We start from the raw sequence: 136,297 nt of genomic DNA, 5'->3' as shown, positions 1-136,297 counted from the left end.
GCAACCATTATTTCTCTTCATTATCGTAGTACTCTAGATAGAATGCTAGATTCTGTTTTATTGAAAGAAGAAAATGATCAGCCACTGAGATTACCAAGTCCAGATGTGTATCGTTTTGTGGTAAAAGACTCTGAGGAAAACATTGTTTTTGAAGACAACTTGCAAAGTAGAAGTGGAATCCCCATTATTAAAGGAGGAACTGTGGTGAAATTAATTGAAAGGTTAACATATCATATGTATGCAGGTATGTGAAACTCATTGTGAGTACTTACCTAGGGCCTAATTCCCAAAAGCTTTTAAATGGTGTTCAAAGATAATGTATAAACCCATTTATCCATCATCCAACTTTAATAATTGTCAACTCATGTTTCATCTGTTTCATTACAGATTTAAATACCTACTCCCAGAATTATTTATAAGATCTCAGGAAAAAAAAATGAATTGCCTCCAGAATATTAAAATACTGCAGAATCAAAAGGGATAAATAGCTAATTAAATATTGTTAACTTGATTAGTTATTAAATAAGTGCTCATAAAATTTGCATATTAATGCAAATTTTAAAAATTTGAAAACAATCCTTATTTATCAAGAAAATACCACAGTTGGCAGGAAGAACCAAACTAAAAAGGAAGGGAAATATGGTATTTTGAATTAATTAAACTGAAAAATTGAACATGAAATATGTTTATGCTCTACTTTTTCAGATCCCAATTTTGTTCATACTTTTCTTACTACATATCGTTCGTTTTGTAAACCAGGAATTGCTAAGCTTACTGATTGAACGGTGAGAAAAATGTATATTTTACTTGCATTAATATTTTATGAAAAAAATTAACTGTTCTGTACCTTGCAAAGTGCCTAGTAGCTGGTACCTACTCAGGTAGGTTTTGACATAATTTATTTGGCATTACATTAGATGTATTACCATACTTTTTAAGTAGTGTTTGCTGTTTGTAACATAGTTCTTTTCGGCTATTAGCAATATTCCAAGAGGTAATCTTAAATACCCAATTTAATACAGTTTTTGAAAATATTTTTTAGTTGTAGTTGGACACAATACTATTTTTAAAATATTTTATGTATTTATTTTTACGTGGTGTTGAGGATGGAACCTAGCACCTCACATGTGCTAGGCGAGCGCTCTACTGCTGAGCCACAATCCCAGCCCCTTAAAGACCCAATTTAGAGAGGAAAAAAACAACATTATAGTAAAATTTGTTCTGTTATTTAAGGAAATTTTCCACTTTTTGATTTTAAAACAAATTTGTTATGGAAAATTTCAAACATGTGCAAGAGTAGACAGAAAATATAATGAACCCATTTATCCATTATCTAACTTCAATAATTATCAACACATGTTTTATCTGCTTCCCTACAGATTTAAATATTCTACCCCCAGGATTATTTTGAAGTAGATCTCAGAAAACATATTTCGTCTGTAAATACTTCTATGTGTATCTCTGAAAGTTAAAAATTTTTATTTTAAATAAATCATGTATTATTATTAAGCCTAAAAACAATTCCTTTATTAATATTTAAACATTTTTTGAATTGAAAAAATTTTTTTTAACTGAATGTTTTTACTTAGTGATACTTTAAATGCTTTGTAGTTTAAAAAGAAGAACCTGGCTGGATGTCATGGAATGGGTCTATAATTCTGGTACTTGGGATACTGAGGCAGAAGGATCATTTCAGACTGCCTGTGCAACATAATGAGATCCAATTTCGAAAAACAAAATGTACTAAAATACATATATACATACACAAATATGTATATGCATATGATTATACACACATGTATATGAATATGTACATATATAATCTGAACTACAAAATGATTTTTGTTTTACGTTTATAAACTTAACTAAAATTTTGTCTTGACCCCTATTTCCATTTTGTTCTATGAAATTAAACTTACAAGACTTAGTATAATATGTTCTGAAAATCTATTGTTCTATTTCTGTGTCCAAAATAAGGAAAGTATATTTGCTAGACTTACATTATAGCTATATTTCCTAACTTACATTATAGCTATATTTCCTCTGGTTAGGCAAGGTTTTTGGTTTTTTAATTTTGATTTTTTACCTTACCCACTTAGGTTATGTTCTTAATTTAAAAGTTCATCTTGGGCTTCCTTTTTGAATTTCATACTCACGTATTTAAGGAAATTGATTAGTCCGCTTTCATTTTATGATATAAATATTAAGGATAGATGGTTAGATAAGTCCTTTCTTTCACATTATGGTACTGGGGATTGAATACAGGGACTCGCAGAAGCTAGCTAGAGCTCTACCACTGAGCTACATGCTCAGTCTCTTTTATTTTATTTGAGACAGTCTCACTGAATTGTTGAGTTTGACTTTGAACTTGCAGTCCTCCTGCCTCAACTCCCTAGTAGTTGAGATTACAGGCATACACTAAATCTCCCAGCTCTTTATGATCTTTAGAGAAGTTATATTCCTGTGGATTCTTTTCTTGGATCTTTTCTTGGATCTTTTCCATGAACCCTTTTTTGGTTGATTAATGCTAATCATAAAAAACTTTTTATAAAGATTTGATATAAAATCTTAGGATCATATAGCTGAAGGCAATTTTTGTACTTGTGTAGTATGGAGTATTGCAGGGAAGGCTTAACAGTAATTGCACTTTCTACAAAGTGATAGGAAAGGGGATTCTTTGGTCAATTTTTTTGTTGTTGTATTTAAAATATCTTTCATTTATTTATGAACAAATTCCTGTCCTTTTGGTTTTCTTCTTAGATTTGAAATTCCAGAGCCAGAACTTACTGAAGCAGACAAATTGGCAATAGAGAAAGGTGAGCAGCCAATCAGTGCAGACCTTAAAAGATTCCGAAAGGAATATGTCCAACCAGTACAACTTAGGTTTGACCTGAATATTACATTTCTTTTGTGCCATTTTCAGTATATAGTTAACACAAAATTCTTAGCTCTTAATTAAATATAAATATTATTGTTAATTTTATGACAGTTAAATTTCCAAATTTCTTTCACTGTGAAGCTATTTTAAATAAATATCCTGAAGAAATTTATATAAGTATACCATGTTATTTACATCAGCTCTCTCTCTGACATGTGATATATTTACAGATCAAAATAAATGTGTGTTATTATAAGTAAAACTTACATATATAAGCTTGCTTACTGTCAGCTTTCCACTTTATTTCACTTATGTCCCTTTGTAATGGTACTTGGTCCTTGTTTGTTTTTTTATAATTTTTAATATTTATGGAAGTTCTACTGCTTTTTCTACTCTTTATCTTATGTAAAGTTACCTAAGGAATCATTGCAGTAATTTCTATAATAGATTTAATTATAGAGTTGCCAGTTAGGTACTTTCTGTGCTAGATATTACCCTAAGTGCTTTATCTTTTTTTAATCTCATCCTCAAAACACAATTTTTTTTATGGTGCAACACAATGATTATTCTAACTTTGTATATGAAGAAATGGAAAGCTTAGTATGATTAAGTAATTTGAACTTGGGTCATGTAAAGGGAGTGACAGGATGGGACCATATATGACCTCTTGAGCCATTGTGTTTTTGTTTCACTAAGCATTAAAATTTGGAAGCTCCTTTAACCTTCTTATAATCCAAATGAAAACTAAAGTATTATCTACCCCTTATCATTGGATATTGAGTTATCATATTAACTATATATGATCTAAATATTTTTTCTAAATATTGTTTCCTTGATTACTGTTAACTAATAAATTATAGCTTTGAGCTGGATTTATTATTTTCCAGGATAATTACCATAAATAAATTCAATTTTAGAGGAATATTGGTGTTCCTAGCTATATGTCTTTTAGCCAAAACTTTTAACATGTCATTCTTTGTATAAGAAAATGAGATTTTTTACCCATTACATTAGCAAGAAAGAAGAATAATTTTTCTCAAGTAACTGTAATGCATTTGCACTAATCTACTCAAATGAGGCATACATTTATGAGGTCCCTATTATAGGGCAGACAGGAAATAAGATCTTAGATCTCAGTCATGTGAATTCTTTAAATGTTTATATCTAAGCATGTTCTCAGTTGTATACTTGTCGACTTATGGTGAATACAAAAATAATAGACTGTCATGATATGGTTCCATAATATTATGATTTTATTGGGGTAAAAATATACATGAAATAGTTATACATTATACTACTTTGAATAGTTCAATGGCTCACAAAAATATACTCCTATAAAACTTCAGGAATAGCTAAGATTAGACTCCAGTAGTTAGGGAAGACATCTTAGAAGAGGTAAAATCTGAGATTGTCCCGAAGGGATGTGTAGAATTTAGATATGCAGAAAGGTGATTGAAGGTATGGAGGGTACCTAGAAGTAGTATGAACAAAGGTTAAAAGACAGGATTGAGAATGGTGTGCAGAGGAAATAGGTAAGGAAATTGAACTTAGAGGAATGAAGACATTGTATTGTAAGTTGTAATAGAGGAGATTAACTATATTGGGGTAGAGTTGAAGATGGCTTTGAAATTCAAGCCAGTTTGTTAAACTTTTTCTGTGAGCATTGAAGGAATTTTAGTAAAATGTAAGCTAAAATATTTTATTTAGCAATTTATTCTGACATTTTAAAAAAGAGAAAAATTGAGAGAATTTCATAGTGAACAATGATAAACAAACCAGATCAACTGTTAACATTTTATTTTACTTACTTTTATCACATATATTTATTTTTCATTTTTCCCTCAGTTCATTAATCACCTAATCTTTTGAATGTGTTTCAAAATACACTATTTCTTAAATGCTTCAACTTATATATCAATAACATTTCAGTATTTATTATTCATTTGTTCTAAAATGTTCATAACATGAAATACACACATTTTAAGTGTACTTTGGTTAAATTTTAATGTCTTTGTAATTCAAACTCCTTTCAAGATACAGAATGATAGACCACAACCCAGAAAGTTCCCTTGTGCTCCTTCTAGTCAATTTTTGTTGCTACTGCCCAAAGGCAGTATTCTGATTTATCCTGCTATTGACTCTTTTACTTGTCTTAGAATTTTGTATAAATTGATTTTTACACTTTTTTGTTTTTGTTTTGAGGAAAAGGAGAGAGAAGTTTTATTGCTTTGCTAGCAAAAAAGAAACACAGGGGACTCCAGTCCCAGAGGCTTTGATTCTGCTGATCAGGGGGAACAAGAGTTTTTAAAGAAGCATTCAAAGGCTACATTCCTTGTTCTCTGTTCAGGAGTTGTAATTCACTTGTTAATTTAGAAGATAATAATTTCTGAGATCTTTTGGTGCCATCCCCAAGTCTGAATTACTTCATTCCTGTTGTGGGTGTGACTCTGACTAGTATGGGAAAGAAAGGTATGGATTCTATAACTTTCATGCCTGACTCAACATGCTTTTGAGGTTCATCCATGTTGCTTGAATCAATGTTTTTTAAAATTTTATTACTAAGATAGTTATTTCCTTATAAGAATACACCACAGTTCATGTATTTTTTCCCATTGAAGAATACCTGGGCATTTTTTCCAGTGTTTGATTATGAGTAAATTTGCTATGAACTTTATCTTAGAAGTCTTATTGTGAATGTGGGTGTGTGTGTGTGTGTGTATTTCTTTTTTTCCCACTTGGGTAAATAACTCAGAGTAGAATAGCTAGGACATAATGTAGATGTGTGTTTTCTTTTAAAAAGAAACTGTCAAAACTTCTTCTGAACATTCTCACCAGCAATATATGAGTATTCCATTGCTGCATATCTTCACCATTGTTTAGTGATGTTATTCTTCATACCTTAGCCATACTGTTGGGTGTATAGTGGTATCTCACTGTGGTTTTAATTTGTTCTTCCCTATTAACTAATGATGTTGAGAACATTTTACTGTCTCTTATTGGCTAGTCATTCTTCATCTTTGAAGAATAGGTTTGACTCATGTCTATCATTTGTTGAGTTATCTTTTTATTACTAAGTTGTATAAGTATATCGAGTAGGACTGGATATAGTCCTTTGTCAGAAAAAGGTTTTGTAAATATTTTCTCCCAGATTGTGGTTTGCCTGTTAGTTTTCTTAATGATACTTTGATGAGATGAAGTTTTTAAGTTTGATGAAGTCTGATTAGACTTTTTTCTTTTATCTGATCGTAATTTTAAAATTACATCAATACTATAGAAACTAGAAAGAAAATATAAGCAGAACTGTTTGAACTGATATAAGTGGAAATTAGAAGCTAACAATTTATGATCTTTGATATATTTTCTAAGCTCCTGAACTTACCAGACCATAATGACTTAATGTTGTTTTAATATAAATAGCATGATGAAGACTGGTAATTAAATGTACTTGCATAGTCTGAGAGAAATATAGTTGTCTGTGGTAGGGAAATAAAAATCTAACCTGCAAATGGCCATTTGTTGAAGTAATGAAGAAAAGTAATATTATTAGGATGTCTCTGGTAGAGAGCATTTTATATTTGTATAGATAATTAAATACTTGCAAGATCAGGAGTAATCATTTTAGTGATATGCAAAACAAAATCACTCTCTTGACAAAAATATTTTTGTTTTTTAAAATGAAATAAGGTTATAGGCATATTTGTAGGTTACAGGGAAATTTGATGATAGCATTTGAATTTATTTATTTATTTATTTATTTATTTATTTATTTGGGGGGCGGTACTGGGAATTGAACAGAGGGGTGCTTTACCAATGAGCTACATACCCAGCCCTATTTATTTATTTATTTATTTATTTATTTATTTATTTATTATTTTGAGACAGGGTCTCACTCAGTTGCTTAGGGCCTTGCTAAATTGCTTAGTCTAGCCTTGAAGTTCAGTCTTCTTCCTGTAGTCTCCCAAGTCACTAGGATTATAGACATGTGCAACGACACTAGGCTAGCACTTGAATTTAGAACCAAATACAATAAATCTTAGTTAATTTTCCATTTTATATGAAAAATACATTAAAAATTTACAGCTTAAAATACTTTTTCAATTTAAAAACTTAAAATAGCTTTTCTATTATAGAGCATGTATTTTCTATATATGAATAAATAAAAGACACTTTTCCTTAACATTAATTGGTGATTAAGCACAGAAACCATAATCTTTATACAAATACATATTTTAAAGTATAACTTTTATGTTTATTTTTATTTTTTTGCAGTACTGGGGATTGAACCCAGGGGCACTTTGCCACTGAGCTACATCCTCAGCCCTTTATTTTTTATTTTGAGATAGGGTCTCACTAAGTTGCCCAGTCTGGCTTTGAACTTGCAATCCTCCTGCCTCGGTCTCCCAAGTAGCTGGGATTACAGGTGTTAGCCACCACTCCTGGCTAAAGTATAATTTAAAAATAATGTACAGTTTGGAGATTGATTTTCTTCTTCTTATTGAAGCACTTAAGGTATTCATTAAAAATGGAGACTCTAAGTATTATATTGATTGTTGCATATAAAACTATCGCCATGGCATTAGAAAAATGAAAGAAGTATAATGAAGAAGTATAGAAGTAAAAACTGTATAATTGAAGATTTCACTAAAATGTGATTCTTTTATTTTACCAGGATTTAAATGTATTTCACCATTGGGTTGAACACCATTTTTATGACTTTGAAAGAGATGTGGAATTGCTTAAAAGACTGGAATCCTTCATTTCAAGTGTAAGAGGTATATTATTTAAAGTTTTGATTGGCTCTTATGTTGCATTTGAGCTTATTTTCAAAATTGTATGACTAAGAATGTAAATTGCTTTCCATTTTTAAGAAGCTGAAATAACATTTGGAATGATCTTTATAGACTCCAGTAAGCTCACATATATTTAGAACCATATAAAGTCTTAGAACCTTGTCTTCTCATATTTTTATTTGTCTGCGATGCTGAGGATAAAATCAAGGCCCTTGCACGTGCTAGGCAAGTGCTATACCATTGAGTTATACTCTTAACCCCCTTTTAAGTTTTTTTTTAAATTTATTTTTTATGTGCAAATGAACACAACACAACGCCTTTATTTCTATGTGGTGCTGAGGATCGAACCTGGGTCCCGCCCGTGCTAGGAGAGCGCTCTACCACTGAGCCACAATCCTAGCCCCCCCTTTTAAGTTTTTAAGGAGAATATTGCTTTTAAAAATGTCAAAAGTCCTTTTTAATAAATTAAAGCTATTTAATTTTATGTCCCCTCAAGTTTGCCATTTGTTTCCATTAAATAAATAATATATATATAATTTTATGCTTTTTGTTGTTGTTGTTTTGGTACTGGGGATTAAACTCAGGGGCAGGGCACTTGACTACTGAGCCTAATTCCCAGCCCTTTGTTTATATTTTATTTAGAAACAGGGTCTTGCTGAGTTGCTTAGGGTCTGGCTAAGTTGCTGAGGCTTGACTTTGAACTCATGATCCTCCTGCCTCAGCCTCCCCAGCCACTGGGATTATAGGTGTGCATCACCACACCCAGCAATTTTATGCTTTTTTATTCTCCTTAATCTGGTACTTTAATTTTAGATGATTATCAGCTTTTTAAAATAATATTTCCTCTCTTAGAAACATATTCCAGAGGAATACATTTTTTAAAAATATTGGTTTTTTAGTTTTAGGTGGACATATATCTTTATTTTACATTTATGTGGTGCTAAGATCAAATCCAGGACCTGCGATGCTGAGGATCAAACCAAGGCCCTTGCACGTGCTACCTCTGAGCCACAACCCCAGCCCCCAGAGGAATACATTTTTGTGTCTAAAAGATAGGAATTTCCAACTTGAAGTTTCAAACATAGCCTATGTGATAAAATTCCAGGCTATAATATGTGTCATCAAACATATGTTATATTAAGAACATTTGTGTTTTATCTAACAGTATAAGATATTGGTTAAGAATCCTATTAAAGTATTCTTGGCAAGTATTCATGTAAAAACATTGATCTTGCTGGGCACAGTGGCACAAGCCTATAATTCCAGCACCTTGGGAGGTTGAGGCAGGAGGATCAAAAATCAGCCTCAGTAACTTGGCAAGTCTCCAAGTAACTTAAGAAGACCCTGTCTCAAAATAAAATATAAAAAGAGAAGAGCCGGGGATGAAGTTCAGTGGTTAAGTGCTCCTGGGTTCAGTCCCCAATACTAAAACAAACAAAAACATCAATCTCTATGTCTCTGGTTTTCAGAAAATAGGGGGGATAGAGAAACATGGCAGATGATACCACAGGGGTACAGTTGGCAAGACAGACTTGAGAATCACCACAATACAAGCAATTCCATTTCTTCAACAAATAAATTGCAAGCAAAAATGAGACATAAAGGGAGAACCTGTAGTCCTAAGGAAACTTAGGACATATGGACTAAATATAATTAAGTAAATGTTATTTATGTCCTTTTAAAACAAATTAACTATAAGAAAAATATTTAAGAGATAGAAATTTGAATATTAACCAAGTATTTGAAGATTTTAAAATCTCACTTTTTGACAAAGAAATTTAGCAGCTCAATTCAAAATAGCTAAGCTATGGAACCGACCTAGGTGCCCTTCAAAAGATGAATGGATAAAGAAAATGTGGTGTATATACACAATGGAGTATTACTCAGCCATAAAGAAGAATGAAAGTATGGCATTTGCCAGTAAATGGATGGAACTGGAGATCATTATGCTAAGTGAAATAAGCCAAAAAATCAAAGGCCAAATGTTCTCTCTTATATGTGGATGCCAACACACAATAACAGGGATGGAGAATCAAAGTTCATTTGATTAGATAAAGGGGAATGAAGGAGAGGGAGTGGAGATGGGAATAGGAAACAAAGTTGAATGAATCAGACATAACTTTCTTATGTTCATATATGAATGAATACATGATCAGTGTAACTCCACCTCATGTACAACCACAAGAATGGGAAGTTATATTCCATCTAGTATGTCAAAATATATTCTGTTATGTATAACTAAAAACAAATTTTAAAAAAGAAAAAAATGATTCATTTTTTATATGTCATAATGACCTAATGATTATTCTAAAAAGACTTAAATATAGACAAAATGATATGATTTTTGAATTTGTTTAAAGAATAACTAGAGCTGGGTATAATGGTGTATGCCTATAATACCAGCAACTCAGGAGACTGAGACAGGAGAATCACAAGTTCAAGACTAGCCTTAACAATTTAGTGAGATCCTCAACAACTTAGCAAGACCTTGTCTGAAAATGAAAAACAAAAAAGGACTGGAGATGTAGTGCAGTGAGAAAACATCCATGGGTTCAGTTCTTAGTACCAAAAAAACAAACAACAGAGTGAAGAAATGGCATGATTTGGGTTAGATGAAGCAAAAATTTGCCATGAGTTGATAATTGTTGAGGTTGAGTGAACGTTAAAAATTATATGAAGATCTACAGTTATGTCTGTCAAGTAAAAGACATTCTAATTATGTGTTTTTTCTAGGGAAAGCTATGAAGAAATGGGTAGAGTCAATTGCTAAGATCATCAAGAGGAAGAAGCAAGCTCAGGCAAATGGAATAAGCCATAATATTACCTTTGAAAGTCCACCTCCACCAATTGAATGGCATATCAGTAAACCAGGGCAGTTTGAAACATTTGATCTTATGACACTTCACCCAATAGAAATTGCTCGTCAGCTAACACTTTTGGAATCTTATCTCTACAGGTAGGTAATTGTTATTTCTTGGTCTATTTTCAAAAACCTTGAGCATACCTCTTACCTATTTTTTAAACATTTTGCTACATATCATGACAGCTTAAAAATATCTCATCTATTTTCCTGGGTTTGGAGGGAAGCTCATAGCAGTTTTAATCACAGTATGTCCTGTACGTAAGTCTTCTAACATGTTGCTATATAGACCTAGATTAAGGATGAGCAATCCTTCACAAGAGGAATGGTAGGAAGACTAATGCAGTACAATAGTAACAACTATTCAACAGTAAGCCCCTTCCATAATTCCTCAAGGGCAGTGGGGAAGGAGGTTGTGAAAAGCTCTGAAAGCTGGTGAGGTCTAGATTCTTAAACTGCCCCACATAGCTCCTGTCACATCTTATAAAAGTCAAGGCAGTTGACCAGGAAAGCTCAGCATCAGAGGTGGGGGCAAATCCCACTGCTATTGGCATAAGGTTCACAAAATTACATCTATGTTTTTTTAAAGAACACAAATGGAAACCTTTGAAAACTTGATATTTCATATTAATTTCCCACCAGAGAAAAACAAAAAGCACACATATACCAGTTCTCTGTCTATTTTAAAGAAAGCTGATCTTCTGTGTTACCTTAGAATCAGGATGGTCTGATTCAAACAGCTTCCATTTTTATGGAATTAATTCTACATACTGTTTAACATGAATAAACAGGAAAACCACAAGATAAAAACATTTGTCCATCTGTACCTTTTTCAGTGTGAGATACTGTATTTATTAAAAATTGCCTTTTTATTCAATATAACATGATTTTTACAGAAGTTAAGGCTGAGAAACTTGAAATATAGTAGTTCAACAGAAACTTATAACTTTTGGAAAATATTTTGTTTGACCTCAAATGGAACATTACTCATATGAATGAATACATAACAAGATGATAGTACTTTTCAAGTTTTATAAAAAGCTTTTTATTTTAATCAATTTGTCATTCTGTCTCTGATTACATTCTTTTAATCTGAGGAGGTTAAAAGCAAATAGTTTTTAATCTTCTGCAATCATGGGTAGAAGGAGCTTCTCTCCTTCTACCCATGATTGCAGATATTATTTTTGCTTAATTAATGTGCTTTAAAAATATGTTAAAGCATATGAGCATTTTGCAAAAATAATTTAATAATTACTGTAAATTAATAATTGGCATCAGTTAAATCTTCTCAAGATACATTTCTTATTTGATAGAATTTTTGTAGTGAACTGATTTTATAATCCCTGTTGTTAATTTAATTGGGCTAACTTTAAAGTGAAATCAATGAAGAATATTTTATTACTTTTATTTTTATGTGCATTCATTATTTGCTTCTGGAAGAATTTAGAAATTCCAATTACATAAGTGCCTAGCACTTCAGTCTGTAATTTGTCATGGATAAGAAAAAAGCAGGACTTTTAGATATGTACACAAGTTACATAAAAGAAACCTGGCCCAGTTCCTGAAGTACAGGAGAACCAAGGTGCTGCCATTGGATGCCACACGGGAACCTGTAGAGAGAAATAGCATAATCAAAGTATGCTCAGATGGGAGCAGGGACCATCATGGTAAAGTTCATGGTAGGGGGTTATATCAGGAGCTCATTTATCACACACGAAAGTAAATGAAATAAAGTCCCAGTTGAAGCAAGATTATAGAACTAAACCCAACTTGGGGGTGACTGTCTGGGAAAATCTTTGTTCAACTGTATTTTGCCCCACTGTTGCTGGCCTTTGAAGATGGAGAGGACCATAAGTAGGGATTGGAGAATGGCTGCAAGGAGCCAATAGTGACTGCTGCCCAAATACCCAGAAGGACACGGGAACCTTAGTCTGCAACTGCAAGGAACTGTATTCTGCCAGTCCCAAGAATGGGCCTGGAAGAGGACCTGATGTTCCTGAGGAAAACAGGCCAGTGGGACCTCAGTTGTTCCTGCTGTAACTCCTTGAGCTGGGAACCCAGTTGAGTCCTGCTAGACGTCTGGTGCACAGAAACTGGGAGGTAAGGAGTGGGTCCTTTTTTAGTTTCTAAGTTTGTGATAATAGGTATGGAAGCAACAGAACACTGAAATAAATTCTGATACCAGCCATGCTACCATAACAAAACATCAAATATGTGCAAAGTGTTTTGGAATCTGCTGGTAAACTAAGCCTGCTGGAATTTTGAGGAGAATAATAATAATTTTAAAAGCCTTGATTGCTTTAAAGACTGCTATAACTATTGACCCTAAAAGGACTGCAAGGGAGTGCTCAGAAGAAAGAAAGCCTCATGTTATTGAAACAGCAGGAAGGGAGACCCTTGTTCCACCGTGGCCGGAAGCTTAGGAAAATGGTTCCCTGCAGTCCTTTAGGAGGTAGGACCTGTCATTGGTGAGTTTACAAGTTGGGTTTACTAAGCAAAGTGTTGAAGTGAAAACTGTTTTCTTCTTTATATTTATAGTAAAATTTCAGGGTGGGGAGAGAGAGGGAGAAACTGAGGAAAGAGCTGTCAATGTGGGAAATCCTCATCCTGTACAGATGGCAAAAGGTGCTAAAAATAAGAGATAGCTGCTCTGGAGGTTAGCACAAAGAGCTGAAGGGGTGCAGCAGTACAGGCCTTTACTGCAATCTCAGGAAGATGGAAAGGTCCCAGCACTCAACACCAGGGGTTCAAGTTATGCCTGTAGGTCTTCTCAGTCCTTTCAGAGAGCCACCAGGGAGCTTCTTGGAATGATCCTTCAGCCACCACAGAAGAAGCTGAAAATGGAAAAGGAATGACCTCAGCAAGATGTGAGCACATGTTCTGTCTCATGAAGCATCCACAGGGGCCCACAAGGAACTGGGCTGTCTCATCAGCAGGACAGCGGCCCATGGGAATGGACAGGGACAGACCTCAGGACAGGGAGAGATGCTCAGAACTATCAAGATCTCTGGCAGGAGGGGGCTGGGCAAGCCACGCGGCTACTAACACAAGCTCCCTTCCATGCAGAAGCAAGAAGACACAGTGAAGCTCCCAGAGGGCAGAGATAATCCAGGTGGGATCTTCCCGGGCCTGGGGACTTAACGTAGAGGAATTCCCCCATTGGATTCAATTTTCCCCACGTTTAAAGAAGAATGCCAGTAACTGTCAGTTTTCAAACCCCATGTAACAAATTAGCACAAAGGTAGTGACTTAAAACAGCACAAATTTTTTGGAACCTATTGAGAGCCACAGCCAAAGTCAGAATGATGCCTGGCATATTGCCAGAGGGAATGGTTGAAAGGTGCTGCCAGCGAACCATTGAGATGATGATTTGAGTTAAGCTGTATATAATAGTTGTGGTGCTGGATTGATTGAGTTGTATATGGACTCTGTTAGGGGGGGGGGGAATAGGGCGGCTCCGGGAATCTGCCTCAGGCACCCAACACTTTGTAGTCACGTTGCAAGGCCCTGCTTTTGGAATTCTTTTCAGAGTTTATTGGAAATTTTTGAATGGTGACATGTCTTGTTCTCTAAAGATTAATTAATTTTCAGCAGTAACTAAATTTCCAAAAAGCAAAGTATGGTATATAAATTTGGGCTCAAAATTAGACAAAGGTTATGAAAGGACTAGAAATCAAGTAGACATAATTTCCCATATGGCTTTTAACTGACTGTAAAGAAAACTCAAGAAGAACATTTAGAATAGTTGAAATCAGTTGTAACTTCCCATATTAACTTTGCTTTTATAATTAGTTTGACATTATCTTAAAATCTAAGTATTTTCATATCATATCATTTTAGCAGATAACACTAACTTGAATCAGTTACTCTTAGTTTATTTACCTACATTCATTGTATTCATATAACAATAATAATAATAATAATAATAATAATAATAATAATAATAATAAATGTGTTAGGCACCATTCTGCTGCAAAGGTGTTTCTATCAAAATTTTTGTGAAATTACAAAAGGAAAGTAAGCTTTTACCTTGTAGGTTGAGTTCTGTTGCCTACTATAATAAGTAATTGCCTTTTATAATAAGGTGATTCTGTGCAGAGTTCTGTATTTGCTGTAATTCTAAATTTTTATTTACATTGTCAGAGAAGCTGACAGGTAAGAGGTAAGTTTCATGAGTTACACTTAGACCTAAGACCTTGAACTTTACTGAAATTGTTTAGTAGCAATGAATCACAGCCCTTCATCACCTGAGTCCTTTTCATATAACCAGGACATGACTACAGCAGCAGCTGACTGTGTAGATTTCCATATAGGCTACAACCAAGAGCAATTATTAATCTCCTTACTACAAACAGCAACTCTAGAGTTAAAATGTTGACTTTCAAGAGAATGTACGTAAGGCCAGAGACCTACCAGGTGACCCTATGATAGTGTACCACTCCAAACCAAAAATTTCACAGTAGGAAAACTGTGGCAGATACCTAGAGTAGAGTTGGAAGACATCAAATCCAGCATGGTTTTTTCTTCTATTGATAAACTTACAGATTTCTTCTGTAAGAAAAATTCTGAAGAAAGGAATTACCTTATTTTCATAGTCAATGTATAACTGATTATGTTTTTTTGCCTCTTCTGTTAGTTTTGGAATGCCCTTCAACCCTGACTTCTATTTATCCTTCTCTTTACAATGAATGCTATCAGAGCAGTCAGTTACATTTATGTTCATGGTGCATGGCACAGAGAAGGTCATGAAGAAATCTTTTTGTTGGAACAAAGAAAAGAAATAAATTATCTTACTGGATTTTGCAAGCTTAAAATTAGTTTTGGAGTCAAACTTTCTGTATTAAGATTTTATTTATTGTTATAATGTTGGTGAATAAAAAAAAGCATTTCCTCCCACTGAACATTAATTCCCTTAACTGTAATACTGGGGTATAATTTGACCAATCTAAAAACACTGTTGTAAAGATTAAATGAGATAATACAAATAAAGTTGATAATATAATAAGTAGGTATTATATAGTGTTCTGACTGTAAATAGCTTTATACCATTTAACTTTTATTATTTCAAAGGAATGTTATCAATCTATTAAAGAATCTAATGGAATCCCCTCATCATCCCCTCATCATTCCATAGCTTTAGCAAGCTCTTCAAACTATCTAAGCACAATTCACAATAGCTAAATTGTGGAGCCAACCCAGATGACCTTCAGTAGTTGAATGTGTAGGGAAATTTTGGTATATATGCACAATGGAATATGACTCAGCAATAAAAGGGAATAAAATCATGGCAAATAAATGGAGTTGGAAAATATAATGTTAAGTGAAGTAAGCCAATCCCTAAAAACCAAAGGCCAAGTATTTTCTTTGATATAGGATACTGAATCATAATGGTGATGGGTGGGGAGCATGGGAGGAATGGAGGAACTTTAGATAGGGCAAAGGGGAAGAAGAGGATGGAAGCGGGTATGGGGGTAGGAAAGACTGTGGAATGAGTTAGACATCATTACCCTAAGTTCATTTGTGAAGATACGAATGGTGTGAAAATAATTTGTGTACAATCAGAGACTTGAAAAATTGTGCTCTATATGTGTAATATAAAATGAATTGCATTCTGCCATCATATATAACAAATTAGAAAAAAATAAATTAAAAGAAAAACTACCTGTGTGCTCCATATCAAAAGTCACTCACTGACACTAGTCACATTTTCCCCCACTTACATATCATGATCCATTAGTGAAATGAAGTCTACTTATTTCATAGAGACTGATTTTATTTGTGGGGGGGAATGACTTGCCAAGGATTGAATTCAGAGGCACTTGAACACTGAGCCACATCCTCAGCCCATTTTTTTATTTTATTTAGAGACAGGGTCTCGCTGAGTTGCTTAGCACCTTGCTGTTGCTGAGGCTGTGTTTGAACTCAAGATTCTCCTGTCTCAGCCTCTGGAGCTGCTGGGATTACAGGTCTGTGCCAAGGTGCCCAGCCCCATTATGTTTTTAATTAATATGAACAAATGGAATGGAGTGGAGTAGAGTGCAGTGGAGTGGAATAATAGAATAGAAGAATAGAGTCTATGTTTTGCATTTAGTGGGATAAATAAAGGTAAACATTTTGTGAAACTTCCTTAAAATGCATGTGCATAGTATGCTTATGCGCCTATATATGTATGTTAGGTTCAAATATATCTTGCTTGATCAAGATGGCTCACACAGAGCATCCTGCAGATTTCTATGCCTTATCATTTTCATCACCCTTGCTGTTCTTAGTTTCACCTTTTTTGCTTTATTTCCCAACATCTAAGCACAACAGCTACATTTACAATACAACTGATTACAGAGATCACACTTATTTAAAAAACAGATTAAATCAACCAAGTGATCACATTATCAAGTGATCACAATAATTGTATGCTAGCTTCACTGATAACACAAAAGGTCATGTTCAGAAGGCAAGATGCATCAAATTTTGAGTGTTCCACATAGATGACCTGTATTCGAAAGTTTCTTAGGATATGACCCGGGAACATGTTATACACAAAGCAGGAAAATGAAGGTGCACTCTTCTAGATGATGTCAGAAATTTTTCTAAGTCAAACTTTATATCAGAGCATGATGCCTTACAGTAAAATTAAAATAAATAAATATTCCAGATTTTTGTAATTAAGATGCTTTAAGCCAATTTATCCACTTTCTTAACTTGAAACTAGAATCAGAACATGAATCAAATATGTCAAGTGGTTTTCTTACAACACAGAATTCCACAACTATATATAAAATGTTTTTGTTCGAATGATATATAGTAAAGACTGTTCAAACACACACACACACACAAAAAAAAAAAAAACTAAAATGCCTGCAGATGATGGAGACTCCTTTGAAATTCTCCATTCCAACGACCATTAATCTAATTTTCTTCTTCTTCTTCTTGAATTCATATCTCTTCAAAAAGGATAGTTTCTCATTGAGTCTCTGAAATGCAGTGTAGCTGTTCTCCCTCATTGTTAATTTCTTGCTTATTAAACTTTTCCAAGAATTAATCTAATTAACATTGAGTTTACTTTTTAAGACTTGTATTGTTTCACAAGAAAAAGACATAAAATTATTTGAGGAAAAAATGCAGGCATTTCTTGTTTTTTACCTGGTGCATTTTTACTTTGTTTGCCACAATAGTGATTTAATTTACACTGAACAAACACAACTCTCTCCAATACAGTTTCATTTAATGCAGCTAAATTTGTATTTGGCAACAATGTACTATATTTAAGATAGACACATTAGTTAAAAAAGCACATAAACAAAGAATTTCTTTTTGATATTCTATGAACTCAACATTAGAGATTTTAGGAAGATTTGCCAGAGGAATTCCAGAAGTTATAAGTCATTATTTATTTAATTGCTCTTCCAGGGAATGTTTGGAACTTTTCGTGAATCTATATCTCATGTAGATGTTTGCCTTAAATGTTGATTGAATGAAGAATTAAATAGTCAATGTGTTAGAAATTAAAAACATAACTAAACTTTTAACTTTAGCAATTCCTGGTCTGTTGACTAAAGATATGTGGATGTTCTTTGATGCACAACATCTTTAATAAGCTTTAGAATATATATGTTTTTGAAGATTGTAACTTCATATATATTATGTGAAGAGTTGAAATAAAGCAACTAACTATTCAAGCCAGATTAAGAGTACCAGGAAACATATTATTGGTGTAATAAATGGTGCTTTGTGCATGCAAATTTAGGAAATAGAATTTACAGGCATAAAATAGAATTTGTCACAATGGCAACAGAAGCCAAACAACCAGGATATAGTCACATGATGTGGTTCCTTAAAGAGCACTAGCTCAGCAGTCAGGAAGTCTTCATTTTATTTTTCTTATTGTCATGACTATTCTTAGTTTGTTATCTTTCGTAAACTGAATGTCTAATTATAAATGTGTGAAACAAATATAAAAGCAACATTTTTGTTTTGGAAATAAGATACTAAAGTGGTTGCTTTAGTCACAAAGTTCATATACAGGCAATTATGACTACCCATTTAATGCCTGTAATAATTATTTTTTTCCAATAGCATGATTTTTTTGTTCCCTCAAATGGTGACATTCTTGAGTAATTTTATAAGTACAAAAATTATTTAAAAAAGTAAATGTTCTCCAGGAATGCCATTCATTCTCTCATAAAAACTGGACAGAATTCTAACTGCAAGTTAAAAGAAAGAAGGATGGACAGACTCAGTCGTTTTCATTATAATCCTTTATATCCAGTCCCAGAATATAATTTGGAGTCCAAAATAAACAGTGAGGGCAGGGACCACATTTATCTTTCACTGATCAAGTTACCAACCCCCAATAAGATTTCAGTTAATAGAGTTTGAGTAAGTGAAAGTACAAAACTAAATCCAAGAAAATGAAACATGATAAAAACCATTTGTGCCTTTAACATTGAAGAGCAAAGGCTTCCTACCAAGCATTTTTTCTTGAAATTTCCTATTACAAAATAGTATAAATTTCTTCAGAAATCTAAGCAATTTTTTATTAATGTGTTGTCCATGAATTTAGAAAAGCTTGTGATATTCAGAATTAGGATGATTTTCTACACCAATAAGAAAAGGAGGAATTGATACAGTAAGTTATAATGTCTTGATCCAAAAATATTGGATGACACCAGGCAAGTAACGTCCTAACATGCAAAAGAGTGCAGGTCCTGAGCAAACCCACACTCAATCAGAACAGTTATTTTTCATGTACTCAGAAGATGTCTTATCACTCATGGCCTATCTTCTGTTTAGCTGTGGTTTTTAATTAATAGAGGGACAAATGAAAGGCTATGGGGTGGGATGGCCAAGTTTTGCAGAACACTCTGGAGATGATGCACCTGCCTGTACTATTTAGCCCAGGGATGCCCAAATTTGGGTTGACACATTTTGAAGTCTGTGATAAATGTTTGCAAAATTAAACAATATTGACAGTGAAATGAGCTTTTTATTAAAGTATTTTTCAACTTTAAAATCTCATTTTAAACAGAAGTTTTTAAATAGAATATTATTGAATAGTAAATTTTGCTGTTTCCAAGCTCAAATAATTTTAAACTTTAGATAATTGGTAACAGAAACACATTCTGAGATTTCATTAAAAAGAAGAAAATAGAAAACATTGCAAGTGCAAGAAGAAAACATTAGATTAAAGGAACAAATTTCAGTGTTTCTATTTACAACTTCCATTCATTGATGAAGACAGAGAGTCTAGGAGTACTATGAACAGCGTTCCTTCCTCTTTTATTCATCCTTTGAAAGAATCCAGCTACCTTTGATACTTCTGTGAAAAATGGCATTCAAATATACCAAAAGAAAAAGAAAAGAAAAAAATGAAAGGATGCCTTTTGTATTAAAGAATGAAAATGGCCTTGGTTCTCAAAGGCTCTTTCTTTTTCATTAATTTATTCGGACCTGACCAAGTTATGATGGAATGTCTTACAATTTATTGTATAAGTTGTGCACAAATGCAAGAAAAAAAAAGCAAAACAACACTTACTCCAAAATAAACTCACTCTACTTAGGCAAATTGTTATTACCAAGTTATGTTGAATTTTAAAAAATAACTGATGTGCCTGAATTCATTTTTAAAAGAGCTAAACATATGTTAAACTTTTCTACAAGTATGATTTAATTATTAAGAGATCTACTTCAAAGTTCAAATATACATGAAAACTAATATATTTACTTTCATAGAAGTCTTTTTAAGAGAGGGAGCTTGATACTTCTTCAAAATAGTTAAGCCAGGTTTCCTATGAAAGTGGTGAATTGAAGTTTTTACCCCAAGATTATTTACTGTAGGATTATTATGTAATTAAATTAATTTATCATGTAAAAGTATTAAGTATAAATTCACATAATTTCTCTTGGTAAGTAAATAAGCAAATAAAAATACATAAAACATACCCCAAATCACCAGTGTATTGGGGGACTATAGCAGAATCATGATACCTTTGAGCTAATGTCATTACCATATTCTCTCAGGCTTTAAAATAACAATTTTCCTTACACATTTACCATACATTCACACACATATACACACACAATAGGTGCATACACTCACATAAATACACACACATGCATAGACTTTAACCCTTTTGCTTTACATTTAGACATTTATAGCTAAAACAAACCACTATGTTCCCCATTTGACTAAATAAAACTTTAAAAACTCTCCTTTGGGGAATTGTTAATTTTTTATATCATTGAAAAATTTATTTACTGCCTCCAATCAATTCTGTAGGAGAATCAAATGAGTATAGAGTAGTCTTGAAGATTTAAAAGACTGCAAACAAGTTTGTAAGAAACACTATATCCTGAATAGGAAAGATAAATATATGTAATAATGAAAATGATACACTTAGGCAAGGGAATTTGGAAAAAGTTGTAACAACAGAGAAAATAGACATTTAAACTCTGAACTGGACCCTAGTATTTAGATTTTTCTTTTCAAAGTTACTCATATGTTAAATAAGGATAGTAGTAACTACCTTCTTGGTCTTTGTGGAGATGATCAGGCATGTTAAATGACTAGCTCTGGAACAAGTATATTTATTAGAATTAGCAAATAAATGTTCATTATTATTAATGGTACTTGATGACATTAATAGTTATAATCATACTTGGTTGTGATCTTCTTCCCCAGCATTCCCCTCACACTGAAGCTTACTTTACACTTCTCTCATGATCCTTTTCATCTGTCTGATTATTAATATTCTGCTACTAGTTGTTGAACTGTGTGAGGTCAGGTATTATGATGAGCTGATGTGTGCATCCTACAAAGCAAGGTCTCTCCAACTACACTTTGGTTACCATGATTTTATTGTTTTATTTTTATTAATTTATTTTAACTGATACATAAAAACATGAAAATGATGTCTAAGATCAAGTGATTTAGTGTACTGCATCGCTTAGAACCAATGAAGTAAAGTAAGTAATTGGCAGAAAAAGTTTTTAAAAAATAGTGAAATGGCAAAGCAAGGCAGCTACCATTAACAACAACAACAACAGAAAGTAATGACCTTATTATAGACATTGTATGCCATCTCCACTCTAATTTTCACAACTCTGGATTCATTTGCCAGATTTGTAATAATGTTTTCTTCTACCACATAAATTTTATCTTTAATTCAAGTGTTAAATAAGAACACTGTTGAATACTGTTTAGATCTTTATTACAGGTTTTACACTTAAGTTACAGTGTTTCATATGCCCATGTGCAGTATCGATTAATACAGTTGCTTTCCTGCCCCTTCTTTTCTAATCTGAGATATAGTAATTCATTTACATATAAAAGTCTGAAGGTAAGCATCCATTAATTCATACTATGTATGTGGTAGAAAAGATTATTTTACATGTGGAAAACTCAATAGAAATAACAGAGAATTCAAACTATCATTGTTATAATGCCTTTTAGAAATAGATCTCAGTTTTTTGAATTGTGAGATCTGATTTAAAAATTCATGAGAATAACTTTCCTGTGAGAAGGCTCAGGGAATTATGAGTATGACAGATAAAATCAAAATAAAAATAAGAAACTCAAAAAATCTGGAATTCATTCATTATGTTGGTTTTATAGTTTATTATCACTGATTCAGATAAATCTTGGACATTTTTCTTCAGTTCACAAACTGAAAAGAGGAAGTGTTAAACTACCTGTGTAAAATTGTTTTGGAACCACGTAATTGTAATTAGATAGGTCAGGATATATGAAAATACAATCATATGCAGTAAATTTAGAGTGGGACCTGCTGGAACTGCAAGGGGCGGTACTCCTCACTTCAGACAGACAGAAGCCTCCGCCAGGGCCCAGGCACAGCCGGACTCCCTGGACTCCAATCCTCGAACAGCCGCCCACTTCAGAAACCTGCCGGATACTTCCCTGAAGGGCTGTCCCTCTTCCACAGCCACCACTGCAGGAGGCCGCCCCTCAGGGAGGAGGAGGTGCAGGCCAGAGGCCGTGTCCCTCTCGGAGGCCGTACCTCTCCTCTCTCTTCTTCTCTCCGTCAGTGCATTTGGCTACCCAGAGAGGCTTTTCTCTCTCCTGTTCCTTCCCGCTTCCTTAGGGAAGGAAAGCATCTTGCTCCCTGGCCCTCTCCCTTTGGCTAACTTGTGAGCTGGTATACTATCAGGAGATAAGGTCGGCTCAGAGGGATGAGTCAGACTCTGAGCTGGTCTGGAACTTGAGCTTTTCTGACTTGGTGTCAGAGAGACACTGAACATGGTTTGAGATTGGTAAACTCACCTGTCTGAGGTCAGCACGGCTGCTCAGGCAGTAGCGCTGTATCCGTGAGTCCTGAAAGCTTTACTTTCCCAGGGTAATTTGCATTCCACAGGTAAGGGAGTCCAACCAGCAGAGCGAACCAGGTTAGGGAAGAACATGGTCCATTCATTTGGAAAATAACTCAGAGCAACCACTTCATGCTGAGCACCATAGGACTCCTAAGTGTGACTCAGACAGACCCTAGTTCTCAAGGACCATGTCTAAGCTGTGAGCAGCCAGCGTTAGAGAAACCAAGGAGAGAGTAAGGGAACCCAGTTTCTTCCCATCACCCTTGCCCACCTGCAGCTGACCCTGACCCCAGTGTCTAGCTGGTGCAGAGGGCCTTTGGGGCCTTGCTAAGTCCGTCCTGCAGATCGCCTGGCATTCAGCTCATGCCCACAGTCCCAAGAGAGCTGGCCAGTACAAGTTCTCCAAGGAACAGGGAAGGCTACGGTGTCCCCACTCCCTAATGCAAATGCCACCTGCTGCCCATAGAACTCAAGCCTCAGGGGCTCAGAGCAGATGCAGAGTGTCGGGCATGCTGGAGTCCGCTGAGCAGCTGCTGGTGGAGGACCTGTACAACCGTGTCAGGGAGAAGATGGATGACACCAGCCTCTACAACACCCACTGTGTGCTGGACCTGCAGCGGGCCCTGGTCCAGGACCACCAGGAGGCCCCTCGGAACGACGTGGATGAGGTCTGGCCCCATGTCTTCATAGCTGAGAAGTGAGTGTGACCATGGTGGTGGTGGTGACCTTTGTCTCCCCTCTGTTAGTGCCTGGGAGAGGTGACATTCCTTCAGCTTCTGCCCACAGCCCTCGCAGCTCCAGCCCCCAAGGCTGGCTGACCATTTGCCCTGCCCTGGCCTGGCCTGGGGAGAGACTCCCCAAACCCTCAAACAGATGCCCAGGCTCCCTGATCTAGCCTTGCCTCGTGGATGCCTCCTCTGGGCCTCCTTTCCTGACACAGACTCCTGACATCATGTCCACCATCCCTGGACATCCATAACAGCCATTGGACAGAACGGCAGGAGCTGTCCACAGTGCTTGTCTGCACGCGTGCTCACCAACACACGAAAGTGTGTGCCACACAGTGGGCGGGAAACCGGGTTACAAAAGAATACTGAATGCTCACAGATAGGTAGAGGGGTGTGTGTGTGTGTGTGTGTGTGTGTGTGTGTGTGTGTGTTCGCACGTGCGCTTTTCCATCAACAAGTTAGCAGTAGGAGTCTCTGGGAAGTGGTTTTACAAGTGGCTTTAGTTTCCTGTCTAGGTTTGTTATGAATTTTACAAGTTCCCAAGACATTTATTGTCTTTGTGATCTGAAAAAATGTTATTTTTTAATAGTTTATGAATGGTTTCCAGAACAAAAACAAAGACAACTTCCACATTCCACATATTATCCCTCCAAGCCTTACCAGTACATAATTGGTACCAGCAGGTTAATATAAGAAACTAATTTTGGCTGATCCACTGCCTGCTGAATGGATGTACTCCCAATGTAATTACCCAGGTGTCCACAAGCACAGAGGGACCCGGGCCCAGGTGGGCAGTAGGAGATAGCTGGGGACATGAGGTCTTCAGACAGGTCTCCTTCCTGTTGTGACGGGTGCCTGGGGACTGTTCCCTTGGGCAGGGACCAAATCCTGTGTTTTCACCACCAGAAGCACTTGGCCTGTGGCCCCAAGCATCCCCAGCCACCCCAGCTCACTGTCCTGTTCCTTCCTAGGCAGGCCTGTGCTCAGGGCTCTCAAATTGAGCCCTTCAAACTCAGTTGCAGCAAAAAGAGCTCAGAAACACCGGTTCTTGTTCCATCTTTTTCTTCTTTCATGGTCTTGGGCAGTTATTCATTTTTAGAATCTTTGAATGGAGTTAAAATTGTTGCCTTTGAGTTTACTGTAAGGGGAAAACGAGATGATGCATATGAGGGGATTTGGGCAATACAGTGTGTGTCATCCGTGCACAACACACCTAATGTCTTGTCTGCCAGCTTTGTGCTTGGGTGAGTGTGCATTCCCAAGGTATGGGATTTGCAACTAGAGAACCCTGGACCACCCTAAAGAGTCCTTGCACCCCAATCTCATTCCCCCCACCCTGCCCATCTAGCTCCGTCTCTTCTCTCTCTCATGCAGCAGCCAAGTCAGGCCCCTTTAAACACAGGTGTCCACAGTGCGCCCCAGTGCCTAATGCCAATGTCTCGGCTTGGCACAAGATCATGAGCCACCACACAGCTTTGTAGGTTCAAACAGCAATTCTTTATTCCCGATCTCACACCAGCCTCCACACACGCTCAGGGGAAATTCTCTTTTTCTCCCCCACAATGCACGTCCTAAATACTTTTTCTCCACGAGAACTCAGCGGGAACTCAGGCAGCAGGCACGCCCTACTCCCAGCAGCAATAATCTTTAACTAAAACTTCCCTAAAACTCCTTTTTTCTTAAACCAGGAACACCCTAAGGAGCGGGATACTTCCTCAAACCTGATCAGCTCTAAACCCGGATCCGCCTTGGTCCTTGAGCAAGGTCACCTTACATGCAATGTCAACAGCGAAATCCATTTAACATAGGGTACGCTGGCAAGGAAATTTTGAAGCGTCATTCCTACTTGACAATATCCCTCAGCACCCCAGACCTCCTGGGGAGAGGAGGAGGCACCCTGCTAGGTCTTCAGGCCCAGAGGCAGGCTCCCATCATGGTGGTCAACCTGCCCGGCTCTCCCTGCAGGTGTGCGGCTGTGAACAAGGGACGACTGAAGAGGCTGGGCATCATCCACATCCTGAATGCTGCCCACGGCACCGGTGTCTAAACTGGCCCTGAATTCTACACTGGGCTGGAGATCCATTACCTGGGCGTGGAGGTGGACGACTTCCCCGAGGTGGACATCACCCAGCACTTCTGGAAGGCTGCGGAGTTCCTCGATGAGGCCCTGCTGACCTACAGAGGTGAGGGGCTCTGCTGCTCGGGCTGTGGACTCTCCCTGGGTAGAAACAAAGGGGGTGTCACGGTTATCTGAGGGGATCTGACAACACGGTTGTTCTCTAGGAAATGGAGAAAGAACAGGATGATCACTGACCCCACAAGCAATCCCGGGGGCCTCTCGTGTGTGGGTGATTGGTGGCACCCAGGCAACAGATGGACACACTTAAGCTGGCCAAGGAGAGATGACAGGGAGGGCGGGAGGTGTGGGGTGGTGACAAGCACAAGGCAGGGACTGTCCTGTGATGGCTCCCAGGGCTGACTGGCTCCTTGGAGAGGCCATCTGGGAGGTCCTTCTGAGTCCCTGGTCCCCAGGGGAAGTGATCTGAGAGTAGCCACAGTAGAGCCTGGAGGACAGGCTGGAGCCAGGACAGTCGCCACAGAACGGCAGCCAGAGGACAGGGTCTCAGTCCAGGATTCGTTCGGCTTTTTCCACCTGGACTGGGCTGTTTCCCTGTCCCGGGGAGCTCCAGTTTTCTTCAACACAGAACAAAGATCAAAACATCTGATTCTAAAGTTGTCATGAGGGGCTGGGCTGGGCCTCAGAGGGAGAGCACTCGCCTAGCATGTTCGAGGCCCTAAAATAAAGACGCTGTGTCCAGATAAAAAATAAGTACTAAAAAAAAAATTTAAAAAAATAAAGTTACCATGAGGGATAAAAATCTTTAATGCATATCAGGGTTTATTTAGCACAACACCCAGCTCTTGGTGAATGCCTGAACGTCATGCCATTATTGTAATAAACCATGTGGCATTCCTGGGAAGGGCATTTCCTATCATCACCAACATCAGAGATAGGTCACATCTAATGGGACATGCACACACGTCACGTGTGTGTCATAAATACACACACGCACACACACGTAATGCTTAAAATTCTCCTACTTTAAAAAACATGAGCCTTTGGACAGATTGGGGTTGCTGGCATCTGTCCAGGGTCTGTGGGAGGGGACCTGTTCCTTCCACTAGACCTGAGAGCAAGGCCAACCTCCCTGTGGAGAGGGAGCCAAGAGTGTAAGACACAGGGTGGGTGGCAGGTCCCCACAGCATCCAGAGCAAAAGAGGCTTCAACTCATTTTGGGGGCCACCGAGGCACCACGAGAGCCTGTGAGGAGGCGGAGGGAGGATGTTGCATTGGGTGCAGGAGCTGCGGCTCCAGGAGGAAGCTCCTTGCTGTGTCTATGAGGGGCCAGCCCACATTGAACACCCACGTTGGTGTCAGCAGGCGTGCACCCAGTCTGCTGGTGAGGTGACCTCTCCTGCCAGGTTTCTGTTCTTACGACTAAAAGGCTCAGGTGTCACTCCAGTTGCACTGGGCTGACTGGGCTGTGCAAGAGACAAGAGACCCAAATACCTTTTTCTTTGGGGTCGCGGTGACAGCTCCTCTGAACTTAAGGGTCCACAGGAAGAGAGAGAGCGAGAGCATGCGCTGACCCCTTTTATTGAGGAGAAGCTACTCAAATGAGGCAAGGGGTCAGGCTTCAGGGGGCTGAAATGATGTCCACTATTCATGATGTCCACTATCATCAGGTTGACTGACACCTGGGTAGGCCACACACCAAGGGCACAGTAAGAGAAGGGGACACACACAAGGCACTTCCATGGAATATTCTATCCTAAACAGGGCAAGGGGTTATATTACAAAGGAACAGGTGAGCGTAGCTCCACCCATAGGGCTGTAGGAAGTCACACCCGTTCATGACACATTTCTGTGACTGAGCGCCTCAGCACTCAGCAGGGAGTGTGACTCAGTCACGTGCAAAGTTGGCCTCCCACAGTCTCCTGTCCCTCAAGCCTTGCTCTTGAGCGGGAGCAGAGGGCCATACCCTGACTCTGGCTGCTGCCTGTAGGGTAGGTCTCACATGCATACGCCCCTACCCTAGAGCCTTCTTCCTGTGGCTTCCTCTGCTCTTAGATGCTTGGACATTAGCTGCTAACAAGGAGGAGGGTGGAAAGGGACACCCCCGACCCCTCAGGACAGTGCTGTTATCCACATCTAACTGTCCTGGAAGCTGAGACCCACTGGCAGTCTGGTGACTTTGCCAGATGTAACAATCAAGATGCCCTTGGTTGCTGGTAACAGAAAACCACCCCAAAGCCTTCACAGCAGCAGAGGCCTTCAATAGGAGGCCACAGGAGGATCCAGAGACCACAGGAGTGTGGCACCGAGTGGCTAGGAGCAAGGACAGGCAGGGCACTTTTGGTCCCACCCTTCCTCGCTTCCCTGGGTGGCAAACAAAGGCTTGGCATTAGCCGATCACCTGACTCTGCCCATCGCCATGGGCTTCTACCCACCAGCAGTCCCTCAGGCCACCCTGGCTCCTCGGACGGACCCCAGGGTACAGTAGGCCCAGAGACACACGGAACCTGCAGCCTCGTCTGAGTGGGATCTGATGCCCATATAGGAGGACTGGGTGGTCACGTGCAGGAATGCATTGGCAAGTCCTTGGTCCTGCCAGATGGCCCAGGGAGGGACCGTGGAGCCCTGGGCTGGAGTAGGAGGGGCAGTGGCCTGAACCCCTGAACTCTGCTGTCCTGTGTCCCTCAGTGGGTACCAGATATTGGCAACAGACCCTGCAGCATCGCTGAGCCTCAGGGCCCATCTCATCTCTGACCCCTTGTGTGACAAAGGCATGGCCTTGGCTGGCAGGGAGACAGAATAAGGAGACTCGCCTCCCATCTCATCTAATCAGGGCTCTCAGCCGACGCTAAAGGTCCCCCAAGACTGTGGGCAGACAGACGGTGACGGCCAGGAAGTAGGTCTCCAGGAGTCTGGTCTGCACTATAAGCCAGCACTAGAGCGGTGGTGTAGACCCCAAGGCCATCCCGTTCAGGGCAGAGGGGAAGCACAAGGGAGGGGCAGATGACTGACGTGCTGAATGGCAGGGTCACGACTGGACTAGCCCCGCAGACTTACTAGCAGGTCACAGCTGCCGCAGTACTGGAAGGAATCTGTGAGATGCCATGAGATAAGGAAGACAGACTTGGAATTTTTTTTGTTTTATAGATTTCAGTTGATATAGAAGACGACTTGAGCATATTGTGTGACATGCCCACCCACACAGACCACAGACCCCGGCACGTGGTGCTGTGGTTCAGGTTGGTCTGAGTGTTGCCCAGCACTTCCAATATTGGAATTTAATCATCCCATTGTGAGGTGTTAAGAAGGTGGGAACTTAATCAGAGTATGGTGTTCAGAGACCTTTGTGAAGGATGAGGTTTGGATGTAGGCATTAGGGTGGAGCCTCATGATTGAATCCTGGAAACGTTTGAAGAAGGGGGTAAGATGAAGGCAGACATATATGCATGCTCCCTGCCTCTTATTCTGTAAGGCTCTGCACTGCCTTGGGACTCTGCCAGCAGGAAGGCAATCACCAGATGAGGCTCCTGGATGTCGCACTTACAGAACCATAAGCCCAAATAAACTATTTTTCTTTGTAAAGTAGCCTGCCTCAGGTATTTCATTATAGTAATGGACAGCTGACTAGTACAGAATGCATGAACGAAGGCTATGTTCTTAGAGTGAGAGTGGTGAGGGTTCCACCTACAGTATGCCATTCAGTCAAACATGACATGTTTGGCTCCATCCTAGACTCAAACTCCTCAGTGACCAACTGATAAGTTTAACTCTTAACCTGGAGGAGAGTGTCTAGAATAGCATGGAAATATGAAAAAGAAAGTTTGAATATTGATTGAAAGACATAATAGCCAGGAAAAAAAATCCTTAGTGAAGAATATGATAGTGATCCTCTCGAGGAATTTTGCACATAGGTCGTGATCATATGGATGTATTCATTCTTGAATGCAGAATGTCAGAATAGGAGCGCTGACTGCTGTTGCATTGTTATGCTTTGCCCTAGATAGGAAAGAACTGCCAAGACTCGAGTGATCCCACATGAAGGGGGCCATGTCCACCTGATTCTGTGAGCCAGTGAGCTCCAAATCGCAGGAAGTATCCTGCAGAGGCTGGTGGTGGCCAGCTAGCATGAGGACACTGTACACGGCAATCCCAAGCTCTGACTGACTGGAGGTGCTCTTCAACCCTGGGATCTGCTGTGATTCGGGGACTCAGGCGATGATAAACACCAGCTCCAAGCACTGGGTCCAGCACCCCGAACAGCACTTCAGAGAAGCAGGACCGGGCAGCTGCCATGGTGGCATCACGTCTCTGTGTGTTCTATTTGCAGGGAAAGTCCTGGTCAGCAGCGAAATGGGCATCAGCCAGTAGGCAGTGCTGGTGGCGCCTACCTGATGATCTTCCACAACATGGCCATCCTGGAGGCTGTGATGACCGTGAGCAGGAAGCGGGCCATCTATCCCAACGACGGCTTCCTGAAGCAGCTGCGGGAGCTCAACGAGCAGCTGATGGAGGAGAGAGAGGAGGACTGCAGCCCAGAGTGAGCCAGCGAGAGCCAGGAGGCCCGGGGCACCCTTGGGGCGCGAGCGCAGCTGACTGTGGAGGAGGAGGACGAGGCCACCAGCCACCTCAGCGGCTGCTCCCTGGGGAAGGCCAGCCAGGCCTCCGAGCCCCTCATCCTCATTGACCAGGAGGAGGAGGAGAAGCTGTACGAGGAGTGGAAGAAGGGCCAGGGCCTCTCAGCGGGCAGCGAGGCCGGGGGTGGACAGTGTCCAGGGCCGGCCTCTTCGCGCCAGGCCAGCCAGGAGCAGGAGCAGGAGCTCGAGGACCAGGGCGTGGAGAGGATCATCCAGGAGTGGCAGAGCCGGAAAGAGAGGTACCACACCCAGGGCCACCAGTGGTGGGCCCTGGAGGAGGAGGACAAGGAGGTCGAGGAGGAGGAGGGCAAGTCCGCGCGGAGGCTCAGGAGGACGCGGAGCCAGAGCAGCGTCTCCGAGAGCGAGAGCATGCTCAGCCGGGAGGCGTGCTCCTGCGGCAGCTGGAGCTCGGTGGCCCCAGCCCAGGCACCTGGCGCCGCTCGGACTTGATGTCCACCGAGTGCACGTGGGACCTGTGGAACGAGAGGCTGCAGGACATCGAGAGGGAGGCCGTGCGGGAGTTCCGCTCCAGGAGCAGGAGGGAGGAGGAGGACGGGCGCTCAGAGGCCGGGAGCGCGGTGCCCGAGAATGACCAGCAGAGCGTGTGCTCCGAGGCCAGCTCCTTTTACAACTTCTGCAGCAGGAACAAGGACAAGCTTACTGCCCTGGAGAGGTGGAAGATCAAGAGAATCCAGTTTGGATTTCACAAGAAAGACCTAGGGGCAGGAGAGGACAGTGGTGAGGCGCAGGGCCCGGAGGATACCCCCGGGTAGAGGAACCCCCCCGGATGTCAACCTGATGGCCTACCAGACCTGGAAGCTGAAGCACCAGAAGAAGGTGGGCAGCGAGAACAAGGAGGAGGTGATGGAGCTGGGCAAGGCGGAGGATGCCGTCCTGGCCAAAAAAAGACAGCGGAGGCTGGAGCTGCTGGAGAGGAGTCGGTGGACGCTGGAGGAGAGCCAGTCCATGGCCAGCTGGGAGGTGGATGGCTCCGTGGCTAGCAGGAGCATCCCCTGTCCGCCTTCTGCTCTGCAGCCTGCTCTGTCAGTGCTAATGGGGACACAGGTCAGTACTGAGTGCCCAGAGCCACCACTCCCACCTGTCCCAGGCCACCAGCAGCATTGGGGGATGCTCAGCCACCAACCCCAGCACTCCCCTGCCCAGCCTGCCAGTGAGGCCTGGAGACACCATTTCCATTGCCAGCATCCATACTGGATTGCCAGCGTGGTCAGTGAGACCCTGGCTCAGAAGCAGGGTGAAATGCTGCTGCTGTCTCGCTCACTGACGGTGGCAAGCATGAGGGTAGGGCCAGACACCAGCTGCCTGGGGGATGGCCAAGTCTCCATGCTCAGTGGACAGAGCAGCTCCCTTCTGGGTGACTGCCTGCTGTGTCAGAGCCAGGCAAGGCCCAGCTCCAACTCCCAGTCCGTGCTGTCCTCCAGCACTTCACTGATCTCCAGGGCCAAAGGGGCTGGGAGCAGGGTGAGGGAGACCAGCAAGCCCATCTACAGCCTCTTTGCTGACAATGTGGACCTAAAGGAGCTCTGCCACAAGGAGAGGGAGATGCAGATGGAGCTGAGGGAGAAGATGTCCAAGTACAAAATGGAGAAGCTGGCCTCCGACAACAAACGCAGCTCCCTGTTCAAGAAGAAGAAGGTCAAGGAAGAGGATGATGGTGCCAGTGATAGGGATGGGGACACAGACAGTGCCATCAGGAGCTTCCAACTCTCTTCCCGCAGTAACTCCCAAAAGCCTGAAACAGACACCTCCTCCTCCCTGGTGGTCTCTGACCACTGTAGGAGAGGCAGCAGAGGAGATGGACAGCAGCATCAATAAGTGGCTCAGTGGCCTCAGGACCGAGGAAGACTCTCCTCCCCAGAGTGACTGGTCTGGCAGCTCCAGGGATAGGTACATCAGATCTTCCCTGCACCGGGAAACCGAGTCCAAATCCTGCAGTTACAAGTTCTCCAAATCCCGGTCAGAGGAGCAGGACGCCTCCTCCTACCACGACGCGGACGGCAGCTCTGTGAGGAGTACTTCCTGTTTCTCCTCGTCCTCCACCAGGGAGGGCAGAGAGACCCACAAGTTCTCCAGGTCCACATTCAGTGAGACCTCCAGCTCCAGAGAGGAGATCCCGGAGCCTTACACCTTCTGCCGGACCCCTGAGCCCTCCGAAGGGGAAGAGTCCCCAGAGCCATGGCTCCGGGACTGGGCTAGGCCCAGGGACTGGGAGGACATGGAAGAGTCATCCAAGTCGGACTTCTCTGAGTTTGGAGCCAAGAGGAAATTCACCCAGAGCTTCATGAGGTCTGAAGAGGAAGGCGAGAAAGAGAGGACAGAAACAGAGAGGAGGGAAGGTTTGCCTCTGGGCAGAGGAGCCAGTATCGGAGAAGCACAGACAGAGAGGAAGAGGAGGAGATGGACGATGAAGCCATCATCGCTGCTTGGAGACACTGGCAAGAGGAGACCAGGACTAAGCTGCAGAGGAGGAGGGAGGACTGAACAGGGCCTGGGCCACCTGCCACTCAGCGGAGCACAGGGCTCAGGCACACCCTGCCACCACCCCTCAGGGGCCGAGGATGCAGAGAGGATCTCTCCAACAGGCAGAGTGGCAGTGCCCAAGTGGAACGACACCGGGGTGCAGGGTGGGAGGAGAGGAGCCATGCTGGGCCAGCTCGGGCCGTTTTCTGTCATCCAGGGCCCTCTGTGCTTTGGTGCTTATGTGTTCGATAGTGTGTGTCCTGGACTGGAGAGGAGAGCGTGAAAGGAATTGCAGTTTGTTGGAGACTCCAGTGTACATCCAGAAGGCCATAAGGCAGGACTTGCTTCTGTTCAAGTGGTTTCATAACAAGTCCCAGGAAATCTGTCAGCAATGCCCAGCTCTGTTTAATATCTTGGATCTCCATTAAATTGGTTTGTTGTGAAATCTTCCTTCTGCACTCTGGTCACTTTAGCTCTTTAGATGTTAGGGGAAACTCACTTCAGAAGTCATGGTGGGTTTTTATGGGCCAGCCTCACCTTGCTTCACAAAATCTGTGCCTCCAGGCAATGCCACCACCGTCTCATTGTTATATAATAAAGGAAGATGTGGTGCAGGATGGAGGGCAGCTGAGAGGCCATTTCAGGACCCACCCCCACCTCGCCCGGGAGCAACAGAAGGAACTAAAGAAAGAGTGAGGTTAGTGTGTGAGCGGCAAGGTCTGGGGTACAGAGAGGGTCCCTTGGAATGACAGGAACACAAAACCAGCCGGAGGGAGACCAGAAAAGCCCAACAGTACCAGGTGGAGGTGAGTTTTTATAAAACCTCGCGGCCATCCTTGCTTTCATTTCTTGAAGGCTGATTGGATAATGAGAGTGTACTTGGTCCTTCCTTACCCTGTGGGTGGGCTGAGCTGGCGAGAAGTCTTTACCCTTGTCACCAAGACATTTCTGCCTCCAAGACACAGGTTGGCTTGCTGGAGCAAGCAGAGGACTTTGAACACCTTACAACCTCCACTGGTGGGCTGCTCTCCAGAGCTGCTGTGGGGCCGCAGACCCTGGCCAGATTTGAACAGGCCTGTGCCATGCAGGGGTCTGAGATGTCTTGAGTAACCATGAATCCCAGCCCAGGGACGCAGCTAGCCATGACTTGATTATCGAGAGGGCAAGAGTAAGGAGGAATACACCAGTGGGTAAACAGTAACTGGTGATCCTGGGATCCCTTTCTCTAACCTGAGCTGCCCGGGACATGGAGATGAGGCAGCCTTTATGCATGGATTGGCTCAGCATCACATGCCTCATGGCTTCAAAGATGAAAATGCTAAGGCGAAGGGTGCCAGCACGATGCCTGATCCCTGAATGACACACAGCTGCTGTCGGAGCGGCTGAGTTCATTTTCTGCCTCCCCCTCCCTGTCCCTGCAGCTCAGTTGCTGCGGCCCCATCTCCCCTCATGATGGACAGGAGCTTGGCAGGGCGGGCCAGGGGGCTCAGTCTTTATCCCATTCCCCCCATTCCCCCCTTTCCTTCTCCCTGTTCACCGTGGCTTCAGTGGGCTCCCCTGGGCCTGTGTACTCCCACTGTGTACAAAGGTGCCCTTCTGGAACCATCTGCACCAAGAGGCTGCTCCCACGGGCCCTGGGCCTCCAGGAGCTCCGGGCTTCCTCTCCTTCGTGCTGTGGGGAGGCTTCTGACCCAGGCATGAGCAGCTGGGCACCCACAGAAGGAGCATCTTCTGAAGGGAGGACTGAGGATCTCACTGGATGGGCCCTGTGCCGTCTCCACGGAGCCAGTTAACCCAGGTGTCTGCCCAGGCCTCATTTTTAACATCACTCACACAACACACAGATGGGTCCCCGTCATGTCAAGGTAGAGCAGAATTCTCACAACTCACTCCTGGTCCATTCCAACTTCCTTCTCTGAATGTGGACCAAGCAGTTGAGGTGTGTGGAGCTGAAGAGTTGCCAGCCTTCCTCCATCCGGGATGTGCACTGCCCACTTGGGTAGAGATTTCAGGCTATAAGGGCACCTGTAGACCATCTTGGCTTACTAGCAGAAGAAGCCAGAGAGGTCCTTTGCTGGCCTTGCTGGGGACCCTGCCGCCCAGGGTATCTGTCTGAGAATTCAAGACTCTGGATTCGGCTTATTCCTGGAGTCGAGTTTATTTTTGGAAACCACAACAATAACAATTGTATCTGATTTATGATGAACTTGAGGAAATATCTGGGATTGAACTGTTAGACTCCCAAGTGTGACTTCTGTATCATACCTAACCGAGGGTGACAGTGGCAGTCCCGCGTGCTGTCTGCCTGTTGGTAAAAGCCCCACAGGAAGAAGCGGGCACATCCACAGTGGTGACTGAGGAGAGCTCCAGGTTGGACGTTTGCAGAGCACCAGAGGAAAGGGGTCAGAGGGAGAGAGTGGCCCCACCCTCGTGCTGAGGGACAAAGTGAGGAAGTTGTTTCCAGAGCCCCACAAGAGCCATGACCAATGGAGAGGGGCCCCTGACCACCTGGAGGTCAGGGAAATAAATGTCCCAACCCCTGTCCCCCCATTGTGGTCTCATGTAGTAGCACCCACCATCAAACCTGACTGAAGGCAGTAAGTGGAGGAGTCTGAGGGACAAAATGTGGGTCTGGAGAGGCCGCGCCACTGAACTGAGAGGAAAGAACATCACGCAGCCCTTTCCAAGGACGTGTCTTGGATGAGGGAGACGCTCTGCACTGAACACAAAACCCACCCGCCCTAAGATCAGCACTTGGCACCGAGTTTCAGCTACATGGAATCAACTTTTGGAGACGCTGAGTTTGTTTTACAAGAAAACAAATAAGGAGAACAAATCTGAAGTTTGGCCTCTACCCTCTCCTAAGGTACTAGAGCTCACTAGGAGAAAACTCCCCACTTCCTGGCTGTGAAAGGGTTTGGGAGACCCGAAGGCATCTTGTGCACCCAGGGCTGGGCTCCACCTCTTGGCCAGGAGGGGCAGCTCCCTCAGGAACCCCAGAGACACAGAGGGCTGGGGACGGAGTCACAGAACTCCAGCCTCTCCTACCCTGGCGACTGCCTGCCTCCCACCCGCAAATCCCTGCGTCAGTCAGCCTGTGACAGTGTTGATAACAGGGTGGGGAGAACCTGCTTTTAGTGTTTGAAATGTCACCAGAATAGAGAGTGAGGGTTTCTCTGGGCTCCCTGAGGCGGACCCCTGGAGAGTCATTAACCAATGACAACTGAAGAACAAATTCGTGCTACCATCTGTCTTAAAGCATGTGTAGAGCTGCCTTGTGAGAAGCACCCTGAGTGCCACACCTGTCCCTTAGGGTTGTCTGCTCTGCTGCTACCAAGAGAACACCATATGAAGCCATGGAGAGTGGACAGTCTCAAGTTCGGGAAAGGCTCAAGTCCCTCACAAGAAGTAGCTAGGTGCCGTGGTGGTGGTGCAGGCCTGTGTCCCAGCTACTTTGGAGCCACAGCAGGAGGATGGCAAGTTCCAAGCCAGTCCCAGCAACCTAGTGAGACCCTGTCTCAAAATACAAATTCAAAAGGGCTGGAGGTAGTTCAGCCCTAGAGCGGCTCCCAGAACCAGCAACAGCAACAACAAAAGAGTTGTCAAGCGAATCAGAAGAGCCCGGCCAGGTCTCCCACCTCCTCACTCCCACCTGCACCTGGGCCAGCCGGATGGCTCCTCCACGCATCCACTCCCTTTATTCTGCCACCACCCCCCAAAACCAGGCCTCTTCCCCACCCCTGGCGTTTGCAGTGGACTTATAAACTAGTTCCACCTCACCACCCCTTCCTTATCTCAGGACCCAATTAATCTCCCCACAGCTCACAATTCTGTTTCTGTTTACTACTGTTTGTATGGACTCTGAGGGCTCCCGACCCGGGAGTCTTAAGTTCCTGTGCATGGCCGTCATCCGTCCCCCTCTGGCTGCATGTGGGCCACATCTGGAGCACTTTCAGCTGTCCCTCTGTGTGGCACTGCCCTGTTTACCTGCTTGGGTGCTGCCCTACAAGTCCTTCTAGCAGCAGCCCACACTTAAATCCTCCCAGCCACTGGGCCACACAGTCTCCTCCTCCTCCAACGTCACACAGCACTCTGTGCCTGACTCTGGGCTCACCCCAGTCTGCTTTTCTTCATAGGCATCTGGTACTTCAACTTTCCTAACTTTCACCATGTCTGTGGTGCTACAATTAAGTAAGATTATTTTAATGTGCCGAGGCCGTCCATAGCATGCAGGAGAATTTAGTGGTTCCACGTTGCTCCATATAATTCTATAACAATGATCAGTTATAATTATTATTATAGACATGGTGTGGTAAGTAGTTAAGAATACAGCTTTGTGATCTAATTGAAAAACTGCCAACACTTATACAAAGTGTTTACCGAGTTCCAGGCACTACACTGAGAGCTTTAGCATGGATTATCCACTTTGTGTCTACTGTTATCAACTTGATCTCTCCCCAATCCTACCCTTGGTTATTATTAATTTTTGAAGCACATGATGTACAAACACCGTGCCAGCCACTGGAAATTCAGCAGAAATCAAGGCAGATCAAAAATGGCCTCAGCGAGCTGGCTGTCCTGTTACAGGAAACAGTGGACAAACAGGCCTTTCGAGATCTAGAACACTGTTCATGTCTGTCGGCCTTTGCATCGTGTCTGCCCCCACTAGCAGGGAAGCTCCCAGGGAAAGGGTTATTCTGGGCTGCATTTCCCACAACTTGATACCAAGTCTTCTCTGGATGAAGACAGAAAATGCTCTGAAGGAAGTGACGGGGACAGGCATGGGGTGGCGTGGCTTTAGGCAGGTGACATGAAACCTGGACCGGTCAGGCCAGGGCTCAGGGGAAAGATTGCTCCCCTTGGGCAACCCCTGGGGACCATGGGGCTCTGGAAGGAGGGATGATGAACTACCTGGGCCACAGGGCTACTCCACGCCCAGCCTGAGGGAGTCCCCTGGAGTCTGACTTCAGGCCACGCACCTCAAAGGGCAGGCAGCCTCTGAGGGTGCTTGGGAGGGTGCCTGTGCATCTAACCGAAAACATGGGTAAGGGTCCGCTGGCTGATTCAGCAAGGATCCTGGGGCCCGAAGGAGGCAGCTTGTCTCTGCTGAGGCTCAGAGTGCCTGTCCATCCGTCCTTCCTTCCTTCTCTCTCTGACTTGCTCGCTCTCTTTCTTCCCTATGGGTGAGCAAGACGGTTAAGTGTAATGTGAAGAGAATGTCACAGGATTCACAGTTGGAGGGGACTCCAGGAGGGACTCAAGTCCAGGGTGGAGTGGTTCAGCCACCTGCTCGGGAGAATAGCTGCTTCTGCTCACTGCGCTGGCCATGGAGCCAGCACTCCTGGAAGCCTCACTGTCCGGGCCCGGGGATGCTGCGAGCTCTCCAGCACAGCCTGTCTTGACCCATGTCCTGCTCTCCAAGGCAGAGCAGAGACAGGGAGGAGGAGGAGACAGGGGAAGGAGTGTGGCTCCAGAGGCCATTGGTAACAACTGTCCTGCCCTGCTCTGGGTCTTTCACCCAGAGCACTGCCAAGGGCCTCTGGAGGAACCAAGCCTTCCTCACAGGAACCCAGAGGGACTAAAAGCCCATTCACAGGCAGAAGGGCAGATAGCAGGCAGGACTCTCTGCCTTTTGTGGGACATTGAGACCAGGTAGATCATTTCAAAGACAATGCCAGTAATGTCCTGTACCCAACCCCAGGGGCCCCAGAGAAGGGGCACAGCAAGAGAGACTGTCCTGGCACTTCCTTCGGGGATGCCATCTGAAAAGCCCAGTGACGACCACGTGGTCAGATTCACTCAGCTCCACTGCCCAGCATGGCAAGGCTGTGACACGGGTTACTATCCCACCTTACAGATGGAAGGCTCCGATGAGAGGGGTGCTGTGCGCTGTGTCCCCCAGATTTGTATACTGAGAGCAAATCCCCAGTGCAGTAGTCAGTAGCACCCAGAGGCAGGTCCTCCACAGGAGAGCAGGCCCTGAGGACCTGTCCTTGTGGATGGGATCATTACCCGTGGAATGGTGCTTGCTCCCCATCCAGCCTCGCCCTGCTGCATCCTCCGTGAAAGGGAGAGTCCTCCCCAGACGCAGAATCTGCTGGCTCCTGGGTCACAGCCCCGGGAGCTGTGAGCAGCACAGGCTATTGTTTATAAATTACCCAGTCTACATGGTTTTGTTACAGCAGCACGAAGGGACTGGCAAGGGCTGAAGTCATGTCCCCAGGATCACACAGGAGGGGGACGGCAAGAATCTGAGCCTAGACGTATCTGACTTTAAAACCACTTTTCTACCACACCATTTTGCCCAGGGAGAGGTTAACACTGTGATTGTAGAGAAATCTGGATGTGGAGGCAGGGCTGGGGCCGGTTGGCCACTCAGGAGACTCGGTCCCCGAACAAAGCACGACTGGCCTTCCTCCCAGCAGCATGCAGCCAACTCACTAATAAACAGCGCAGCACGGGAAGATGACAAGCCCGCAGCCCCAGGGACTGCTCCAAACAGGAGCTGTACTTAGAGACGGGATGTTCAAAGAGGTTAAGATTTCCATCTGCACATCTGCACTCTCTTCCCCGCTCCCGGGAGAGAAGCTCTCATCGCGGGGAGTCACCATATTTGCGCGTCTTTCAGACAGCTCTCTCTCTTTTAAAGCTGCCAGCACAGGTGCAAGGTAGCTCTCCATCCATTACAAAGGCTGCCGTGGGCAGCAGGGAGTAGGAGGGGCTTCAGCAGGGCTGACACAGGACACAGATGTTCTCTGTGTGTGTGTGTGTGTGTGCGTGTGTGTATAGACAAAGAGAATTTCTATACATAGCTATTTAAGAGGATGAATAAACCTGAGTATTTTGCAAACTATGTATAAACATAATTTTCAAATGTAATCTCTTTTCAGATTAAAATTGCATATTTTCTAAGCTTTTATATTGAAATTTTAAAAAGATTATGGAGATAATTAAATATTATTACTTGTGTGTCTGAGAAGCATATCTTGCTCAATAATAGTTTTTTTTGTGAGTTGCTGTCCTAGCTGTTTGTTGAAGATACAGTAATTGAAGAGTGTCCACTAGCCTAAGCACCAGGGGCCAGGACAATACTGTTACTTCCCTTTACTCCTCTTTTACCTTTCAAAGAACATTAACTAAACACAAAATCACCAAATCCCCATTTTACTAAACTTTTTGTAAGTCATACAGAAAATACATTCAGAAAAACATGTCAATTTTTTTCCAAAATATGTCATTTTGTAAGCATTGTAAATGTTGCACACAGTTCTTTGCTTTTATCATCTAGACTTATTCCTCAACACACTTCAGAAATATTTTTTTGGAAGGACCTAAAAGTCTCAGTGGCATTGTTCAGCTGCCTGCCCTGATGATTTCTTTTATGATTCTCATGAATCTCCCCTTTTAATTTCCACCTTAGCTATTCATATTCTTATTCTGAATATTGTTTAGACAGTTTGAAATAACTTAAATGATTTTTCCTTCAGTTTTTCCCCTTTCCTTTAAATTATGTATGCATTGCATACCTGTATCACAACACTCAAGGGTTTTTTTGTTTGTTTTTTAGAAAGAGTCTCACTGTGTTGCCCACACTGGCCTTAAACTCTTAGGCTCCTGCCTTAGCCTTCCCAGTAGGTGGTACACATAACTATGCCCAGCTCACAACAGTGTTCTTAAGGGCATGTCAGTTAAAAAAAAAAAAAGAACAATAAAAACACACTTCTATGTAACTTATTGTTAAAGAAATCCTAGATTCCTCAGCAAGGAGTTTGTGAAAGGTCTATTTCAGAATGACTATGCCCTACTTCACTTTACTTTTCACAGCCATCCCTCTGCTTTCAGTTGGGGATTTTAAGTAATTGAACCATGACAATTTTCCAAACTCTTTGATTTGGAAATCCTCCCTAGTATTTGGGACTGGATTCCTAATATAGATCTTGTTCTTTTCCTTTAGGACATAAAAGGAACTTATTTTGCTGAAGCTTACAGATTGAATGTCTCTCTTTTTAATATAGTGATTTGGAATATGTTTTATCACACATAATAGAACATGAGCATATTAAAAGCAAGGACTGTGCCCTATCACATCTGCTTTATAGCTTATTTTATAAAACAGATTGACTGTAAAATTTGCACCATTCATCACAAATACTAATTTTGTTAATATTGCCTACATTTTTATACAAGTCAGAATTGAGCTTAAATCAGAATTAAATTAGACCATTGTGCTATCTTTCAGATATCTTTTAGTAAATTTCAGGCTTTATGAGAAGATGGTTGGAAGGGAAGATGTCAAAACTCCCTTTTCATTGCCCTCCCCCTTTTTAATTTTCTGTTTTCTTTTTTTAAAGTTAGTATTTTGTGGCTAGAGTTGTAGCTCAGTGGTAGAGTGCTTGCTTGCCCAGCATGTGTGAGGCACTGGGTTCAATCCTCAGCACCACATAAAAACAAATTAATAAAATAAAGGTATTATGTCCATCTACAGCTAAAAAAAGCTATTTTTAAAAATAAATAGTCAATATTTTAATATACAGATAACAAAGATAGTACATATAAATGGGGTAACATGTTTTGATACATGTATATATTGTGTTATATTTAAATCCAGTTAACATTTTCTACTCACGTATCATTTCTTATGTTTAAAAACTTACAATTTTTTTCTTTTTTCTTTTGAAATGTAGGATGCATTTATTTATCCCCCCACCCACCCCTACTGGCTCCAACCCCTGGTAACTACCATTATACTTTTAACTTCTATGAAATCAGCTTTTTTGTATTCCACATGAATAAGATTTTGTAGGTCTTGTCTCTGTGCCTGGCTTGCTTCATTAATATAATGATCTTGTTCCATCGTGTTGTTGCAAAGGATAGGATTTTTTTATTTTTATGACTGAATAGTATTCCATTGTGTATATATAACACTTTTTTTATCCACTTATCAGTTGATGGACTCTTAGGTTTCCATTTCTTGGCTAATTAGAATAGTGCTGCTATGAATATGGGAGTGCAGGTGTCTCTGCAGCTTACTGATTTCCTTTCCTTTGGCCATATATCCTGGAGTGGAATTGTTGGATCATATCATAGTTCAATTTTTAATCTTTTGAGGAACCTCTACACTGCTTTCCATAATGGCTATCTTTGTTGCCCTTTAAATCATATCTAGACCTATCACCAAACGAAACTTGATTTAGAATTGGTTGTGGCATATTAGTTTAGAAGAGAATATATACTCATCTCTCTCCCACTTCTCAGCCCTTTGTCTTCTGATTCTCTTCTCTAAAATCTGCAAGGTGCTAGAAAAGGAATAATAATTTATTTAAAGAAGTATAGATTTCTTTTGTAAATTTTTTAAATTGTTGATGGACACTATATCTTTGTTTTATTTTTTTTTATGTGGTACTGAGGATCGAGCCCAGTGCCTCACACATGTGAGGCAAGTGTTCAACCACTGAGCTAAAATCCCAGTCCCTATAGATCTCTTATAAATAAAAATTCTTGATTTTAGTAACCGACAGTTAAAATTATCTTGGGATTTATAGCATTTTTTTCCCTACAGAAAACCATAGGCAAAATTGCAACATGCTTGGAATTGCGAAGCGCAGTTTTACAGGTAAATTGATTTTTTAAAATGAATTATTCTAAATTGTTCTGATAAGATATTAGACATTCATGCCCAAAGAAATATTATCTCAGAAGGGTTTTATAACAATTGGAATTGATCAGTTGAACTCACACTTAAATGATTTAGTTCATACTTTGTACACGGTAGAAATAAAAGATATGATTCTAATTTTTTCTGTTTCTATTAGCTTGAATATTCCAAAAATCAGTTTGGAACTTTTCATTTTCTACCTTTAAAACAAGAAATATATTTATTTTAAATATTTTATTCTTGCCATTTAAAAGACATAGGGTGCATTGAAATCTTTATAATGAAAAGATATAATATGCATATTTTAAATTTAGTCCACACAGTCCCAGGAAGAATTTAAACTGGAGGACCTGAAGAAGCTAGAACCAAGTAAGTTTTGTTTTTTAGTGATATTCCTTTAGGAAGAGAGTTTTATCTGTTGTGAATATTAAGATTGTTTAGCACAGAAAGTGATTGGATTTATTTCTCTTATTTTTGGTGCTTTTAAAATTCCTACAATATTTGTATTTTTAATTACCATTTGGATTTAATCTTTATTATAGAATATATATGTTGTACTTCATCTAAATATCCAAATTAACCTTTAATTTGTCTTAATGGCTTTAATAAGATTATAATTATTTTGATAAACATTTTCAGTAGAGTCCAGTAGAGAAGATAAGGTTACAGTCATTAATGCCCATTCACATTACATGTTATTGAAAACTACAGTCTGAATGTTGGGAATGCATTACAAAGTGTTTTTTTGTTGTCTCCATTTTTTTCCCTTCTTCAAAAATTTAAAAAGTAAACAATTCCTTTAGTTATCTTGTTGGTTAGGATATTCCCAAATAAAGCCTTTCTGCTGTTTCAAGTGATTGCTCTCTTAGAACTGTCTGCAGTATGGGCAAAGGCACAGTGTGAATAACTGAATGAATGTAAGTTAATGTAGCCTTTTTAGAAAAACATTTTTAGTTGTAGACAGATACAATACCTTTATTTTATTTATTTGTTTTTATGTGGTGTTGAGGATTGAACCCAGTGCCTCACACATGCAAGGCAAATTCTCTAACAACTGAACTATAACCCAGGTCCTGTACTCTTTTTTTATTGAGATAAGATTGCACATCTCAGTGCATTTATGTGACTAGGGAATAGTAGATTTTATTTATACAACTAAGTAAGATTTTTAAGTAGGGAATCATAAAATCAAAGCATTTTCAAACAGAAAAGAGTCTCAGACTTGTGATCACATTCTCTATTGAGGAAAGAAATGAAATGATTTGTTTGTCCTGTTTCACTTCAATCTCTCAGTAACTGAGCAGGGCCTAAATCTCAGAACATTTGTCAGTGTATCTCAGTTCACACTAGTGCAATCCTTTTAATGTAAACATTCTTTGAGTAAGAGGTAAAAAATTAATTTAAGAACTAAAGAGAGCCTTGCACAGTGGTGCATGCCTGTAATCACAGCCGCTCTGGAGGCTGAGGCAGAAGGATATCAAATTCAAAGCCAACCCTAGCAAAGCAAGGCACTAAGCAACTTAGTGAGACCCTGACTCTAAATAAAATACCAAATAGGGCTGGGGATGTGGCTCAGTTGTCAAGTGCCCCTGAGTTTAATCCCAGTACCCCTTGCCAAAAAAGAACTAAATAGAATGTTCCTATAAATTCCACAAACTGCCAATATCTAATTCATTATAGCAATTCTAACAAAGACATATATTATTGAGATAGCTGAAATGTGATTGTATTGCAGATCCAGGATAGAAAAAGGATTCTCAGAGTATACTGAAGGGGATCTGATTTTCTGTTGTTTGGGTTGGAAAAGAGAAGTTAAAAACAACAACATACAACAACAAAGGAATGCATAGCAGATTTGTTGTGATTCTGGTGGCTTTTCCACAGTTTTAGATGATCATATTTCATTTCTTCAGGACACCATCCTTCTGAATATGGCAAGAATTCTGATGAACTCTGTAATTTTAATAGTTTTGGTTTCTTTATGTAATCCAGATCATAAAGTTTTGTTTTCTTTGTGGTTCTGAGGATCAAACCCATGACCTCACACATGCTAGGCAAGCGTTTTACCACTGAGCTACATCTCCAGCCCTAGATCATAAGAGTTGGAGATGTTATAAGAGACACAACTTATATTCAGAAATAGTTCTTATGCCTATATCCAATGTATATAAGGATACTAATCAATGTGATATTTCTCACAAATTTTAGGGGTTTTTTGTACCTAAAACTTTATTTTTCAAAAGCATTAATAAATACTTTGTATAAGATTGAGATATAATTTATATAAAGCACAATTCACCAATTTAACATATCATTCAATTTTTTTAGTAAATTGGAAGAATTATGCAGACATCAACACAATCAATTTTAGGACATTTTCATCACCACAAGAAGAAACTCTATTCCCATGAGCAGTCATTCACTTCTTGCCATCCCCCTAAAATCCCTTCCAATTCCCAGCCCTAGGAAACCATTAGTTTGATTTCTGTCTATAAATTGTCCTATTGTAGACATTTTATTTAAATGGACTCATATGATATATGATCTTTTATGACTGACTACATATAAGATTATTTTGAGAAAAACACATTGATGGCTTTAAATAAAAGATTGCAACAGTTGTTTATACGGTGGTTCTACTGAAAATTATGTTTGTGTGTGAGTGTGTGTGTTTGTGTGTGTGTGTGTGTGTGTGTGTGTGAGAGAGAGAGAGAGAGAGAGAGAGAGAGAGAGAGAGATGATGATGATGCTGGGGATTGAACCAAGGGCTTTGGGCATGTTAGACAAGTTCTTTACCATAAACTATGTCACCAGCCCTCAGTTTTTTATGATAAAATTATTAGGATTTTGGCTTCTTACTCAGTCACTATTTCCTATTAGTTGTTTGTTTCCAAACAAAATTTAAGAATCTTATAGATACACAGAGTGGCCGTAAAGACTGTGGATGTTTATTTCATATATTTATTATCTCTTCTCTTCCTCTGAGCATGCTCAAGTACTTCTATTGCCTCACAAGATCTTTCATTAATTGCCCCCTTTTTTTTTTTTTTAGAATAGCATCTATATGCTAAGCACTCGAATCCTCTCAGTAAAATTCTGCTAAGGACAACACTGACACTATCTTGTAAATCCCAGCAATGAGTTTTAGGGTCACCTGGATTGGTTCTTTCACTATGCTGTTAGTAATACCTGTAGTGGTGCTGTACTACATCATTCCTAAGTACAGCTCTCCAGTTCAAATTCCTGAGAAATTATTGACCCATGTATTAGTTGAAGATCAGGTTAAAATCTATTACTTTTTTGGCTTTTATAAAAAGATTTGGAATAGAAATAGAAAGAGTATTTTGGAGATTCACTTTATTATACTTTATATAATGTTTTTCATTTGTACTTTTCCCTTCTTGATAGTTATCTTTTTAGATGATTTTAATTTGCTGTTGCTTCTCAAAGAAACATAAGTGAGTAATCTGTATTTCAGTAGGGTAGACTCTGTAATTTGGAATTTATCCAAGCAGGGCACTTGTTGTGAGTTAATTATTGAGTTGGAATTAAATATTTTCTACAAATTGGTATTTAGTAATATTTCAATTAAGTATACTTATTCAAGCTTTCTTTTTAAAACGTTAAGCCTCTTCTAAGGAAAATAATGAATTCTAACTTTTAATATGTTAAACTTAACTGGTTTCCTTTCTTTTAAAAAAAGTTTTTTTTTTTTAATTTAATGCGTGTGTGTGGTGCTGGGGATCGAACCCAGGGCATTTCCCATATAAGGCAAATGCTCTACCAGTGAGCTACATCACTAGCTCTTGGCTGGTTTATTAGGCTGATGTATTCTTTACTTGAACATTTTGAAATCTTTTAAATTCTGTCTGAAAATACTAAAACTATGATTGTGAAAGTCTAAGCCATTTTTTCTTATGTTAATTGCAGTAATGTACTGCTGCTTACTCAAGCATATCTCCCCACCACCACCCTGCAAAATTCCCTTCTGTTAAGCCACCCTTCAAGGCTTCACAGAAATCCCACCTCTCCCTGAAAGCTTTCTCTGCTGTCTCTATAGAGGCATAATTAAACTCTGCCTCCTCTCCTGTATAGAATCATTTTAACTATCCATTGTCAGATTCTCACATGTGTTATTTTCACTTGTATTTGTTTTAGTCCTCAAAGAGATTATGAATGGACTCTTCCCCCACCCCAGAGCCTATTGAATGCTTTAAGTGTAGTATGAACTTGGCAAGATTGTGTTGAGTTAAATAGATTTGAATGTTTTGAAGGAATCTTTTCCTATAATTTAAAAAATAACCTTTCAAAATTGAGGCAGCTGCCCATTTTCCTACCACAAAAATGAAACACGTCAGTCACCAAAAGCAAAATGCATTTTGATATTTGCCTGTGTGTCATCTTTTGAGGGTTAGCTTCAGGAGGTTGGTAGGTCTGTGCTCCAAGAGAAAGGCTGGGAGTGCTGAATTTTCCATGGTGGAGTAGCATCAGATGTCTGCCATGTAGTGATTCAAAGTGTGTAAGTCCTACCAAATTAGCCAATGAATCTCCAACCCATGACATGCTTCATACTTATGATAATGTCTTTTGTAAAATTCAAGCTCCTCTTGAGATCCTCCTAAGACATCATTGCTAGTATTGGTAGAAAGAAAACTCTATGTAAAGTTTAAGCTATTTTAAAAGAACAATAGAATCTGTTATTCCATAGTTGTTGAAAATGTAAACCTATAATACAGTTATAGAAAGTAAAACAGAATTTGTTTTAAAGCTATTTAAATTTGTTCTAAAGCTATTCACATAAATTAAATGTTTCATAGTACTTTAACTTGTAAAAATAATATAACAAAGCTATTATTCTAAAGCAAATATGTCCTCTTCAGAGCTTTGATACCAAAGAAATGAAAATACTATTTAATTATTCTGTTACAATACAAATGCAAGATAACCACTGAGCCACATTCCCAGCCCTATTTTGTATTTTATTTAGAGACAGGGTCTCACTGAGTTGCTTATGCCTCACTTTTGCTGAGGCTGGCTTTGAATTCTTAATCCTCCTAAGCCTCTGGGATTACAGGTGTGCACTACCACTCTCAGCAAAGATATTCTTAATAACCAAGATATTTTTCAACTTTTTTGTTTGTTTTTGACGTACTGGGGATTGAACCCAGGGGTGCTCTACCACTGAGCTATATTTCCAGTCTTTTTTATTTTTATTTTTTAAAACATTTTTAGTTGTAGATGGACACAATACCTTTATTTTATTTATTCATTTCATGTAGTGCGAAGGATTGAACCCATTGCCACATGTGCAAGGCAAGCACTCTACCACTGAACTACAACCCCAGCCCTTTTATTGTTTTATTTTTATTTTGAGACAGGGTCTCCCTACGTTGCTTAGGCAGATGAACTTCTAGTCCTCCTGACTCAGGCTTTTGGTACCTGGGATTACAGACACATGCCACCATAACAGGATCAGCTTTTAAAAATTATTGTTATATACATTTTTAATGGTTGATTTTTTTGCTCATTTTATTAAACTCTTATTACAATATGATCATTTCTGTGTGTTTGTTTCTGATATGAGTGAGACATGATCTTTTTGTTACCTGCTCCCCATTCTTGGTATCTATTTTATTGTTGTGTAAGTGAGCAATATTTATTAATATTACTTATTAATATTGAGTTGATTTAATAGTTTAGTAACAATGATCATGCAGAAGTATAGAAAAGATGTTCTTGTATTAAAAAATAAACAGTACTTCTTAGTGAGATAAGAAATATTAGGATTCTAGTCAACTAGATCAAAAAGGTCATGGAGAGAGTGAATGTCCATTTTAGATTTTCCCTTGCCATTTTGTATACATTTATTTAGGCTGTAATTCTCTAAATAGCCTGTAAAGGAAGTAGCATTCTCATTTTAGAACTTGGGAGATTAGAGTATTTATGTAAATGTTCAAGTTATTGTTGTAATTGTAGGGCTAGGTTTTGATTTAAACCTTCTACTTTGATCTCCTGCTGCTTCCCCTTTGCTTGTCAGACTTAAGTTCCCACAGCCCTTTCTGTGCCTTGAATAAGGCAAACTGTTTCCTACTTGGAACCTTTGTTGTTGCTCCAGCCTGTTCTTTAATACCTGGGAAGCCTTATGCTAGAGCTACTTATGGATTATTCCTCTCATCTCAGGTCTTGGCTCAAATGTCTTCTTACAGTTTAGTTTTGAAAGGCACCCTGTCTACCTTAGCTACTCTACCAAGTTCTCTCTGCTTTTACACAGCATCCTGTTTGTATCCTTCATACCACTAATCACATCTTACATTATCTTGTTTATTTGTTGGCATATTTATTGTCTACTTTTCCTTAGTAAGGTCTAAGGTCCAAATATGAGTTCTTGATTACTGTGTATCTTTAGCACCTAAAACAGTGATTGGAACATTGTGAGTACTCGGTATGCATTTGTTGAGAAGAAGAAAGAGATAAAGGATGAAGAAGAGCTAAAGGGAGAGAGAATAAGAGTGAGTAATGAGAATCTAGGTACAAGTTTCCAACTTCTTTCTCACTGGATGATTGACTCCTATTGGAATAAGTTATGTAATTACAACCTGTTCTTTTTGAATTTCCTTATTTAGGAACCCAATATGCCATACTCCTTTTAACTGAAATCTGCAAGACTCCAAAATTAAAGTCTGAGTAATTAGAGTAAAAACCATGGGTTGCCCAATTAATAATGCTAAATATTCACCTTGAAATAATTGCAGGTAGTAACTAGGAACCCATAAATTGGGAAATGAAACAATAAATTTCATAAAATACTTTTCCAGATACAGATAGAATTGTAGAACATCTGTCTGTAGGTTTACATGCCAGAAAGTAATCAACCAGGACACAAGAGATGATAGCATTATGTTGTTTGATGACTTCCCTGCGGAGAAAGTCTGCTGTGTGTGCGTGTGTGTATGTGTATGTGTGTGTACACACGTGTAAATATATATATATATATATATATATATATATATATATATATATATATATATATACACAAACACATATATACATATGCATGTATATATGTGTGCACACATATACAATAAATTTCATCATAAAAGGAATATTAGAATTATAACCTTGCTGCTACAAACCTTACCAGTGTGATAAGTATTGAGGGAAATCTATTTAGGATAAAGAATAAGATGTGATTATCTATCTCTCTTTAATTAGTCATCTTCAGTATCAATCTTTTAATTAAAATACTTCAGGAGAAGAGGTATTCTCTTTCACTGGTACCCCATATCACCTAGGACCTTGTACATTGGAGAACTATTTTATGGTTCATTTTCTATGAGGGCTCTGAGACTTTCCTTGGAGATCTTACAGTACTCTGAAAATACTGGTACCTGCAGTCCACTATGGACATTTTTATTTTGCTAAGACACTCAGTAGTCAATTGCAGAGTCTTAAAATGATAGTGAAGCTCGGAATTTAAAATACATATATTAATGTGTGCTTAATACACTATAAAATACGATTAAAAGTATCAATTTAAGATATAACATATAAGACTAACTAATATATAAGACTTACATAACATGTAAGACTAAGATATAAGACTAATGTTTGTCTATGTCTTTATTCTAGTCCTAAAAAATATTCTCACATATAATAAAGAATTTCCATTTGATGTTCAGCCTAGCCCATTAAGGTAAATAAATAAGCATCCATATTTTGTCTTCTGATTTTATTATCTATTTTATGCCTGTTTTTCAAATATTTCTGTATTTTTTCCCTATCAAATTTGGTATTGGTGATATGACTGTTACCATTGGTAGCAATGAGATGATTGACATTGACATTTATATCAACATCAACCTAATAATCAGCATCTTATCTGGAAAGTTAGTGGCTATGAGGGTTAGCTGGTGTATTAAGTGGAGTAGCTCACTAATTTTTCTGTCCTTTTTTATATAGGAGAATTTTAGCCCCTGGTGAGGAAGAGCATTTGGAATTTGAAGAAGATGAAGAAGAAGGTGGTGCTGGAGTAGGGTCTCCTAATTCTTTTCCTGCTAGAGTGCCTGGTGGGTACAAAAAATGTACATTATATAATTCAAGGTCAGGTGTTTGGAAGTTACTTTTGTACTTGTTAGTGGCGTGTAAAACATCTCCCGGTTTGCCAATCTTAAGCAAATTATCATGGCCATTCTGTTAGCTGTAACTATCGGTTTATTGTGAAAGTATCTTACTATTTGTGTCAGGGATCCTCAAAACATCCCATGTTTAGTGATTGGCTAGGAAGACCCACAGGACTCAGCATATAGCTGTACTCACAGTTGTGTTCTGAGTCATTACAATAAGAAAACACAAGAACAAAGTCAGCAAAGGGTAAAGGCACACAGGCAAATTCCAGAGGAAACCAAACTTCTAAGCGTCCTCTCCCAGCAGAGTCAAATATGTACTTGATTCTCTCAACATTCTTTCACACCTGTGAAATGAAAAAATATTGTCTATTGTGGAAGCACTGCAGAGATTCAGTGCACAAGACACTTATTGGGGTTAGCGTGAACCAAAACTACAGACTCCAGGAAGAAAGCAAGTGTTCAGCACAAACCATATTGTTTGCATGGACGGTTTAGGCACAGTGATATTCTTAACAGGGCATGATGGGAATCCTGCTGAAATCCAGGTTCCCAGATGCTAGCCATAGACCAACATTGTAAGTAGGCTTTCTAGAGTAACTGTTTGCTATGTTAATTCTTTTCTTTATATATCTAACTGTTCTTTAAATAATCATATATGATTGTGAAACCTGGACCTGGAGGAATAGATACTAAACAGTTGCCCTTAACAGGGAAATAAAGAATACATAGCAAGTCCTTTTTATTTGTGGAAGATCTTGACAAGCTTGTAAAATACCCTAGTCAAGCACCCTGAGTAAATTATTTGCCTCTTCTACTTCTATACTTTCTTCTGTTCTTATACAGTGCACAGTTTTTACTTCTGATGAATTAGTTCATTTTTGGAAGTATAGAAATAGCGCTGTACTATTGTGATGCATTTTTTAAAAGACTCTATGCTTTATGGTATAATTAAATATAATATACATATCATTCATAAAACTTCATAATTAAAGTCATATTCCAGTAATTTAAATACTCTTTGGTAGAAGACGTTTGAAACATAAACAGTATAGGCTTAGACCAATAAGATACCTGCGCTTTTGAGTCTAACATCTGCCAATCAGTAGTTAAGTGACTGTACTTAATTCTTTATAAAAGCAGATGTTGACAATGTCTAATTCATAGGGTTACAATGAAAATTAGGCACCACATACAAATCATTTGGCATTATACTTTTCATTTGCTGGGGTAGTGGTGGCTACTGTATTTTCATTATCACCTATAAATGATGCTAACAGTCTTACGCCATAGGATTATTAGAAAAATTACAATCACTATAAAATGTTATTGTTAGTGTTTCTTTGGTACAAGGTAATTATTTCCAATCTGCTTGTCCTTATGAAGAAAGAGCTATATTTTACTTGTTATATTTGTAGGAAATTTCAAGATTGCTGAGATGATGAGATAAATAAATTTGCTAAAATTTTTCTGCATTTTTTATTTCCTTTTCAAACACATGATGTAATTGAAATAGATTCCAGTTCTATAACTTTCTGGGTTTGGTTATTTGTTCACTAGTTATACTTCTGTAGCAAACAAGATCCTTAAAGCAGATGATGTAAGTCATGAAATGGACAGGTCTTTATGGGGTTCAGGTTGCTGAGTTGAAAAGAAACTCTGTAAATTAAGTCTATTTGCTATGAAAGATTAAGCCCAAAGTAATTAGATTTTTTTATTCTGATATAGCATTTTGGTATTTTATTTCAGAGATACAGAAAGCTCACTAAACCTTTCTATTCGCTGAATTATTTTCCTCAAAGTAAGAAAGAGTACATATAGTTCAATTGGCTATATTTGATTTTTGATCATATTTTCCAGGGCCTGTGTCATTATAAAATTGAAAATATCATTGAAGGACAATTTGACCTTTAACTTAATTGTAGAATGGGAAAAAAATTGTTATACTGTGGACATCCAAGATTTCATTCGTGATAAGGCTGTTGTGTCTACATTATCATGGCAGGGTGCTTCTAAGAATTATAACATTTTTATTACCTTTATTTTATGTAATTTATATAACTGTAAGTTTGTTGTACTTTTTTTTTTGGTACTGAGGATTTAACACAGGGGTACTTTACCAGTGAGCCACATCCTCAGCCCTTTTTATTTTTTATTTTGAGACAGGATTTCACTTAGTTGCTGAGGGCCTCACTTAGTTGCTGAGATTAGTCTTAAACTTGGGATCCTCCTGCCTCAGCCTCCCAAGTCACCTGGATTCCAGGCTTGTGCTATAGCATCTAGCTTATTGTGATCTTTTTAAAAAAGATTTATTAAGGTGTCCCTTACATATATAAAAGGCATCTTTTTTAGTGTACAGCTTTATGAGTTTTGACAAACACACATGGTAAACACTACTACTGTTAAGCTAATGAGATGACATATAATATATGAATATGGTATGATCAAGAGTAGTTTATTTCCATTTAAAATAAAAAATGGATTTTTATCCAACCTTTCTTGAAAAGAATAAAAAATTGTTAAAACTTTCTTTGACATTATTATCATTTTCAAAGCCTTCAATTCTCATAAGACTGTAACTTTTTGTACTGCTTTAAACACTAACTGGCTTAAGTCCAAATAGTAGTTTAATTTTCTTAAGGTAATCTCAGTAGATTTCATTTAAATAGAGGATAAAAATTTATAACCTATTATTTATTACCTGAAAATTTATTTATCATGTTGAATATTAAAGCTTCTAAATGATAAACCAAAGTAATACAAATTTAAAAAAAATAGCTAGCCAGGATTATATGCTTATAATCCTAGCTACTTGAGAAATTGAGGCAGGAGGATTGCAAGTTTGAGGCCAGTGGGGGCAACTTAGAGAGACTTTGTCTCAAAATAGAAAGAACTAGGGATGTAGCTCAGTGGTAGGGTGCTTGTCTCACCTGTGTGAAGCCCTACATTCATTTCCTAGTACCACATGCACAAATAGCCATGTCACAATTTTAGACAAAATTTAAAAAAATGTTTCTGAGTGACCTAAACATAAGCCTAGCAATCTCAACATTATTCTAGAGTTGTATTGGTTATTCATCTTTTATATAGTCTTAGATATGTACAAAAAATGTTTTTTTGAAACTCAAAATGAAGAGTGAATCTTACTTCTTTAATATCAAACCTGTGCTTGTTTCTTTCCTGCATAAATATTCAATTCTGAGTTGAACTTGAGAGTTAAGCAAATATGGATTTCATTTTCAGCTAAAGTGCAGTTTTTTTCTTACCCATGCATATAGGAAGTTGAAAACTGCAACAAAATATTCATTGCTGTTCCATGAATATTAGGGCATCCTTATTTCACAGAATTTCAGAATATATTTAGGGTTAAACAGTAAATACCACCAAAGTGTGCAGATAGACTCTGGCTCTCCGAGTACATCCTTTCTATCAAAGTCTCAAATTCTCAGACTGAGCCGAACAGTCAGAGCCAGAGTCCCTCATCCAGTCATGTACTTATATTGAAAGGAAAGGAAAATACCATTCAATGTTATCTGGTAGTTCTCCTAGCTGTTTTTCAATAGTTTTAAGGCTTGTTAATATTCTATTACTCTCAAGCAGTTTTGAAAACTTTTTAAGATTTCTTTTTTATAATTTGTTTCTACATGTTTGTTTGTAGTACTGGGGATTGAAGTCAGGGATGCTCTACCACCTAGCTACATACCCAGCTCTTTGATTTATTTATTTTTTATTTTGAAACAGGGTTTTGCTAAGTTGCCCATGCTGGCCTCTCTTGCCTTAACTTGCCAAGTTGTTGGGATTAAAGGCATGCAGCACTATGTCTGGCTCAGTTTGTTTTGTTTTTTAATCCATGAATCTTGTCACTTGAAGTCAAAAGGTTTTCTCCAGAGTTTTGCAGAAATTGGTTCATAGGAAATGTCTATTGAGTAGGCTCTTCATCAAGGCTCTAAGCAACATCTGGCCTGCTTGTTCTTTTTTTTTTTAAAGAGAGAGTGAGAGAGGGAGAGAGAGAGGAGAGAGAGAGAATTTTAATATTTATTTTTCAGTTATTGGTGGACACAACATCTTTGTATGTGGTGCTGAGGATCGAACCCGGGCCGCAGGCATGCCAGGCGAGCGCGCTACTGCTTGAGCCACATCCCCAGCCCCAGGCCTTCTTTTTCTTGAAAGTCCCCTGGCCACTCAAATTTTTAACCCAACACCTGTAGTAACTCTTCCTTGCATGCTAAATGGCATCTGTGTATGAAGCATATACCCACTGATTCATCTTAGGTTTTGTGAGAGTATTTATTATTTTTTTCCAGATATGATGGTGACACTTAAGAATTCAGCCATTATCCAAATCACATATTTCTGAACACAGAAAAATACATATTTCTAGTACCAGTCAATAAAGAAAATAAAAACAAGAATATACTCATATAACCTATATACAAACAACTTTAATAAAGTATAATTTTTGACAGACCTAGAAATATTATTGTTTGAATGCTAATGACCCCTAAGATTTTTATCAAACTTTTAATATAATTTCAAAGTGAATAAACTTCTTATGATTTTACTCTTTATCTTGAAAGGTTGGAGCAGTTCCTCAACTACTAATCAATTACCAACCAAAAGAAATTGTCCATGTGTTTTCATATTTTCACACAATTTGTATGTGTGTACAAATTGCAGATGTGCAGTACAAATTGCAAAATTTTTCTCTTGCTAGATTTTTAAGACCCATTTCATGTTTTGTGCCATCTACAAAATGTTATGACCAAATAATGATTTGACAATACCATTATTTTAAATTATGTTAAAATTATCCCAAAATAATAGAAAATATTATTTTATATATATCCTTTTTATTGGATTTTAAAATTACAAAGAAATGTGCACTTAAAAAATGTGTGTGACAGACTTTGAATTGGTAGTATCAAACATCTGAATTTAATTGCAAGTATGATAAATCTAAAACAAAGAAGACATAAATATAGAATCACACACATATGATAATGCTTAGTTTACATTTTAGATATCAGGTCCATCTCTGTCCTAAAAGTATGGACAAAAAATTTTGTACTCCTTATTCATGACATTTAATTCACCAAGCACCAAGGCAAAATGAAGACTGACTCACCTCTTATTGAAGTAAATGCCTGTGACAAACATTTGTACAATATCATGTAAAAAGCAAATTCAAATCAGTGTTTTTAAAAAAATATAATCTTTGGTAATTTTCCTCTTTTAATGTTCTGACCTAGACAATAATGTACTATTTTGGAACAAAGACTGTCATGCCATTTCCAATTTTGGACTAGAAATTGTCCTTATGGTATGATATGAGATATAAACAATTGAAATTTTTAAAAAGCAAAAATAAAAAGTTGAAAGAAAAGAATGACTTCCTCTTCTGCATGTGAGGACAGGATCTTAAGGATCCCACTGACCTTCATATCCATGTCACTCCAGACTCATCCTCAGGTTGGTGGTCCTTTCATTGTCTGATTCTCCATGATCTCTATGGCTACCCAGAGACTATTGAATGTGAGGCCATCCTACTTGATACTTAGACCTTCATTTTTTTCAGCACACTCTTGGAACAAAGAAGTTATGGGCGGGGGGTGGGTGGGTGAGGGGCTTCAGATGTTCTCCCATTGTTTTTCTGTACCTGTTGCAGGTACAGTGGTGCTTCATTGCTCGGTCTGTGTCAGTGCTGTTGGGTGCCCAGCAGAGGCAGAGGCCTTACTTGCACAATTCCCTTTCCTCTCCACAGTGGCAGTGGCTGTAACATTCTTGGCTAGGTCAGATGCTTTTACACAGTTTTTAAAACATTCTTAAGCAAACTTGTCTATGTTTAACAAACAGCCATTTGGGGGATCCATAGCTACCTTCATAAATTGTTTTATAAAGATGAAGCACAATGAAATAGAGCAACTTGAGTTTTTACCCAAGTACCACCTGTTAATAAACAGTTTCCATCAACAAGATGGACTTTTTGGTATCCCCTATTACAGTAGTGTGGTAAAATGGTTCCAAACCTTCCAATTCATTGTCATTATTTTATCAGAGTTGTCTTTAGGTTTAGGCTTAGAATCTTCCTCTCACAGAAAATCACACTGAATTCAGTAATTCCTTCCAACTCTTTTTGACACCAGTGAGAGCATGCTTGCTCTGGTTGGTGCATAAGAGGTGGTTGGGGGCAGATAAGTCAGAAAAAGACGTGCTTTCTGTGTTCAGTACAACTTGGGGCTCACCAGCTACCAATGGCTTCCTTTGTCTTGCAGTAAAAACTGAAAGTGGAATTAACCAAATGAACACAGTCCTGCTGCTCACTGCTATATGAGTGTTAAAGACCTATCATATTGCTATCTGGGCTACTCAGTCTCTGTCCATTCCTGTGAATGTGCATTGCTCAGTGTACAAAGTTCAAATGTTACTCTTTTTTAATCAATCCCTTACTTGGGAGTTCTTAGTGACAGCTCAATAACATCCCTGAGATGTTATTGAAAACTTGGTTTGGACAGCTTTAGCCATTTAGAGTTTTCCATATTTAAAAGTATGAGGCACAAATAGTGGCCTCACAAAAATGTCTATATTCTAATCCTGGGAACCTGTGACTGTTATGTTTACATGGCAAAAGGAACTTTGCAAAAGCTTGAGATGGGGAGGTTCTCCTGCAGTTCCTTTTAAGACTTTAGGGACAATTAAAATAAAAATGTTAAAATGAGACATGATGGTTAAAAGCATGGACTCTTTAGCCAAACTGCTGTGTGATTATGGATAATTTGTTTTTCTATGCCTCACTTTTCACCTCTGAAAAATAGAACTAAACTATTGTTGTGAGGATTAGATGAGAGGAGTAGGATAGTATGTGGCAAACACAAATACTCACAAGTGTTAGCTATTTCTTATTTACATAGCAGTTCCATGTGGAAGAACATTTCTTCTGATCTTTGCTCTAGATCTGAGAGCAGATGATCTAGCTGGAATAGCACAGTTTACACTGGATTGTGTGTAGTGATTTCTTTTTTATCCTTGTTAGTCTTCGAATTTTATGAATGTAGTTGACTTGTTCTCATATTACACTATGTAATTGGATATGTTAATTCTTCACTTAGAAATCTTCCTTTTAATGCATTGGCTCAATTTACAACTATCATGGTTTTATCTTTGATGCAAAAACATGCACCCTTTTTCATCTACCTGGGAGCTATAGATGGTATGGTATTATTTTAGTATTTGATCTTCTTTTATGTTTATTATTTCTTCACTCATTGATATAGATTCTCTAGCCATTTGTTTACTAGAGCATGATAACCTCTAGAACTGGAAATTCAGTCATTCATTCAATAAAATATTTCTTCAACAAAGATCTGTTTATTCCTTGTGCATACTACAAAAGGAACAGTTCCCACACCTTTCAGGATGCTTATTGTGTAGTCAGCAAGACAGAGCCAAAAGCACATGATTATGATTAGAGATGTGCACCAATGTCATAGGTTGGCAAAAAAGAAGGGCTGAAGGAGTTCAATAAATCTGGCCAGATTTAGGACTCACTGAGTATGTAGGAGTTGACCATGCAGAGAGAGCACATCATAGAGCATTCTGAAACACCTTAAATAGGCACCTTTCTATGTAATCTATGATCTTAATTACAGTCAGCTTCCTTCATCATGGAACACAATGTTTGACATTCTACCTTAAATTAAACAAGAAATTCAGACTTGAAATCACTGTCTCCATATTAAATTATCTGAAGCATAATGATTACATTAAACCTTACTGTGTAGTCTCAGGCAAAAAGATTGTTGGTAAGGAATGTAGCATCAGCCCTACCATTTCAACTGAAAGATCTAGATAATGACAGCTTATAAAATTGACTCACCCCAAAGTAACAACAAGTTTAATATCAACTTGGCAAAAAATAATCTTAACATCAAAAAGACTTTTTGAAAGTTGTAAAGCAATCATCTTTTGAATGTCAAAACAGGTAGTAAAGAGGTAATACATAAAAGAGGTAACATTCTTGGGTGTTTTTGGGGGTGGGGTGGGGTGGGTTCTTTTTTTGTCTTTTTTAGAACTGGGGTTTGATTCCAGGATTTTGCAAATGCAAGGCAGACACTTTGCCACTGAGCTACATCCCAACCCAACATTCTTAATATATAAAGAAAAATTTTAATTGTAATAACCAAAGCAGAATACATGAGAGGAACAGACAATATGAGCAAGCGCGTGAGCGTGCACATACACACACACACACACACACACACACACACACACACACACATTTAAAAAATACCCGTTAAACATATAAAAAGATACTCAACTTTATTTTTAATAAAAACATAAATTAAAGCTACTGTTGGAGAGTCTTAGGGGAAATAGGTACTTATTAATCACTGGTGGGAATAGAAAAATGGTACAGTTCCTTTGGAGGGGAATTGAGCATTCTCTAACAACATATAAGTATATATTTTTTCCTTAGCAATCCCATTCCTGAGAATTTACTCTGAAAATGCACCCCCAAAATACAGGAAAAAGAGGGAAAAACATTTGCATATACATAAGATTCTCTGTTTAGGTGATTTTTATAATGATAAAAAGTTAGAAATAATGTAACTGCCATATGAAGATTGACTGAATAAACATAGGATGCTGTAGAAAATAATTCAGAAAATCTCCCTGAACTAATGAGTGATTTTTCAAATTATTGTTAGCAGAATTTATCAAGATAGTTCACATTAGCAGATTAAGGGGAAAGATTTCATAAAGTTGTCAACAATGCAGAAAAAGTTTTCAGTTAAATTTGAAATACAGCCTTGATTTTAAACACTTCTTGGCAAAGAGCAGAAAAACATCCTTAACTTGATAAAACATGGCTACATGACATTTACAGCCCAAAATCGTTTAATGATGAATTTGAACAAGAGTGTCTATTCTTTTCATCAGCATTGTTTTGGAAGCCCTAGCTACTGCACTAGGACAAGAAAATGAAATATAAAAGGGGGGATGTTCTTTATTTGCATATTTATGAATATATAGAGAATATATGCAAAAACCTATTCATAACTCATTAATAAGATTATGCGGTTCCTGGATATAAAATCTGTACAGACAAATCAATTCTATCTCAAACAAGTAATAGTTGCTTAGAAAATGAACTATTATAATATTTATAGTAGTATTAAATAATATCAAGGACCTTATTATAAATTCAACAAAAGAAATATAAGAATTTTATGTAGAAAATAAACCTTTGTTGAAAAAATAAAAGAACATCAAAAGGAAAATGAAACTGGAGCCATCTTGAAATTAGAGAAAAAGATGGAAGAGTGATTTAATAATTGTTACGGTTGGTGAGATGTTGAATTGTACATTCTCTTTTACTTTTTTCATTTTTCTCAATTGAATTGTTTATGAGAATGCATTTTATAAAAACAGTGAAGTCATTATTCTTTTTTTCATTTGTTCATAGTAGTTATTCTTGACATTAGATTCATTTGGACTAATTATAAATGCATGGAATATAATTTGCTCCAATTCAGTCCCTTCACCCTCCCCATCCTCCCTCCCACTGTTCCCTTTCATCCACTTTACTGATCTATTTACTTACATTTTTTAAAATTAGTATCTTATAGATATTCAAAATGATGAGTTTCATTATAGTATATTCACATATGTGCATTGGAAAGTTAGTTTGGGTTCATTCCACAGTTTTTCCCTACCCACTCCCCATTCCCTTCTTTTTCTTTCATTGATTTTATTTTTTTTAATACACGACAATGGACAATTCTTATTACACATATAGAGCACAATTTTTTATGTTTGTATAAAGTATGTTCACGCCAATTCACGTTATTCATGTACTTGGTTTTTTTTGCATTACAATTCTTATTACACATATATACCACAATTTTTCGTATCTCTATATATAAAGTAGATTGACACCCAATTTGTGTCTTCAGACATGTTCTTTGGATAATGATGTCCATCACATTTATTAGGAGGCTAATCCCCTGCCTCCTTCCTTTCCCTCACTCCCCTCTTCCCTATCTAGAATCCATCTATTCATCCCATGTTCCTCCTCCCTACCCTATTATGAGTCAGCCTCCTTATATCAGAGAAAACATTTGGCATTTGTTTTGGGGGGATTGACTAACTTCACTTAGCATTATCTTCTCCAGTGCCATCCATTTACCTGCAAATGCCATGATTTTATTCTCTTTTAAAAATGTTCATAGTGTATATATGCCACATTTTAAAAAATCAATTCATCCACTGAAGGGCATGTAGGTTGGCTCCACAGTTTAGCTGTTGTGAATTGTGCTGCTATAAACATTGATGTGGCTGTGTCCCTGTAGTATGTTGTTTTTAAGTCCTTTGGGTATAGTCCAAGAAGAGGAATAGCTCGGTCAAATGGTGGTTCCATTCCCAGATTTTCAAAGAATCTCCATAATGCTTTCCAGATTGGCTGCACCAATTTGCAGTCCCACCAGCAATGTATGAGTGTGCCTTTTTCCCCACATCCTCTCCAATACTTATTGTTGTTTGTCTTCATAATAGCTGCCATTCTGACTGGAGTTGTATCTTAGTTTTGATTTGCATTTCTCTGATTGCTAGAGATGTTGAAAATTTTTTCATATATTTGTTGATTGATTGTATATCCTCTTCTGAGAAGTGTTTGTTCAAGTCCTTGGCCCATTTTTTGATTGGGTTACTTGTTTTTTCAGTGCTTAGCTTTTTGAGTTCTTTATATACCCTAGAGATTAGTGCTCTATCTGATGTGTGAGGGGTAAAAATTTTCTCCCAGTATGTAGGCTCTCTGTTCACCTCACGGATTGTTTTCTTTTGCTGAGAAAAAAAACTTTTTAGTTTGAATCCATCCCATTTACTGATTCCTGGTTTTAATTCTTGTGCCATAGGGGTCTTATTAAGGAAGTTGGGGCCTAACCCACATGATAAAGTTTAGGGCCTACTGTTTTCTTCTATTAGACGAAGAGTCTCTGGCTTAATTCCTAGGTCCTTGATCCATTTTGAGTTAAGTTTTGTGCATGGTGAGAGTTATGAGTTTAATTTCATTTTGTTGCATATGGATTTCCAGTTTTCCCAGCACCATTTGTTGAAAATGCTATCTTTTCTCCAGTGCATGTTTTTGGCATTTTTGTCTAAAATAAGATGATTGTAATTTTGTGGGTTAGTCTCTGTGTCCTCTATTCTGTACCATTGGTCTACCAGTCTGTTTTAGTGCTGAAACCATGCTGTTTTTGTTACTATTTCTGTGTAGTATAGTTTAAGGTCTCATAGAGCGATACTCCCTGCTTCACTCTTCCTGCTAAGGATTTCTTTAGCTATTCTTGGTCTCTTATTTTTCCAGATGAATTTCATGATTGCTTTTTCTATTTCTATGAGGAATGCCATTGAGATTTTGATTGGAATTGCATTAAATCTATATAGCGCTTTTGGTAGTATGGTCATTTTGATAATATTAATTCTGCCTATCCAAGAACAAGGTCGATCTTTCCAGAAATAGTAAATGAATTCAGCAAAGGAGCAGGATATAAATAAATACCCATAAATGAAAGGTATTTCTGTATATCAGTGACAAAGCCTCTGAGAAGGAAATGAGAAAAACTACTCCATTCACAATAACCTCAAAAAAAAATGATACTTGAGAATCAATGAAAGAAGTCAAAGATGTATACAATGAAAACTACAGAACCCTAAAGAGAGAAATCAAAGAAGATCTTAGACGATGGAAAGATCTACACATTCCCTTCTTAAAATAAGAAAGGGAGGAGGAGGGAGGGAAAGGGGGAAGGTGGGCAGGGTCAGATCAGAATATGATAGCCCAAAGGGTGAGGTTTTGGCCTGCTGAGAACTTCTAACTGAAGGAGATTGGAATCCCAAAAGCAACCTCAGCAGCAAAGCCTCTGCTCTCCTCCTGCCCTCCTGTCCGTTCACCCTTCTCTCCCAAAGCCAGTCATAAAACCTAGAAAGTGCTCTCTCTCTCTCTCTTTTCCTTTCTCTTTCCTTCCCTCCCTGCTATTCCCTTACTGTCCCCCTACCCTACCTTACCCCTCCCTTAAAAACCCTCATTCCAGACAGGACCTGCCTTAGGTCCAGAAGGAAAGAAAGCTATACAGAGAGGCCAAGAAGAATCTGACCAGACAGGGCTTGCTGGGACCCTGGCAGCCTTTTACCATTAGCTCACACCCCCTTTTGCAGTCATTTCTACATGGCCATCCATTCTTCATGGAACATAAACAAAAAAACAGGAGTTTTCCCTGGATCTGTAGGTCTTTATTTCTGAAGGCTTTTAGGTCAAATAAAATTCTATTAAATAATTGTTATGATTTTTAAAATGTAAAGATATATACTAGTTCATAAATTAGAAGAAGCAGTTTATAAAGATAGACTCTTTCTGAAACTCATCTGAATTTTTATTGCAGTTCCTGGACCTTTTATACAGCTATAGAATTAAGATACTATATTAGTGGTCAGAGGATAAACAGTCCGGTAAGACAGAATAGAAAACTCAGAAAGTGATTGCCACATGATTTATGATTGAGGTGGGACTGCAGATCAGTGGTGGAAAATGTCAGTCTTTTTAATGAGTAGTGCTGAGACAATTGAGTATTTATGTGAAATTGAATGAAATTAAAGCTCCTACTATACACCGTAGTCAATAATTCTGTGTGACATATAGAATTAAGTGTGAATGGCAAAACTATAAAATGCTTTCAAGATAATACCTTTATGATTTTGGAGTGGGGTAAGTTTTCTTAAATATGACATAAAAAGCACTGATTGTAAAGGAAGATATTAAGAAATTTGAATATTACTAGCAGTAAGTATTTATCATAATCAGAAGACACCATGGCAGAGAAAAGTCATTCTTAACATTCAAAACTAACACTTGGTGTTAGAAGTTAGCAATGGTTGCTATCTTTTGGAAGAGTGAATTGGATAGGGTGGGGGGAAGGACACTCCCAGGAGGCTGATCATATCTTTCCTAGATCTGATACTAGTTATACAGGTGTATTCACTTTGTGGAAGTTCAGCAAACTGTACTAACAATTTGTGCATTTTAAAATGTATATGCTCTACTTCAACAAAAAGTCTTTATAAAGGAAAACTACTAAGAAGCTATTTGTAAAACATTTGTCCAGCAAAATAATAGAGACCTCCTACAGCTCAGTAAGATAGATATCTCAATAAAAAATCGAGCAAAATAATTGAACACACTTCAGAAAAGAGGAAATCATATATTTGATTTATTCTAAAAGGTGCTCAACCTTATTAATCTTCAGAGGAATGCAAATTAAAATGATTGATCTCTTTATACCAAAATTGGCTAACATGAAGAATCTGAGACAACAGTACCTAGTGAGGATGTGGAGCAATGGGAACACTACTGCACTTGGGCTAGGAATAAAAATTGGCACAACCACCTTGGGAAATGGATTGTCATTACATAGTAGGTATGGAGGTAACATGCCAGGTGACTTAGTGATTCCTCTGTTTCAGAAATGGGTGCTTATGGGAACCAGAAGATGTTCAGAAGAGTATTTATTATAGCCTTGTTAACTATATCCAAACACTTGAAGTAATTCAAATGTCTATCAACACAAGAATGTGTACATAAACTGTAGCATATTTATACAGCCATGTACTACATAATAGAATGAACTTTTCTGCAGAAAAATTCATATATGATATACATACATGTGAATATGTATGTATATAAATATAAATGTATACATATTCACATTTTTCATAAAATTTCAGAGGTGTTTCTTAACTCTCTGAAGTTCATCCCAGATGTCCAGGTACAAGCCCCTCTTCTAAAAGTACCCTCATTTGTCAATTAAAGAAGATGCATAAAAGGTATTATGTATATATTTAATGATATCAGCCTGAGCCCATTTAGGTTTGTTAATGCAACAGTGGAATGCAGCCTCCAGGCCTTCCCATTATTGCATTTGTCTGTATTGTCTTCATATTTGTTTAAATTAGAAAGTAATACATTTTTAACAGCACTGTTGAGGTACAATTTGCATTTCATAACATTTCCCTTCTGTAAGTATAAAATTCATCGATTTTTGACACCTCTATAGAGTTTTGCATCTGTCATCACTATACAAGTTCAGAACATTCCCATCACCTCCCAAAATTTTCTCAAGCCACATTTGCCATCAATCAAATGTGTATTTTCAAATGTAGTGTGTTTATTGCTTCATGTATTTCAAATAACTCATCATTAAAAGTAGCATAACACATTGTTGAATAGAAACTTGAAAAACATCAACCAAAATCTTTTGTTAAGTGTATTTTGAGGTTCTGTATACATACTTGATTAAAATCAGCTTATTTGCATCTGTTCTCTATTGCTAGTTTCAAAAAAGGGAACATACTGAACAGTTGATTTCTTCCTTCATATGTCCTTGGTGGGTGAATGTTGTCATGTTGTTCTGGGTGGGTTTTTAGTTTTAAAAATTTTAGTTGGTTTTGGGGAAAATGTTCAGTTATACAAATGGCCATTTTATATGGCAGTCTGTATAGTACTAATTTCTGAGAGAATAACTCATACAAAATAGAATGAAGAATAGAAGTTAGACTATATAGTTAAATTAAAACATAAATATCAAATTGTAAATTATTTTCTTTATTAGGAGTAACTAAAGAGAAGAATGTATTGATCAACTCTGATATTAAATGTCTCAGACTTTAGACCAGTATAACAAGTATTTTAAAAGCTTTTCTTGTCTTTGTTCTACCACTTCATATTAAGATGCTGAGTATAATATAGAAGTACATATGGAATATAAATATTATGTGAGCATATTATACAATTATGTATAATTGGGCTTCCTCAAGTAATCTTTTTAACATACTTTTATTATACATACTATATACTATTATTATAGAAATGATTATTTCTGCTTAAAGGTGATTTATGGTTGGGAAATGCAGATATATTATGTGTAAAATTAAATATTTTTCTAAAAAAGTATAACATCAGATATTCATGAATTTTGGAAATAAAAATACATAATGCCTAGCTAGTTCCTAAGAGGTAGGCTATATCTTCTGTTTGTCAAAGTATTTACTCTGAATTGTTGGTGGAGCTAACTTTTACTGAGTTTTCTCTGTTGCCAGGTACTTTATTACCAAGGTTGCCATCAGAACCGGGAATGACATTACTCACTATCAGGATTGAGAAAATTGGTCTGAAAGACGCTGGACAGTGCATCGATCCCTATATTACAGTTAGTATAAAGGGTAAATAACTGGCAAATTGCATTATGTTTTTTCTCATATGGGACAAAGTTTTTGACAGGGGATGGTCTTGTATATGTGACAACTTACTTTAATGCATTCTATAATGAGGCAAAATCCTAGAAGAGATCATAACAGAACATAGTTCGAAAGACTTACAAAAAATATTTCCTACTTATACACTCACTTTTGCTTTTGAGTTTGTATAGATTTTTGCTCTTCAGATTCCATCTAATGTGCAGACTAAACATACACATTGTCCTTAACAGCAGCTACAGTCTTCAGGATGTAGATTAACAATAGCACCCCTCACCTTCTCCTATCCAGTCTATATTCATTTCTCTCCACAAAGCCCCATGTCCTATTTTCCCATCTCTCCTGCTTCAGCCCCTTCTTCTTCCTGTGCTACTGAGGTATCTACTTAGGTGAATCCTACAGAGGCAGATGAAAATCAGGGGACAGGGAAGTAGGGTGCATCCATAACATCCATGCCCTGAAAGCAATCCCGTGGGATGATGATGTGATTAAGGAATAAATTATACCATTTTATAGAAATAACTATAGTTAGTACAAACGGCTTATTTTAATCTGTAGTTTTGCACCAAAGGAACAGATCGGTGCTTAAATTAAATGGAGGAACTTTTATCAATTGCAGAAATAAAGTCAGATCCATGGGTTCATTAGTGCTAATTAAAAGAAAAATATGACCACAAAAAAAACATTTATTTAAAGAACATAATCCACAGCACTAATACTGGTACACTTTTAAATTCCGAGGTTACCAGTTATCAAATATATAGTGTACCGGAAAATATTTACATTGTTTGATAGGCCATTTATAAAACTGCATACTCATTGAGAAAGTATACTTAAAACACAAAAATATTTAATGATGTTGTAAATGTTAAATTACCTTTGCATATGTTATACTGACATATTTTTATGTAAATATTTTTTTAATTATTAAATGTACTAAATTGTTTTTTGAGCTTTTTGAGACACATAAATGAATAACACATAAACACTGAGGAGTTATTAAATGAGTCCATGTTGAATTTGACTAAACTGAGATTTTTAAACCCGGAAAATTAAAACTATATATAACGTGCCATCTGGTTGTTGTAAATTCAGGGTATGTTGTAAACAGTATAACCAGAATTTAGATAATATATATGAAAAATTATTCATTAACCAAAGGGTTTTTGTTGGCTGTTCTCATCCATTTTTGGTTCTTAACAGGGAAATTATGATAAGGTTAGGTTTAAAGGCTTTTCTAAATAAGTCATATACTTGATCAAAGTTAGAAATTGGTGGCAGAGCTCCATTGTGGCAAATTATATACTCCAGATTTTTTTTTGGCATAGAAATATATAGTGGGCTATTCCCTAAGGAAAAAAAAAACATGTTTGTTCTTTTTACCACTTCACTATGAAGATCAAGTTTTGTCCACTTGGCCATGTAAAGGCTTCCTACCACTTCACTATGAAGATCAAGTTTTGTCCACTTGGCCATGTAAAGGCTTCCTTGTCCCATTCATGAGGTCTCCTATCCAGTCTATATTCATTTCTCTCCACATACCCCATGAACTTCAACAACTCTCACATACTTGCTCACACCAAATAGGAATCTCTTAGCCTGAGAATCTCCTCTCAGCTCTTTCCAAGCCTCTTTAGGAACTGTAACCTTTGCAGTTTCTATATTTTCCGTCTGTATATGTGAATGCTCATAAGCAGAAACTTAATTGTTTCTCCAGATCTGAATGACATAGATTTAACTCCTGTGCAAGATACTCCTGTGGCTTCAAGAAAAGAAGATACATATGTTCATTTTAATGTGGACATTGAGCTCCAGAAGCATATTGAAAAATTAACCAAAGGTTTGTAATTATCAGTTACTGACTTCTTAAGGACACAGTACTTATCTGGGTTTGTGTTCATAGTATACTTAACACAAGATCTTATGTCACATAGTTATGAATATTGACTTAAAGTCAAATCAAAAATTTTTTTAAAATATGAGAATTAGCAGTTGCATTATCTAGTTGTGTAATAATGTGGTTAAATATTATTTGATAGGGAAGTTTTTCTCATAATACAGAGTTAAGGAAGCAGGTTCCCTAATAATTACCTTAAGTCCTTTTAGGAACCTAATGATTACTTTCTAACAGTTAAAGAATTATTTTTTTTTCTTTCAATAAGATGCATTGAGTAAAAAGATACTATAACTGGCAGTTAGTTTGTAAGAATATGGAAAGGACAATCTGGGCGTGGTTTCGGGAGGGAGAGAAATGATATAAGGTAGAATTTTTTTTAAAGGAACTCTTAAATTTCTATTCTATCTAATACAGGTGCTTATTGAAACCATTTCTATAGGTACTGCTGATACTTAAGTAACTTCTGTTTTTCTTGTGGTATTTAATATTTTATATTCTTTGGTAGTTTATGATTCTACCTGTGTACATAACTTACATTCTTGCTATACATTTTTGTTGTACTTTGTAGAATTAAATGATATGGAGAAATGTCACTCAGACATGCTAGTACCAGAGCTTGGAGTGACAGCCACAGTGAGTTATCAACAGTTGTGTCATCAGACTGTTTGACACATGTTACTTTGTAAAATCATAGGCTTCTGGTGACACATAAGAAATGTGTGGTCTCTGGCTTATGTTGTTTGTTTTAATTCCTTAGGTGCAGCTATCTTCTTTGAATTCAAACACTACAAGCCTAAAAAAGGTTTACCAGCATCAAGTGTTTTGCTTTCATGGAGATGGATGAGATTAAACCTGGGCCAACTGTAATAGAACTGTAAGTGATATACATATAGGATTCATACTGTTCTAATGGTTACTAGTTCATGTTTCTTCTTAGTCCCTCTTATCGAGAATGTAACATTGGAGTAGATCAATCATCAAAGTATTTTAAACAATGATCTTTCTATTGTGGTTACAGATACAAGAAACCCACTGACTTTAAAAGAAAGAAATTGCAGTTATTGACCAAGAAACCACTTTATCTTCATCTACATCAAACTTTGCACAAGGAATGATTCTGACATGAGTAATGTGGAATTTCTGTGAATTTTACCACTCAGTAGAAACCATCATAGCTCTGTGTAGCATATTCATCCTTCAGGAGGCAGGAAGTGAACCGTATCTATTGGCCAGTGAGTCCATTGCAAAGCTGTACCACAGAACTAAAGTCCAGCACCTCATTGTTATGACTCCTTTGGATACAGATTTATTGTAGATTTTGAAACTTGTTTTTACTTTTCTATTAATTGTGCAATTAATAGTCTGTTTCCTAATTTACCACTGTTCCTACCCTGCTTCCTGGAACAATATTGCTGTGGTAGGTATGCTCATCTTCAAACTTAATACAGCAATAAGAATGTGCTAGAGTTTACACATTTGCTCACTTTTGCTCCAATATGGTCTTTTGATTTGAATTAACTTCAAACTTTTGAATTGAAGTGGGTAGGATAGTACCAGATTGCTTTGAAAGGAAATTGGATCAGTTATGGTCTGTCTTTTAGGCTGTTCCTTAGAGCTGGCCTAAATTCACCCTCATCTGATAGTTCTACTTAGAAATAGTGTGCCTTGATCAGGTCAATATCTTATATGGGAGTGTTCCCCAGATTGTAGCTGTGATTTTTTTCCAGATGACCAGATTGTTTTTCTGAAAGTGAGCATATTTTTAGTCATGTTGATTAGTTGTTCTATATCACATTGCTATTGTTTCTATGGTTAACATTAAATGATTCTAGGGTTAACATTAAAACTATCTCTCTCAGAATAATTACAAATTTTTGAGTGGGTTTACATCGTCTAAATCATGTCATCTAAAAATAATTGAGTCAGATGCTAATGAGATACTGCAGGAACAACTGCTGTTTTTCTGACAACTGATTGTGAAACCTTAAAACCTGCATACCTTGTCTTTATAAAGTGATGAGTATGCAAAATCTGGAAAGATATTCTATTTTTTTAATATAGGTAGATACGACTGCCATTTATTTCCTATTTAGATATATTGACATTCATATGAAAATATGCAGGTTATTAGCCTATTATAATTTCACTATTTACATTACTTTTAACTTGATGAGACATAAATAAAACTGTCATAGTACACAAGGTGGATATTTGATACACAGAAAATAAAGATTTGTGAGGAGCTTTTTTGTGGGTTACATGTAGAACCCATGTATTTTAATATTCACTATTTTAAATGAACAATGCATGAAGGGAATGCAATACTTGGCCTATTTTTAAACTAGTGTAAACCCTAATCATACCATCAATTTGCTTTTTAAAACGAATAACAGTTATTTTAGCCCTTGCACTTCAAGAGATCTAGTCTTTAATTTTTCAGTTGTCTGTTAGGTCAGTTTTGTTTACTAGATGAATGTTAATAAAACTATATGAGCCTGAAAGAATTCTCAACCAAATTTAGTCTTTTCTTTCATCTGGATTGGGTTAATTTCACAAGTGCAAAAATAGGTCAGTATACAGTAGTTCTAGGAAATGAAGAATTTGCCTTAATAAAATGTTCACTCAACCGAAACTCTGAGTAGTCAAAATTTCCAGACTGTAAACTTCTCAAGAGAAGGGCCTCATCTTCTCCATGTCATGTAAACTTTCCAAGGTGCTTGGCAGCACTCTACTCTGTACCCTGTGGAATGCACAGTACCTTTTTGTTTGATGTTACTGATGTTTGATGTTGCTCCCTTAAAATCTACTATTAAAATGTAGCAAAACTGATACATTGTTCTTTCTGTTTTCTCATACTATAAAATATGTATATCAAAGTGATAATTTAAAAAAAAATTTTTTTTGGTTGTACATGGACACAGTACCTTTATATTTATATGTGGTGCTGAGGATTAAACCCAGTGCCTCACATGCAACCCCAGCCCCTCAAAGTGATAATTTATATGAAGAAACATTTAGCATCCTTCACATAAGAATGTTTTTTTTTTTAACCTCGATTTATTTATGTGGTGCTGAGGATTAAACCCAAGGCCTTGCCTGTGCTAGGCAAGTACTCTACCACTGAGCCACAACCCCAGCTGCCACCAAAGAATGGGGTTATATGGAAAAAAAAGAGGATGCTTTATATGAATGTCTTTCATCAGCATTAAACAAACTTAAATTGAACATTGTCATCAGCTTAGCTTTAATTCAGACCTGATTGACCAACCCCCCCCCAAAAAAGGTGATTTTATCTTGAAGCAGTTAACACAAAGCAATCTGTATCTCACAAATTAGTTGTTTAAATTTACTTTCTAGTGTGGGAGGGGATGAGTCACTGGACAATAATTACAACTATAGCAGTAATACTTTCAGGTTGAAACACTACTGCTTCACAAATGAAATGATTTTAGTAACTAAACTGAAACACAATTTGCTGGAGAGGACTTCTAAAACTTTTGAGATACAAAAGTATAATTGAATCAGAGGACAGTATTCTCTACACAACCTGTATATTGGCAGATACCTTGGGCTTTGCTACAGAAGTGGTACAATCAGATGGATGTAAGGAGAAGCAACTATGGGTGGGTTCAGAACTGCTCAGATAAACTACATAGAATGCATTATAACTTAATAATAGAATAAATACAAAAAAGGCTTTAGAGGGAAAACTACTGTTGTTTTGAATAAAATAATAAATCTGCCTTTCCTTGAAAATCTATCTTCCTAGCTGACATCACCTTTATTTAAATGCTATTTTAAAATTAGAAGTTTTAGTAACTTCAGCATTGCCTTGTGTCCTGTAGAGGTTGAAAGATACATTCAAAATTGGTGTTTGTGACTTAAATTTTATTTTACATGGTTAAAAATGGCATAAGCTATTATATGGTTTTCCTCTTACATACACAGCTGCTGCTTCTAATATTAAATGGAGGTTATGTAGATTGAATTCTTCCTAAAGGACTCAAATTCTTTTTATTCTGAGTTATCTTCAGTAGTTTAGAGATTTTGTTTCACACTGAAGCTTTTGCCCCTATTTTGAGAATACTTAGGGGACATAAAAAGAACAATGATATGTTATGTTCTAGGTTTCAACAATCCTATTACTTTCTAGAATTTAAAAGAATGGAAGAATATGGTCTAGCAGTAAAAAAAAGTACTAGGCTTTTATAATTTTATTTAAATCTTAAACCTCTTAAAATGTACTGTTAAAATTGCCGTAATTAATATTACAGTTCTGGAGAGCTAGTTCTTAGAAACATTGTTTTAAAGACAGTAGTTACAGATTCAGGATTTGCTTTAATTGATTTTTAAATAAAATATATTTGAGTATCTATCAAAAAAAGAATTTAATTCAGCCCATATTTGCTGATTATAGACATTATAAGTTTATGAGTTTCATTCATTCTTAGAGGATTATACTTTTCTAATTTTTTTTATCATATTCCTTGAAAATCAGTGGCAAGGTATGGGAAAGAGAAGAGTGTGTTGTGTACATTTTTAAAAAGAAATTTTCTTATTTTATAGACACAACATACCACCTTATATTTTACTGTTATAATGCAATAATGGCAAAAGCAGTAGAACTTCAGGTCAAACAACTCTTACTACTAATGTAAACTCATTCTCAGAAAACCATTCTCACATAGACAGTGGTTAGAAAAAAGTACATGAATGTGCTACAAAAATAGAGCCACAAGACTTCTCACAAGTAAAAGAAATCCTCTGTAGAAGTCCACAGTTGACCAAGGTCCAGCCTCCTTAACAGTGAGCAACAGGGAATATGCTGCCAAGTCACCATCTTCAGTTCTGAGAGTGAGTTTACATGCTTCCCCAATGGCACAAAGTCTCATGACGATCCAATGAATCAACAGACACTTGGGAAATATTAATAAACAATTTTTTATGAACTATTACAACAAAGAACTTCAGCAAGAAGGAAAATGAAGTTTATGATCTTTGAGTAAACATTTTTAGCATAACAGTCTCTGCAACCAGATATTGAAAGAGAAAAAAATCAAGCTTATAAAACACCATTTCTCTGTTATCAACTGGAATACACTAAAAATAGGATAATGGAAATACATGTTTTAAAGCATTTCCACAAGAAATGTCCATAATTATGACATTCTAAATCATTTAGCAATTGTATATGCTACATTAACTAAAACAAAGATATTCCTTATTGCACATTTTAAAATTGGAAGAATACTCTAGCTTAAGTGGGGATATTTAGGGGGAAAATATTTTGGCTCAAAATGTATACTGCGCCAAGGCAGCTTTATTCTAAAAACATAAACCTTTTAAAATAAACTTTTATATTTTGAAGCCAATAATCCTTTAACTCGATGAATAGTTCATAGTCCATTTTCTGACTAAGTGTCAGAGGTTAATTTTACAGGCCCTGTTTTAAGGCCTGTGAACATCCCTCACTACTCTGAGAATCAGGTGTAGGTGGAGCTTCATCTTTAAAGCCTGAAGGCATTAAGTCTTTTGCAGCAGGTGGTGGCCCATAGTCTTGGGGACCATGAGTTGGAGGTGGTAATGGGGCACCAGAAATGAAGTACTCTCTTGGGCCAAATGAGCCTAAAGGTCTAAATGGTGCTGGTGCAGGTCCTGGAAAAAAATCACGAGGGTCAAAAGGCAAATCCCGTTTTCCAGGTGAAACACCTGGTGCATATTCTCTGAAGCCTATTGGTGGACGAATACCAGGACCTGGAAAATAAAAAGGAAGTTATGTAAATACCCAGAAATTTCTGAACTAGGGTGATTTCAAGTATGTTGATATTATAGTCTTTAATTTCTCTCAAGCCTAGAACATCAACTGGTGAACATCCTGACTTGCCAGATGAGGCAAACTGAAATGGAACAAGTTTAGGTTATAGACTTTGGCCAACCAGCCATGAAGCAACATATTAAGGATTTAAATATGGCTCTACCTAGCTCCAGGCTTGTCGTTTTTCTTTCCATACTATATAATTGCAGAATTATTTCTATCTCACAAGAGCTCCATTTATATTTGGAAGTACTATATTACCATGAAAAGATGATAGATTATGAAATAAGAACTTTACTACATCAAAGAAATTTTGATAAAAGGAAATCCCACTATTTATTACTCTATCCATTAAAAATTCATGAAGTATTTCAGCATGGACTTTACATATGCCATCAGAATCAAGGTGCAGGCCCTCCAGGAAAAGGCCTTCCACAGCCACCTAATTAAATCAGCAACATTTATTAGGTCACTGTTAAATCCTCCTCTTTAACACTTCCCTCTGACTTTTCTCAAGGTAAGGAGGGTTTGACTTTTCCTTTTCTATATTCTATAACCTACTGCTTATGCTTCCATTATGGGTGATTACAAACTTTATGTTGTAGGATTTTCATATCTGTGACAAAATTTTAATTTATGGCATGCGACTCATCCACCTTTCCATCTATTGCAGTGCATATCAACAGATTTTCAACAAACATCTGCAGAAGTAATATTTCTGGCTTTTCTGTATATAGCCCCTTATCCTTGTCTATGAGAGATAGCTATTGCCTATCTCAGTATAAGATTATGTAGTGTCCCATATGTCCCAGAAAACTGGAGGAAAAGTTAAAATGTACTCAGCTTTATCCTTTCATTGTTAAGACCTGAGATAGCAACCAACTGTTTTAGCAAGCAATAGAAGTGGAAGATGAATGTGATTTATAAGTCAATCACTACTGTTCAGATCATCATACCAAATGGTGGAGGAATTGGCCGAGGCCCAAAAGGCCCACCGAGGTGAAGTGGCAGTCCATACCGAATGGGAGGTGGTGGAGGCCATCCCATTGGGGGTCCCACGGGGGGGCCCATGAAGGGTACCCCTGAGAAAGGAGGGGGCCCTTTCATAGCCATATGCACCTGGAATTTAAGATTTGAAAGAAGTTAAAAGTTTTAAAATTCCTATGTATTAAGACAAAGTACCAACACCGATAAAAGCTAAAACCCAAAACAGGCACCTGTCCAGAGAACACCATCAGTGCAACAAAACTCTACCCACCCCTCCTGTGTATTCCCACTGACAGCTTACAGAAGTTGGAAGGATGCCACAAGAGGGACCAGTTTGTTACTGATTATATCTGCACAGGAAAGGGAAAGGCAAGAGGACTGGCAGAGGTTGTTAACAGAGGTGATTTCTGACCAGTATGTCATGCTGGATTCACTACAATCTATTTCAAAGGGACTCCCCCCCTCCCCATCACTTCCCTTTCATCACAATAGCTCATTACTTCCATATTAAGAATGAACAGAATAAAATGAAAAATCCATTCTCTACCCATGTAATAATAGCTACTATTCAGAGTATCTTCGGTAAGTCTTTCATATATTATTCAACCTCTGAGATCTTTAAGTAGACTGTCTTGTTTTAAATAAGAGGGAACAAAAGCAAATGGAATATCATAATTTGTTGAAGGCCACACTGCATATTAAAGAAACTCAATCCCAGGTTTGCCTCCAAGCCATGCTTTTCCCACCTCTACTCCTCTCTAACAATGGGTCTTTGCTCTCTTTTAAATCTTCTACTACAAAGGGGTTTGGGGTCTTATCTAAGCTGCCCTTAGATTTCTCCAGAGATGTATATTCCTAGAATATATATACACTGGAACTTGAGAAGTATTTTCCATCACAGTGCTATATACACAAATTAGGAAGAAAAGGCTTTAATATTTACTTTCATTTACTGTACACCATTTGAGATATTGATTTATCATTTCCTATGAGTAGTGGGTTTGAAACTAAACAATTAAAAATTTATTTTATTATAGAGCTGCAGAAGACCTACCAGATATAATAGCAACACAGTTACAAGAGAATACACTTATGTGAACAAATGAGACCATTGCTTGGGACTGGCTCAAGAGGTCATTTCAGATTATCATTGTTTCACTGAAACAGTATTTCACTTTCAGAAAATCTGATAACAATCTAATTCAAATCACTCAAAATAGGGTTTGCACAAATGGAGGAATTCTTAAATAACATTCTTCCAAACAAAAATAAAAATGATGAATTATATAATTTATAATGAATTTACTTTGCCTTAGAAGATTCAACACAAAACATCATATAAAGTTAGAGTGATAACTTTTTACATTCTGTAGTTCATTATAGTTGTACACACTTAAGCAACATTCCCAAGTTAAGGAGAAAAGTAAGCTCAATATTGCATGCAGTTTAAAGCAAACAAGATCAGTGTCATGCTCTGAATATCCTTCCCAGAAATGCACAGAATAAAACCCAATTCAGTTCTCAACCTCTAAGTACTTACTCCAACTGGATGCTCAGTCAAAGAAGTAATGGTGGAGATTGAGGGGGTCTCAGGTTCTTGGGGAACAGTTTGCTTTTTAAAAAACAAATGGGATAGTACAAATAGAACACAAAGAAGGATAAAGCAAAGAGAAAGTACTGTAGGAAAGCTACATGTTCCTGCATGACCACATGATTCACAGTAACTACAGAACTTACCTTGCCCTCATTCGTCACCTTAGCTGGAGAAGAACTTCTGGAGCTGCTGTTCATGTGAGCTGGACCACATCCTGGGTCTGTTAGAGATCAAAGAATGGATTCAGACTTATTCTAACATGAAAAGAATAAAAATCCTCCATCCACAATTACAGATTCTTTGAAATTACTTGGTCCTTTACCAGAGGCAACGGGTTTCCCAGATGCCTCAGAAGACCAGTACGAGGTAAAGGTCCATCCATTGACCCTTGGGAAAGAAAGATCAGAGCCCTTGTATGTATTTTTCAGAAGAAATAAACCACTGGTGGACAGGTCAGGGTTCAACAATAACTGGAAAGCAACATTAAAAATGGGTTGCCCAGGGGTTGGGGTCATAGCTCAGTTGTAGAGTGTTTGCCTAGCATGTGTGAGGCACTGGGTTTGATTCTCAGCACACATTTAAAAAATAAATAAAGATATCATGTCCATCTACAATTAAAAATATTTTTTTTTAAAAAATGGGTTGCCCAATACGTAAATCACAATTTATAAAGAGACTTAAGAAAAATAAAGAACTGCCTTGGGTTGATAGAACAGCAGATTAATAAGTACTGGTCCTAAACTTTAAGCTATAGACTTGAAGTATGTGTAGGCTGTTTTTTCCTTAGTCTGTATAACCTGAATTCCAATCTTACCAAGACTACAGTCCTATTTAGAATTGGAAATAAGACTCAGTATTTCATGTTGGAAATATGTATGCTACATAAAGTTTAAGGCTACTTTTATAATATTTTGGAAAGGAACACCATAGAGATTTAATTTAAAGATAAAGGTTTACACTTCACAGTGTAAAATTTAAAAGAAAAAAAACAATACAGGGACCTCCAGGAAAAAAAAATGTTTTCTATTCTAGAACAGATTTTACAGAAAACATTCACTAAGATAACGTAAGAAATTATCTTCTATGTATTGTACAGGCCCAAATTCTATGTTTTTATTAGAATATTCAAAAGGGAAAAAAAACAAAACCTTGAAGCAGTTTACTATAAAGCAACATGTGAATGCTCACCAAATCCGTTTCTGGGCATATCTTTTCGATTAAGAGTAGCAGAAGGAGGTCTTCCAGCTGGCTCTGCTGTCAGTGGAGGGGAACATTCTCTATCACTCACGGGGGATGGACCAAAAGAGCCATTATGGTTCAGTGGACCTAAAGACAACAATGCCGTGTTACTACTTTAAGGTAGCCTTCTCCCTGACACCAACCCTCACCTCCTGCTTTAGCAAATCATTTAGATTATTTCATAACCATTACAGACAGAAATAAAAAGTAATTTACATACATTCTGCACCAAGAAATAAAATAGCTCTTTTTACAAAGTGCCCCCTACCTCTCAGAGGAGGATTTTGTAAATTTGGTCTTCCCGGCATAGGTTTTACAATCATGGGTTCATCTTGCTGCATTGCCATCTTTTGGGTCATTTCCAATAGTCTTGAATATTGAGAAAGAATGGGCTGAATTATGAAACAGCAATCTATTCCTTCATAGATAATATCTAGCATAACCTTAAAACACTATAAAACATATAGTAAGATACCAAAATCACATACTTCTGTCTCAAATTAGCAGCTTCCCTTTTCTCTTCAGCTATAGCTCTTTCTGCAGAACGAGCTTTGAGCTATTAAAGAGAAAATATTCAAATTCAGTTGCGGTAGGCTATGCACAAAATAAAGAAAATGGGGAAAAAAATCTTACCCAATTATCATGAGCTTTCTTCTCCTGCACAGCAATCTGAAAAAGACAACACATTAAAAAATATGTTTTTAGGGACTCATTATAATAGCCTATAATTGTCTGTATTAGATACAAAGAATTCTGCAACTATAGGACAGTATTAATTACTACCTGGTTTTTAAATGAGCGCTTGGTTTTCTGTAGTTCTTCTTCCAGTTCTTCAATTCTCCGCCTAAGAATTACAACAATTGAATAACATTTGAAACATTCTGACCATTTTCCCTTTATTCCATCAGCTATACTTTTAAAGACTTTATCATACATAAGAAAAACATTTCTATAGTTATATGAATCCAGTGTGATCAAAACTAATACTACAGACCAGGTGCAATGCCACATGCCAGTAATCCCAATGATTGGGAAGCTGAGGCAGGAGGATCACAAGTTCGAGGTCAGTCTCAGCAATTAAGTGGGAACCTATGCAACTGAGACCCTATCTCAAGGGAAAAAAAAGGTCTAAGGATGTAGCTTAGTAGTAAAGCACCAAAAATAAATAAATAAATAAAATAAAAACCTAATACTAATAACTTCTTTATCATTTAATTGGTAAAGATTCTGAATGATAAATTATAATTTCTGTAACTGTTCATCAGTGTGTTCTCAAGTAATTCTGCTAGAAATATCTTCCTCCTTAAAACATTTTTTATTTTTTTCAAATTATATCCATAGAAGATTTCCAAGGTCTATCAAATGCCACACTTTTGTGGGTCTTGATACATCACACAGCAAACTGATTTCTTAAAGAATTACTACAACAATCAAAACCCCCAGAACTGTTTGCATTGACCAAGTTCCCTATGGTCTTTCCCATTGGGTGTAAGTAAATTTTTTATTAACATTTTTCATATGTAAAGTTGAAATTTATTTTTTCTCCTGTGTGAATTGAATGTATTCATATCCTCTCGTTATTTATACTTCCATGCTATTTTCTTCTATCTACATAATGTAAAAAAAGATTTAAAAAGAAAGCTAACACTAGATCATTAGACATTGACACCCGCCTTTAGAAACTGAACTCACTTGTGATTTTTAACTTCCTGTACAGCGGAAACCACCGTTTCATCTGCAGCTGACAGCCGCTGCTCTTTTTCTAGTCTCTCATATTCTTCGTGGCTTAGTTTCCTAAAATAAAGCCAGTTATCAAATCAAAAGTTTCTCTTTGTAAATATCACTTCCCACAATTCTATAAAATGCTTAGGCACATAAAATAGAAATTCAAACCTGCAATTTCGTAAATCAAACTCTGGCAAATCACTTACATTTTCTAACTTCTCCTCTTAATTCTCTACTTACCAGTAAATAAAATAAATGTGAAAACAACATGTGCCCCAGGGGCAAGTATCCTGTGTGTAAGATAATAAAAACTCACTTTACTTCAATGTGGAAGATCAGGACTGATCAACCTAACATAATTAAACATATTAGGATAAAGCAGGGGATAATTCTTTTCTCGTTTCTGCCATGGGTAGGACACTAAGTATATCTTTGTCATGGAGGAACTCTTTTCTCAATCCAAGACTGGTACCATAATAAAGATATAGTCAGTCAAAGAAAAAATCTTCTAGAATATGTCTTTTTAGCTATGCAATTAACGACAGAACATTTTTCACACTTTAGATATCTATTTCAAAAGAATTGCAATTAAGCAAAAAGACAAATCTGAGTTTTGATAATGTCTGAAAATAAGCCAAACTGACCCACGATCAGAGTATTATCTACTGACAAGTTTTAACTCTGATCATGAAACTCAAGATGTTCATCTACTGAGACAAAGGTAGCCACATTTAATGATTTAAAAAATACTATTTTCTGCTATCCTTGTATTACTTTAGCCATAGTTCCAATTCAAAAGATAATTAAATTGAAACTTAATTTTCCATAAATCAGAAGAACTATAGTAAAAAAGGATTATTGATACCAAATAGAAAAAGGGGATTTTATATTCTTATATAGCTTCTCATTTAATTCTTCAGCAAGTATTTTATGAGTGGCTATAATATACTAGTTACCTTGTAAGATGCTAAAGAATAAAAGAGCTCACTGTTTCAGGTATAAATGACACCTAAAGGAATATAATAATTTTCCCCACTGGCTTAAGAAGGAATATGGAGAAAACTGAATCTTGAAGGAAAGAGAGAATTTTGTTTCCAATTATCAAAGAGTTAGTCTGAGAGCACTAAGAACAATCAAAATATCTTTATAAGAATATAAAATTGTGTTTGAAAGGATCCAAGCTAAAAAGGCAGTGAAGATATATGTATGTGGCCAAGATCCATTAGAAAAAGGAATCTCAGAATTACAAGTAAGGCTGGCACTTTAAGGTACTTTTCTCCTAGATTTACCCACATATTGAAGATAACACAAAGATATAATGAGTCTGAACTAAGCCTTCATCAAATTCCTGGGCTTAGAGGAAAAAACAAGTGTTTGGGGCTACAAATAAAGGGACCCTTAATAAAAGCCCTAGCCTTTGAGTTTAGATTAGAAAGTACTGCACACTTAAGTGATGAACAGGCAAAAAAACCAAAAGGAATAATACTGAAACATTGAAAGGACCAGTCATTTTTGAATTATCTTAATTGCTGACTAAGTTTAAAGTGACAGACAATCTTACTCAAGTAACCTCAACACTTTTCTATAAAAAGATAACTTCATCTTAGTCCTCAAATTTCATCTATAATTATCACAACAATGTTAGCCAATCAAAACTGATCAGGCACTCCATAAGACAAAATTCTGTGAGAAAAAAATCCCACAGAAAAGGAAACCACCTAATGGGGTTATCCACACATGTTTTAAAATCACTGTGCTTTATATACTCAAAAAAGTAAAGTCAAGATTATGAATTTCAGGTTTGGGAATATAGTTTAGTTGTTAGAGTGCTGCCTTGCATGCACAAGGCTCTGAGTTCAAACCCCAGCACCACAAAAGAGGAAAAAAAAAGATTATGAATTTTGTCAAAGGATTAGAAACTATAAAACCAAGAAATAGTTGAGTGTGGTGACCTACCTACAATTGAAGATACTCAGGAGGCAGAGGCAGAATGATGAGATTAAAGATAGCTTGGAAAGCAGTAAGACACTAGTCCCTTATGAGAAAGAGCAAGGAGTCTGGGGAGGTAGCTCAATAGTAGAGCACATGGCTCAAGGTCCTGGGTTTGAGCTGTAGTACTGAAATAGGACTGGGGTTGTGGCTCAGTGGTGAAGCACGTGCCCCACATGTGTGAGGCACTGGGATCAGTCCTCAACACCACATAAAATAAATAAAATATTGTGTCGGGCTGGGGATGTGGCTCAAGCGGTAGTGCGCTCGCCTGGCATGTGTGCAGCCCGGGTTCAATCCTCAGGACCACATACAAACAAAGATGTTGTGTCCGCTAAAAACTAAAAAATAAATATTAAAATTCTCTCTTTCTCTCTCTCTTAAAAAAATTCTATAAAAAATAAAATAAAATATTATGTCCATCTACAACTAAAATAATATTTTAAACCCTGAACTTTTTAAAATCCTAAACTCAATGAATGATTTTAGCAGCAGATTTGGGAAGTAAAATAAATCCTAGCGCTTTTAAGACAGGTCAGAAGAAAATATCCAGAAGAAGTAAATCCAGAATGTAGGAGGCAGGGGAAATCAAATTCTAATATGCATTATTATAATCAGAAGAGAGAATGAGGTAAAATCAACATTTAAATAAAAACTCGAAATATTTAATGGTCCCAAACAACATAACTGCAAGAGGAAAAAGTGGGTGGGGTGGGGAAAACTACACCTAGGCACTTCCCAATAAAACTGATAAAAAAACAGAGAAATGACTACAGGAACTAGGGGAGGGATAAGACCAAACAACAATGATAATGGACTCCATAAAGAAAAAATTTAGAACAGATGGTAATTAATTGGATATTTTTAAATTGCTAAAACTAAGTAACAGTCAAAATTCAGTAGCCAAAAGAGAGATCCTTTAAAAATGGAAACTGGTTTTAACTCTAATCATGAAGTTCATGTCAACCTAATACAGATTATAAAGGTAGCAATATTTAGTGGATAAAATACTATTCTGTTTATCCTTGTACTACTTTGATACACTAATCAAATCTATCATTAAAGGACAATGTTCAAATAGAATGAAAATAATTTCAAATATGAAACCAACAGTGTAGAATGCAGAACTACAGAAAATTTAAATATGTGTATAAATTGAATGAATGTCTTATGGAGTTCACAGTATATGAAGTACTAACATACAATGCCACAACAGTTATCTGATTCGGGAGTTACTTAAAGCCCATAAAAAAAATAATAAACCTATTAATCTATGTCAGGTTTTTATTAAATCCAGAATATATACCATGGCCTTTAAATTATGAGAAGATGAATAAAATTATAATTATAATTATATAATTACAATTATATAATTATAATTCCATTATAATTTATGATTACATCAAGCTTATACAGGGGATGAGGAAAATAATTAAAAATATTTAAACTATTAAAAAGATACAAGGAAGAAAAAAAGAACAGGTCATCAAATAGAAAGCAAATTCTTCATAAACCACAGGCACATATTGACATGGACAGACATATTTTAGAAAGTCCACTCAAGCAGCTATAGAGAAAATTACTAAGAATTTGAAATAAATTATATAAAAATATAAATAATGGAGAATGAAGACAGATGACCTAGGTTAGAAACAGAAAAGATGACACAGGCATGAACTAACATAGTACCTGGGGATGAGTAAAAAGAGTACAAACCACAGATGATGACTGAATGAATTTTGGAGGAGTTGAGGAAAATAGTGCTATAATTTAACTGCATTACAAAGAAAATTAATTGCCATTTAGGTCATTCATATTACTAGTAGGGACAGAGAAAACAAGTGTTCTCTTAAATAAAAAATGATAAAATGAGAAATGTTTCTTTGAAACAGGCCAGGCATTTAGAACTGGCCTGAACAAAAATTTGAGATTCTAAAAAGGTCGCTTGGAGATCACAGAATTTTAGAAAAGTTAATGGAAAGGTTTCAATATTTAATGCATTAATTAGGCAACAGAAGTCAAAATACCTAAAAATAGTTAGGTCTATAAGAAGGTCTGTCTTTGCTTTAACAAGATATATATATATGCCGAAGAGTAAAATCAGGTGCAAACAAACAAAATCTGACACAAAAAAACCTATTTTTAGAGAATTCAAGTATTTTTGTGGATTAAAAACTTCAAATGAACTTTCAAAAAATAACTAGCTCCACACTGAGAAGATTAATATATAAATATATACTACAAACAAGTACTTCTGTAATCATAACTCCTAAGGTCCTTGCCACAGTTCAATTTTTAGTGTGAACATCTGAGATATTCAAGTCCAAAACTTGTACCATCAATAAGTAAATATTATTCCTTTTTGAAGTTTTTATTCTACTAAAACATGTCATTCCAAATCACTCAGTATTTTTAAAGGTCCAGAGTTAGAGATAAAAGTTCAAAACATTAGAATTACATAACTGATTACAATGAAAGGTAATTAAAATAAATAGTGGGATCATAGAAAGGGCCTAGATCTTTTGAGAGGTATTTCCACATCAGTGACTGTTAATACCAGTTTACCACTTCCTGCCTTCATATGAATTTGACAATTGATTACGATGTCCTCACAGCCTTAGTTTATGGTTCCAACTACCTCAGGACTCTTAAGACTGACGATGGAAAGAAAAATGCAACTTATAGGAAACAAAACACAAAGGAAAAAAGACAAATCTCTACTTATTACAACTAGAAAAAATTGTAAATAATCTTAAGAAAAGATAAAATTATCTGTTAGTTCACACAGTGATAACAATAACAAACAATGAAAATCTTACTTTTGTAGTGCCATCTCATTTTGCTGGTAGAGTTCATTTAAAATCTCCACTTTCTGCCTAAGAGTTTTGCATTCCTCTTCCAGTTCAGCTTTAGAAGACCGTAGTGAATTGCAGTCACTTTCTAATTTCTTTATTTGGTCTGTAAAGGATAAAACAGCTTATCTCTATATGTGTACAAGGACTTAAGAACTTGTTTGAGGGAGTAGTGCCAAGAAAAGTAAGAAGCATGAAAGCAAGAAGCCATTCTTTATATTTCCAATAAAATTTTAAGTCTTTTCAACATGGCAATTTCTTCTCAAGAAGAACCCACCTTCTAGATTACATATTGTGGACATCAAGGCGCTTTGCTTAAGTTGTAAAAGTTTTAGATCCTCTTCAACTACTGATATTGTAGTTTGTGTCTAAAAATTGCAGAAAAGAGAGGTATTCTTAAAAGTGAGGCACAGGAAGAATTCACAGGCACTATGGGACTCTTACAAAGAACTATACCCGAGAGACATCCATCATCTGCTTAATTTGATCTTTGATCTTCTCGTTCCGATCACCTAAAAAACAAAAGACTTTTAGCTTTTCCTTTCCTTACTTTTAACTCTATATTCTCCTAACTTCCCCAAACTAAAGAATGATTGTGTTCAAACACCGGAAGAAAAAAAAATCAATTAAATAATTAAACTGATTAGACTAATGACTTTTAAGAGAATTGCAAGCTTAGATTTAAAAAAAAAAAGAAAGAGGTGAATTTCAGACTGGGGTTGTGGCTCAGTGGTAGAGTGCTCACCTAGCATGTGTGAGGCACTGAGTTTGATCCTCAGCATAAAAATAAATAAAAGTACTGTGTCTGTTTTTTTTTTTAAAAAGGTGAATTTCTAGTTTGCACAACTAAAATGTTATCTATGTTATTCTTGTAAGATAAAAGCTTTTCTTCTCTCTCAGATCTATCTTCACCTGGGCAAGTAAGTGTCTTGTTTAGAAAGATTCAATCCTCTATTTTCTCCCTGAATCTACTACCAGGTGTGGTTTGAAATACTTGCTATGTAAGCAATATCCAACTTGGGAGAAAACATCTGGAAATATTTTCCTCATCAGTAAACATTGTTACACTCCCTCTCTAACTTTCTGATAGTCTCTAGCCTCTGTTCTCACAGCCTTAGTTTATGGTTCCAACTACCTCCGGACTCTTAAGACTGACTGTGGACTTAAAACCACAGAGCCATAGAGATGATGAGTATCAAAATCAAGTATCATCTGCATAAGTTAAGAAATAAATTTCTCTTACTGTACAATGTTCAATACTTAGAGGTATAGGATGTGACTATTGTAGCTGCAGTGTACTTACTAGTTTTCAATGGGATAGGAAAAGTCAAGTGTTCTTCACATGCCTATTGCTACATTATACCCCAGCAACCCACCTCTGCCAATGCAACAGACATATCTATAGATCCAGTGATATGTGTCTACAACCCTGAAGCTTAAGAAGAAATTCAGCCAGCTGAAAAGTGGCATCTGTATACTTAATTAAAGACAGGAAAGAAAAAAAGGATTCAACCTCCCTGAGACTGATCTTACCTGCTAACTCTCCATTGGTTAATTCATCTGACTCATCTCGACTTTGATCCTCAGATTCAGATTCACATTGTAACCGATTCAACTGTGTGATGTAATTAGTTAGAGCCTAGAAAAGAAGCAAAAGGTTGGAAGACTCTCGATTTTAATTCAAAGATTTCAGGAGAATTCATGAGATAAAACATGTATTTGGAGTATAAACTTACATTAATAGTATCATCTTTAAGACTAAGCGTTACTTGTAAATCTTTCTGTGACTTCTCAAATGATTTTATTTGTTCACTGAGCTCAGCGTGTGATGTACTCCAGTCTTTCACTTCCTGCTGCAACTGAAAAGTCAAAACACATGAATTCCTATGGGTTAGGGAGGGGTTTCTGCACTGGATACATCAGGACTACAAGACTTAGACAAAGAAATACAGAGCCATACTCCTCGGTGGCCTCCCTCAATCGAGAAGGTTGAGACATTGGTTAAGGAAGAGGGCAGAGTGGCCTCAACTCTCACAGCTGCAGTAAGAACATCAGAGCTATCAGGAAGTTGACCCTGTTTATTGCATTCCCCAGAAAATTGCTGCCAATTCAAATAATTTACCTCCAGCAGGAATGGCTGGGCACATATGACTGTCTCCTAAATTTAGATTCCTTATCATGTAATCTTCCCTTGGCCGGTGAATCAGTAACTACTCAAAAGAGGATCATAAAATACTTAATTTTCTGGTTTAAAAAGTTTCTTTGAGGCTATGCAAGTTAATAACTGATTGACATTTGATAAGAAAAGCAATAATCCAAAAATCCAAAACAGATGGAGACCATATATATGCACTCAATTTGGGGAGCATTGTTTAAACTTTGCATATCTAGAAAAGGTCCTACATGAATATTCCTTACCTCAGAAACAGATCCAAAAAAGATACAAGATAATGATATTCACTTCTCTAGTTTACATTATGTATGACATCAAATTTTATTTACCTGCTCTTTCTTCTTCTTAAGCATGGTATTTTCTTTCTGAAGCTGACAGCATTCCAACTTCACCTTCTCTTCACGAAGCTTAGCTTCATTAAGGACAATGTGAAGCTAATGCAAAACACTACAGTTAGTGAATTAATTCCAAAGAAAAAACAAAGTTATACTTTCCCAAACCACACATCATTCAGTTCTCATTTTTTGCACATTTTAGCACACCTCAAATTTTTGGTCTGCAACAAAACTAAGATATAGTATTAATATCCGTTAGCAAGAGTTGGCAGCTTTACCTCTGAAAGTTCAGAAGTATTCACTGAAATGACATCTTTAAGCTTCTCTATAGTTTTCTTATTTTCCATTATCTGCCAGGTGAAAACAGAACACAAAATATGCATTAGGATTTCAGTAGAAATACTGATATATATATATATATATATATATATATATATGTGTGTGTGTGTGTACACACACACACATATATATACTAAAAAGATAAACACAACAAAATTTTTGTCAAGCCATCCCATTACATTTCAGGTAAATGCAGGGGATCCAGCTTTGGACTAAGCAAAAAATCAAGAACTGAAAGAGATGAGGGAAAATGAAGTCATAAATATTTCATGGCATCCACAACCTTACTGTTTATGAGATAACCAGAAAAAAAAGGTCAAAGTATAGAAAATCATAATGCAATAAGTAAATAAAATGTTTTAAAGCACAGAAAATTAACTAATTAATTACTGTTTCAAGTAAACCAGTTCAAATTAGTAATTTTTTTCTAGTGATAGAGAAAAAAATTTCCCAAGATCATTTTTAAAATTTTCTTATCTGAAGTAAAAAATGATAAAATTTAAGGAAGAATAGACTAATCTCACATACAGAAGAAATCCAAAAAATTTATAAATATACCCGCTCCTTAAGGAAGTGGATATAACTCTGCAATCTTTGTTTGCAATGCCTGGGATTGAATCCTGGGCCTCATGTATGCTAGGCAAGTGCTCTACCATGAGCTGCATCCTGAGCTTGTAACTCTTCATACTTTAACTGTGGGCTGTGCATGGTAACTTCCAAAGAATACAATATGAAAAGGATTGGAAAGAATTTTTACAGTGGAGAAATCTGATAAATACTACCTCAGCTAGGTGATCAAGCTTACTTGGGGGTAGGATATTTCAGAACACACTCTCTACTATCTTTTGCAACTTTTATGTAATTATAGAAACTTATAGAAATTGAAAATGAAACATGAATTGAAAATGGAATAAATTTTTTTTTAAGTACAGAAAATTGATTAATTCATTACTCTTTCAAGTAAAAAGTAAACAAATACTGTTCAACTGGACAATAGTTTTTTAGTTGTTCTGCATGTTTCCAAGGGCAGAGCAAAGCAATATGAAAATTATCCAAGGTTGAGAATAAAAATATTTCCTAGGCCCATAAAAATAATTTGTTGTATCAGTACTTAAAAGTTCCACAAAATGGGCAGAAGTGGGTTCAACTTCCTTGGCTCCTAATCTTACTTTAGTTAACAGCTAGACTAAGTTTAACTTAACCAATTTTACAAAATATTTCAAAAGCCAAATTGCAGTAACACTTAGCAGCAAAACTCTTACCAAGTCCTGATTCTTAGCTTTCTGTTCTTTCTCAGATTCTAACATAACATGAAGACTTTTAGCTCTCTCATCCAGAAGTTCATTAGCTTTTTCAAGAAGCTTCATTTTATCCTGGAAAAAATAGGTGTCAAGATTACTCACTCATTACATTTACTTTTGAGTTTAGAATGTAATTCCCCCCAAAGAAGGGATTTTTACCTTGTATTTAGTTGTTTCATCAGAAAGAATCATTTTTTGTTTCATGGTTTCTTGAACCTGTTTCTTTGATTCCTTCACCTATGCAAATAAAGCATTCAGAATTAAGATACACAAATTATAGTGCTACTATACAAGTTACTTCCAGACAAGTGACCCTTTCCAGAAGAAAGCAGTACTTAATACATGACTGCTTAGAATTTGGATGATTTGTAGGAAATAATGAAAAAAATTTTAAAATACGATTTTTAAATTAAAACAGGTAGAAATGATTCAAGCTAGAACCAAGGGAGAAAGAAACAAAAAAATAATTATACCTTCTGTTCATAATTTGACAATTTCTGCATTAGTTCTTCATTTTCTTTTATGAAATTGTTCACCTTTTTGGAAATTTGCTGTTCATTGACTAAAAGGGGGAAATATACAAGATTATTACAATCACTAAATGAAATTCAATTATTCAATCTACTAAAAGCAAAGACATGTTATATGGTACTATGAGGAAATACTTCTTAGCATAGCTATTATGCTTTTAAAAAGCAATCTATGCTTATTAGCAATAAGAGTATAAAAATTATTAAAATTTAAGAAAAATATAAGAACAATGATATTTTGCTGGGCGCAATGGTACACACCTGTAATCCCAGTGGCTCAGGAGGCTGAGCTAGAAGGATCCCAAGTTCAAAGCCAGCCTCAGCAAGAGTGAGACACTAAGCAACTAAGTGAGACTTGGTCTCTAAATATAGGAGGTTGGGGATGTGGCTCAGTAGCGTGCCCCAGAGTTCAATCCCAGGTACCCCTCCCATCCAAAATGATATTTCAATTTAAGCTTATTTCACAGATGGGAAATACAGTAAAGTGTTGTAGCTTGATATTCCTCCCTTCTCAAAACACTTTCTTTTCAGAAAATGGAATCATTTAATTCTTTGCAAAGAAAAACAGAAATGAAAACATACTGATTCACATTACCATTCTTTAAATTATCTACTCAATTACTTAATGCATGATTAAATCATTAGCATAGAAATACTCTTCAAATGTAATACATCTGCATTATATCAATATTCAAAGTTAATCTGCCCCAAATTAAAACTTATCATCTCCCTATCCACAATTTGTTCCTCCTCTTTATCTCCTATCTCAGAGTTGGAACCATCATCATCTACTCTATTATCCATGCTAGCAACCTAGGAACAGTAAAATTTTCAGGAGGTAAAAAAGATAATAGACATTAAAAGTCACTGTATCTACTTCTAACATACATAAAACACACATCAAACACCAATACAAAGGGTTATTACAAGTTTAAGAGACCTAAAAATTTACCTTGATATACTCTATCTTTTACCTAGAAGAGAGAAAAAAGACTAAATTTGATATCAAACATCTGCTCAATAGAAACAGCATTCCTAAAACAACAATCAGAATCATAACCAAGTGAGAATTTAATAACATTCTGGTTCAGGATAATAATTTATAGGATTAAAAATAAGTAAAGGTTAACAAGCCTTTTAAATTTAATTGGTAGTGATATTTCATAAATAGCCTCTGACATAAAAACACTAAGATATGCACCTTATTTCACAGTAAATATGTGTGTGTGTGTGTGTGTGTGTGTGTGTGTGTGTGTGTACTCAAAATCATTTACTTGACAATTCTAAATAACCAGGATAAAGTCTAGAAACAATGACTATTCAAAAGGAATCTGAGGAAACAATATTAAAGGCATAATCTTTGTACTAAGATATGCCACTTTCACTCACCAGAAAACATCTTAGAACTCCAATTTAAATTTGGCTATTGGCTGAATTTAGAAACTAAGAGGCTACATCATCTTATTTCTGCAAACCACTAAATATATAGCAAGAAATCTGAAAGGGAAGACTGCTAGAAGAAAATGCACAAGCAACAAGAGAAATGACAATTAACATATTCTGGAAAGGACAAAAACAATCATTTCCAAAAGACAGCAATAAACTACCTGATAATAAAACATAAGCAGAAATTTTTTTAAAACATCACTAAATTTCTTTGTAACTTAGCATATTACTTGTCCTTTCAAATGTTATAAATGGTGATGGGATACTCAGATGTGTCCATGGATCATCCATGGGATCTTCGTAATAGGAAATTGCATTCAGAAAACTCCAACACAGAAAGAAATGAACATTTCTTTAATGTCATAGCCTTGCTAACCTTTTACTCAAAATGACAACAGAGGAAAATGGGAAGTAGCATAAAAGCAGTCATCTAAGGTAAGGACTAAAGTTCCAAAGTCAAATGCTGAAACTGAGGAGCAACAAGCTAGGAACCAGATCCCACATAACCTAGTGAAAAGAGAAACAGGTACCAGGGTTCTTGAAATGAAAGAAACAAGAGAGAGAAATATAAAATGTTTTCATGTTTTCCCCTTCTCTTTATCCTTCTATTTCCTTTTTCCTTTTAGCTGAGAAAAAGTTCAATGAGATTAGAAAATTCCTCACAGGAATCCAGGCAAACGATTCTTCTATTTAAGAAGGGAATACTTTCTAAGAGATTTTACACTCAATTGTACAATGAGAGGAAACTTATCTTAACAATGATATGTCTGATATAATTAAGAAATCAGAAAAAGAACAATCAGATTTGAAAAGATTTGTATCCAATGCTTTTGGCCTCTTTAACTGTTAGGCTTTTCATATGCAAAGTCCATTTACCTAAAATAATTTTCTTTCAATTATGTTAAATAACTATGAAACAGAATGACCTGCAGTACAAACATAAGTATGTATAAGCGCATACACACACACACACACACACACACACACACACACACACACACTTATACATATATGTACACATATACACAGAGATAGACTAATTCTGCTCAGGAAAAAAAAAGACTTAATGAACAAATCATTTAATGGATTTTTGGACAACACATAATCTATACTTCCAAATAAAAAGGTATTTTCTGAACATATGATCAAATCATAAAATCTGGGAAAAATTTATATAAAAGACTGGAAAAATTATCTCATCTCCTTTTTCTCATTTTACTGTATTTCTTTGCAGCATTTCTCCCTGTTTATATGTGTTTATATTAACATACAGTTCATCAACATTTAAATCTTAGTTTCTGCTTTTTTTCCCCACTTCACATTTAATTGTGAGCATTTTCTGTACCTCAAAGCTTTGAAATAAATACATCTGCCTACTATTCCATTAATTGAACATACAATAACCCCTAAATAAATTATGTTGTGCTAAGTCTTCAATCTAATACACTGTTCCATTGAAAAACATTACCAAAATCTTCAAAGCATAGTTATTTCTTTAAGATAGATTACTAGACATATATGCTACATAAAAGGATATTTATCTAACCTATCCCATCTTTTATCCCACTTTTAAGACTTCTGATACATATGAAACTACTGGTCAGGATGGCTGTAAGAATTACCAGTTCTACCAACTGCACCCACACTAAATTATTTTATAAGGTTAGTTTGACTTAAACCACTAATTTGTGTTTTAGCAACTGAAAAAGAAAAAAAAGGGGGGGCAGTGACTATATAAAATAATCCTTGTGCTTATGTGCTGAGGTATAAGTAAGTTAATTTACTCACAACAAGAACAGTTCTCCAAAAGAAAATGACAAAGGATACAATCCCAAAGAAAACAGTGAAAACTACAGGCTTCCATGGTAGTCCATAAAAATCAGGCCCAGGTTGAGTATCATCAGGCAATGTAGTAAACAGCTGAAACAGACAAATTAGAAGAAATGGGAAACCTTAAATTTATAACAAAACAGTCACAAAGAATCATGGCAATTCTAAACCAACCTCCTCATCAGAAATCAACCTCCTCAATATTTTCCAATAGCTTCTTCAAGAGAGAGGATACTGGCAGTCTCACATTTTTTGTTGGCTTGCAGTGTTTTCAAGTATAATGAATCTAAATACTTTTTTAAAAAATATTTATTTATGTATCTTTAGTTTTAGGGTGGACACATTGTTTTGTTTTTATATGGTGCAGAGGATCCAACCCAGTGCCTCATGTATGCTAGGCAAGCGCTCTACCACTGAACCACAACCCCAGCCCGAATCTAAATACTTTAAATTGAGCATACATTTCCAGTTTGTAACAGGCCCTATATCATCACATTGTCTAACACCTGGCTAGAATCCCTCTGGATCATTCTTTTCTATTAAATAACCTGGTTTTTATAATTTAAAAAATTCATTTAAGACAAAAACTTAAATATATGAAAGAACTAATTAATTTTATGTCAACAAATAAAAACAATGATGATATAAGATTTTAAATCTTACTTCCATTCCACTCTTATATAAACAGATAAGTGACATGTAATTTCAGACAACTCTTGAAAATTGGCTTAAACTTCTCTGAATTTAACATCCTTCTATAAAATTCAAAGCCTAATTTTAAATGGTTGCTCAAAGGCAGTGCAGTAAACACCTGCCTACTCTTCCCTGTTTTCACCGCCCTCTACACGTAATAGGAGATAACTGTCATTTGGGCCCAATTCCCCAGCAGTCTCAGTAGGGAAAACACCTGTAGTAACCTTAGCTGTTTGGCTTGTTGGCTGCATTTCGGAACATACCATGAGGTTGTCACCTCTATTCCGTCAAAAAAAAAAAGTGCAAGTGGGGAAAGCTCAAGTACACTCTCACCGGCCTCGCTTAACAATACAGTCAAGTCCTGCTTGCCTTGGGCCCGACACACTCCATTTCTCCGTCGCCACGACAGTCAGTGCACCCACTCCGCCAGAACTCAGCCACCCGCCTGCCAGAGCTGGGGTCCCTCCCTGGGAATGGGACCGTCACCTCCAGTAGCTTGGCAATGAGGGCTGCGTAGAGCACCGACAGGGGTCCCAGGAGCTCCGGGTCCCCCGGGAAAGCAGTGACAGAAGGCACAGCGGCAGGTACTGAGTCCATGGTGTAGGGACAGCTGAGCGGAAGCAACGCTTCCATGCAGAACAGCACAGGACCCTCTTTCACCGTTTCCTACTTCGGTAGGACCCAGCGCAGGGGGCGGGTACTGGGAGTGAACTTTGCCTTCCTCCACCACAGGTGCTTTCCGCCCAATGCAAGTAAAACGCGTCATCAGAGGAAGCCCCTGGGCCTACAGCAGTGAGAGGACAGAGGATGCAGAGGGGCGGGCAGGGAGCGGAAAGAACCAACTGCGGAGCCCAGCGGGGGACAGCGCGAGGAGAGCCCAGCAGAAGAGTCCAAATGAAAGGACTCCAGAAGGAAAGAGGCTCACCTGTCCCCGGAACTGGGAGAGGACCAGCGATTTAGAAGGCCCTGGAGGAAGCCAGGGAACTAGCAAAAGGGGATTATAGGCAGAGACTAGGAAAAAGGAGAAAGTCAGGCCTCCCAGCTCCTCCCAGAGCAAAACCCTTTTGTCAACGTGTTGAGACACCAGGTACCTACCTGCCCCAAAAGTGCAGACAGAAGAGGAGAAGCTTCTCCTGCTCCCTTCTAAAGGACTACTGCTTGGACTGGGCTTTCCTTCCCTGCTCAATCCAGTCCTGTTACTTTCTCCAATTGTGGATGACACTCTTTTAAAAAGCCTTACCCTAAGGAATCATGTCATTATCACCCCACTCCGGTGGCTTCATTTCTGGATGCCACATTTTAAGGTTGCATGACTTGTGGAAAAGAACAGAATCATGAATAGCCCCCGAAAAGCACGTGCTAAAAATTGAAAAAACTGGGGACGTTTAACTTGGGGAGGGAATGAACATATGTGGATCTTTAAAAATCTGTCGTCAAGTTGATTATAGTCAATTCAAAAGAACAAGAATAAGCAGGAAAGCACTGAAAAAGAAGAGCAATGAAGGGTACAGGGAGGGCAGACTATATAATTAATTCATGTACCCTTGTCCAAGCCCAAGAATACATAGAGATTGTGGGACAGAATAGAGAATCCAGAAACAGAACCAACTGGACACTTGGGGTACAATAAAAGTTAGTTTGGGGAAAATAGACTTTCTAATAAGTAGCGTTACCACATGGAAAATTATAAAATTGGATTTTTCTCTACTTTTTCAAAAGATAAACTACAAATGGATAAGAAACATGAATGTAAAAATAGAAAATAAACAAGTACTAGAAAATATTGGGTGAAATTTTCTATGTATTATGAGTGGGCAAAACCTGCCTCATTGAAAAAATCTTTCCTGGCTGTATCTAAACCTGCTACACACACACACACACACACACACACACACACACACACACACACACACACAGTTTGACAATGACAACCTGAGAAAAAATATTTGCAACCTATTATTGTCCAAAGAATCATGTTCCTGAAATATAAAGAACATTATAAATAAAATGGCCAGCAAACCTATACAAAAATGGGCTGAAGAAATAAACAGATCTCAGGAAAAGAAATGCAAATAGCTATAACATATGGAAACATGCTCTGCTTAGCTCATAATGAACAAAATACAAATTAAACCACACCAAGATACCATTTCTCACTTGCATTGGCAAGATCCAAATGTTTGACAACATACTCAGTAGGTGAGAGAATGTGGGGGAATACAAATTCTCAGATAAGTATACAAAATGATACAACCCTTATAAATGAGATTTGGCAACATCTCCCAAAACTGCTTATATATTTACCTATTAACTCAACAATCGCACTTTTTTTTTTTAACTTTTTCAGTGCTGGGGAAGGGTATCTAGGGCAAGTGCTCTACTGCTGAGCTATAGTCCCCCAGCCCTAACTTCTAAAGATACTGGGAATACAACAACAAATGTTTAAAACTTGTATTTACAAAACTATGTTATTCAAGCATTAATTATAATAATACATGATGGTCACAAAAGGCTGAAACAACCGTCATCAATGAAAGTTGTTGAATAAACCAAAGAAGAAAGAAAATAATTTTAAATACTGCTAAGAGCTGGTTTCCAGAATATATATTTTTAAAATGAAGTAGAGAAAAATATTTGTAGAATACTATTTGTATCTTAGAAAGTGAAAAAAGATGAGTATATTATTTCTTATAGCTTTGAGGTAAAATTGACATGCAATAAATTACATGTATTTAAAGTGTGCAATTTGATAAACTTTAACATGAAATTATGAAATCACCATTATAATCAAGATAATATACACATCCTTTACTTCCAAAAATATTCTCATTCTCTAGGTAATTCTGCCCTTTGTCACCCTTCCTTCTTGCCCCCCACTTTCCCATTCCTCCAGCAAAATGTCTATCTTAATAGATTGCTTTGTATTCCTCAAGTTTTATGTGTATGGGATAATGTATTTTCTATGGCTTCTCTTATTCAGCATAATTTGAGATTCATCTACATCAGTTTATCTATCATCTATTTTTATTGCTGAGTAGCATTTTATTATATGTACATACCACAATTTGTCTATCATCTATTGATAGACATTTGGATTTTTTTCCAGTTTGGGGCTTTTACAAATATAAAATTCCTCCTACTGCTATATAATTTATCTTTTCTTTGGAAAAGAATGGTTGGATATGACTGGTATATGTTTACCTTTTTAAGAAGGTGATTCTACCACTTTATATCCCCACCAGCTGTGTACCCATCCAGTTCCTCCATCTCTTCTCCAACCACTCAGCACAATTGTCTTTAATATTAGATATTTAATAAGTGTGTAGTGGTAACTCTTATGCTTCAAAATTGCATTTCCCTGATAATTATGTCAAGCATTTTTAATGTCTTTATTTACTATCTGTTTATCTTCTTTGATGAAGTGTTATTTTACAGAACTATATTTTTTCTAATGAGTTCTAAGAGTTCTTCATATATTCTTGATGCAAGTCTTGATAAATGCTTTACAGTAATTTCCTCCCAGCTTGTGTTTTGTCTATTTCATTGACTTCAAAGTGTATTTTGAATTACAGAGGTTTTAGTTTGATGAATCCCACATTGTCAAATCCTTTTTAATGCTTTTGTTGTCAAATTTAAGAAATCTTTGCCAAACCTAAGTTCAACAAAAATTTTTCTCTTATTTTTTTCCTAGAGGTTTTGTAGTTTTGAGTTTAATATTTAAGTCTGTGAGTTAATTCAGGTGTCTAATGCAAGGCATGGATCAATATTTTGCATATAAATATGCAGTAATTTCAGTACCATTTGCTGAAAAAACTTTCCATTCTCTACTTGTCTTTCCATCTTTGTCAATGACTGTTGCCATATATATTGTGTATCTATCTCTGAATTCTTGGCTCTGTTCCAATGTTTTGTCTGCAATCCTGATTACTGTAGCTTTAGAATATTTTTTTTCTTTTTTTCCTCTTCGTATGGTACTAGGGATTGAACACAGGACCTTGCATATGCTAGGCAAGTGCTCTACCACTGAGCTACATCCCCAGCCCTAGATTAAGTCTTGAAGCCACGTATTCTAGGTCTGTTGCAATCAGCTTGTCATTTTCTACAAAACTCTGCAGGAATTTTGATTGGAATAATGTTGACTCTGGTGATTAAACTGGGATGAATGGACACCTTAGTCTTCTGACTCATAAATTAGGTATATCTCTCCATTTAGGTTCTCTTTAATTTCTATCAGCAATATTTTATAGTTTTTAATATATACATTTTAGTTTTTGCCACGTTTATGTTTAAATACTTCATATTTTTATTCTATTGTACATGGAAATCTTTAAAATTTCAATTTCTAATTATTCATTGTTAATATATAGAAAATATAATTGCTTTTAGATGTAAATTTTATCTGTCAACCTTACAATAGCTTTTTTCTAGATCATACCAGATTGTATCTATATATATTCATGTTATCTGAAAATAAAGAGAATTTTATTTCTTCCTTTCCAATCTGAGTGCATTTTATTTCTTTTTCTTGCCTTAGTATACTAGCTATTTCCTTACTGCACCCCAGTACAATGCTAAATAGATGTAATGAGAGTGGACATCTATGTTTGGTTTCTGATCTTGGGGAAAAGTATTCAATTATCAACCATTAAGTATGAGGTTAGCTGCATTTTTTCAGAGGATATTTTAAGCTCCCTTCTATTCCTGGTTTGTTGTTTGTTTTTCTACATCAATAATAAATGCTGAGGGGCTGGGGTTGATACTCAGTGGTAGAGCACTTGCCTAGCATGTGTGAGGCAATGGGTTCGATTCTCAGCACCGCATATAAATAAGTGAATAAAATAAAAGTCAATCAACATCTAAAAAATTTTTTTAAATAATAATCAGGGCTGATATTTTTTTTACATGTCGATGGGATTTATTGTCACCTACTTGTACATGCACACAAAATAACAATATAATTTGGCCAATATTACTCCCCAACATTTCCCCCCTCTGCTATATTTTTTAAATGCTTGTTTTGTATCTCTTGAGCTAAACACAAAGATTGTGCTTTTAGGTACATCAATGTGGTAAATTTCATTGATTTTCAAATGTTAAATAAATTTTGGATTCTTGACATAAATCCCCATCATCAGTCTAGTTTTTGTCTATGATGTATTTTCCTTTTACATATTGTTGTATTTGACTTAAATTTTTGTTTAGAATTTCTGTACAGATTCATTGGAGATCTCTTGAGAGGTATGTGATTTTCTTTTCTTGTTATATCTTTGTCTTGGTTTGGTGTAGTGATAACACTGGCTTCATAGGAGAAATATTTCCTTGCTTTAATATTCTACAAGGGTTTAGTATTACTAATAGTATTAGGAATTAGTATCATTTCTTCCTTACAGGAATTGGATCACCAATAAAGCTATCTGGGTCTTATACTTTTTTCTTTGTAGAAAGGTTTTTACCTATACCTTCAATTTCTTTAATAGTCAACAAGGTTTATGAAGTTGTCTGTTTTTTTCTTGAGTGAACTTTTGCAATTTGTGGCTTAAATAGAATTTCTTCATTTCATCTAAACTGTCAAGTTAATTAACATAAACTGTTCATAATATCCCCATTATCAGTCTAGTATCTGTGAAATCTGTAGTTATATCCCTTCTCTGATTGCGGATATTGGTAATCTGTGTCTCCTCTTTTATTTCCCTCATTAGATGTTGATCAATTTTATTCATCTTAAAGAACTAGCTTTGGGTTTCATTGATTTTCTCTTATTTTCCTTTTTTAAAATTTTACTGACTTATAGTCTTTATTATATCTTTTTTTCTTGCTTACTTGGAGATTAACTTATTTTTCCTTTTCTAGTTTCTCATAGTAGGAACTAAAGTCAATAACTGGAGACTTCTTTTTTAATAAAGCTATCTTGGGCCTGGTAGTGCTATAAATTTTCCAATAACGCTTTAGTGACATTGCACAAATGGATATGTTGTTTTCAGTTTTATTGAACTCAAAATATGAATTTCTTCTTTGATTTATTTGACTCAAAAATTATTTAGCAGTGGGGGCTAAGGTTGTAGCTCAGTGGTAAAGTGCTTGCCTCACATGTGTGAGGCACTGGGTTCGATCCCCAGCACCACATAAAAATAAATGTACTGTGTTGTTCATTTATATATATATATATATATATATATATATATATATATATATATATATATATATATATTTAGCAGTCTGGCACTAAAGTTTTCAAATATTTGAGAAATTTCCAGATTTTTCCATTATTGATTTCTCATTTTATTGTGTTCAGAGAACAAGCTTTGCCTGACTTTGAATACTTTTATATTTACTGATAATTTTTTTAAGATCCAGAATACAGTTTATCTTGGTAAATGTTCCATGTGCACTAAGCTCCTTGGGAGTTTTCTATAAACGTCAATTAATTTCAAATGGATGGATTGATTATGTCATTCACACTTTCTACAATCTTACTTTTATTTTTCATTTTCTGCCAATTGCTGAGGAGAGGATATTGAAATCTCTAAATGTAATCTATAGAATTCATCATTTTCCTCATAATTCTATCAATTTTTATACTTCTTGTATTTTGAAGGTCTAATATTAAAAGTACAAGCATTTAAGTTTATTATATAATCTTGACTGATTCCTTTATCATTAGGAAATAACTTTCTTGAGTCCCGATGATATATTTTGCCCCACAACCTCTTTTGGTTTAATGTAGCTACTCCAGATTTCCTTTCACTAGTGTTTAACATGAGATACCTTTTTCAATCATTCTAATTTTGACTTCTTTGTGTCTATTTACAGTGTTACTCCCTTAGACATCTATTTGGGTCTTGCTTCTTTAGGCAATGTGACAATCTCTGTTTTTAACTGATGTATTTAGATACTTTCCACTTAATAGGATTACTGCTGTGCATAGGTGTAAGCTTAATATAATCTTCTATTTGTTCCTTCTGTTCTTTGTTCTTTTTCTTTTCTTTCTGTCTTCTTTTGCAGAAATACCACTATCGGTATTTTTAGTGATTCCTCTATTGGCTTATTAAGCTATAACTCTGTTTTCTAATCTTAGTGCTTCAGGGTTTAGAATGTACATCTTTAATTTGTCACAATATACCTTCAGATGATACTGTATTACTTCACATATTCAATAAGAACGTTACAATAATTACTACCCTTCTGAGATTTATACTGTTGTCATGTATTTTACTTTACATGTTTTCTAAATCCCATACTACACTGATGTTTGTCTTTAAACAGTCAATGACTTTTTAAAATGTTCAAATAAGAAAAATTATTTTAAATATTTATGCACACAGTCACCATTTTCAGTGTTCTTTACTCCTTTATTCCATTATTTCCATCTGCTGTCTTGGTGCAAGTGTAGGGTGAATTCTTTCAGCTTGTATGTCAGTACAAATCTTCATTTTAGAAAGATATTTTACTGGGCATGATATTATCGGCCAACATTATTACTCTTCAAATATATTAAAGGTTATCACTCCACTATATTCTCTTATGCCTAATTTCTGACAAGAAATCTGATGTCATCCTTAGTTCTTCTCTACATAAATGTTTTCTCTAACTGCTAAGATTGCTCTTTATCACTGGTTTTGAGCAATTTATTTATGATATAATATACCTTGATATAGCTTTATTCATGCTTTTTGTACTCTAGTTCCTTTTAATATCTTGGATCTGCAGATGTACAGTTTTCACAAATTTTTGAAAATTTTTGGCCATCATTTCTTAAAATATTTTTCTGAATACCTCTCAATGCTCAACTTGAAACTGTCCCACAGCTCACTGATGCTCTCGTTCACTTTTCTTTAACAGAAGAAATTTTTCCTGTGTTTCATTTGGGGTACTTCTCCTGTTATGTCCTCAAGTTCACTAACAATTTCATCACAATGCTTATTCTGACATTAATCCCATCCACTGTGTTTATCATATATTTTCAACTCTAGAAGTCTGATTTTCTTAAAATATATTTTCTATATCTCTTTTTACCTTTTTAACACACGAAATATAGTAGTAATAACTTTTTAAAAAATGCCATTACCTCATTCTAACATCTCCGGCAGTTCTCGGTTGGCTTTGATTGGATGATTCTTCTCCTCATCATTGTGGATTGTATTTTTCTTGCTTCTTTGCATGCCTGGTAAGCTTTGATTCGATGCCATACATTACGAATTACTATTCTTAATATTTTGTATACAATTAAATTACTGGAAACAATTTGATTCTCTTGGGTCTGAATATTTGCTAGGTATGACATAAATTGTAATAGTCAGTCCGAGGTAACGCCCTTCTGATTATTCTACCCAACTTCCTTAGATAGTTTTTTCCAGGTGCTATTCTAGTCCCTGTGTTAGGACCTGTTCCTTCTAATCACTTAAGATTGTTTCTCTGACTTGCTAAGCAGTTTCATCACACTTATGTGCAGATCAATACCCTGCTGAACACTCAGAGAGCCTTTCACAGATTTCCAGAATTGTCTCTCAATGTAGCAACCTTCTTTTGGTACTCCACCCTGTGAATTCTAGTCACTTCGGTTTTCCTGGAATCTCAGCACCATCTCTCAATTCATGGTATCCTCTGGTTCTGCCTGACTTCCCCTTCTTTGTCATGGCTTGGGAATCTCTTAACATAGTAAAAGCTGGGACAACTAAAGAGCTCACAGCATTTGTTCCTTATGTTTCCAGAATCATTCTTTGTTGCTTGATCTTCAATGTTGCTGGATCTTCAAATTTTATCTGTTTGTGGGTTTTTTTTTTTTCATATTTATTTTAGTTGTTTCAGTTGGGAAGGTGAAGCCAGTATCTATATAAAGCTATCATAGCTAGATGTAAAAATCATTTGCTTTTCTTTTTCTTTTTATGGTGCTGGGGATTGAACACATGGCCTCATGTATGGTAGGCAAGTGCTCTACCACTGAGCTACATATCCCTTTTCTCATTTGCTTATTTTTTTAATAGCAGAATACATAATGAAATAAATTTTAAAAGTTAACTATAAAAGAGAGTAACATCAGGGTAGACAGAACTGGGACAAAAGCTAGAATTCTTTCAAAATCAGGCAGGAGAATCACAAGTTCAAAGCTAGCCTCAGCAACTTAGCAAGTCCCTACGCAATTTAGTGAGAACTATCTCTAAATAAAAAATAAAGAGGCTAGGTATGTGGCTCAGTGGATAGGAGCCCTGGGTTCAATCACCAGTACTAGAAAACAGAAACAACTTATTTTTACAAATTAACTTTGGCTCTTCTAAATAATTAAATAATTGTAAAATAAACAAAAAAAATCTTTTTAAAGTAATACCTAAATATTGAAAGCAAAAATGAAACAACCTGTGACATCAAGTTGGTGACAAACCACAGAAATGAATTAGTTCAAACATACCTTAGTGGGATATAGCTTAAAGACAAGAGAATTTCATTTCAGGAATACATTCCTGAAAGTATTTTAAATAACATAAATATAGTCTTGTGTTGCTTAATGATGGGAATAAATTCTGAGAAACACATCTTAGGCAATTTCAGCATGTAAACATCATTGAGCATACTTATACAAACCTAGAAAATATAGCCATTTCCACAAGTAGGTATTCATATATGGTATATCATCGCTTTGGGGATAAAAACCTATAAGATATTATTATACTGAATTCTGTAGACAATTGTAACGTTGTAAATGTTTATATATCTAAACATATCAAAACACAAAAAAGATATTAAAAATACTAGGTGACAAGAATTTTTTAGCTTCATTATTATGCACTAATTACCAAAATGTCATTAAGTGGCACAAGACTGTAAACAATTATACTGATGTCATTGAAAACTGGAACTCCAACATCAGAGAAAGAAAACACAAATCTAAGATAGATGAAGTGAAGTAAAATCTCTCCTGAATTTTCATGGGAATTATCTAAATGACATGATGAAAAATCCCCACATATTTCTGAGATTTGTTCACTAAAAAGGCCTACAAATGACAGTCAATTTGAGCAATAAGCAATCCTAGTACTTGGAATGTAGCCTCTAAATATCATTTCCTATTGAAAGGAACCAAAGTTCTTTTAGAGAAATAGTTCCTTCAAGGTCTGGACAGGGAATGTTTAAGATGAACTTGGAATATCTCATAGTTCAAAAGCAAGGGAAATAGATAACAATGACCACTAGGTGGTGGCAAAGGGTCCCAGGAGCCAAGATAAAGAGGCTTCTACAAGGCAAAAGGGGGAGAAATTGAGCATCAGGTAAGAACAATTACTATTCCTAACTGGATTAAACACACCAAATATTTTTAAATGCATGACATCATATTGACTCTTAAATAAAAGTTAAAAAGATTTCAAAAGCCCCTTTGGGTATCATTTGATAATGCTAGAATACCACCTTACTACTCTGAAAAGTAATGAAGAAAAGGAATCAAATGTTTATCTCCTGCCTTAACTATACAAACCAAATATCTGTGTAAAGAATAATCAATCATAGCCAGGCGCCGTGGCACACACTTGTAATCCCAGTAGTTCGGGAGGCTGAGGAGGGAAGATAGCAAGTTCAAAGTCAGCCTCAGCAAAAGCGAATTGCTAAGCAACTCAGTGAGACCCTGTATATAAATAAAATACAAAATAAGGCTGGGGATATGGCTCACTAGCCAAGTGCCCCTGAGTTTAATCCCCAGTACAAAAAAAAAAAGAAAGAAAGAAAGAATAATCAATCATTATTTTTTATTTGTATAGGCATCCCAGCCTTTAAATGAAGAAAGAAAAATCCCAGCAACTCAGACCATTGCTATTTTGCAACCTGTAATATATTAGCAAATCTCACCAAGGTCACTGTTGACTAGTAGTCAACATCAAAAGAGAGGACATGCAGATGTCAATGCAATATTTTATTAAGTTTTCATAAGAAACAGAATTGAACCTAAACCTGACTACCAATTTCCAAGAAATATAAAGCAACAGAGAAAGGCTGAGGTTGTTAGCTCAGCACTTGCCTAGAATGCATGGAGCCCAAGGTTCAATCCCCAACACCACCAAACAAACAAACAAAAAAAAAAGGCAATAGAGAAAACAGGTTAAATTGTTGTACCAGGGGGATGTCATTTATTCACCAAAACTACAATATATCCTAGAAGTCCCACAAACATATTTTTTTCAATTATCGCAAAAAGTTACAACAAAAGGATAAATCAATAGAGAGTAACTTATATGAGACTTGTTCTCCCACTGAAAGCAACCAGAAAGTTGGAATATATATATATATATATTTTTTTTTGGTATCAGGGATTAAACTCAGAAGCACTTGATCACTGAGCCACATCCCCAGTCTCAGCCCCATTTTGTATTTTATTTAGAGACAGGGTCTCACTGAGTTACTTAGCACCTCACTTTTGGCTTTGAACTCATGATCCTCCTGTCTCAGCCTCCCGAGCCACTAGGATTAAGGCATGTGCCACCATGCCCAATCAAAATATATTTTTAAAGAGCTATTTTTCAGATAGAAAGCCACAAGGGACATGCAACTGTCACCCCTAAGAGCAGGAGAACAAATAGATGAGCATTTCACCTGGAGGCACCCTCTAGACCTCAGTTTGGGAAGGGGAACCCAAATAGGGCATAACAGTCTCACTGAGGAGAGAGAGACCAGAGTTCCAGGAGATTAAGCAGCCAAAAATATGTAGAGAAAACTACCCGAAAGATGGGAGCCACAAAGAAAGAGAGTTCCAGAAATCTGCATGGAGGTGGTCTTCAGTTTGGGGCTACATTCTAAGCAGTACCTGCGAGGGCCAAGAACAACTATAAGCTAACCAATCCCACAGTTGGCACTGAGCTGGGAGAAGTCTGGATTCCAGCTAGCCAGAGAGAGTTGACATACAAAAACAGTATGGTCAACAAGCTCATGAAGAAGTATTTGATCCAGGCATCATGGCACATGTCTGTAATCCCAGCAACTCAGAAGGTTGAGGCAGGAGGATCCCAAGTTTGAGGCTGGCAACTTATCAAGGGCCTAAGCAAGTTAGTGAGACCCTATCTCAAAAGAAAAAAAAAAGTTCACTCAATATCATTAATTATCAGGAAATAAACTCACAAAGACATACCCACTAGAATGGCCCAAGTGCTAGTGAAGATGAAGTCAAGTGGAAGTCTCCTAAATTGCTGGTGGAAGTATAAAAAGATTGTGGTCATTTTTTAGCATGGCTTGACAGTATCACATAAGATAAAAACATACATTAAACGTAGGAGGCAATTGCACTCCTAGATATGAGTCCATTTATAGTGGCATATATATGAAATAGTACTGTAGGAAAAATGAATCTATAGTTTAAAAAAAAAAGTTATCAGTGGTTGCCTGGAACAGGTGGTGAAGGAACTCACTGGGAAGGATCCCAAGGAAACCCCTTTTCTAGTGAAAAAACTGTTCTATATCTTGATTATGGTAGTTTTTACATGGGTATCTACATTTGTTAAAACTCAGAGTGTGCTTGCTTTGGCAGCACATATACTAAAATTGGAACAATACAGAAAAAATTAGCATGGTCCCTGAGCAAGGATGACACCCACATTTGTGAAGCATTCCATAGTTTTGTGGAACCAACCCTTCAACAGATGAATGGATAAAGAAACTGTGGTACATATATGAAATGGAATATTACTTATAGCCTTAAAAGAGAAAAAAATTATGGCATCTGCGGGTGAATGGGAATATCAGGTTAAGGGAAGTAAGCCAATCCCCAAAACCAAAAGCTGTATGTTCTCTCTGAAAGTGGATGCTGACCCATAATGGGGGTAAGGTGGGTGGTAAGAGGCATGGAAAGAATGGAGGAACTTTGACTGGGCAAAGGGGAGGTAGGACAGGTGAGGGGGCATAGGGATAGGAAAGATGGTGGAATGAGATGAACCTTATTACCCGAGGTACATGTAGGAATACAAATGTGTTGTGTACAACTAGGAAAAGTTTTGTTCCATTTATATACAATGAATCGAAATGCATTCTGCTATCATGTATAACCAATTAGAACAAATTAAAAAAAACTCACTGATATTGGCTATCAAGGAATTACTGTTAAGTTGGGTGATGGCCCGTGGGTTCATTATACTACTCTCTGTGCTTTTCTTTAAAGCTTTTCTAATTAAATTTATTTTTTAACTAGTACATAGAAACAAACATTATAATTATTGAAGTAGGTAACATGACATTTTGATGCATGATTACACTATGTAACGTTTAAATCAGTTAAATATATCTACCTCCTCAAACATCATTTCTCTATGGTAAAACTTTCACAACCTTTTCTTCTAGTATTCTAAAATGTACAGTATGTTATGGTTACCTATAGTCCCCTACTATTCTCTCTGCTCTTATTTGAAAGTTTCCATGATAAAAATACTAAAAATAATTTTTAAATTAAGATATAACTTCAAATATTTAAAGGATTTCTATGTAGAAAAGAATTCAGTTTTATAGAGGAAATCATGTGGAGGAAAATTTGGAGTCAATACAAGGATGAACTAGACAACAGAAGAACATATAGCCTTGTAAGAGAGTGACTCATGCTAGGAAATACTGGTGTACAGGCCTCATAACTACTCGTCAGGGCCACAGTAAAGAAAATAACAGCAATGAGTGAGAAACTAGACTAACAGCCTTCCAAGGTTTCTTCTAACACTAAGATTCTACTAAGATTCCATTGATCAATGAACCTGATTGGTGCACATCTCCCAAACACATCAGAGCCTATTACTCTCCAGTCCTATCAGATATCATACTACTTGTTTAAGATTTTACATTGATTTGTTCATAATTTTTGCATATATTTGTTAAGTCCTTTTCTTAAGGCTTTCAAAAATCACAATCATGCCTTACACCTGTTAGACTCTTTTAGTCCTCACACAATGTCCTGTACATACTGGGCCATCAAAATGCCTTTTTGAAATCTCCTTTCAAATCAGTCTTTTAACATTGTGCCTCTTCTTTGCCACTCACATCTATGTCTTACCTATCACCGTACAATCACTGACACACCTGCACCACATTCGTGTCCCCCGACCTAGACCTAGAGGAGGGCTCTGTGCATACCTAAAAATATGAATAAAGAAATCCTTTCCATATCGTGAGGCTGTTAACTTTCCAAGTGATGCTGATTCATTCTGATAATCAAATTATGACTGTGGAAGACTGCTTTAATCACTGGAAATATCATTATTCTAACTGCCTGGCTTGTACATACCCCTTACCCAGGTGGCTGCCACCATCATGAACAAACATGGAGCCAACTGAAAAATGATTTGTTTCTCCCCACCACATCTTTTCCACCCTGGTGGTCTTTCCTCCCCAGGTATTCATTGATTTATACCACCTTCTGACTGTCTACATGAGAATTAGGGGGTGCGTAGGGGTAAAACCCTTCAAAATGCCAGACACCTCCCCAGACATTTTACCTTGTCAAATCATTTAATTCTTATGATTGGAGTAAGCATTATCTACATTTTTCAGATGAGGAAAACTTTTTTCAAAAGTTTACTTATTTGCCCAAACTTCTAAATGATAACCTTGGGATTTGAAACCACATCTACCTGGCTTCAAAATCTATACATTTTACAAGGAAAACAACAACATCATCTTTCTTACACAAGCCTTGAAATAACACAATCTACAGGAAACAACTTCAGTTGAGGAGGATTACTGTCACAAAGGCCCTAGGACCTCCAACCTCTAAAAGCTTTCTCATTCCTATAATTAAATTCTAAAAGTCCAATATCAACAAATACCAATGGGGGGGAGGTAAGTCCTAAAATGCTTAGATAAGCTTCTAGACAGATTAAATGTCTTGTTTGAATCATGATTTTCTTTAGAAAGATCAGCCTTAAGTGACTCTTTCTAAGAAACAGATCTAACCTAATTCCTTTTCATTCTTAAAACTTTCTAAGGATCCCCACTATTAATGGTCTAATGCTACTTTGGCTCATGACTTCAGTTAAGATTTGCTGGCCTCTCCAACAGGCCCATCCCCGTCCAACTTCACACTTTACAACACCAACTATTCACATTCTCCTGCCCTCCCCAAATATCCTTTCTTCATGTTTCCATTTCTCTGAACACATTTCTTCTGACTGCCAGCTTCCCCCACCACCCCCCCAGCCTGTCTAATCAACAACAAACCACATGTCAGACTCCTGTTTGCCCTTTGCCTGTGCTTCAAACACATCTCAACCACTTTCTGACCTTATTGATCACCCTTCCAACCATAATAAATGCATTTATGGACAATAATGTTCTACCATCGAATAAATACCTCTCTTTCTGCCATTATCTTACTGTGTTTCAAGTGAATGCTGTTATCTCCCTGCCAGAATGAAAGGTTCTGAGGGGAAGAACCAAGTTTTTATAGGTGTGCAAATGTCCAGCCTTGGTAGACAGCAAATCTTCCTCATGTGCTAAACCAAGTAGCCATTAAAGCCACACCCCTATGGCTTTTGTTTCAGGAGCTATCTACTCAAAGGATCAGGAGTAATTTTCATAAAGACATTTTAAGTTCTTCACTTCATGACCAGAAGCCACTTAAAAACTAATAAATAATCAACATTCTAATTGAAGAAACTATGTCAAACTTACCATCTTAGACAAATAAAGCAAGAATGAATGTAACAAGAAAAGTATGGTGGTGGCATCTTCTGGCTCTTCCACCTTTATCTCTAGTTGGTTTTCTGTATCAGCAGCATCAACAGGAGTACCTTCTGTTATAAGTAGCTCTAAAATTGAAAGGGGAAATGGCTATTTTATTTTATGCTATAGAATAAGAATTGTCTCTCTTCAGTTTCAATATTCATCGAGTGTTTCACTAAATATATGAGTCACAGTGCCTGGAATATTTGGCTCTCCTAAAGACAATTAACACAGAGAAGAAAACTTCAAAATCCTAATTAGAGCTATTAGACCCTTCAATTATAAAATGAACAATCTCCAGTCTACTCTCCACTACATCCATGGCCATACAACTGCTACCAGAACAATATTTACTCAAGGGAAAATTTAAAACCAGAGATATATAGACCAGGGTCACATTCAACAAACATGGATTTAGTGCTGGTGAAACCTTGTGTTTAAAATTTTAGGAAAGCTGAAAGAGAGGGAGTCTTGGTTTGCAGATTTGCAGGTGGAATGAGCCAAGGCTTAACACAGTATCTGGCACCTGGCAGAGATACTCAACAATTATTTATTGAATGGACAGATGACAGCTATTTAAAAAGAACACAGTAATATCAAGAGAGACTAAAGGGAATTGGATTACAGACCTGCATTGAGGCTCTGTGAATGAGGTAGAATTCCAGTAAGAACTGAGAGCTTGTAGGGGTGGAATTTCAGTATGAGTTACAGCCTGGGGTACGTTTGATTAAACAGCAGGAGTCCAACATGCAGTTATTAAGAAGTTGGACCAGTTGCTTCTAAGGTCTTTCTCAACCCTGAGATTCCCATTCACTACTATTTTTTTAAGCTTTTGCCTAATTTTTTTTAGTTTAGTTTTTGATGGACCTTTATTTTATTTATTTGTATGCAGTGCTGAGAATCAAACCCAGTGCCTCACATGTTAGACAAGCGCTCTACCACTGAGCTACAACCCCAGGCCCTCCATTCACTATTGGTCTATGAATTTGACTGCTGGTGAAGTCTGCACCATTGGCTCAGCATCTCAGCAACCTGAGCGGGCTGGCTGAGGCGCCGGCAGAGCCGGAGGGGACACACGCAGGGTCCTGAGGCTCTGTCACTCCTGCGCCCCACCCGTCATCCTACGACCCCCAGCCCAGCCCACGGGGCAGGGGACCGGGGGATCAGAGCCCCATGCGGCCCCAAAGAGCCACCACGGAGACCCTGGGCTGCCCGCCCACCTGTGCACTCACTGCTGCATTCGTCGTCTGCACAGAGTTTGTGCTTCCACAAGGGCCAGCCGGTGCTTGGGTCCAGTTGGCCCGGCACTCGCCAGGTCAGCCACAGCACGAACAGCAAGAAGAGCAGCACTGGCGCTGCAGCCATGTTGTGGTCACCTTGGGGAGTCGGTGACGGGGTGGAGTAGGCTGTGGCGGGCGTCAGGGGGCGGAGGTGGGGCTCAGGGGGGCGGGTGGGGTGGGTAGCAAAGCACAGAGGGGTGGCGCCCGGGAAGGCTTAAGCCTTTCCCGGGTGACACCTCAGCAGGGATATCTGGGGGTCAATCCACAGACTCTACTGGAGAACACACGGAGCTGGAGCTCCGTCCTTCTCTAGTCAAGACCTTCTCATGGACTGAAGACCTTCTCCTCTAGTCGCTGCCTTGGCAACTAGAACTCTCCTTCTCGTCCAATCACCTGCCTTTGCTTCTGTGCCCTCACAAGCGACCCTCCACATGATTCTAGTAGTCACCCACCCATCCCCCCCCCCCCAACTGGTCCTTTCTGGCTTTCCTTAATGTCTCATTTCTGGTCCATCCTAAACTAGCCCACTCCACTTCACCATCACTCCCATCCCCCATTCCTGGTCTGGTACCTCCTTTTCTGAACTACCAAATCCCACCCATGACTTGTCACAGCTAGTCTATGGTTCCAGGCTCCCTCCCCTTCAATCTCCTTGAGGTTCCTTGAAGCCCCACCCCAAGATCCCTCTGATTAGGAAAGGGGAAGGTGAATGGAACTGTGAGTGAGGGTGTAAACTGGAGACAGTGGCCTGCTTTTTTTTTAAGGCTGGGACAGGTGGGGGCAGAGAGATGGACATTAGTCTTCAGGCTAAGATCTTGAGATTCTTATCTTTATCCGTAAGGGAAGAAATTATTTAATTCAAAAGCATATTTTTAATTCTCATTTTGTGCTACCAAAGCCCTAGCATGGTGTGGGAGTGGATGAAAATCAAAAGACAAGATATCTGGTCCTGGTCGGAAAAAGTCCACAACTTAGTGGGAACCAACTGACAAAACCGATTGTCAGAGAAGAAAGCTAGTAGCTAACATTTCTTGAAAGCTTTATGTCCAGTTGTTATTCTGAAGGAAATTTTATTTTATTTTTTCTGACCTCTAAGAGGGATCTTACATTTTTCTACTTCCCTTTCCAAGACTATTCCCTCTTTTGCACTGTGTAATCTTGAATTTAAATCTGAATAAGTTGCATTGATTTTCCCTTGTGTTAATAGTCAAATTATGATACAATTTGAATTATTGAAATGCATATGGAGGGGTTTCTTTTCTTATTTTTAATGAAAACTCACGTTTTTTAAAATTAGCACCTAGGGGACTATAGGTGGAGACTTAATATGTAGAGTCATCAGCATGATAATTGTGATTAAATAAACACAAATCAGTTCATGACAGATGATTTCACTTACTATTATAATCAGCTTTCTCCTCTATAAAACAGCACAATTAGTCCTAAATTGACATTCACTAATTGTATATTAGAGTTTCAAGGAAAACAATGAAGAGTTGGTGACTAGCATAATGATTGAGATGTGTTTTGACATCAGTAATTATTATTATTTTTAAGATGGGGGTCTTGCTATGTTGCCTAACCTGATCTCCAACACCTGGACTCAAGCAATCCTCCTGGCTTGGCCTTCTGAGTAGTTAGGACTACAAGTCACCAAACCAGCCCAGTAATTATTGTTTAGTAGATCTCTTTTTGGACACTAAAATCACTACTAATATGATTGTATGTGTTTGAAATTGGTTTTAGGAGCAACATACAGATTTGATGCAATTCCCATCAAAATACCCATGAATTGGTGTGAATATACTTAGTATACAATGAGAGATATGAAAAATTGTGCTCTATATATGTAATATGAATTGTAAAGCATTCTGTTGTCATATATAAATTTAAAATAATAATAATAATAATAAATGTCATTTTTCCAGAACTAGAACAAACAGTCCTGAAATCCATTTGGAAGAATAAAATATTCAGAATAGCCAAAACAATTCTAAGTCAATAAAGCAAGCTGGAGGCATCATCACAATACCTGACTTCAAATTGTACTACAAAGCTATGGAAATAACCACTGCATGGCTCTGTCATAAAACCAGATACATAGACCAATGGGAAAGAAGAGAAGACACAGAAAAAGATCCAACACAGTTAACACTCATCTGATTCTTGACAAAGATGCCAAAAACATATTGGGAGAAAAGACAGGCTTTAAACAAGTGGTGCCAGGAAAATTGGTTATCCATATGTAGACAAATAAGATTAGACCCTGTACAAACTTGAAAGAGATCAAAAGCCCAGGAATTAGACCAGAAACTATGCAAATCCTTGGAAGAAAATATACATTTGAGACTCCAGCATATAGGTACAGGCAATGACTTTCTTATTAGAACTCCTAAAGCTCAGAAAATAATGACAAAAGTTAATAAACAGAATGGCATCAAATTAAAAAGCTTCTGCACAGCAAAGGAAACAATTAGTAACATGAAGAAAGAACCTAAGGAATTGGAGAAAATATATTTGCTAACTACTCTTTTTTTTAAGAGAGTGAGAGAGAATTTTTTAATATTTATTTTTTAGTTTTTGGCGGACACAACATCTTTGTTTGTATGTGATGCTGAGGATCGAACCTGGACTGCATGCATGCCAGGCGAGCGTGCTACCGCTTGAGCCACATCCCCAGCCCTGCTAACTACTCTTTGACACAGGATTAATATCCAAACTATATAAGAAACTTTTAAAAACTTAACACCAAAACCTCAAATAACCTAGCTTAATTGGGCAAATGAATTAAACAGATACTTCTCAAAAGAAGAAATAAAAATGGACAACAAATCTATAAAAATGTTCAACATCATTAGCAATTAGGGAAATGCAAATCAAAACTACAGTGAGCTTTCATCTCACTTTAGTCAGAATAGCAGCCATCAAGAATATGAACAATATGGGGCTGGGGTTGTGGCTCAACAGCACATTGCTTGTCTAGCACGTGCAAGGCCCTGGGTTCGATCCTCAGCACCACATTAAAAATAAATAAATAAAAATAAAGGTATTGTGTCCAACTACTTAAAAAAAAGAATATGCACAATAATAAATGCTAGAGAGAATGTGGAGAAGAAGGGACACTTTTTTCTCTGTTGATAGGATTATAAATGAATATAACCACTATTGAAATCAGTATGGAGGTTCCTCAAAAGACTAGGCAGGAAACCACCATATAACCCAGCTATACAACTACTCAATGTTTATCCTAATGAATTAAAGTCATAATACTAGAGTAGTACATGCATACCCATGTTTATAGCAGCACAATTCACAGTTGCCAAACTATGGAACCAAACTAGGTGCTTATCAAGGATGAATAAATATAGAAAATGTGGCATATACACACAATGGAGCTTTATTCAGCCATAAAGGTGAATTATGTCATTTGCTGGAAAATGGATGAAACTTGAGAACATTCTGTTACACAAAATAAGCTAAACTCATAAGATCAAGGGAGCCTATGTTTTCTCTCGGATGTGGAAGCAAGAGAGGAAAAAGGAAAAAAAAAGTGAAAATCAAATGGAGATCAGTAGAGTGTAGGAAAGAGACCAGGAGAGGGAGGAGTGAAGGGAAAATACTGGGGAATGATATTGGCCAAACTGTAGTGTTATATTGTGCATGTGGAAATATGTAACGACAAATACTGCCATGATTTACGACTATAATGTATCAACAAAAAAATGAAAAAAATAAAAGAAAGCAAACAAAAGAACAAAATTGCTTTCATGTATATATGTATGTATGTATGTATGTATGTATGTATGTATGTATACAGCCTATCCAAACATCTATTGTGAGCATAACATTAATACTCTGGAACAGTGTTGAGCAAATCATAGCTGTAAGCCTGACACTGTTTTTTTTAAATTGTTCCCTTTATTCCTTTTTTCTCTTTCTTTCTTTCATTCATTCCTCTCTCTCTCTCTCCCTTCCCTCCTTCCCTCCCTCCCTTCCTCTCCCCCCCCTCTCTCTCTCTCTCTTTCTTTCTTTCTTATTTCCCAGGCTGGCCTGAACTCCTAGGCTAAAGTAATCTTCCTGCCTCAGCTTTCTGAGTAGTTGTGACTGTTGGAGCATACCACGGTGTCCAACAATGACACTTGCTTTTGTAAACAAAGTTTTATTAGAACACAGAAGCATATATTATTTACCCATAGTCTAGGCTGTTTTTGTGCTACACTGGCATTTGAGTGGCAATTAAGACTTGCCTACAAAGTCTAATATGTTTATTATCAGTCTCTTTTCAGAAAAAGTTTGTTGATCCATGATTAGATTATAGACTAAAGTCAGCAGAATGAATACATAAACATTTCTTTTCCTACGACTAAAATTGGCTGTATGAAATGAGATAAATGATCTATTAATTGCCAAGATATATGTCTCTTCCCTATAGAAAGTGTGTATTCAGGACTAGAAATCTTGGCACTGTGTCATGTCAAATGTAGGAAAAAACCTGGCAGTTCATTTTGATGAGACTTAAGAAATTTCTTTTCCAGGGCATTTTGAGGTGTATCTAAAATTTGTAGATAATACAGGGAAGAACATTTTAATCTGCAAATAGATTATGTTCATTATTAGTTTGTAATCATTTCACAACTATCATATAATATTAAAGCATCATAAGAGACCGCCTATCATAATAGAAACTTTTATGACTCTAGCCATTAACTTGTATTTTTCTACTTATTGTAGACCCATACTTTTAAGCTAGTGCTATTGGTAAAATATATGATTATTTAACTCTGATTGCCTTACTAATTTTGACCAGTTTATTTTTCAGATATCCATTTTGGGGTTTACTCTTTCAATTAATTTTGGGTTCCATGGGCAATGAAATTGTTGTTGAGTATGTAAGATGTTGCAGTTTCTATGTAAGTTCACCTAAGGGCTTCTACCACTATTGATGGGCAAGGATATAACTAATTTAGTACTTTTACTTGAAACTGTTATAGTTCTACTGTACGGGATTTGTTTTCCTGACACAAAAGAGTATACAACTAGAAAAACTAAACATTTTCAGGTATTAATTTCAGAGAGATGAAGCTCAAGTAAGATGGTGGTCATACTGAGTTAAGGAGAAAATTATCAAAGTGCAAGATTATCATAGTGGTTGGAGTTTTGTGGACAAGAATGTCTGAGCTATTTATGGTGGGTGCAATGTGATTATGTGTGTGTGTTAGAGAGAGAGAATACTAAAAGCCTGGAGGAAATTTATTTTTTATATGAATGTACCAGATGAGACTCTTTAAGGCTTAGCAGAGTTTGACTGCTATAAAGGAGACTGAAGATGATGCTAAATGGCAATGTTGGAAGAAATTAGGTTTTCAGCAGAGTCAGGTTGCAGCAGCTTCACTAATATATCAGGTACTTAATTAAGAGTTCATAAATAAGCCTTAGCAAAAAGAACCACACAAAAAAGAGTAAAGGAAAAATGGTAGACCTAAATTTGAAACCAAAATTGATTCATGCTGAAAATGTATGAGGCAGCCAGAAAGGAAAAAGGAAAAGAAAGGTGTGTGTGTGTGAAAGGAATCTGAGGGCAATCAAAGGGAGATCAGTAGAATAGAGGAAAGGGATCAGGGGAGAGAGAAAAGCAGGTAAAAGAGAAATACTCAAGAATGATATTGGCTAAGTTTTATCACTATATTGTACATATGTATGAAAACATAACAACAAATCCCACCATTATGTACAAGTATAATGCACCATGAAATATGGAAATAAAGAAAAATACCAAACCTAGTGAGGCACGGAATATGCTTATAATCCCAGTGACTCAGGTGGATGAAGCAAGAGGATAACGAGCTCAAAGCCAGCCTTAGTAAATAGAGGTGCTAAAGCAGCTCAGCAAGACCCTGTCTCTCAATAAAATACAAAATAGGTCTGGGGATGTGGCTCAGTAATTGAGTACCCTGAGTTCAATCTCTGGAACCAAATAATAATAATAATAATAATAATAATAATAATAATAATAATAATAATAATACCAAATCTAATATGATCAAAACAATTCACCAGTAATTAGCCTGCATGACACATAAAACAGAATATCCTTTATAGGAAGAAAACATAATCCAGACTTCCTATGATGTATCATCTATAAATGACCAGAATATAATTAAAAAAATTTTTTTGGTACCAGGGATTGAACCCAGGGGTGCTTAACCATTGAGCCACAACCTCAGCCCTTTTTTGCATTTTATTTAGATACAGGGTCTCATTGAGTTGCTAAGTGCATCCCTTAGTTGCGGAGGCTAACTTTGAACTCTTGATCCTCCTGCCTTAGCCTCCTGAGTCGCTGGGATTATAGGCATGTAGAATATCATTAAATTTTGCCAGAATGCAAAGAAGATAGAAAAATGAGAACCACAAGAGAAAATATCACATATAAAAAAAGTTCCGTGAGCTGACCCAGATGTTAGGATTAGCAGAAAAAATTTAAATAGTTTTTATAACTAATTTCAAGGAGTTAAAGAAAAGCTTAATCATAATGAATACGTAGATATGGGTGTCAACATATAAATGAAAAATTTCTTTTAAAAGAAATAAAAAGTACGGTATTGGAAACGAAAAATTCATGAAACAAATCTATCATCAGATTGTATAGTGCAAAAACAGCAAAAAGTTAACTTGGAGATAGACCAATAAAAATTATCTGGTCTAAAAATCAGAAAGAAAAAAATATAGACTTGGTTACTATCAGTACAAAGTGACCTAACATACATATAATTACATTTCTAGAAGAATAGAGGCATAAATTGTACAGAAAAAAATATTTAAGACAATGATGACTAAAATTATCCCAAATTAACAAAAAAGATGTCAAGAGATTTAGGAAACTCAGTGAATACTAAGGTTAGTTACAAAGCAAATCACATCTAGATGCATCAGAGCCAACTGTAAATGATCAATTAGAAGGAAAAAGGTCTTGAAGGCAATTAGAAAAAAGTGGTGTGTTATGCATTGGTAAAAATGACTAAAATGATAGCTGACTTCTTATCAGAAATGAGAGGTTAAAGTTAATGGAAAGGTTTAAGGTGCTAGAAGACAAAAACTGCTAATCCAGGATAAATCTCTTCAAAACTGAAAGCAGAATAGACATTTTAAAATAAATAAAAAGTAAGAAAATTCAATACCAATAGATCTCTACTATTAACAATGCTAAAAGAACCTCTTCAGGATAAAAGGAGATGATCCATCAGGTAGAAACAGATGCACTGTGTGTTTTAGTTAACTGTGTAATAAACTTAATGGTTTAAAATAAAAATTCTTTGTTATTTTTTCCTTATTCTATGATTTGGCTTTACATAACCTGATGAGTCCTTTGCTCTAGGTATTTATTACTGCTTATGTAGTTTCCTTTCGCAGGGATTGTTTAACCAAAGGTAGAACTGACAAAATCCTCCTACCTCAGCCTCCTGAGCCACTGGAATTACAGGTGTGCACCACCACTCCCGTCGGAAAGCGAAGCAAAATCCAAAGGACCACCAGGTAAAGTGACATCTTACTCCCCTAGTCCAGCCGCCGTCCCCTCTCCACAATCTCTATTTGCAATGGAAATCTTACACCTTCTGGATGGGACAGAATGATGCAAATCTCTGGCCAAACAAATGGGAAGGCAGCAGCCTACAGTCAGTTCTTGGTTCACTTCCGTTAGCCGGTACCGGCTCAAGGGGCGGGCAACTTCGTTCCAACCTTCAAAGGAGGAGTTGGGGCGGGGCTAGGTTTTGCGCATGCTCCCAAGGCAGGTTTTGGGGCATGCTCAGAGCAAGCGCACGCTAACAATTTCCGGTAAGAGCTTTCTTCTGGAGTGGAGGCGGTTTCCTGCGGAGCTCCTGCGGTAGGTGGGTGAGTGCTGCGAGTATAATTGCGAGCTTACTTGTTTAGGAGAAGACAAAAAGGGTGTGCTTGGATTTACCCGTGTTTTCCTTCCGAGTTTTTTCCCCTTATACTCTAAAACCTTGGGTTCTGGGAAATGAGAGCCAGCTGGAGAAGCTTTGGTTACTGTGGCAACCATGTGTTACTGATTCTGGTTTTTGAGGATTTGAAAAGAGAATTTGTGTTATAACTCCTCAAAGTACATGCTGGGTCGCATTCAGAGTCACATATTATTTCAAACTCAGGTTTTTAACCACGGAAATTGACTTTAAAAGATTTAATTCTGGTAGTAATGTGGGAAAGCAGTATTTTAGGCAGGGTAACTAGTTAGAAAGCTAATGCAGTGATTAACACAAGTGAAACAATAGGCATTTTTTCTTCATTAGGTATATTACATTGCAGTTTGGTAACAAAATCAACTTGGAAGTATTTGAAAGCAGTCTGGTTTGGTAATGGTCCTTGTGTTCAATTTCTGATGCAGAGGATGCTGTCTATCTGGACAATGAGAATGAAAGAGAACAATATGTCCTGAATGACATCGGGGTCATTTTTTACGGAGACTTCAATGACATCAAGAGTAGAAGCTGGAGCTATGGTCAGGTGAGCTGCTTAAAATTTGTCATTGTCAAGGCGTTTTTAGTTAATATTTTTTTTTGTCACATACATTACTGCAAGGTGCCATACATTGATATTAGACAGGTACAATTTCCTACTTTTCAGGATCTAAGACTCCAAGACAGAAGGCATTAGAGTAGAGACTTATAAAGGCAACTGCATAATTTATCAGCTGAAACCACATATCTTCCTCTGATGACAAATGTTACAGAGATCAGAGATTCTGTGGATGTCATGGCTCCAATTGAGAAATACTTTGGCATCTTAGTATAATGAAATCTCATTAAGTCAACCTAGAATGGATTGAAAACCTCATTTAATTTTTTTTAAAGGTGTTTTGATAGCAATGCAAAGAACACTGCAAGGTGTGTGTCTGACTAAAAGAAAAACTTTAAAATATTATTAGTCTGAGATGCCACTAATTAAAAAAGACTATTAGCATTTTTATCAAGGAAGGGCCACTGGACTTTTACATAGACACATGTTATCAGCTGCAACCTCAAGTTACTGTCTAGATATAAAATAGCAAATGGTATTTCCTTAAGATATTCAAGAATTCAAACTTTCAATTTGGTGTCTTTAACAATGGTGCAGATGAATAATATTTTGCCACATTTCCATACATGAATGCCCGGTCTATGATTCAAAATGCTTTTTTTTTTTTTGTTAGCACTACAAGAAAAGGTGAATGTATAATTTCTCAGCGATTCCTGACTGAGATGACTGTAACTGTGCATTATTTTTCTGAGTATCCAGAAAACCTTGGAATCTCAGAAATTCCACAGAACCTGACTAGAACAAGTCACATGATACATTCATAACTTCTGGTGTCTTGCTTTGACCTCCATATGGGATTTCCATATGTCTTTCACCCTCAGCCCCAGGCTGACCATTGGGACTCATGTCATGAACTCTTATTGCCACCAGCCAGCTTTGTGATGAGTTAGGGTGAAGCTTGTCACAGGCTCGCCCACCTATGTTTCTGATATCCTGCCGAGCTATGATTTATGTTTGCTTGCCTTGTTTTTAGATTCTTTCCTGGCTCCCCCGATAAAAGCCCTCTCCTTCCTCAGAGACATCACCTTTGACTACTGTCTGTTGTCCAGTGCCTTTATGTTAGATCCCCATTTTCTAGCCGTAAGGTGATGTCTTAGTCTGTTTTCTGTTGCTATAACAGAATTCCTGAGGCTGAGACTTTATAAAGGAAAAAAATCTATTTAGCTCGTGGTTTTGGAAGCTGAGAGTCCCAGGTTGGAAAGCCCCATCTGTTCAGCCTCTGGAAGGTCCCCCTAGGCTGTATCACAAGATGATGGAGAAACAAAAAGAACTAGCCATGTACATGGCATGGGCTTGCTTTATTAACTGTTCTCACAAAAACTAACTCACTTGTGAGACCTTTTATGGCCCTAACTTGACTCTCTTCAGATAGCTAATGAGGGGAAAGTTATCAAGGTAAATAGAAAGGAAAATAAAGAGTGAGGGTCAGGGTGCTCCAAGCCAGCATGCCTTCAGGTAGGCACCCTTGATCTCAGGCCCTATGGCTACCATCATTCAAAAGAGACCATTAGTTTATGTCTTTCAGCCAAAATAATCAGCCATACCCGTTGCTTGCAGAGATACAGGGAATAGTGAACTTTGTAAATTTCTTTAACTCAAGAGCCGCTAGCATGTTCACAAACACAACGGAGATGTGTTGCTTACGGGAACCATAATAATGAGTTCTTTATTTATCTTATAGCTGGAAAACTGGTGGAAATACAGATTACTGCACCCAGTGCATCAGTTTGAGGTACCCCCAAGAGTTGATACTCTAACCAGATTTAGTACAGAAGGAGTTGGTAATGAGTCAGAAAGATGGTGGTCTCTGTCACCAGTACTCAGGTCGGTGACATGCAAGGTTCCTGTATTTAAAGTTGTCTCCTCTCGCTGTGTCCTACAGTGTAGGCAGAGACTCCCCATCTGGCCAGCTTATTATTATTTGGCCTTTATTCCTCTCAAAGACAATGCTGGTGTCCCTGTGGCCAGCATTCCTTCTAAGGACCTGAATTGGCTCGTGGGCTCTGCCCACGATAATGCTGTCTACCTGCTCTGAGCCTAAGATATTATCTAAGTGAAACTCCCTTGGCCCTGAGGTCATCAAAGAGGTACCGTAGAGGACAGTTGCTATGTGCAGCCTCCTTCTATTGGGGGTGTAAGCTAAGTGGGCCTGAGGACCTTTCTGTGACACACCTTAGGCCACTTATTTTCAAGACACATAAGAACTCATGTTACTTCCAAGGTCAAAAGACTTCCGAGTGACTCTGTCAATCAGTCCTTCCTTCACCTGCAGTCATATCTTGGATAGCTCTTTTAAATTAACTTGTACAATTTTTCAAAGAATTTTGAGTCAGCTCACGACCCTTGGACACATCTGCTCTCTAGTAGTTCTTTTGTATTTCTAGCGTCCTTTGATGTTCCTCTGTACGTCACTGAAAAAATTTTTTATAAAGAACTTCTTTCTTCCACTTTAGCAGTTCATACTAAACATTCTGGAAGATCACTGTGTAGAAAATACACATTTTTTTTAGGCACTAAGTTGTGATTTTATTTATTTTTATTTTCTGTAGAGACTTTTTTTTATATCAGAGATTGAACCTGGGGGTGCTTAACCACTGAGTCACATTCATTCCTAGCCCTTTTTTATTTTTTTATTTTTAAGACAAGGTCTTGCTAAGTTACTTAGAGCCTCACTACATACGTAGCTGAGGCTAGCCTCAAACTTGCAATCCTCCTGCCTTAGCCTCCGGAGTCTCCAGAATACAGAAACTATCTTGTTTTAAGAGTGGTTATTAAGTAGCTTCTCATTTTTCCCCCCAAAATAGTTTGAAGATGGCATCCTTGATGCTTGTTTGTACGTGATGGACAGAGCACAAATGGACTTCTCTGGTAGAGGGAATTCCATCAAAGTCAGCCGGGTTGGATCTGCAATGGTAAGCAACGTCTATTGATGGCTGAAAACTACCACGTTCACCACTTGCCTCAGCATAGATGTTGGTTCATTAAAAACTGTTGAAATAGCAACTCACACTTAATAGACTTTTATTTGTGACACTCTTACTTATGACAGCCTGCATAGCTCTTGACTTCTCTGAGCTTGTCATGTGCTGTAAAACAAAAATTTTATCTCAATACTGTATGTTTCTTGGGCTTCAGTCAAATGCTGATGGATATCATCCTACTGCACAGTTATCCTTAAGAACCTCTTGCCTGGCAACTAAGAACTGACTTTAAAAAAATACATCAATGACTAATCAAAGGGTTGATCAATCAAACATCAAGGAGCACAAAGATGTACAAGACCCAGATTTTCTCCACATTTACACTGGTGTTAAGAGTAAACAATAAATAGCTCTATAGAATTCTAGTCTCTATAGCTGTGATATCTCACCAGAGAGCTTTATTGGTTATGAAGTGGATATCAATTCTGCCCAGTCATCTAATAAGGTAGGTGCAATAGGTATTCCCATGCCATTTTAAGGAAGCAGGGTGATGTCAGTTTGTTAAAAACTAAGCTTCCACTAGAATCCAGGTTTTTAACTCCAAAGCTAGACAGGTTCTACATTTCATGCTACTCTTTGTAGGCTATCGTGAAATGTCTTTGAGGATACAGAGATCCTGCAGTGGGATGGCTGAAAAGGATAAAGAATACCCATGAGTGGGAAGTTTGGAGCCAGGGTTAGAAGCAGATTAAATGGGACCCTGGGTACTCATACACCAGCATACAGCTCTTGGTGGAAAAAACATATGTATCACATTTGGTTCAGGAGCATAATATTCCTGAAAAAAAAATCTTAAAACAGGCTCTATTTCATACAAAGACTGAGAATTTGATTTTAGCAATGTCCTTAAGTTTTATAAAACATTCTCCCTGAAGAATTTTATCTTTGAGTTGAGTTTATATATTCTTTTTTTGAGGGAGAGGGGGTTACTGGCGATTGAACTCAGGGGCACTCAACCACTGAGCCACATCCCCAGTCTTATTTTTATTTTATTTAGACACAGGGTCTCACTAAGTTGCTTAGAGCCTCACTTTTGCTGAGGCTGGCTTTGAACTTGCAATCATTCTGCCTCAGCCTCCCCTGAGCCACTGGGATTAGAAGCGTGTGCCCCCGTACCCAGCTATATATTCTTTTGACTTAAACAAAATCAGTATTGCTGACATACAAATATTAGTCCAAGGATGATATGGCATGTAATTTCTTATGGTAGTTTCTATTTTTTCAGAACTAAGTTACTTGTAAATTTAGGACATGTGAGGACGTAAAAAGTGGAGGTGGTTTTAGGATAAGGGTGCAGCTCAGTGGTAGAGTGTGTGTTTTAACATGGGTCAGGCCCCAAGTTCAATTCCAGCACTGAAATAAATTAAAAGGTGGCTTTGTTTTCTGTTGTTAGTTATACTACATAATGAAAATACAATGATTTCTAAAGATTTTGGAAATATTATACTAACCATGGATAGCAATATATATTAGAACTGCAATATATATTAGATAACTATTTTTCCTACTTCAAAAAAAATTTTTTCACTTTTTTTCTCTTCTTAGAAGTTACCACAACAAGTTTGCAGTGGGAAGGGAAGAGCTAGGAGTTATTAAATACAAATTAATTCCTTCCTAAGCGATATTTAATGGCTTGGCTCTCATCCTAAGCTTACTCACACATTGAGTGTATTTTTACAAATCCAGAAATCCCTGAAACACAAGTCAACACAGGAGGAAAGCGGAAAGGGAACATCTAACATAATGCTGTCTCTAGTGGCCTCTGGCCAAGCAGAAGTTGTTAGGTATGGAATTAAGCCCGAAATGCTATTGCAAATTGCCTTGAAATATTTTTTTTTTAATTACAAACAGCCTATGAAGTTCTAATTTGGAAAATGTATATCCCCAGTTACAAGGTTTGGAATTAGAGAGTCTGTCTGGGCAATGGTTTGGCTCTGGTTGGATTTGGCTTTTGGAAGGGGAGACCATGTATGTTAAGGGGTAGAGCATCTCTACTCTTACCTGACCAATTTTAAGCCACATCTCTAGTTCCTTATCCTTGTTCACACACAGAGAAATTGTGATGGTTTACAAAACCCTTTCACATCTGTGATCTCCTTCTATCTCATCAAGAGGAAGACAACTTGGGCCAGGGACTTCGTCACCTCAGTCTGTACACCCTACAGTAGAGTGGTCATTGGGTGGCTCCAGCCAGCTCCTATCCTGGTACAATTATTGTTAGCTCCTTCTCTCACTGCCTCTCCCCACTTTAATTATTAAGTTTACAAAATTGCCCACTTTGTAGTTTATAAAATGCCATTACAGGGGCTGGGGTGTGGCTCTGTGGTACAGTGCTCGCCTAGCATGTGAGAGACCCTGAGTTCCATCTCCAGTACTGCAAAAATTAAAAAAAAAATCTCAATCCAGTCAGAATGGCAGCTATTATGAAGACAAACAACAATAAGTGTTGGTGAGGATGTGGGGAAAAAGGCACATTCATACACTGCTGGTGGGACTGCAAATTGGTGCATATTGATGGAAAGCAGCATGGAGATTCCTTGGAAAACTGGGAATGGAACCACCATTTGACCCAGCTATTCTCCTCAGTCTATACCCAAAGGACTTAAAAACAGCATACTACAGGGACACGGCCACATCAATGTTTATAGCAGCACAATTCACAATAGCTAAACTGGACACAACTTAGATGCCCTTCATAGATGAATGGATGAAAAAAATGTGGCATATATACACAATGGAATGTTACTTAGCATTAAAAGAATTATGGCATTTGCAGGTAAATGGATGGAGTTAGAGAATATAATGTTAAGTGAAGTTAGCCAATCCTCAAAACCAAATGCCGAATGTTTTCTCTGATATAAGGAGGCTGATTCATAGTGGGGATGGGAGGGGGAGCATGGGAGGAATAGATGAACTTTAGAAAGGGCAAAGGGGAGGGTGGGGAAGGGAAGGGGCATGGGGGTAGGAAAGGTAGTGGAATGAGATGGACATCATTATTCTAAGTACATGTATGAAGATACAAATGGTGTGACTCTACATTGTATACAGAGATATAAACAGTTGTGCTCTATATGTGTAATATGAATTGAAATTCATTCTGCTGTCATGTATAACAGAACAGAATAAATCTTTAAAAAACTTTGAAAAATAAAAAATTAAATAAAAACAAAAATAAAAATAGAAGAAATTTTAAATCATTGTATGCAACTACTGCTGTGGTCCATGAGGCCCTTAATGAGTTGAGCCTGTCTACCATTCCAATCTAATTTCCAACATTCTCCAGTGTCTTCTGGGTTCCAACTCTACTGAACTACAGGGTTCCCAGATTATGAGATATTGTTTGACTTCTCTGTGGCTTTGGATGGGGGCTGTTAATATATTTATTTTTAGACAGGTTGTTCTAGTCAGTTTTTTTTCACTGCTGTGACCAAAAGACCTGACAAGAACAATTTCAGAGGAGGAAAAGTTTATCTGGATCTCATGGTTTCAGAGGTGTCAGACCACAGATGGCAACTCCATTGCTAGGTGCATGAGGTGAGGCAGATCATCAAGGCAGAAGGGCTCCCTGGAGGAAAACAGTTGGGGATATGACCATCAGGAAGCAGAGAGCAAGCTCTGCTCACCAGCTGCAAAAGGTGAACCCCAAAGCACACCCACTGTGACCCCCCTCCTCCAGCCACACCCTACCTGCTCTCAGTTACCACCAAGCTAATCCATCCATTCAAGTGAGTTAATACACTGGTTAGGTTAAGGCTCTCACAACCCGATCATTTCACTTCTGAACCTTCTTGCATTGTCTCACACATGAGCTTTTGGAGGATACCATATATCTAAGCCATAACATGGGTCTTTCTGGGTTGCTCAGGCTGGCCTCCAACTCCTGGGCTCAAGTGGTCCTCCCACCTCAGCCTCCTAAGTAGCTGAAACTTCAGGTCATCACTGACATACGGAAGAAAACTCATTTCCTCCATAACCTGCCCAGTCAGCTCTTTTCCCTGAGTGAAGCTCCAGGTAACAACCTCTGTTCTTTGGTGCTTCATAGCTCATACAGGTACTTTTGAGTGTGTATGGCTCCCACTGTCAAGCCTGAGACCATAACCCAGAATCAAAACATTATTTAGAGTTACAGAGGAAGAAAGAAAAAAGAAAGGGGGAAGAGAAGGGAGGAAAGAAACAAGGAGGGAAGAAATAAAATAGATCCACTGGATTTGGGGAGTAACTTTTATATGAGACGATGAGATTTCTTTTTAGTTCTGTGTCCATATTTGTTTTCCTCTTGTCTTTTCTTCATTGCTTGCAATAAAGCCTCAAGGAAAAACCTAAAATGTCTTGTGCACTTTGGGAGACAGAAGAGGTGGGCAAGAATAATGAGATTGTTTATTCTGCAGTGCTGCAGGGAGAAGACTGGTCAGAAAGAAGAGGTGAAGACCATACTGTACCATCTTTAGGTTCTTTATTCCCTCTCAAAGAAAAGCTTGATACCGAGGAAGGACTCCCTGTCCAAGCATGTAAAAATGAAAATGATGGCACCAACTTTTACAGAAGAAGAAAAAAGAGCTTTATTGTAGGTTTAACAAGTAGAAGACAGGAGGCACATTCAAATCTGTGTTCCCTACTGCTAGGTATCCAAGAATGTAGGCAGCCAGGGTAAGGAAAAATGGAGGAGTGGTGGTTATAACCAGGAGTCTTGGTGCAATCGTGTGTACTGGACACTTCCATCTAGGTGGAACTTGTGGCTACTTTATTGGTGTGTTTCCAGACACTCATTCATTCTGGTCTGTCCTGCAGCTACTGATGGCATCTGTCTTCTCATCTAAATCTGCAAGTCCCTGTTCTAATTCCCCAGGTTCAACTGATTCATCAAAAACTTTTGTTTCCACCAGGCTCTCAAGGTCAATTTAGATCATGTACTAGGGTTCTGCACCTGAACCCTGAAAAACAACGAGACCATTATTTAAGAACAGGAAAGTTACTGTTTTATGGTTTGGTTTCAAGCTTTAAGCATTTCTTTGATTTAAAAAAAATAGTACTTTGTAAAAGGAAGGACAGCATCTTGCAAATACACAATGATAACTGACCTCAATGCCACTGATTTAATTCATCCTATTATTTTTAATTCTTCAATAATAAACAATAAGGAGGATTGAGCTCCTTTCTGATCTTATAGACACAAGGTATGTGGCTTCCTAATTACAATGAATGTCTTGAATATTTTTGTACATTATCTACCAAAGCTTAGCAATATATATTATCTTGGATATCTTATTATTTTTAGGAGCCCGAGACAGGAATGGGTCAATCCCTAGATCTGTTTCTCTTGGCTGGTGAGGCTGAGGAGCTGAGTACATCATTTTGGGACTGGAAGAGTGCATATGACCTTCTAGCTGCCACATGGGCTCAATTACTTTTCTGCTCATGAAAAAAAAAAATCACAAATTAAACAAGTGTTTGGTATTACTCCAGGGTTTAGAATAAAATATCTTTATCCAAGGACTAAAGAGTCTCAGTAGCACACATATTGTGATGTTGTTTCTCTTTCGAAGCTCTTAAGCCTTTTTACCAGTGAGGCCAGATGTACACTAAATGAACATTAGCGGGATCCCACTCAGGGCCAGTCAAGGAAGAGTTCAGCTCCAGTGATGAGAAAATGCAGCCCTCCTCAGGATTTCTCTACAAGGTCACTTTGTCCTGCTCTGACACATCATTTTTGTACAGCCAATTATAAGAGGTAGTCTAGAACTATAATTCACAAACGGGAGACCTTGTTAATTTGCATCTATCAGGTCTTGGGTGGGACCTGAAATTCTATATTTCTGACACGTTTCCAGGTGATGCTAATGCTGCAAAATCACAGACCACAGTTGGAGTCTCAAAGGTCTAGAATATATCCAGAAAGTAAAACATCTGTGTTTCTGAGATATTTCAATGTAACAGAGACCGCAAGCCAGAAAACTTAAGATGTTGAATCAGTTTGGAATATTTGAGACATGTGGTTCTCGCTCTTTGTACTCTTTCAGAACTTTGTGTCTTTTAGAACCACATGAAGTTTACTAGATACCACAATTTCTCATAGGATCATTTAGGTGCACTTTATTTTGGTTCCTCACCAAGGCTACTCATAAGCCCCCTGGTAAAAAAAAAAAAAAAAAAGGTGGTTGGTCTCTAGTGATGTCCTTGCTCATAGTCTGTACATTTTCTCCAAAGCAGGGTGCACTTCTTCCTTTCTCCCTGTCATCCCATCTACTCAACCCCATTTCCTGCTTCCATCCAAATCAAGTGCTTCTTAGTTCCCCCATCTCCCTACACATAGATGCATCCTTTCAGAAGGATTTTTCTCTCGTGAATAGCCATGGCCCAGTGAAGTGTCAGCTTACACTAGTGGGATGACTGTCCCCAACACCAGCCAGGGCAAGAAAACAACATTAGGGAATTTGAAGATCTTTCCAGAAATGTTCTGGATATATCCCAGTGTGCTTTAGTCTACTTCTAGAGCCTCCTGTGGCCTTGGAGATCTCAGATCTACCCTAGAAGAAGCATCTATAGCCAGAGTGGTCCTAGAACCTGATCTAAAGCCACCAGACCCCAAACAGGCCCCCAGCCAATACCTCAGACTTGGTCTTATGAAGGCATCTGAAATCCTGTTGGGTGTTATAGTCCTGTTTTTTTTTTAACTCAAATTATCTAAATTGGAATTTCTAATCTCAAATGTATCTACTTACATGTACATAGGTAAGGGTTTGTGCTAGAAAGATCCCCTAAGTGAAATCTTCTAACCAATCCAGAGCATCAGATTTTGCTATTGCCAAGGGCAGGAATAAACCCTGTTTATTCCTCATCTTTGGGTGCATTAATTCTGCCCAATATCAGTGAGTTGGCAGAAGCAGGAACAAATGGGACAACCCCCGTCTCACCCTCCACTCCCCTCTCTGTGTCCCTAAGAGTCTTTGTATGTCTTAAGTCAATGGAAAAATACAATGATTTTTGCATTTTGTGGACTAGATTTCTGGGGTTAAACCACTGGGGCTGAGCCACAGGGTCCACACTAAAAAGCACTTGCATCCATAGGTGACACAATCTGTCCATCATGTCATTTATGCTGTAAAGAAATTGTTGAATTAGGGTACAAGAGGACGAAGAATCCAGATGCCCAGCCTTTAGAAAGACTGGTAATGAGAAAACAGAGCTGACCTCTTTCAGCAAAGCTAGGAAATGGCAGGGGACCATGTGAAGCAACTGCTCACTTTTGGCAGCTGCTGTGAAGGCGGTGTTATGGAATGTCAAAAAAAATGGCATATTTCTTCGCAGCTCCTCACTGGCCTTTAATGATTCAGGAGCAGAGCCATCTTCAGCGACACTTGGTGTGCTGTCTGGCTTAAAAGCAAATAAAATGTCCTTTCCAGACAAGGAGAATTTTTTTAAAAACTGGGAAGAAAAGATAATGGTCAAAATATGTCCTTTTTAGGCACCACTCGAGTATCCGCCTATCACCTGGGAGTTCCACAAGTACACTGCTCTCTTCCATCTCTGCTTAGGAAATAATTTCCCACTTTGCTTTGAGAACATCTACCGAGATGTTTTTAGATATCTCATTCCTCTCGTGGTATCTAAATATGCAAAATAATATGGATCATAAATTGAGGCTATAACACTAAGTCCAAACTAAAAGAAAATTTCTATTCAAGAGCTTTTATCTGGGACCTTCCTAATTCAACAGTGGCCAAATTTGATTATCGTCAAGTGTGACAACATAAATGAGCTCTTCCTGGAAAATGTCCTCAACAGAAAGGTCAAGGAATGAGGTGTGCAAAAATGTTTTCTTATAGCTCAGCTTCATGTGCATTGTACAAATGTAGAGAATATGATGATATGCTCAAAGTAAATCAACTAATTGCTGAAGTTATTGCTTTGTTAAATAAGCCAACAAACACATCCCAACTCGTAACTTTTACTTAATGTTCACTAGACCCAGTTCCAACAGAAGAATCTCAAAAAGTGTTTTAGGTGATAGCATTTCTGTCACCATGATGCACTTTAAAAAAATTATCTTCAGTTGTAGATGGACACAGTATCTTTATTTTTATTTATCTTTATTTATCTATATTTATTTTTTATGTGATGTTGAGGATCAAACCCGGTCCCTCATACTTGCAAGGGAAGCACTCTAACATTGAGCTACAGCCCCAGCCCACCATGATGCTTAATATAAAATATATAATGTGCAATATGAAATTATTGATTTTCAACCAAGGTGCTGCAATTTTTGAGATACCTGGTTTGTCAATACCAATTCTGAGGGGCATCACCAACAATTTCTCACAACTAATTTTTAAAGTACTTGAGTTATAAATAATTTGTTTTTAACATACTGGTCACATAAATTGCCATGTATGGGGGGCAGGTTCAAGATGATTGAAGATTATCCTTAATATACCATTACTCTCACATTTTGAATTGCTTTTTTGAGAGAGAAAGAGAGAAGTGAGAGGTGATAGTGGAGAAATAACTATTGAGTCAAACATAAGCAATTATTAATAATTATTGTAAATGCCTCAATAATTGTAATTCAATGAAATCTTTTGATTTCCCATTCCATTCCCCAGGGGGTCTTCACGGTGTTCCCAGCTGGTTTGCCTCTAAGGAAAGCCAGCTGCAGAGCTGTTCTTACAGCCCACTACATCTCAGAGAAGGACAGACCATGGCGTTGGGAACCTATGTCACAGCTGAGCAGATGGAAGGGTGAGAAGCCCACCAGGAAGCCAGACAGCGGTCCATGAAATTATTGTCAGAGACTATGCTGTCTTCCAAAAACCAAACAACCTACAATTTAATTTTATGGATATGAACACAAAATAAAATATCTGAGTAATCTAAATAATTGGCTTCCGGCAAAACTAAATTAAAGCATAAAAGGACAGGGCTTCTAAAATATATTCCAGTTGGAATCCTCAATGAGGTTGGAGAATGAACAAGACAAGCAAAGGAACACTATGTGAACAGGAGAGAATGCTTGGGAATAAAAAATAAAATAAGAGACAGATGATATAATCTTTCCACTTAGAAAACTCCAAAAGGATTAGTTGAAAAATTTTTTTTAAACATTTGGTAAGTTGCTATACAACTTTACACATTTTATACAATTTTTTTAATTTAAGAGTGTTTTTAATTTAAGAGTTTTTTAATCTTTATGAATTCTCCTGAAAAGACAGAAAGTGGAATCTATATAAAAAAAATAAAGATAACATCATCTACAACAAAATGAGATGAGATGATATTTCTAAGGTCATCAAACAGGAAAAGGTGAGTATAAATACAAACATCACAAGATCCATTGAATTAGGAACCTGCAGGCGGAAATAAAGGAAGATAGTAGGGCCATAGTTGTTGGCCTTGAAACTAGAACAGCCCCATAATCACCAAGGTCTCCACCGTCAGCCAAACTGACCTGTAAACATATCGTCTGCAGAGACGCCATCTTCTACATGCAAGAACTCAGGGAATATGGCACGGGTCCTTCCTGGAAATCCACAGGAGCATGAACTACCGTCACCCAAGCTGACAAGAGAGGACTTGGAAAGATTGGAAGGCAAACAGGCAACAGAGGAATGTGTTAAATGACACCACGGGGCTTCAAGCGGGAAAAATAAAAATCAGAAGGTAGGGAACAATAGAGTGAAATAACTGAATTCTTCAACAACAACAAGTAAAAATCAGGGAAGGAAGGAATCTATAGAAGATATTTATAAGGCATCAAATAATTACCATGTATGGAATTTTTTTATATTAAGATTCAAAAGAACTTTTTTAAATGCTTTAAACTATGAACCCGGGATGTATTTAGTGTCATTAGAGATTGTTTTTACTGTTAGATATGATAATGGCATGGTAGTTATGCTTTTTTGAGAAAGAGTCCTTTGGATCTTTTAGAAATGCATAACAAAATATGATATCTGGAAATGGTTTCAAAATAACACGGTTGGCAGAGAATATGCACAGGGTATGGAATTGTGGGATTTGACATGAGGTGATGTCTGTTTGGCTGATCAAGAGAATAGAGAATTATATTTGTTTTAGTTCTGTTGACATTTGGAAATTTCTACAATAAAAGCTAAAGCAAACAAAAGCAGGTGAATTTATAAAAACTACTTATAATAAACTATTCCACAAATAACCAGCAAGGTGACATAATGAAGAAAGAAAGATACATCATTAATGAAAACAAAAATACATAAGATATAACTAGAAATTAACTTAATCAATGCAAAAGCCTATGGGAGGAAAATGAAATTATAAAATTTGACTGGAAGACATAGAAGAACTTAATCAACAAAGAGACAGTTTATGCTCCAAATGGAAAGCCAACATTAGACTAAGTCATCTCTCCTCAAGTTTAATCCATGAATTTATGGCAACTCCCACACCTTCATGAAAGATTTCTGAACTTGACTAATGAATTATAAAGTTCACTCATAAAATAATAGATAATAGTGATGAAATTTTGAAAATAATAAAGAAGAAAGGGTATTTTTTTTACCCACTAGGAAAACACAACACTGGAGAAATTAAGCTATTACAGTGCTCTTCTGGCCAGACGAATCAATCATTGAAATAGGATGGAGATTCTCTCTTTGAAACAGACACGGATGTTTATAAGAATTTATTATTGGGTAACATGGCATTTCAAATAAATTAGAAAAAGATGGATTATTCTATAAACACTGTTGGGACAACTGGCTCTCCACTTAAATATATTTTAAAAGTTAGAGTCAAGTCTCAGGAAAATACTTCACAGACTGATTAAATTTATCAGTGTAAAACTTAAAACTATCAAAATATAAGAAATATGAGAAATAATTTTTGTGATTTTGAAAGGCGAAAAGCTTTCTTATCAAGACCTTCCAGAGCTCTAAGGAGAATACTAAAGCCCCAAAAGCTCTGGTATAGAAAATCACCACAATATACCATTAAATAAAGAAGAAGGTGCGGAAATAGAGCATACATATAATTTCCTATGTTTATGTATATAAATGGGGGAAAGAAACATCATATTTACTTCTAGACACACAAATAAACTCTAGAAAAATACACGGCACTAAAAAATTAGTTGTATCTGTCATGGCTGGTTGGGAGTTAGAGCAATTAAAATTTTTCACTCTACAACTTTGTTTCATCTTTTTGTTTTTTGATTATGTGACTGTATTGGGCATCTTTAAACTTAGAGAAATTTTATTTGACAATGAAAATATTTTTATTGTAACATATGCAAACAGATTGAACTGAACAGACAAATGAGAGTAGAAGGAAACTGCATGACTATAATGTACATAAAGCTCTAAAAAAAGGACAAAATAAATGAGTAGAAAAATATATAAACAAACAATTCACAACTACTGCTCTAGTTTGAATGTGGGCCCCAGAGATCCATGTGTCGAAGGCTTAGTTCCCAGCTTGACACTCTTAGGAGAGGGTGAAACCTTTAAGTGGGAAATTGTTAAGTCACTGGGGATGTGCCCTTAAAGGGAACTGTGGGACTCCATCCTCTTCCTCTTCCATTCTTTTTCCCATGAGGTGAGCAGCTTTGCTTCATCACATACACCTTGCCATGATTGACTGCCTCACCTCAGGCCCAAAAGCAATGAGGCCAGCTGACCATTGACTGAAATCTCCAAAACTGTGAGCTCAAATAAATCTTCCCACTTTATAAGTTGATATCTCAGGTATTTTGTTACAGGAATGGAAAACTAACTGATACATCCCCCACAAATAAATCAGCCCCCCGAAAAATACTCAAAGACTTAGATAAATTCAAATATTAGATCTTTGTGCCTTTTAAATCCAGGAGATCTACAGTAACTAATGTTGGTGAGTGAAACAGTACTTAACACAGTTGTTGGTCATAGTATAAATTGGTACAATACACTCCAACTTACTTTTAATCTCATCTTTTGGACTAAGCTGCTCCTGCTAAAATTACTACATGACTAAATCCAGGACCGTTTTTCAGTATGTGTCCTTGTCACAGCTTTCTTGCTTTCGCTTACATGATTCCATAGTTTCATTCATTTATTCATTAAAAATATTTATGTCTTCTAATCTGGGTATGGTGGCATGCAACTATAGTCATATAGTCATATAGAGGCTGAGGCAGGGGGATTGCTTGAGCCCAGAAGTTGGAAGCCAGCCTGTGCAACATAGTGAGACCTGGTCTCAAAAACAGGTAAAAAAGGAAGGAAGGAAGAGTAGAAGGAAGAAAAGAGAGAAGGAATGAGGGAGAAAACTTATGTATTCCAAGAATCATGTTGAGTCTTAGAGATGAAACAGTGAAACAAACCTGGGCACTCACTGTGGGGAGCTTGCAGCCCATGGACTCTGCCTCTCTGGCGTCTGCTCCAGCCTTGAAGTCCTGGGGTCCCTCCAGACTCAAGATTCCTCCTCTCTCTTGCAGTGTCTCTGCCAGAGGACCCACGTCCTCGCCTGTTACCAGTGGACATGGAATGCACCACTCATCTGTGCTCCAGGGAGCCGGTGATCACTTGGGTGTTCCACAGCTGCTGCAAATCCAGCTCAGTCAAGATGAACCATGATGTTACCACCTCCTTCAGTCTTCCCCACTGGGCAGCAGCTCCCCCACCGCCCTCAGCCAACCTTCATGCCAGAGACCCCTGACCAGTGAGCCACTCCTTTCTTTTCCTCAAGCTTCCTGTGCTCACAACCAGTCAGCAGACAGGTTGTCTCTGCTCTGCCTTTTGACCACAGCCTGATGTCACCACTTCTCTCCCCCTGGACCACCACGCCCTGGTCTGGGTCACCATCATGTCTGTGATGGCAATGACCACAGGCCCATGTTGTTCCCCCAATTTGTTCTCACCCTCTTCCCATCCATTCTTCACCCTGGAGCCACACAGGGGCCTTTTCCAATGACAATTTGACCATGTAACTCCTCTGGTGAAAGTCCTCCAGGAGCTTCCCCGTGCTCTTAGGATGAAGTCCAGGCCCATTAGCAGGCCCCACACGAGTTGGCTCCTGTCTGCCCTGGTGGCCTCCTTACTGTCACTCCTGCGCTGACAGTGCTGAAAGAGGGCAGTGACCCACAGCAGATCTGCATGTACTGTCATGAGAGTGATCCATGCTGTATTAATACATTTTAAAGTAGGTTACAGGATGTTCCCGTTTTCTAAACAGTAAATAAATAAACACAACTGTGGTTTGATTTACATGTTTTTCAACTCTGTCGTGTTGTGAAAATGCTATGCATTGAGTAGAATTTTGTGCTTTTGTTCTTTTCCTGGTCTAGTGACATGGGGGTCCACCCTCCCAGAGACTGGACAAAGGCAGTGAGCTATGTCTCCCAGAGAGCCACCTTATTACCAGGAAGAACACAGATACTCTGATGTGTTGTGCTGCTAAGCTAGGATGTGCAATAGATATGTGGATGAAATGCATTTTTTACTTACAATATTTTTAACTGATGATGGGTTTATTAGTACATAACCCCACCGCAAACTGAGGAGCATCTATTTAAATGTACACATATATAAAATTTTATATGTAAATATAAAATTTGTATACAAATTTTTATATATTTCTATACATATGTATGGAATAGATTTGGAATTAGCACCTCCAAAAATGTTAATTATGTTTTATATGAAGGGTGTGATTATGTAGGGGGAAGCCAACTTTCTATACAGAATCCTTCTGCTTTAGATTATATGATATGTATGTAAAATTTTTTATAATAAAACAACAAAAACATTTAATTCCATTTAAAGTTTTTCTTTGAAAATTGTGTATGTTTGTTTCTGAGTTATGGTTTTATGGTTAATTCCATTTAATCTTTTGGTTCACCAATAAGTCAGTAAACATGGCTATGTGATCCCTTTCCTCGCACAAGTTTTGCTGGCTGATAAGATGCATTCATATCTTCAGGGATCACAAGAAGGGTACTACAAATGTACTGGTAGGTCACATCTCAACTTCCATTTCAAAATCAAAGCTAGACAAAATGATGTGCACATGAAATCAACAATATTACTAATATTAATAAGAGTATGTTGAAAATCAATAAATCTGCATATTATAATTTTGACAGGAAGTTATTCTTATTTGTGCTTATTCCTTAATGACACATGTTTAAATCATATTACTATAACTTATGGGATGACAGAAGAAGCATCAAGTCTATTTTTATGAGTTCAATCATTTTTCCAAAATTGGATAGGCCATATTTTCTTTGTTAAAGTACAAGTTTTGAGATCTCTAAAAGGCTGATTCATTATTCACATGCTTATAAAATATATTTTTGAATGGCATAAAGATTGCAATGTTATTTGCTTTACTTCCCTGCAAGATTTTGTGGAGATTCATAAAAATTCAGAAATAGGCCTGGTAATACATGAATATTACCATGAGTGTCAACCATCATGTACAGAAACAGAAGGGAGGGGAGGGGTGAAAACAGCTGGTGCTCTAACACAAAGAGGCCAGAGCCATAAGATTGACATTGCAACCTCAGTACCCATTCTATGGCTGAGATCTGTAACACTGAAATTCTCCAGGTCCTTTCTGTCCATCAGAATCTAATGTCAACATTGCAAGATCAAAGATGGTACTTCAAAGTCCTCAAACAGAAGATGACACAATTTGTCACTCCATAGATAGGAGGGTCTAGCTTTTGGCCTGACCTTAGTCAGGAATCTGGTGATGGAGAGCTCCATACCTGTCTTCTGCAAAAGGCACCACAGATATTTCAAGGTCCAAATTAATACCAGCTGTCACCTATCTGAATGCCTACAGTGATGTTGTGATCCTGGTTCATAATTACTACAAATAATCAGCAACGCAACTCCAGAGTTTAGGAGGAACACAGAGACATTTTTTTAAAAAAAAATTGCTGGCTGCTAAAATTAAAAGTAAGTTTTTATAAGGTAAATGTGAAGTGTTGGGCATTGTGTTTTCTCACAGCTCTATCATTGTTCAGCCAATATTCCATTCCTTCTGGAAATATCATGGACAATCATTTTGTTACCAACACAATCTCTTTTCCATCTCCTCCAGCTGCTTATAACTCAGAGGAAATGGCATAGGGAGACCATATTTTTGTCTTGTTTTTATTTCTGTTTATGAATTTTTAAAAATGAGGCCATTTGAGTAGGGCAAGGGTGCATGCCCCCCAGAGAT

At 37.5% G+C, this 136,297-nt stretch overlaps 3 protein-coding genes, 1 non-coding gene and 1 pseudogene across 6 annotated transcripts; 4 read left to right on the top strand and 1 right to left on the bottom strand.

Moving 5' to 3' along the window:
• The first annotated feature begins 23,361 nt into the window (after nt 1–23,361).
• LOC144373684 (serine/threonine/tyrosine-interacting-like protein 2) lies at nt 23,362–33,217 on the top strand (annotated as a pseudogene).
• Nucleotides 33,218–38,443: 5,226 nt separating this feature from the next.
• On the top strand, nt 38,444–112,482 carry LOC144373716 (axin interactor, dorsalization-associated protein-like). Its single transcript, XM_078036735.1, has 9 exons — nt 38,444–38,656; nt 42,332–42,385; nt 42,742–42,796; nt 50,057–50,120; nt 50,387–50,493; nt 65,698–65,820; nt 67,571–67,693; nt 68,508–68,624; nt 111,479–112,482. Exons 1-8 carry the CDS (start codon nt 38,444–38,446, stop codon nt 68,615–68,617), a joined length of 849 nt encoding a protein of 282 aa, XP_077892861.1. The 3' UTR covers nt 68,618–68,624; nt 111,479–112,482.
• On the bottom strand, nt 72,676–117,220 carry LOC144373685 (transport and Golgi organization protein 1 homolog). 3 transcript variants are annotated; one of them, XM_078036718.1, is made up of 23 exons: nt 116,999–117,220; nt 108,220–108,356; nt 91,864–91,995; nt 89,582–89,603; nt 88,573–88,661; nt 88,259–88,336; nt 88,061–88,171; nt 86,738–86,809; nt 86,454–86,558; nt 85,688–85,810; nt 85,485–85,590; nt 84,408–84,463; nt 84,229–84,319; nt 83,919–84,057; nt 79,078–79,179; nt 78,169–78,229; nt 78,019–78,054; nt 77,874–77,941; nt 77,654–77,754; nt 77,335–77,472; nt 76,290–76,366; nt 74,522–74,684; nt 72,676–73,504 (listed from the first exon to the last, which is right to left on the bottom strand). In XM_078036718.1, the coding sequence occupies exons 2-23, from the start codon at nt 108,220–108,222 to the stop codon at nt 73,185–73,187; spliced, it is 2,193 nt and encodes a 730-aa protein (XP_077892844.1). In that variant the 5' UTR covers nt 108,223–108,356; nt 116,999–117,220; the 3' UTR covers nt 72,676–73,184. The 3 variants fall into 3 exon arrangements, with proteins under 3 accessions (XP_077892844.1, XP_077892845.1, XP_077892843.1); XM_078036719.1 differs by lacking the exon at nt 108,220–108,356; XM_078036717.1 differs by lacking the exons at nt 108,220–108,356; nt 116,999–117,220 and adding an exon at nt 93,085–93,320.
• On the top strand, nt 105,085–105,191 carry LOC144373723 (U6 spliceosomal RNA). Its single transcript, XR_013433280.1, has one exon. It is a non-coding gene; the product is annotated as a U6 spliceosomal RNA (small nuclear RNA).
• Nucleotides 117,221–117,322: 102 nt separating the features above from the next.
• On the top strand, nt 117,323–132,277 carry LOC144373715 (coagulation factor XIII A chain-like). The gene is made up of 4 exons (XM_078036734.1): nt 117,323–117,380; nt 117,949–118,067; nt 120,944–121,051; nt 129,721–132,277. Exons 1-4 carry the CDS (start codon nt 117,323–117,325, stop codon nt 129,892–129,894), a joined length of 459 nt encoding a protein of 152 aa, XP_077892860.1. The 3' UTR covers nt 129,895–132,277.
• The last annotated feature ends 4,020 nt before the right edge of the window (nt 132,278–136,297 follow it).

This window comes from Ictidomys tridecemlineatus, unplaced genomic scaffold (genome assembly GCF_052094955.1).
Source record: "Ictidomys tridecemlineatus isolate mIctTri1 unplaced genomic scaffold, mIctTri1.hap1 Scaffold_46, whole genome shotgun sequence".
Classification (NCBI taxonomy): domain Eukaryota; kingdom Metazoa; phylum Chordata; class Mammalia; order Rodentia; family Sciuridae; genus Ictidomys; species Ictidomys tridecemlineatus.
Note: the sequence above shows the minus strand (reverse complement) of the source record. Positions and strands in the feature narration are given on the sequence as shown.

What these genes read in the sequence shown, in the direction of transcription:
- LOC144373716 (XM_078036735.1), top strand. Translation starts at nt 38,444, where the DNA reads ATGCCAGTAATGTCCTGTACCCAACCCCAGGGGCCCCAGAGAAGGGGC. An exon ending in GCTCCGATGAGAGGGGTGCT is followed by an intron (nt 38,657 to 42,331) that starts GTGCGCTGTGTC and finishes TTTTCCCTACAG; the next exon opens with AAAACCATAGGCAAAATTGC. An exon ending in CCTGAAGAAGCTAGAACCAA is followed by an intron (nt 42,797 to 50,056) that starts GTAAGTTTTGTT and finishes TCTTTATTCTAG; the next exon opens with TCCTAAAAAATATTCTCACA.
- LOC144373715 (XM_078036734.1), top strand. Translation starts at nt 117,323, where the DNA reads ATGCTCCCAAGGCAGGTTTTGGGGCATGCTCAGAGCAAGCGCACGCTA. An exon ending in GCGCACGCTAACAATTTCCG is followed by an intron (nt 117,381 to 117,948) that starts GTAAGAGCTTTC and finishes TTTCTGATGCAG; the next exon opens with AGGATGCTGTCTATCTGGAC. An exon ending in GCCGGGTTGGATCTGCAATG is followed by an intron (nt 121,052 to 129,720) that starts GTAAGCAACGTC and finishes TCCATTCCCCAG; the next exon opens with GGGGTCTTCACGGTGTTCCC.
- LOC144373685 (XM_078036717.1), bottom strand. Translation starts at nt 93,231, where the DNA reads ATGGAAGCGTTGCTTCCGCTCAGCTGTCCCTACACCATGGACTCAGTA. An exon ending in TCATTGCCAAGCTACTGGAG is followed by an intron (nt 91,996 to 93,084) that starts GTGACGGTCCCA and finishes TGTCTGTTTCAG; the next exon opens with CTGTTTACTACATTGCCTGA. An exon ending in AATGAGATGGCACTACAAAA is followed by an intron (nt 79,180 to 83,918) that starts GTAAGATTTTCA and finishes GCTTTATTTTAG; the next exon opens with GAAACTAAGCCACGAAGAAT.